The sequence below is a fragment of the Phyllobates terribilis genome, unplaced genomic scaffold (genome assembly GCF_046119375.1).
Source record: "Phyllobates terribilis strain yellow unplaced genomic scaffold, ASM4611937v1 Scaffold_25__1_contigs__length_18738178, whole genome shotgun sequence".
Lineage (NCBI taxonomy): Eukaryota > Metazoa > Chordata > Amphibia > Anura > Dendrobatidae > Phyllobates > Phyllobates terribilis.
This window is the reverse complement of record NW_027362785.1, coordinates 13,758,329-13,902,507: the sequence shown is the minus strand read 5'-3', so window position 1 is coordinate 13,902,507 and position 144,179 is coordinate 13,758,329. Positions and strand designations below refer to the sequence as shown.

General features: G+C 58.4%; 1 protein-coding gene across 1 annotated transcript; it reads right to left on the bottom strand.

Annotated features, from left to right (window-relative positions):
• Positions 1 to 30,925: 30,925 nt before the first annotated feature.
• Positions 30,926 to 120,488, bottom strand: RGS9 (regulator of G protein signaling 9). The gene is made up of 19 exons (XM_073660352.1): positions 120,330 to 120,488; positions 106,383 to 106,479; positions 106,114 to 106,164; positions 105,696 to 105,799; positions 94,929 to 94,980; positions 94,784 to 94,842; positions 92,946 to 93,022; positions 92,614 to 92,695; positions 75,540 to 75,602; positions 71,771 to 71,800; positions 68,864 to 68,925; positions 68,314 to 68,427; positions 60,821 to 60,936; positions 50,606 to 50,693; positions 49,932 to 50,070; positions 48,600 to 48,685; positions 46,753 to 46,867; positions 39,008 to 39,513; positions 30,926 to 31,817 (listed from the first exon to the last, which is right to left on the bottom strand). The coding sequence occupies exons 1-19, from the start codon at positions 120,390 to 120,392 to the stop codon at positions 31,664 to 31,666; spliced, it is 2,058 nt and encodes a 685-aa protein (XP_073516453.1). The 5' UTR covers positions 120,393 to 120,488; the 3' UTR covers positions 30,926 to 31,663.
• Positions 120,489 to 144,179: the final 23,691 nt, after the last annotated feature.

Genomic DNA, 144,179 nt, shown 5'->3' with positions numbered 1-144,179 from the left:
ATAGCTTCACATTACCCAGAATCCTGTGCTTACAGCAGCATAGCCTCACATTACCCAGAGTCCTGTGCTTACAGCAGCATAGCCTCACATTACCCAGAGTCCTGTGCTTACAGCAGCATAGCCTCACATTACCCAGAGTCCTGTGCTTACAGCAGCATAGCCTCACATTACCCAGACTAGTCCTGTGCTTACAGCAGCATAGCCTCACATTACCCAGAATCCTGTGCTTACAGCAGCATAGCCTCACATTACCCAGACTAGTCCTGTGCTTACAGCAGCATAGCTTCACATTACCCAGAATCCTGTGCTTACAGCAGCATAGCCTCACATTACCCAGAGTCCTGTGCTTACAGCAGCATAGCCTCACATTACCCAGAGTCCTGTGCTTACAGCAGCATTGCCTCACATTACCCAGAGTCCTGTGCTTACAGCAGCATAGCCTCACATTACCCAGAATCCTGTGCTTACAGCAGCATAGCCTCACATTACCCAGAGTCCTGTACTTACAGCAGCATAGCCTCACATTACCCAGAGTCCTGTGCTTACAGCAGCATAGCCTCACATTACCCAGAGTCCTGTGCTTACAGCAGCATTGCCTCACATTACCCAGAGTCCTGTGCTTACAGCAGCATAGCCTCACATTACCCAGACTAGTCCTGTGCTTACAGCAGTATAGCCTCACATTACCCAGAGTCCTGCGCTTACTGCAGCATAGCCTCACATTACCCAGAGTCCTGTGCTTACAGCAGCATAGCCTCACATTACCCAGAGTCCTGTGCTTACAGCAGCATTGCCTCACATTACCCAGAGTCCTGTGCTTACAGCAGCATAGCCGCACATTACCCAGAGTCCTGTGCTTACAGCAGCATAGCCTCACATTACCCAGACTAGTCCTGTGCTTACAGCAGTATAGCCTCACATTACCCAGAGTCCTGCGCTTACAGCAGCATAGCCTCACATTACCCAGAGTCCTGTGCTTACAGCAGCATAGCCTCACATTACCCAGAGTCCTGTGCTTACAGCAGCATAGCTTCACATTACCCAGAATCCTGTGCTTACAACAGCATAGCCTCACATTACCCAGAGTCCTGTACTTACAGCAGCATAGCCTCACATTACCCAGAGTCCTGTGCTTACAGCAGCATAGCCTCACATTACCCAGAGTCCTGTGCTTACAGCAGCATAGCCTCACATTACCCAGAGTCCTGTGCTTACAGCAGCATAGCCTCACATTACCCAGAGTCCTGTGCTTACAGCAGCATAGCCTCACATTACCCAGAATCCTGTGCTTACAGCAGCATAGCCTCACATTACCCAGAGTCCTGTACTTACAGCAGCATAGCCTCACATTACCAAGAGTCTGGTGCTTACAGCAGCATAGCCTCACATTACCCAGAATCCTGTGCTTACAGCAGCATAGCTTCACATTACCCAGAGTCCTGTGCTTACAGCAGCATAGCCTCACATTACCCAGAGTCCTGTGCTTACAGCAGCATAGCCTCACATTACCCAGAGTCCTGTGCTTACAGCAGCATTGCCTCACATTACCCAGAGTCCTGTGCTTACAGCAGCATAGCCTCACATTACCCAGAGTCCTGTGCTTACAGCAGCATAGCCTCACATTACCCAGACTAGTCCTGTGCTTACAGCAGTATAGCCTCACATTACCCAGAGTCCTGCGCTTACAGCAGCATAGCCTCACATTACCCAGAGTCCTGTGCTTACAGCAGCATAGCCTCACATTACCCAGAGTCCTGTGCTTACAGCAGCATAGCCTCACATTACCCAGAGTCCTGTGCTTACAGCAGCATAGCCTCACATTATCCAGAGTCCTGTGCTTACAGCAGCATAGCCTCACATTACCCAGAGTCCTGTACTTACAGCAGCATTGCCTCACATTACCCAGAGTCCTGTGCTTACAGCAGCATAGCCTCACATTACCCAGACTAGTCCTGTGCTTACAGCAGTATAGCCTCACATTACCCAGAGTCCTGTGCTTACAGCAGCATAGCCTCACATTACCCAGAGTCCTGTGCTTACAGCAGCATTGCCTCACATTACCCAGACTAGTCCTGTACTTACAGCAGCATAGCCTCACATTACCCAGAGTCCTGTGCTTACTGCAGCATAGCCTCACATTACCCAGAGTCCTGTGCTTACAGCAGCATAGCCTCACATTACCCAGAGTCCTGTGCTTACAGCAGCATTGCCTCACATTACCCAGAGTCCTGTGCTTACAGCAGCATAGCCTCACATTACCCAGAGTCCTGTGTTTACAGCAGCATAGCCTCACATTACCCAGACTAGTCCTGTGCTTACAGCACTATAGCCTCACATTACCCAGAGTCCTGCGCTTACAGCAGCATAGCCTCACATTACCCAGAGTCCTGTGCTTACAGCAGCATAGCCTCACATTACCCAGAGTCCTGTGCTTACAGCAGCATAGCTTCACATTACCCAGAATCCTGTGCTTACAACAGCATAGCCTCACATTACCCAGAGTCCTGTACTTACAGCAGCATAGCCTTACATTACCCAGAGTCCTGTGCTTACAGCAGCATAGCCTCACATTACCCAGAGTCCTGTGCTTACAGCAGCATAGCCTCACATTACCCAGAGTCCCGTGCTTACAGCAGCATAGCCTCACATTACCCAGAGTCCTGTGCTTACAGCAGCATAGCCTCACATTACCCAGAATCCTGTGCTTACAGCAGCATAGCCTCACATTACCCAGAGTCCTGTACTTACAGCAGCATAGCCTCACATTACCAAGAGTCTGGTGCTTACAGCAGCATAGCCTCACATTACCCAGAATCCTGTGCTTACAGCAGCATAGCTTCACATTACCCAGAGTCCTGTGCTTACAGCAGCATAGCCTCACATTATCCAGAGTCCTGTGCTTACAGCAGCATAGCCTCACATTACCCAGAGTCCTGTGCTTACAGCAGCATAGCTTCACATTACCCAGAGTCCTGCGCTTACAGCAGCATAGCTTCACATTACCCAGAGTCCTGTGCTTACAGCAGCATAGCCTCACATTACCAAGAGTCCGGTGCTTACAGCAGCATAGCTTCACATTACCCAGAATCCTGTGCTTACAGCAGCATAGCCTCACATTAACCAGAGTCCTGTACTTACAGCAGCATAGCCTCACATTACCCAGAGTCCTGTGCTTACAGCAGCATAGCCTCACATTACCCAGAGTCCTGTGCTTACAGCAGCATAGCCTCACATTACCCAGAGTCCTGTGCTTACAGCAGCATAGCCTCACATTACTCAGACTAGTCCTGTGCTTACAGCAGCATAGCCTCACATTACCCAGACTAGTCCTGTTCTTACAGCAGCATAGCTTCACATTACCCAGAATCCTGTGCTTACAGCAGCATAGCCTCACATTACCCAGAGTCCTGTGCTTACAGCAGCATAGCCTCACATTACCCAGAGTCCTGTGCTTACAGCAGCATAGCCTCACATTACCCAGAGTCCTGTGCTTACAGCAGCATAGCCTCACATTACCCAGAGTCCTGTGCTTACAGCAGCATAGCCTCACATTACCCAGAATCCTGTGCTTACAGCAGCATAGCCTCACATTACCCAGAGTCCTGTACTTACAGCAGCATAGCCTCACATTATCCAGAGTCCTGTGCTTACAGCAGCATAGCCTCACATTACCCAGAGTCCTGTGCTTACAGCAGCATAGCTTCACATTACCCAGAGTCCTGTGCTTACAGCAGCATAGCCTCACATTATCCAGAGTCCTGTGCTTACAGCAGCATAGCCTCACATTACCCAGAGTCCTGTGCCTACAGCAGCATAGCCTCACATTACCCAGAGTCCTGTGCTTACAGCAGCATAGCTTCACATTACCCAGAGTCCTGCGCTTACAGCAGCATAGCTTCACATTACCCAGAGTCCTGTGCTTACAGCAGCATAGCCTCACATTACCAAGAGTCCGGTGCTTACAGCAGCATAGCTTCACATTACCCAGAATCCTGTGCTTACAGCAGCATAGCCTCACATTACCCAGAGTCCTGTACTTACAGCAGCATAGCCTCACATTACCCAGAATCCTGTGCTTACAGCAGCATAGCCTCACATTACCCAGAGTCCTGTGCTTACAGCAGCATAGCCTCACATTACCCAGAGTCCTGTGCTTACAGCAGCATAGCCTCACATTACCCAGAGTCCTGTGCTTACAGCAGCATAGCCTCACATTACTCAGACTAGTCCTGTGCTTACAGCAGCATAGCCTCACATTACCCAGACTAGTCCTGTTCTTACAGCAGCATAGCTTCACATTACCCAGAATCCTGTGCTTACAGCAGCATAGCCTCACATTACCCAGAGTCCTGTGCTTACAGCAGCATAGCCTCACATTACCCAGAGTCCTGTGCTTACAGCAGCATAGCTTCACATTACCCAGAATCCTGTGCTTACAACAGCATAGCCTCACATTACCCAGAGTCCTGTACTTACAGCAGCATAGCCTCACATTACCCAGAGTCCTGTGCTTACAGCAGCATAGCCTCACATTACCCAGAGTCCTGTGCTTACAGCAGCATAGCCTCACATTACCCAGAGTCCTGTGCTTACAGCAGCATAGCCTCACATTACCCAGAGTCCTGTGCTTACAGCAGCATAGCCTCACATTACCCAGAATCCTGTGCTTACAGCAGCATAGCCTCACATTACCCAGAGTCCTGTACTTACAGCAGCATAGCCTCACATTACCAAGAGTCTGGTGCTTACAGCAGCATAGCCTCACATTACCCAGAATCCTGTGCTTACAGCAGCATAGCTTCACATTACCCAGAGTCCTGTGCTTACAGCAGCATAGCCTCACATTATCCAGAGTCCTGTGCTTACAGCAGCATAGCCTCACATTACCCAGAGTCCTGTGCTTACAGCAGCATAGCTTCACATTACCCAGAGTCCTGTGCTTACAGCAGCATAGCCTCACATTACCAAGAGTCCGGTGCTTACAGCAGCATAGCTTCACATTACCCAGAATCCTGTGCTTACAGCAGCATAGCCTCACATTACCCAGAGTCCTGTACTTACAGCAGCATAGCCTCACATTACCCAGAGTCCTGTGCTTACAGCAGCATAGCCTCACATTACCCAGAGTCCTGTGCTTACAGCAGCATAGCCTCACATTACCCAGAGTCCTGTGCTTACAGCAGCATAGCCTCACATTACTCAGACTAGTCCTGTGCTTACAGCAGCATAGCCTCACATTACCCAGACTAGTCCTGTTCTTACAGCAGCATAGCTTCACATTACCCAGAATCCTGTGCTTACAGCAGCATAGCCTCACATTACCCAGAGTCCTGTGCTTACAGCAGCATAGCCTCACATTACCCAGAGTCCTGTGCTTACAGCAGCATTGCCTCACATTACCCAGACTCCTGTGCTTACAGCAGCATAGCTTCATATTACCCAGAATCCTGTGCTTACAACAGCATAGCCTCACATTACCCAGAGTCCTGTACTTACAGCAGCATAGCCTCACATTACCCAGAGTCCTGTGCTTACAGCAGCATAGCCTCACATTACCCAGAGTCCTGTGCTTACAGCAGCATAGCCTCACATTACCCAGACTAGTCCTGTGCTTACAGCAGCATAGCCTCACATTACCCAGAGTCCTGTGCTTACAGCAGCATAGACTCACATTACCCAGAGTCCTGTACTTACAGCAGCATAGCCTCACATTACCCAGAATCCTGTGCTTACAGCAGCATAGCCTCACATTACCCAGAGTCCTGTGCTTACAGCAGCAAAGCCTCACATTACCCAGACTAGTCCTGTGCTTACAGCAGCATAGCCTCACATTACCCAGACTAGTCCTGTACTTACAGCAGCATAGCTTCACATTACCCAGAATCCTGTGCTTACAGCAGCATAGCCTCACATTACCCAGACTAGTCCTGTACTTACAGCAGCATAGCCTCACATTACCCAGAGTCCTGTACTTACAGCAGCATAGCTTCACATTACCCAGAGTCCTGTGCTTACAGCAGCATAGCCTCACATTACCCAGAGTCCTGTGCTTACAGCAGCATAGCCTCACATTACCCAGAGTCCTGTACTTACAGCAGCATAGCCTCACATTACCCAGAATCCTGTGCTTACAACAGCATAGCCTCACATTACCCAGAATCCTGTGCTTACAGCAGCATAGCCTCACATTACCCAGAGTCCTGTGCTTACAGCAGCATAGCCTCACATTACCCGGAGTCCTGTGCTTACAGCAGCATAGCCTCACATTACCCGGAGTCCTGTACTTACAGCAGCATAGCCTCACATTACCCAGAGTCCTGTGCTTACAGCAGCATAGCCTCACATTACCCAGAGTCCTGTGCTTACAGCAGCATAGCCTCACATTACCCAGAATCCTGTGCTTACAGCAGCATAGCCTCACATTACCCGGAGTCCTGTGCTTACAGCAGCATAGCCTCACATTACCCAGAGTCCTGTGCTTACAGCAGCATAGCTTCACATTACCCAGAATCCTGTGCTTACAACAGCATAGCCTCACATTACCCAGAGTCCTGTACTTACAGCAGCGTAGCCTCACATTATCCAGAGTCCTGTGCTTACAGCAGCATAGCCTCACATTACCCAGAGTCCTGTGCTTACAGCAGCATAGCCTCACATTACCCAGAGTCCTGTGCTTACAGCAGCATAGCCTCACATTACCCAGAGTCCTGTGCTTACAGCAGCATAGCCTCACATTACCCAGAGTCCTGTACTTACAGCAGCATAGCCTCACATTACCCAGAGTCCTGTGCTTACAGCAGCATAGCCTCACATTACCCAGAGTCCTGTGCTTACAGCAGCATAGCCTCACATTACCCAGAGTCCTGTGCTTACAGCAGCATAGCCTCACATTACCCAGAGTCCTGTGCTTACAGCAGCATAGCCTCACATTACCCAGAGTCCTGTGCTTACAGCAGCATAGCCTCACATTACCCAGAGTCCTGTACTTACAGCAGCATAGCCTCACATTACCCAGAGTCCTGTGCTTACAGCAGCATAGCCTCACATTACCCAGAGTCCTGTGCTTACAGCAGCATAGCCTCACATTATCCAGAGTCCTGTGCTTACAGCAGCATAGCCTCACATTACCCAGAGTCCTGTGCTTACAGCAGCATAGCTTCACATTACCCAGAGTCCTGTGCTCACAGCAGCATAGCCTCACATTACCCAGAGTCCTGTGCTTACAGCAGCATAGCCTCACATTACCCAGAGTCCTGTGCTTACAGCAGCATAGCTTCACATTACCCAGAGTCCTGTGCTTACAGCAGCATAGCCTCACATTACCCAGAGTCCTGTGCTTACAGCAGCATTGCCTCACATTACCCAGAGTCCTGTGCTTACAGCAGCATAGCCTCACATTACCCAGACTAGTCCTGTGCTTACAGCAGTATAGCCTCACATTACCCAGAGTCCTGCGCTTACTGCAGCATAGCCTCACATTACCCAGAGTCCTGTGCTTACAGCAGCATAGCCTCACATTACCCAGAGTCCTGTGCTTACAGCAGTATAGCCTCACATTACCCAGAGTCCTGCGCTTACAGCAGCATAGCCTCACATTACCCAGAGTCCTGTGCTTACAGCAGCATAGCTTCACATTACCCAGAGTCCTGTGCTTACAGCAGCATAGCCTCACATTACCCAGAGTCCTGTACTTACAGCAGCATAGCCTCACATTACCCAGAGTCCTGTGCTTACAGCAGCATAGCCTCACATTACCCAGAGTCCTGTGCTTACAGCAGCAAAGCCTCACATTACCCAGACTAGTCCTGTGCTTACAGCAGCATAGCCTCACATTACCCAGACTAGTCCTGTACTTACAGCAGCATAGCTTCACATTACCCAGAATCCTGTGCTTACAGCAGCATAGCCTCACATTACTCAGAGTCCTGTACTTACAGCAGCATAGCCTCACATTACCCAGAGTCCTGTGCTTACAGCAGCATAGCCTCACATTACCCGGAGTCCTGTACTTACAGCAGCATAGCCTCACATTACCCAGAGTCCTGTGCTTACAGCAGCATAGCCTCACATTACCCAGAGTCCTGTACTTACAGCAGCATAGCCTCACATTACCCAGAATCCTGTGCTTACAGCAGCATAGCCTCACATTACCCGGAGTCCTGTGCTTACAGCAGCATAGCCTCACATTACCCGGAGTCCTGTACTTACAGCAGCATAGCCTCACATTACCCAGAGTCCTGTGCTTACAGCAGCATAGCCTCACATTACCCAGAGTCCTGTGCTTACAGCAGCATAGCCTCACATTACCCAGAGTCCTGTGCTTACAGCAGCATAGCCTCACATTACCCAGAATCCTGTGCTTACAGCAGCATAGCCTCACATTACCCGGAGTCCTGTGCTTACAGCAGCATAGCCTCACATTACCCAGAGTCCTGTGCTTACAGCAGCATAGCTTCACATTACCCAGAATCCTGTGCTTACAACAGCATAGCCTCACATTACCCAGAGTCCTGTACTTACAGCAGCGTAGCCTCACATTATCCAGAGTCCTGTGCTTACAGCAGCATAGCCTCACATTACCCAGAGTCCTGTGCTTACAGTAGCATAGCCTCACATTACCCAGAGTCCTGTGCTTACAGCAGCATAGCCTCACATTACCCAGAGTCCTGCGCTTACAGCAGCATAGCCTCACATTACCCAGAGTCCTGTGCTTACAGCAGCATAGCCTCACATTACCCAGAGTCCTGTGCTTACAGCAGCATAGCCTCACATTACCCAGAGTCCTGTGCTTACAGCAGCATAGCTTCACATTACCCAGAATCCTGTGCTTACAGCAGCATAGCCTCACATTACCCAGAGTCCTGCGCTTACAGCAGCATAGCCTCACATTACCCAGAGTCCTGTGCTTACAGCAGCATAGCCTCACATTACCCAGACTAGTCCTGTACTTACAGCAGCATAGCCTCACATTACCCAGAGTCCTGTGCTTACAGCAGTATAGCCTCACATTACCCAGAGTCCTGTGCTTACAGCAGCATAGCCTCACATTACCCAGAGTCCTGTGCTTACAGCAGCATAGCCTCACATTACCCAGACTAGTCCTGTACTTACAGCAGCATAGCCTCACATTACCCAGAGTCCTGTGCTTACAGCAGTATAGCCTCACATTACCCAGAGTCCTGTGCTTACAGCAGCATAGCCTCACATTACCCAGAGTCCTGTGCTTACAGCAGTATAGCCTCACATTACCCAGAATCCTGTGCTTACAGCAGCATAGCTTCACATTACCCAGAATCCTGTGCTTACAACAGCATAGCCTCACATTACCCAGAGTCCTGTACTTACAGCAGCGTAGCCTCACATTATCCAGAGTCCTGTGCTTACAGCAGCATAGCCTCACATTACCCAGAGTCCTGTGCTTACAGCAGCATAGCCTCACATTACCCAGAGTCCTGTGCTTACAGCAGCATAGCCTCACATTACCCAGAGTCCTGCGCTTACAGCAGCATAGCCTCACATTACCCAGAGTCCTGTGCTTACAGCAGCATAGCCTCACATTACCCAGAGTCCTGTGCTTACAGCAGCATAGCCTCACATTACCCAGAGTCCTGTGCTTACAGCAGCATAGCTTCACATTACCCAGAATCCTGTGCTTACAGCAGCATAGCCTCACATTACCCAGAGTCCTGCGCTTACAGCAGCATAGCCTCACATTACCCAGAGTCCTGTGCTTACAGCAGCATAGCCTCACATTACCCAGACTAGTCCTGTACTTACAGCAGCATAGCCTCACATTACCCAGAGTCCTGTGCTTACAGCAGTATAGCCTCACATTACCCAGAGTCCTGTGCTTACAGCAGCATAGCCTCACATTACCCAGAGTCCTGTGCTTACAGCAGCATAGCCTCACATTACCCAGACTAGTCCTGTACTTACAGCAGCATAGCCTCACATTACCCAGAGTCCTGTGCTTACAGCAGTATAGCCTCACATTACCCAGAGTCCTGTGCTTACAGCAGCATAGCCTCACATTACCCAGAGTCCTGTGCTTACAGCAGTATAGCCTCACATTACCCAGAATCCTGTGCTTACAGCAGCATAGCTTCACATTACCCAGAATCCTGTGCTTACAACAGCATAGCCTCACATTACCCAGAGTCCTGTACTTACAGCAGCGTAGCCTCACATTATCCAGAGTCCTGTGCTTACAGCAGCATAGCCTCACATTACCCAGAGTCCTGTGCTTACAGCAGCATAGCCTCACATTACCCAGAGTCCTGTGCTTACAGCAGCATAGCCTCACATTACCCAGAGTCCTGCGCTTACAGCAGCATAGCCTCACATTACCCAGAGTCCTGTGCTTACAGCAGCATAGCCTCACATTACCCAGAGTCCTGTGCTTACAGCAGCATAGCCTCACATTACCCAGAGTCCTGTGCTTACAGCAGCATAGCCTCACATTACCCAGAATCCTGTGCTTACAGCAGCATAGCCTCACATTACCCAGAGTCCTGCGCTTACAGCAGCATAGCCTCACATTACCCAGAGTCCTGTGCTTACAGCAGCATAGCCTCACATTACCCAGAGTCCTGCGCTTACAGCAGCATAGCCTCACATTACCCAGAGTCCTGTACTTACAGCAGCATAGCCTCACATTACCCAGAGTCCTGTGCTTACAGCAGCATAGCCTCACATTACCCAGACTAGTCCTGTACTTACAGCAGCATAGCCTCACATTACCCAGAGTCCTGTGCTTACAGCAGTATAGCCTCACATTACCCAGAGTCCTGTGCTTACAGCAGCATAGCCTCACATTATCCAGAGTCCTGTGCTTACAGCAGCATAGCCTCACATTACCCAGACTAGTCCTGTACTTACAGCAGCATAGCCTCACATTACCCAGAGTCCTGTGCTTACAGCAGCATAGCCTCACATTACCCAGAGTCCTGTGCTTACAGCAGCATAGCCTCACATTACCCAGAGTCCTGTGCTTACAGCAGCATAGCTTCACATTACCCAGAATCCTGTGCTTACAGCAGCATAGCCTCACATTACCCAGAGTCCTGCGCTTACAGCAGCATAGCCTCACATTACCCAGAGTCCTGTGCTTACAGCAGCATAGCCTCACATTACCCAGACTAGTCCTGTACTTACAGCAGCATAGCCTCACATTACCCAGAGTCCTGTGCTTACAGCAGTATAGCCTCACATTACCCAGAGTCCTGTGCTTACAGCAGCATAGCCTCACATTACCCAGAGTCCTGTGCTTACAGCAGCATAGCCTCACATTACCCAGAGTCCTGTGCTTACAGCAGTATAGCCTCACATTACCCAGAATCCTGTGCTTACAGCAGCATAGCTTCACATTACCCAGAATCCTGTGCTTACAACAGCATAGCCTCACATTACCCAGAGTCCTGTACTTACAGCAGCGTAGCCTCACATTATCCAGAGTCCTGTGCTTACAGCAGCATAGCCTCACATTACCCAGAGTCCTGTGCTTACAGCAGCATAGCCTCACATTACCCAGAGTCCTGTGCTTACAGCAGCATAGCCTCACATTACCCAGAGTCCTGCGCTTACAGCAGCATAGCCTCACATTACCCAGAGTCCTGTGCTTACAGCAGCATAGCCTCACATTACCCAGAGTCCTGTGCTTACAGCAGCATAGCCTCACATTACCCAGAGTCCTGTGCTTACAGCAGCATAGCCTCACATTACCCAGAATCCTGTGCTTACAGCAGCATAGCCTCACATTACCCAGAGTCCTGCGCTTACAGCAGCATAGCCTCACATTACCCAGAGTCCTGTGCTTACAGCAGCATAGCCTCACATTACCCAGAGTCCTGTGCTTACAGCAGCATAGCCTCACATTACCCAGAATCCTGTGCTTACAGCAGCATAGCCTCACATTACCCAGAGTCCTGTGCTTACAGCAGCATAGCCTCACATTACCCAGAGTCCTGTGCTTACAGCAGCATAGCTTCACATTACCCAGAATCCTGTGCTTACAGCAGCATAGCCTCACATTACCCAGAGTCCTGCGCTTACAGCAGCATAGCCTCACATTACCCAGAGTCCTGTGCTTACAGCAGCATAGCCTCACATTACCCAGACTAGTCCTGTACTTACAGCAGCATAGCCTCACATTACCCAGAGTCCTGTGCTTACAGCAGTATAGCCTCACATTACCCAGAGTCCTGTGCTTACAGCAGCATAGCCTCACATTACCCAGAGTCCTGTGCTTACAGCAGCATAGCCTCACATTACCCAGACTAGTCCTGTACTTACAGCAGCATAGCCTCACATTACCCAGAGTCCTGTGCTTACAGCAGTATAGCCTCACATTACCCAGAGTCCTGTGCTTACAGCAGCATAGCCTCACATTACCCAGAGTCCTGTGCTTACAGCAGTATAGCCTCACATTACCCAGAATCCTGTGCTTACAGCAGCATAGCTTCACATTACCCAGAATCCTGTGCTTACAACAGCATAGCCTCACATTACCCAGAGTCCTGTACTTACAGCAGCGTAGCCTCACATTATCCAGAGTCCTGTGCTTACAGCAGCATAGCCTCACATTACCCAGAGTCCTGTGCTTACAGCAGCATAGCCTCACATTACCCAGAGTCCTGTGCTTACAGCAGCATAGCCTCACATTACCCAGAGTCCTGCGCTTACAGCAGCATAGCCTCACATTACCCAGAGTCCTGTGCTTACAGCAGCATAGCCTCACATTACCCAGAGTCCTGTGCTTACAGCAGCATAGCCTCACATTACCCAGAGTCCTGTGCTTACAGCAGCATAGCCTCACATTACCCAGAATCCTGTGCTTACAGCAGCATAGCCTCACATTACCCAGAGTCCTGCGCTTACAGCAGCATAGCCTCACATTACCCAGAGTCCTGTGCTTACAGCAGCATAGCCTCACATTACCCAGAGTCCTGCGCTTACAGCAGCATAGCCTCACATTACCCAGAGTCCTGTACTTACAGCAGCATAGCCTCACATTACCCAGAGTCCTGTGCTTACAGCAGCATAGCCTCACATTACCCAGACTAGTCCTGTACTTACAGCAGCATAGCCTCACATTACCCAGAGTCCTGTGCTTACAGCAGTATAGCCTCACATTACCCAGAGTCCTGTGCTTACAGCAGCATAGCCTCACATTATCCAGAGTCCTGTGCTTACAGCAGCATAGCCTCACATTACCCAGACTAGTCCTGTACTTACAGCAGCATAGCCTCACATTACCCAGAGTCCTGTGCTTACAGCAGCATAGCCTCACATTACCCAGAGTCCTGTGCTTACAGCAGCATAGCCTCACATTACCCAGAGTCCTGTGCTTACAGCAGCATAGCTTCACATTACCCAGAATCCTGTGCTTACAGCAGCATAGCCTCACATTACCCAGAGTCCTGCGCTTACAGCAGCATAGCCTCACATTACCCAGAGTCCTGTGCTTACAGCAGCATAGCCTCACATTACCCAGACTAGTCCTGTACTTACAGCAGCATAGCCTCACATTACCCAGAGTCCTGTGCTTACAGCAGCATAGCCTCACATTACCCAGACTAGTCCTGTACTTACAGCAGCATAGCCTCACATTACCCAGAGTCCTGTGCTTACAGCAGTATAGCCTCACATTACCCAGAGTCCTGTGCTTACAGCAGCATAGCCTCACATTACCCAGAGTCCTGTGCTTACAGCAGTATAGCCTCACATTACCCAGAATCCTGTGCTTACAGCAGCATAGCTTCACATTACCCAGAATCCTGTGCTTACAACAGCATAGCCTCACATTACCCAGAGTCCTGTACTTACAGCAGCGTAGCCTCACATTATCCAGAGTCCTGTGCTTACAGCAGCATAGCCTCACATTACCCAGAGTCCTGTGCTTACAGCAGCATAGCCTCACATTACCCAGAGTCCTGTGCTTACAGCAGCATAGCCTCACATTACCCAGAGTCCTGCGCTTACAGCAGCATAGCCTCACATTACCCAGAGTCCTGTGCTTACAGCAGCATAGCCTCACATTACCCAGAGTCCTGTGCTTACAGCAGCATAGCCTCACATTACCCAGAGTCCTGTGCTTACAGCAGCATAGCTTCACATTACCCAGAATCCTGTGCTTACAGCAGCATAGCCTCACATTACCCAGAGTCCTGCGCTTACAGCAGCATAGCCTCACATTACCCAGAGTCCTGTGCTTACAGCAGCATAGCCTCACATTACCCAGACTAGTCCTGTACTTACAGCAGCATAGCCTCACATTACCCAGAGTCCTGTGCTTACAGCAGTATAGCCTCACATTACCCAGAGTCCTGTGCTTACAGCAGCATAGCCTCACATTACCCAGAGTCCTGTGCTTACAGCAGCATAGCCTCACATTACCCAGACTAGTCCTGTACTTACAGCAGCATAGCCTCACATTACCCAGAGTCCTGTGCTTACAGCAGTATAGCCTCACATTACCCAGAGTCCTGTGCTTACAGCAGCATAGCCTCACATTACCCAGAGTCCTGTGCTTACAGCAGTATAGCCTCACATTACCCAGAATCCTGTGCTTACAGCAGCATAGCTTCACATTACCCAGAATCCTGTGCTTACAACAGCATAGCCTCACATTACCCAGAGTCCTGTACTTACAGCAGCGTAGCCTCACATTATCCAGAGTCCTGTGCTTACAGCAGCATAGCCTCACATTACCCAGAGTCCTGTGCTTACAGCAGCATAGCCTCACATTACCCAGAGTCCTGTGCTTACAGCAGCATAGCCTCACATTACCCAGAGTCCTGCGCTTACAGCAGCATAGCCTCACATTACCCAGAGTCCTGTGCTTACAGCAGCATAGCCTCACATTACCCAGAGTCCTGTGCTTACAGCAGCATAGCCTCACATTACCCAGAGTCCTGTGCTTACAGCAGCATAGCCTCACATTACCCAGAATCCTGTGCTTACAGCAGCATAGCCTCACATTACCCAGAGTCCTGCGCTTACAGCAGCATAGCCTCACATTACCCAGAGTCCTGTGCTTACAGCAGCATAGCCTCACATTACCCAGAGTCCTGCGCTTACAGCAGCATAGCCTCACATTACCCAGAGTCCTGTACTTACAGCAGCATAGCCTCACATTACCCAGAGTCCTGTGCTTACAGCAGCATAGCCTCACATTACCCAGACTAGTCCTGTACTTACAGCAGCATAGCCTCACATTACCCAGAGTCCTGTGCTTACAGCAGTATAGCCTCACATTACCCAGAGTCCTGTGCTTACAGCAGCATAGCCTCACATTATCCAGAGTCCTGTGCTTACAGCAGCATAGCCTCACATTACCCAGACTAGTCCTGTACTTACAGCAGCATAGCCTCACATTACCCAGAGTCCTGTGCTTACAGCAGCATAGCCTCACATTACCCAGAGTCCTGTGCTTACAGCAGCATAGCCTCACATTACCCAGAGTCCTGTGCTTACAGCAGCATAGCTTCACATTACCCAGAATCCTGTGCTTACAGCAGCATAGCCTCACATTACCCAGAGTCCTGCGCTTACAGCAGCATAGCCTCACATTACCCAGAGTCCTGTGCTTACAGCAGCATAGCCTCACATTACCCAGACTAGTCCTGTACTTACAGCAGCATAGCCTCACATTACCCAGAGTCCTGTGCTTACAGCAGTATAGCCTCACATTACCCAGAGTCCTGTGCTTACAGCAGCATAGCCTCACATTACCCAGAGTCCTGTGCTTACAGCAGCATAGCCTCACATTACCCAGAGTCCTGTGCTTACAGCAGTATAGCCTCACATTACCCAGAATCCTGTGCTTACAGCAGCATAGCTTCACATTACCCAGAATCCTGTGCTTACAACAGCATAGCCTCACATTACCCAGAGTCCTGTACTTACAGCAGCGTAGCCTCACATTATCCAGAGTCCTGTGCTTACAGCAGCATAGCCTCACATTACCCAGAGTCCTGTGCTTACAGCAGCATAGCCTCACATTACCCAGAGTCCTGTGCTTACAGCAGCATAGCCTCACATTACCCAGAGTCCTGCGCTTACAGCAGCATAGCCTCACATTACCCAGAGTCCTGTGCTTACAGCAGCATAGCCTCACATTACCCAGAGTCCTGTGCTTACAGCAGCATAGCCTCACATTACCCAGAGTCCTGTGCTTACAGCAGCATAGCCTCACATTACCCAGAATCCTGTGCTTACAGCAGCATAGCCTCACATTACCCAGAGTCCTGCGCTTACAGCAGCATAGCCTCACATTACCCAGAGTCCTGTGCTTACAGCAGCATAGCCTCACATTACCCAGAGTCCTGTGCTTACAGCAGCATAGCCTCACATTACCCAGAATCCTGTGCTTACAGCAGCATAGCCTCACATTACCCAGAGTCCTGTGCTTACAGCAGCATAGCCTCACATTACCCAGAGTCCTGTGCTTACAGCAGCATAGCTTCACATTACCCAGAATCCTGTGCTTACAGCAGCATAGCCTCACATTACCCAGAGTCCTGCGCTTACAGCAGCATAGCCTCACATTACCCAGAGTCCTGTGCTTACAGCAGCATAGCCTCACATTACCCAGACTAGTCCTGTACTTACAGCAGCATAGCCTCACATTACCCAGAGTCCTGTGCTTACAGCAGTATAGCCTCACATTACCCAGAGTCCTGTGCTTACAGCAGCATAGCCTCACATTACCCAGAGTCCTGTGCTTACAGCAGCATAGCCTCACATTACCCAGACTAGTCCTGTACTTACAGCAGCATAGCCTCACATTACCCAGAGTCCTGTGCTTACAGCAGTATAGCCTCACATTACCCAGAGTCCTGTGCTTACAGCAGCATAGCCTCACATTACCCAGAGTCCTGTGCTTACAGCAGTATAGCCTCACATTACCCAGAATCCTGTGCTTACAGCAGCATAGCTTCACATTACCCAGAATCCTGTGCTTACAACAGCATAGCCTCACATTACCCAGAGTCCTGTACTTACAGCAGCGTAGCCTCACATTATCCAGAGTCCTGTGCTTACAGCAGCATAGCCTCACATTACCCAGAGTCCTGTGCTTACAGCAGCATAGCCTCACATTACCCAGAGTCCTGTGCTTACAGCAGCATAGCCTCACATTACCCAGAGTCCTGCGCTTACAGCAGCATAGCCTCACATTACCCAGAGTCCTGTGCTTACAGCAGCATAGCCTCACATTACCCAGAGTCCTGTGCTTACAGCAGCATAGCCTCACATTACCCAGAGTCCTGTGCTTACAGCAGCATAGCCTCACATTACCCAGAATCCTGTGCTTACAGCAGCATAGCCTCACATTACCCAGAGTCCTGCGCTTACAGCAGCATAGCCTCACATTACCCAGAGTCCTGTGCTTACAGCAGCATAGCCTCACATTACCCAGAGTCCTGCGCTTACAGCAGCATAGCCTCACATTACCCAGAGTCCTGTACTTACAGCAGCATAGCCTCACATTACCCAGAGTCCTGTGCTTACAGCAGCATAGCCTCACATTACCCAGACTAGTCCTGTACTTACAGCAGCATAGCCTCACATTACCCAGAGTCCTGTGCTTACAGCAGTATAGCCTCACATTACCCAGAGTCCTGTGCTTACAGCAGCATAGCCTCACATTATCCAGAGTCCTGTGCTTACAGCAGCATAGCCTCACATTACCCAGACTAGTCCTGTACTTACAGCAGCATAGCCTCACATTACCCAGAGTCCTGTGCTTACAGCAGCATAGCCTCACATTACCCAGAGTCCTGTGCTTACAGCAGCATAGCCTCACATTACCCAGAGTCCTGTGCTTACAGCAGCATAGCTTCACATTACCCAGAATCCTGTGCTTACAGCAGCATAGCCTCACATTACCCAGAGTCCTGCGCTTACAGCAGCATAGCCTCACATTACCCAGAGTCCTGTGCTTACAGCAGCATAGCCTCACATTACCCAGACTAGTCCTGTACTTACAGCAGCATAGCCTCACATTACCCAGAGTCCTGTGCTTACAGCAGTATAGCCTCACATTACCCAGAGTCCTGTGCTTACAGCAGCATAGCCTCACATTACCCAGAGTCCTGTGCTTACAGCAGCATAGCCTCACATTACCCAGAGTCCTGTGCTTACAGCAGTATAGCCTCACATTACCCAGAATCCTGTGCTTACAGCAGCATAGCTTCACATTACCCAGAATCCTGTGCTTACAACAGCATAGCCTCACATTACCCAGAGTCCTGTACTTACAGCAGCGTAGCCTCACATTACCCAGAGTCCTGTGCTTACAGCAGCATAGCCTCACATTACCCAGAGTCCTGTGCTTACAGCAGCATAGCCTCACATTACCCAGAGTCCTGCGCTTACAGCAGCATAGCCTCACATTACCCAGAGTCCTGTGCTTACAGCAGCATAGCCTCACATTACCCAGAGTCCTGTGCTTACAGCAGCATAGCCTCACATTACCCAGAGTCCTGTGCTTACAGCAGCATAGCCTCACATTACCCAGAGTCCTGTGCTTACAGCAGCATAGCCTCACATTACCCAGAGTCCTGCGCTTACAGCAGCATAGCCTCACATTACCCAGAGTCCTGTGCTTACAGCAGCATAGCCTCACATTATCCAGAGTCCTGTGCTTACAGCAGCATAGCCTCACATTACCCAGAGTCCTGTGCTTACAGCAGCATAGCCTCACATTACCCAGAGTCCTGTGCTTACAGCAGCATAGCCTCACATTACCCAGAGTCCTGCGCTTACAGCAGCATAGCCTCACATTACCCAGAGTCCTGTGCTTACAGCAGCATAGCCTCACATTACCCAGAGTCCTGTGCTTACAGCAGCATAGCCTCACATTACCCAGAGTCCTGTGCTTACAGCAGCATAGCCTCACATTACCCAGAATCCTGTGCTTACAGCAGCATAGCCTCACATTACCCAGAGTCCTGCGCTTACAGCAGCATAGCCTCACATTACCCAGAGTCCTGTGCTTACAGCAGCATAGCCTCACATTACCCAGAGTCCTGTGCTTACAGCAGCATAGCCTCACATTACTCAGATGTCTTGATCTCTTCCTCTATCACAGCACCACTATTTATTGCTCGGTAAAATTTAGACAAAAAGAAGGAACAAGCGGCACAGACTCGGGGGGCAGATAAGCGGCACAGACTCGGGGGGCAGATAAGCGGCACAGACTCGGGGGGCAGATAAGCGGCACAGACTCGGGGGGCAGATAAGCGGCACAGACTCGGGGGGCAGATAAGCGGCACAGACTCGGGGGGCAGATAAGCGGCACAGACTCGGGGGGCTGATAAGCGGCACAGACTCGGGGGGCAGATAAGCGGCACAGACTCGGGGGGGCAAATAAGCGGCACAGACTCGGGGGGCTGATAAGCGGCACAGACTCGGGGGGCAGATAAGCGGCACAGACTCGGGGGGCAGATAAGCGGCACAGACGATGTGATGGTGCGGGAAGAGTCGGTGTTCTCTTAGTAGATAAAGGTCTCTTCCTTCAGTCGCCCGGCGCTCAAAGCCCGGTCCCGGAGCCCCGCGTGCCGGAGGGCAGAGGTCACGACTGCTCTTTTACACACGAGTCTTTGTTCCTCTTCCAAATCAGCGGGGAAGTTTTTCCTCCGGTTCCTTAAGCGCCCGGCAGGAGAGTTCACTTTCCCCATCGTTAACCTTCGCCGTCCCCCCGCATTGTGTGCCGGCGCGCTCCTCGTACAGGTGGATCCGGCGCAGCACGAGCGACTGAAGGCAGAAGCCGCCGCTGCCGCTTTCATCTGCTCTCCTGAATAGCGGAGATTATCAAATGTCAAGGCAGAGCGTGGTGCGAGCGGGAGGGATGTGTGCTCCCCGCCGCCACCACCGCCCAGGTGTGCGCTCCCCGCCGCCACCACCGCCCAGGTGTGCGATCCCCGCCGAGCCACCGCCCAGGTGTGCGATCCCCGCCGCCACCACCGCCCAGGTGTGCGATCCCCGCCGAGCCACCGCCCAGGTGTGCGATCCCCGCCGCCACCACCGCCCAGGTGTGCGATCCCCGCCGCCACCACCGCCCAGGTGTGCGATCCCCGCCGAGCCACCGCCCAGGTGTGCGATCCCCGCCGAGCCACCGCCCAGGTGTGCGATCCCCGCCGAGCCACCGCCCAGGTGGGCGCCGAGCCTTCATGTGCCGCAGGACGGAGCCGGGAAACAAACTAACAAATGCGCCCCATTGATCGCAGACAAAGAGGGATTGAAGACGGATCTGTCTGCCGCTCCCGGCTTTGTTCATTCGCCTTCAAAGAGACGCGCGCTGCGGGGTCCTGAGACACCGAGGGGCCGACAGGAGGGGGGCTCCAGAAAGTGAACAAATACCGAACCATTAACGCCGAGCACGGCTGCGACCATCTGCAGACAGGTAATCATCTGCAGCATCTACCACTATCAATTATATGCAAGGAGCGATGCTCTGCAGACAGGTAATCATCTGCAGCATGTACCACTATCAATTATATGTAAGGAGCGATGCTCTGCAGACAGGTAATAATCTGCAGCATGTACCACTATCAATTATATGTAAGGAGCGATGCTCTGCAGACAGGTAATAATCTGCAGCATGTACCACTATCAATGTGAGGAGGTGGAGGAGCGATGCTCTGCAGACAGGTAATAATCTGCAGCATGTACCACTATCAATTATATGTAAGGAGCGATGCTCTGCAGACAGGTAATAATCTGCAGCATGTACCACTATCAATGTGAGGAGGTGGAGGAGCGATGCTCTGCAGACAGGTAATAATCTGCAGCATGTACCACTATCAATTATATGTAAGGAGCGATGCTCTGCAGACAGGTAATAATCTGCAGCATCTACCACTATCAATGTGAGGAGGTGGAGGAGCGATGCTCTGCAGACAGGTAATAATCTGCAGCATCTACCACTATCAATTATATGCAAGGAGCGATGCTCTGCAGACAGGTAATCATCTGCAGCATCTACCACTATCAATTATATGTAAGGAGCGATGCTCTGCAGACAGGTAATAATCTGCAGCATGTACCACTATCAATTATATGTAAGGAGCGATGCTCTGCAGACAGGTAATAATCTGCAGCATGTACCACTATCAATGTGAGGAGGTGGAGGAGCGATGCTCTGCAGACAGGTAATAATCTGCAGCATGTACCACTATCAATTATATGTAAGGAGCGATGCTCTGCAGACAGGTAATAATCTGCAGCATGTACCACTATCAATGTGAGGTGGAGGAGCGATGCTCTGCAGACAGGTAATAATCTGCAGCATGTACCACTATCAATTATATGTAAGGAGCGATGCTCTGCAGACAGGTAATAATCTGCAGCATCTACCACTATCAATGTGAGGAGGTGGAGGAGCGATGCTCTGCAGACAGGTAATAATCTGCAGCATCTACCACTATCAATTATATGCAAGGAGCGATGCTCTGCAGACAGGTAATCATCTGCAGCATCTACCACTATCAATTATATGTAAGGAGCGATGCTCTGCAGACAGGTAATAATCTGCAGCATGTACCACTATCAATTATATGTAAGGAGCGATGCTCTGCAGACAGGTAATAATCTGCAGCATGTACCACTATCAATGTGAGGAGGTGGAGGAGCGATGCTCTGCAGACAGGTAATAATCTGCAGCATGTACCACTATCAATTATATGTAAGGAGCGATGCTCTGCAGACAGGTAATAATCTGCAGCATGTACCACTATCAATGTGAGGAGGTGGAGGAGCGATGCTCTGCAGACAGGTAATAATCTGCAGCATGTACCACTATCAATTATATGTAAGGAGCGATGCTCTGCAGACAGGTAATAATCTGCAGCATCTACCACTATCAATGTGAGGAGGTGGAGGAGCGATGCTCTGCAGACAGGTAATAATCTGCAGCATCTACCACTATCAATTATATGTAAGGAGCGATGCTCTGCAGACAGGTAATAATCTGCAGCATCTACCACTATCAATTATATGTAAGGAGCGATGCTCTGCAGACAGGTAATAATCTGCAGCATCTACCACTATCAATTATATGCAAGGAGCGATGCTCTGCAGACAGGTAATAATCTGCAGCATCTACCACTATCAATTATATGCAAGGAGCGATGCTCTGCAGACAGGTAATAATCTGCAGCATCTACCACTATCAATTATATGTAAGGAGCGATGCTCTGCAGAGAGGTAATAATCTGCAGGATATATCATTGCCAGGAGGTGGAGGAGAGATGCTCTGCAGAGAGGTAATAATCTGCAGGATATATCATTGTCAGGGGGTGGAGGAGCGATGCTCTGCAGAGAGGTAATAATCTGCATGATATATCATTGTCAGGAGGTGGAGGAGAGATGCTCTGCAGAGAGGTAATAATCTGCAGGATATATCATTGTCAGGGGGTGGAGGAGCGATGCTCTGCAGAGAGGTAATAATCTGCAGGATATATCATTGTCAGGAGGTGGAGGAGCGATGCTCTGCAGAGAGGTAATAATCTGCAGGATATATCATTGTCAGGGGGTGGAGGAGCGATGCTCTGCAGAGAGGTAATAATCTGCAGGATATATCATTGTCAGGAGGTGGAGGAGAGATGCTCTGCAGAGAGGTAATAATCTGCAGGATATATCATTGTCAGGAGGTGGAGGAGCGATGCTCTGCAGAGAGGTAATAATCTGCAGGATATATCATTGTCAGGAGGTGGAGGAGCAATGCTCTGCAGAGAGGTCAGAGGTGTAATAATCTGCAGGCTGTACCACTATGAACCCTTGTACAGACACATGATGACAGTAAATAACAGTAATCGTGCAGATAAATAACATTGGGGACTGAGGAAGCGCCGCGGCCGTCCCCCAGCGTCACGGCCGTCCCCACAGCGTCACGGTGACCCTATCCACGATGGTCCGGACTTGTTTTTTCGGTGTAGTTTCGTGGCCGCCCGTCCTGTGAGCTGGACATCATACAGCTCCCCATTGCTGGGAGTCCATGTTCGGCCCCCTCCTGCTCGGCCCTTATTCACATTGATGTCACTATGACGCAGCGTAAGGTTTTAATATTGGAGGTTAGGAGCATTGTGGTCACCTTGACGCAGGGGGACGGCTCTGCGCGGTGTGGAGGTTAGGAGCATTGTGGTCACCTTGACGCAGGGGGACGGCTCTGCGCAGTGTGGAGGTTAGGAGCATTGTGGTCACCTTGATGCGGGGGGGACAGCTGTGCGCGGTGTGGAGGTTAGGAGCATTGTGGTCACCTTGACGCAGGGGGACGGCTCTGCGCGGTGTGGAGGTTAGGAGCATTGTGGTCACCTTGACGCAGGGGGACGGCTCTGCGCAGTGTGGAGGTTAGGAGCATTGTGGTCACCTTGACGCAGGGGGACGGCTCTGCGCAGTGTGGAGGTTAGGAGCATTGTGGTCACCTTGACGCAGGGGGACGGCTCTGCGAAGTGTGGAGGTTAGGAGCATTGTGGTCACCTTGATGCGGGGGGGACAGCTGTGCGCGGTGTGGAGGTTAGGAGCATTGTGGTCACCTTGACGCAGGGGGACGGCTCTGCGCAGTGTGGAGGATAGGAGCATTGTGGTCACCTTGATGCGGGGGGGATGGCTCTGCGCGGTGTGGAGGTTAGGAGCATTGTGGTCACCTTGACGCGGGGGGACGGCTCTGCGCGGTGTGGAGGTTAGGAGCATTGTGGTCACCTTGACGCGGGGGGGACGGCTCTGCGCAGTGTGGAGGTTAGGAGCATTGTGGTCACCTTGATGCGGGGGGGACGGCTCTGCGCGGTGTGGAAGTTAGGAGCATTGTGGTCACCTTGACGCGGGTGGGACGGCTCTGCGCGGTGTGGTTAGGAGCATTGTGGTCACCTTGACGCGGGGGGGGGGGCGGCTCTGCGCGGTGTGGAGGTTAGGAGCATTGTGGTCACCTTGACGCGGGGGGACGGCTCTGCGCGGTGTGGAGGTTAGGAGCATTGTGGTCACCTTGACGCGGGTGGGACGGCTCTGCGCGGTGTGGTTAGGAGCATTGTGGTCACCTTGACGCGGGGGGGGCGGCTCTGCGCGGTGTGGAGGTTAGGAGCATTGTGGTCACCTTGACGCGGGGGGACGGCTCTGCGCGGTGTCGAGGTTAGGAGCATTGTGGTCACCTTGACGCGGGGGGGACGGCTCTGCACGGTGTGGAGGTTAGGAGCATTGTGGTCACCTTGACGCGGGGGGACGGCTCTGCGCGGTATTGATTGTAGAGCTTTATCGGCACTATGGCTGTTACTTACAGCCGGGGATTTGTGCATTATCTGGTATTGTCTGCTTGATGGCAGTGTGAACATGCTCCTATCTTGCCGCACGCCAACTTATACATACTGGTACATCCTAAACCCCAAAAAAATGAGCTGGAGTATAAGTAAGGAGGAGTGATCATCTGCAGAGTGTAATAATCTGCAAAATGTACCACTGTGCATCAGACAGGAGACGGAGGAGCGATGCTCTGCAGAGGTCAGCAGCGGAATAATCTGCAGGTTGTACCACTGTGTATCTGTCAGAAGGTGGATGAGCGAGCGATGCTCTGGAGAGCAGTGTATTGAGTAATAGTCTGCAGCATGCACACATTACTGACTGGCGTCCATCTTTATTGTAGACATATAACATAAGGCATCGGACAGGTGATTACAGGCGGACACTGGGCGGCCTTCACCCCGGGCGGCCCTCACCCCGGGCGGCCTCCACCCCGGGCGGCTGGCGGTCTGAGCTGCACCACTGAGGCCTCCGCTGGGATCAGTCCTGTACTGGGATTTGCTACGCAGAACACATCACCCACCGGGGGCAGAGAATGAGAGGAACGTCTGTGGCCGCGGGACCCTCAGATCCAACCGGAGGACCCTGCAGCACATCGCAGCAGATCCAACCGGAGGACCCTGCAGCACATCGCAGCAGATCCAACCGGAGGACCCTGCAGCACATCGCAGCAGATCCAACCGGAGGACCCTGCAGCACATCGCAGCAGATCCAACCGTAGGACCCTGCAGCACCTTGCAGCAGATCCAACCGGAGGACCCTGCAGCACATCGCAGCAGATCCAACCGGAGGACCCTGCAGCACATTGCAGCAGATCCAACCGGAGGACCCTGCAGCACATTGCAGCAGATCCAACCGGAGGACCCTGCAGCACATTGCAGCAGATCCAACCGGAGGACCCTGCAGCACATTGCAGCAGATCCAACCGGAGGACCCTGCAGCACATTACAGCAGATCCCCCCCCCCTCCCTTCACTGCAGCTCAGTACACAGTGATAAGATCCCGAACCTGCAGCAGAAAACAGAACCACAACCATGGAACCCCTACTGCACCCGTGTATCCCCCCGTACTGTACCTTACCTGGACTCTATAGTCCAGGGGGGTACAGAATACTGCATACCGTACTGCACAGTCTATACTGCACCCATATACTGCGCCTCTATGCTGTACCCCGCCTCTATACTGTCCCCCACCTGTACTGCGCCTCTATACTGTCCCCCACCTGTACTGCGCCTCTATACTGTCCCCCGCCTGTACTGTGCCTCTATACTGTCCCCCGCCTGTACTGCGCCTCTATACTGTCCCCCGCCTGTACTGCGCCTCTATACTGTCCCCCGCCAGTACTGCGCCTCTATACTGTCCCCCACCTGTACTGCGCCTCTATACTGTCCCCCACCTGTACTGCGCCTCTATACTGTCCCCCGCCTGTACTGCACCTCTATACTGTCCCCCGCCTGTACTGTACCTCTATACTGTCCCCCGCCTGTACTGCGCCTCTATACTGTCCCCCGCCTGTACTGCGCCTCTATACTGTCCCCCACCTTTACGGCGCCTCTATACTGTCCCCCACCTGTACTGCGCCTCTATACTGTCCCCCACCTCTATACTGTCCCCCACCTGTACTGCGCCTCTATACTGTCCCCCACCTGTACTGTACCTCTATACTGTCCCCTGCCTGTACTGCGCCTCTATACTGTCCCCCACCTGTACTGCGCCTCTATACTGTCCCCCACCTTTACGGCGCCTCTATACTGTCCCCCACCTTTACGGCGCCTCTATACTGTCCCCCACCTGTACTGCGCCTCTATACTGTACCGCACCTCTATACTGTCCCCCACCTGTACTGCGCCTCTATACTGTCCCCCACCTGTACTGCGCCTCTATACTGTCCCCCACCTGTACTGCGCCTCTATACTGTCCCCCACCTGTACTGTGCCTCTATACTGTACCCCACCTGTACTGCGCCTCTATACTGTCCCCCACCTTTACTGTGCCTCTATACTGTACCCCACCTGTACTGTGCCTCTATACTGTCCCCCACCTCTATACTGTCCCCCGCCTGTACTGCGCCTCTATACTGTCCCCCAACTGTACTGTGCCTCTATACTGTACCCCACCTGTACTGCGCCTCTATACTGTCCCCCACCTGTACTGCGCCTCTATACTGTCCCCCACCTTTACGGCGCCTCTATACTGTCCCCCACCTTTACGGCGCCTCTATACTGTCCCCCACCTCTATACTGTCCCCCACCTGTACTGCGCCTCTATACTGTCCCCCAACTGTACTGTGCCTCTATACTGTACCCCACCTGTACTGCGCCTCTATACTGTCCCCCACCTTTACTGCGCCTCTATACTGTCCCCCACCTGTACTGCACCTCTATACTGTCCCCCACCTTTACTGCGCCTCTATACTGTCCCCCACCTGTACTGCGCCTCTATACTGTCCCCCACCTGTACTGCGCCTCTATACTGTCCCCCACCTTTACGGCGCCTCTATACTGTCCCCCACCTTTACGGCGCCTCTATACTGTCCCCCACCTCTATACTGTCCCCCACCTGTACTGCGCCTCTATACTGTCCCCCAACTGTACTGTGCCTCTATACTGTACCCCACCTGTACTGCGCCTCTATACTGTCCCCCACCTTTACTGCGCCTCTATACTGTCCCCCACCTGTACTGCACCTCTATACTGTCCCCCACCTTTACTGCGCCTCTATACTGTCCCCCACCTGTACTGCGCCTCTATACTGTACCCCACCTGTATTGCGCCTCTATACTGTCCCCCACTTTTACTGCGCCTCTATACTGTCCCCCACCTGTACTGCGCCTCTATACTGTCCCCCACCTGTACTGCGCCTCTATACTGTCCCCCACCTGTACTGCGCCTCTATACTGTCCCCCGCCTGTACTGCACCTCTATACTGTCCCCCACCTTTACTGCACCTCTATACTGTCCCCCACCTCTATACTGTCACCCGCCTGTACTGCGCCTCTATACTGTCCCCCACCTGTACTGCGCCTCTATACTGTCCCCCACCTCTATACTGTCCCCCGCCTGTACTGCGCCTCTATACTGTCCCCCACCTCTATACTGTCCCCCACCTTTACTGCGCCTCTATACTGTCCCCCACCTGTACTGTGCCTCTATACTGTCCCCCACCTGTACTGCGCCTCTATACTGTCCCCCACCTTTACTGCGCCTCTATACTGTCCCCCACCTGTACTGCGCCTCTATACTGTCCCCCACCTCTATACTGTCCCACGCCTCTATACTGTCCCCCACCTGTCCCACGCCTCTATACTGTCCCCCACCTGTACTGCGCCTCTATACTGTCCCCCACCTGTACTGCGCCTCTATACTGTCCCCCACCTGTACTGCGCCTCTATACTGTCCCCCACCTGTACTGTGCCTCTATACTGTACCCCACCTGTACTGCGCCTCTATACTGTCCCCCACCTTTACTGTGCCTCTATACTGTACCCCACCTGTACTGTGCCTCTATACTGTCCCCCACCTCTATACTGTCCCCCACCTGTACTGCGCCTCTATACTGTCCCCCAACTGTACTGTGCCTCTATACTGTACCCCACCTGTACTGCGCCTCTATACTGTCCCCCACCTGTACTGCGCCTCTATACTGTCCCCCACCTGTACTGCGCCTCTATACTGTCCCCCACCTTTACTGCGCCTCTATACTGTCCCCCACCTGTACTGCGCCTCTATACTGTCCCCCACCTTTACTGCGCCTCTATACTGTCCCCCACCTGTACTGCGCCTCTATACTGTCCCCCACCTCTATACTGTCCCACGCCTCTATACTGTCCCCCACCTCTATACTGTCCCCCACCTGTACTGCGCCTCTATACTGTCCCCCACCTGTACTGCGCCTCTATACTGTCCCCCACCTGTACTGCGCCTCTATACTGTCCCCCACCTGTACTGCGCCTCTATACTGTCCCCCACCTGTACTGTGCCTCTATACTGTACCCCACCTGTACTGCGCCTCTATACTGTCCCCCACCTTTACTGTGCCTCTATACTGTACCCCACCTGTACTGTGCCTCTATACTGTCCCCCACCTCTATACTGTCCCCCACCTGTACTGCGCCTCTATACTGTCCCCCAACTGTACTGTGCCTCTATACTGTACCCCACCTGTACTGCGCCTCTATACTGTCCCCCACCTTTACTGCGCCTCTATACTGTCCCCCACCTGTACTGCACCTCTATACTGTCCCCCACCTTTACTGCGCCTCTATACTGTCCCCCACCTGTACTGCGCCTCTATACTGTACCCCACCTCTATACTGTCCCCCGCCTGTACTGCGCCTCTATACTGTCCCCCACCTGTATTGCGCCTCTATACTGTCCCCCACTTTTACTGCGCCTCTATACTGTCCCCCACCTGTACTGCGCCTCTATACTGTCCCCCACCTGTACTGCGCCTCTATACTGTCCCCCACCTGTACTGCGCCTCTATACTGTCCCCCACCTGTACTGCACCTCTATACTGTCCCCCACCTTTACTGCACCTCTATACTGTCCCCCACCTCTATACTGTCCCCCGCCTGTACTGCGCCTCTATACTGTCCCCCACCTCTATACTGTCCCCCACCTTTACTGCGCCTCTATACTGTCCCCCACCTGTACTGCGCCTCTATACTGTCCCCCACCTGTACTGCGCCTCTATACTGTCCCCCACCTTTACTGCGCCTCTATACTGTCCCCCACCTGTACTGCGCCTCTATACTGTCCCCCACCTCTATACTGTCCCACGCCTCTATACTGTCCCCCGCCTCTATACTGTCCCCCGCCTCTATACTGTCCCCCACCTCTATACCTACCCTGGAACTTTGTTTACAAATAGAAACTTTTTCTTGGAGAAATCCGTAATTTTGCAACTTCATAAAAAACCTTCATCTGTCGTATAGAATCCAGCTCAGACTGCACCAACGGGAACCGGCCTCATATCACCCTGATCCTGAGCCACCCCATAACACCCAGAACAGTGAGCGCAGCTCTGGAGGTGACTGGAGGATAAGACACGATGTAACAGCAGAATAGTGACTGCAGCTCTGGAGGTGACTGGAGGATAAGACACGATGTAACAGCAGAATAGTGAGTGCAGCTCTGGAGGTGGCTGGAGGATAAGACACGATGTAACAGCAGAATAGTGACTGCAGCTCTGGAGGTGACTGGAGGATAAGACACAATGTAACAGCAGAATAGTGACTGCAGCTCTGGAGGTGACTGGAGGATAAGACACGATGTAACAGCAGAATAGTGACTGCAGCTCTGGAGGTGACTGGAGGATAAGACACGATCTAACAGCAGAATAGTGAGTGCAGCTCTGGAGGTGGCTGGAGGATAAGACACGATGTAACAGCAGAATAGTGACTGCAGCTCTGGAGGTGACTGGAGGATAAGACACAATGTAACAGCAGAATAGTGACTGCAGCTCTGGAGGTGACTGGAGGATAAGACATGATGTAACAGCAGAATAGTGACTGCAGCTCTGGAGGTGACTGGAGGATAAGACATGATGTAACAGCAGAATAGTGACTGCAGCTCTGGAGGTGACTGGAGAATAAGACACGATGTAACAGCAGAATAGTGAGTTCAGCTCTGGAGGTGACTGGAGGATAAGACACAATGTAACAGCAGAATAGTGAGTGCAGCTCTGGAGGTGACTGGAGGATAAGACACGATGTAACAGCCAAATAGTGAGTGCAGCTCTGGAGGTGACTGGAGGATAAGACACGATGTAACAGCAGAATAGTGAGTGCAGCTCTGGAGGTGACTGGAGGATAAGACAGGATGTAACAGCAGAATAGTGACTGCAGCTCTGGAGGTGGCTGGAGGATAAGACACGATGTAACAGCAGAATAGTGACTGCAGCTCTGGAGGTGACTGGAGGATAAGACACGATGTAACAGCCGAATAGTGAGTGCAGCTCTGGAGGTGACTGGAGGATAAGACACGATGTAACAGCAGAATAGTGACTGCAGCTCTGGAGGTGACTGGAGGATAAGACACGATGTAACAGCCGAATAGTGAGTGCAGCTCTGGAGGTGACTGGAGGATATGACACGGTGTCACAGCAGACTAGTGACTGCAGCTCTGGAGGTGACTGGAGGATAAGACACAATGTAACAGCAGAATAGAGACTGCAGCTCTGGAGGTGACTGAAGGATAAGACACGATGTAACAGCAGGATAGTGAGTGCAGCTCTGGAGGTGACTGGAGGATAAGACACGATGTAACAGCAGAATAGTGAGTGCAGCTCTGGAGGTGACTGGAGGATAAGACACGATGTAACAGCAGAATAGTGACTGCAGCTCTGGAGGTGACTGGAGGATAAGACACGATGTAACAGCAGAATAGTGAGTGCAGCTCTGGAGGTGACTGGAGGATAAGACATGATGTAACAGCAGAATAGTCACTGCAGCTCTGGAGAGGACTGGAGGATATGACACGATGTCACAGCAGAATAGTGGCTGCAGCTCTGGAGGTGACTGGAGGATAAGACACAATGTAACAGCAGAATAGTGACTGCAGCTCTGGAGGTGACTGGAGGATAAGACACGATGTAACAGCAGGATAGTGAGTGCAGCTCTGGAGGTGACTGGAGGATAAGACACGATGTAACAGCAGAATAGTGACTGCAGCTCTGGAGGTGACTGGAGGATAAGACATGATGTAACAGCAGGATAGTGAGTGCAGCTCTGGAGGTGACTGGAGGATAAGACGATGTAACAGCAGAATAGTGACTGCAGCTCTGGAGGTGACTGGAGGATAAGACATGATGTAACAGCAGGATAGTGAGTGCAGCTCTGGAGGTGACTGGAGGATAAGACACGATGTAACAGCAGAATAGTGACTGCAGCTCTGGAGGTGACTAGAGGATAAGACACGATGTAACAGCAGAATAGTGAGTGCAGCTCTGGAGGTGACTGGGGTATAGGACTTGGTGCTACTCAGGACCAGGGTGGGGTAGAGCTGCATTGTGGGTACATTGCCCCCCGGCTATACTCACGTCGGGGGTCCCGGGCTACCATACAGGAGGTAGATGATGAGGGGTGACCTGTAATTACTGGGGGGTCTTGATGTCTCTGCCCCCGGTGTTGTCCGGACAGTGACGGAGTGTACAGGTAGTATTGCCAGACTCCAGTCACCACCAGAGCAGCAGCCGCGCTCTGTGTCGGGTGTAAGGTGGGGGTTTTTGGCTAGTACTGCTGTGCTTGTGTGATCGGGGAGCCGTCCGCCCCGGCTGGCAGTGAGCTGGTCAATGGTGAAGGCGATCGGTGGATTGGTTGCGGATCCTAATGCACTTTATAGTCCGGGGGCTGCAGCGGCAGCGGCGCCGCTTATCCCGCCTTCCCCTCTTCTATGATGTTCTCCCAGGGGCAGATCACCTCCTGGATGGAGTCCTTACACGCCAGCTGGCCGTCCTCCTCCTCCTCCGAGTCCACGGGGCAGATCCGGCTCTCCGCGGGGATGTCCACCTTAATCTGGAAGAAGCTGCAACCGGGGACAGAGGAGAAATCAGTGCCGGCCTGCTGTATGGCTGACTGCGGGGGCTACACTGGGGGGCCCACCGTGGTATACGGCTGCCTGCGAGGGGCTGCACTGCGGGGCACACCTGGGTGTACGGTAGACTGCAGGGGCTACACTGGGGGGGCCTACCATGTTATACGTCTGTACTGTGGGGCCCACCCTGGTATACGGCTGCCTGCAAGGGGCTGCACTGTGGGGGGCTACACTGCAGGAGACGTCTTGGTGTACAGCTGCGGGGCCCATCCTGGTGTACGGCTGCCTGAAGGTGTTGCACTGTGGGGCCGACCCTGTTGTATGACTGCACTGCGGGGCCCACCCTGGTGTATGGCTGCTAGCGGGGGGGCTGCACTGCAGGGCCAATCCTGAGAAGCTATGAGAACTTTTGGAGCCAGTGCTGAATATTAGGGTTTGAACTCACTTCACCGCAAAGCTGGCCTTACACCTCCAACTTAATAACACTCCAATGGATTATGCTATCCATGCCATGTTTCATCTCTATAAACAGATAAAATCATGGTAAGAAACATGACAATATCTACCGCCTGGGACCTCCAAGGGCGAAAATATCCTGAAGTTGAGGATGTCATAAACTTCTGAAGGGCTGAGCACATCCCACAACCAGTCCCTATATGAGCTCATCAAGGGGATGTATGTGGGCGTAACCTTGAGCTAATAATAAGCAGAGTTTTGGTGTCTGTCATTCTTCATTCTGGAAGACATAGTTCGCTGTGAGAGTGTCCATTTTCCAAATCACAGCGCTCCCCTCCATAAAGATAAGAGCCATTCCTGCAACATCAGGTTTAGTACTTTTCTTTTATTATCCTTTAACCGGCTTGGTAATGGAAGCAGCCGCGGCCTCGTCCATCACTCGTCAGTCAATTGCGTAATTGTCCTGACGATTGGAGGCAGCGGTGGGATCTGCATGATCTTCCGATGTAATCATTGACAAACTGGTGGCAGCGGTGGGATCAGCAGGCCCAGGCCAAGCGAGAAGCTGCAGCACAAGAGCAGCAGGCCCAGGCCAAGCGAGAAGCTGCAGCACGAGAGCAGCAGGCCCAGGCCAAGCGAGAAGCTGCAGCATGAGAGCAGCAGGCCCAGGCCAAGCGAGAAGCTGCAGCACGAGAGCGACAGGCCCAGGCCAAGCGAGAAGCTGCAGCAGGCCCAGGCCAAGCGAGAAGCTGCAGCACGAGAGCAGCAGGTCCAGGCCAAGCGAGAAGCTGCAGCATGAGAGCAGCAGGCCCAGGCCAAGCGAGAAGCTGCAGCATGAGAGCAGCAGGCCCAGACCAAGCGAGAAGCTGCAGCACGAGAGCAGCAGGCCCAGGCCAAGCGAGAAGCTGCAGCACGAGAGCAGCAGGCCCAGGCCAAGCGAGAGGCTGCTGATCAGCAGGCCCACAACAAGCGAGAAACCGCAGCACGTGAGTGGCAGGCTGAGTGAGATGCTGCGAGCAACAGGCCCAGGCCAAGCGAGAAGCTGCAGCACGAGAGCAGCAGGCCCAGGCCATGCAAGAAGCTGCAGCATGAGAGCAGCAGGCCCAGGCCAAGCGAGAAGCTGCAGCACGAGAGCAGCAGGCCCAGGCCAAGCGAGAAGCTGCAGCACGAGAGCAGCAAGCCCAGGCCAAGCGAGAAGCTGCAGCACGAGAGCGACAGGCTGAGTGAGAGGCTGCTGAGCAACAGGCCCAGGCCAAGCGAGAGGCTGCCAAGCGAGAAGCTGCAGCACGAAAGCGACAGGCCCAGGCCAAGCGAGAAGCTGCAGCATGAGAGCGACAGGCCCAGGCCAAGCGAGAAGCTGCAGCATGAGAGCGACAGGCCCAGGCCAAGCGAGAAGCTGCAGCACGAGAGCGACAGGCCCAGGCTAAGCGAGAAGCTGCAGTACGAGAGCAGCAGGCCCAGGGCCAAGCGAGAAGCTGCAGCACGAGAGCGACAGGCAGAGTGAGAGGCTGCAGAGCAACAGGCCCAGGCCAAGCGAGAGGCGGCCAAGCGAGAAGCTGCAGCATGAGCGCGACAGACTGAGTGACAGGCTGCCGAGAGACAGGCCCAGGCCAAGCGAGAAGCTGCAGCACGAGAGCAGCAGGCCCCGGCCAAGTGAGATGCTGCAGCACGAGAGCGACAGGCCCAGGCCAAGTGAGAAGCTGCAGCACGAGAGCAGCAGGCCCAGGCCAAGCAAGAAGCTGCAGCACGAGATCGACAGGCCCAGGCCAAGCGAGAAGCTGCAGCACGAGAGCAGCAGGCCCAGGCCAAGCGAGAAGCTGCAGCACGAGAGCAGCAGGCCCAGGCCAAGCGAGAAGCTGCAGCACGAGAGCAGCAGGCCCAGGCCAAGCGAGAAGCTGCAGCACGAGAGCAGCAGGCCCAGGCCAAGCGAGAAGCAGCAGCACGAGAGCAGCAGGCCCAGGCCAAGAAAGAAGCTGCAGCACGAGAGCAGCAGGCCCAGGCCAAGCGAGAAGCTGCAGCACGAGAGCAGCAGGCCCAGGCCAAGCGAGAAGCTGCAGCACGAGAGCAGCAGGCCCAGGCCAAGAGAGATGCTGCAGCACGAGAGCAACAGACTGAGTGAGAGGCTGCAGAGCAACAGGCCCAGGCCAAGTGAGAGGCTGCCAAGCAGCAGACCCAGGCCAAGAGAGAAGCTGCAGCACGAGAGCGACAGGCCCAGGCCAAGCGAGAAGCTGCAGCACGAAAGCAGCAGGCCCAGGCCAAGCGAGATGCTGCAGCACGAGAGCAGCAGGCCCAGGCCAAGCGAGAAGCTGCAGCACGAGAGCAGCAGGACCAGGCCAAGCGAGAAGCTGCAGCACGAGAGCAGCAGGCCCAGGCCAAGCGAGAAGCTGTAGCACGAGAGCGACAGGCAGAGTGAGAGGCTGCAGAGCAACAGGCCCAGGCCAAGCGAGAGGCTGCCGAACAACAAGCCCAGGCCAAGCGAGAGGCTGCCAAGCAACAGGCCCAGGCCAAGCGAGAGGCTGCCGAACAACAGGCCCAGGCCAAGTGAGAAGCTGCAGCATGAGAGCGACAGGCTGAGTGAGAGGCTGCCGAGCAACAGGCCCAGGCCAAATGAGAAGCTGCAGCACGAGAGCAACAGGCCCAGGCCAAGCGAGAAGCTGCAGCACGAGAGCAACAGGCCCAGGCCAAGCGAGAAGCTACAGCACGAGAGCAGCAGGCCCAGGCCAAGCGAGAAGCTGCAGCACGAGAGCACCAGGCCCACAACAAGCAAGAAGCTGCAGCACGAGAGCGACAGGCCCAGGGCCAAGCGAGAAGCTGCAGCACGAGAGCAGCAGGCCCAGGGCCAAGCGAGAAGCTGCAGCAGGAGAGCAGCAGGCCCAGGCCAAGCGAGATGCTGCAGCACGAGAGCAGCAGGCCCAGGCCAAGCGAGAAGCTGCAGCACGAGAGCAGCAGGCCCAGGCCAAGCGAGAAGCTGCAGCACGAGAGCAGCAGGCCCAGGCCAAGCGAGAAGCTGCAGCACGAGAGCGACAGGCCCAGGCCAAGCGAGAAGCTGCAGCACGAGAGCGACAGGCCCAGGCCAAGCGAGAAGCTGCAGCACGAGAGCGACAGGCCCAGGCCAAGCGAGAAGCTGCAGCACGAGAGAGACGGGCCCAGGCCAAGCGAGAAGCTGCAGCACGAGAGAGACAGGCCCAGGCCAAGCGAGAAGCTGCAGCACGAGAGCGACAGGCCCAGGCCAAGCGAGAAGCTGCAGCACGAGAGCGACAGGCCCAGGCCAAGCGAGAGTACCAGCTTGCGTTAGCCCAACTCCAGCAGGAGACATCCACCCCACTGAGTCCAGTAAAGTCTCCACCTTTACACCCCGTCCTGAGCATTTTTCTGTCGTGGATGGGGACTTGGACATATTTCTGCGGGGTTTTGAAAAGGCCTGCAGACAGTACCAGATGCCTGAGGACCAGGGGGCCGGATATTTAACCCCAGGGCTTCGAGGCAAAGCTGTGGAGGTGTTTGCCTCTCTACCCGGAGATCAGGATGGAAACTATGAGGCCATCAAGTAGGCCCTGATAAAGAAGTACCAGCTGACTCCGGAGGTGTTCTGGAAAGAGTTCCTGGCCCTCCGAAGAGGACCTCATGACAGCTAAAGTGATGTGGGGGATACCACCTTCAAGGAACCTTATGGTGAAGGACCTTTTTCTTCATCTTTGCCCTGTGGAGGTGCGACAGTTCATGATGGACCGGGAGCCGAAGGAGGCCGCCAAGATTGCCAATACCTATGAGGCCAAACACACATCGGAGGTGCGTAAGTCAGCATAGCTGCAGTCAGAGTGCTCAGAACGCAGGTAACGCACTTCCTTCTGGACCCTCATCATCCAGCAGGATAACAGGACCAGTTACTGACCCAGAGAAGGTCCCTGAGGGGTCCTGTGAGGTTGGTACCTTTAAAGTCTTCTCTAGAGAGAGGGAACAGATAAAATAATTATAACTGGGAAAGTGAGAAAGAACACTTCGACCTCCATTGAAGTAACGGCCTCCTGCAGTTGCCAGGTAATTACCCTAAAGCTCTATTCTGGCAAAAAGACAATGAGACAGATTCATTTATGCTGAGGTGGGGAAAGGCATACGCTGCCTCTGATCAAAGCACAGCTCTGAGACCTTTTGGAGAGAGTGGTCAGTGATCAATATTGATGTATGGGAGATATATCTTGAGGTCGTAGGGAAGGGACAAACATGACGCGTTCAGTCTTCTCACCATAAGGCCATTCTAACCCCTCTCAACTTAATATCTATCCAATGGATGATGCTATCCATGCCATGTTTCATCTCTATAGGCAGATAAAATCTTGATAAGAAACATGAAGACAATATCTATCGCATAGGACCTTCAGAGGCGAAGATGTCCTGAAAGTTGGGGGATCTCATAAAGTTCTAACAGATCTAGCACATCCCACAACCAGCCCCCACATGAGCTCATCAAGGGGAGGTGTGTGGGCGTAACCTTCATCTAAGAAAAATCTGGAGTTTTGGTTTCTGTCATTGTTCACTAACCTAATATTTAGTTGCTACTCACAGTTTTTTAGAGCTGCGTCACATCTATGTTGCATAGAGTCAACCAACTTCTGGTCCCTGTTATTCCAGCCCAGGATGCTTTCACTACATCCCACAGTTTTTTGGCATTTGTTGGCTTTGCCTCAGAAACGGCATTTTTGATGTCACCCCACAAGTGATCTATCCGATTAAGGTCCGGGGATTGGGCTGGCCACTCCATAACCTTAATTTTGTTGGACTAGAACCAAGATTTTGCTCATTTACTGGCTTTACTGGTGTGTTTAGGGCTGTTGTCTTGGTGAAACACCCATTTCCAGGGCACATCCTCTTCAAGTACTTTAATATATCCAAACTGGTCCATGATCCCTGGTATGCGGTAAATAAGTCCGGCACCATAGTTAGAGAAACAAGCCTATATCATGATGCTTCCACCATGCTTCACTGTCTGCAGGGTGTACTGTGGCTTGAATGCAGAGTTTGGGGGTCGTCTGATTAACTGTCTGCGGCCTTTGGACCCAAAAAGAACAATTTTACTTTGAGAGTTTCCATTGTCCTAATCGAAGCGTTCCCCTCCACTAAGCTCTGAGCCATTTCTGTGTCTTCAGGTTTAGTACTTCTCTTTCGTTATTCCTGTTAATTCTATGTAATTGTATATATCAAATTGTTTTGCTTCCTTCGAGGGGGCTACATTGTACGGTATGCGTCCTGGTGTATGGCTGCACTGCGAGGCCCACCCTGGTGTATGGCTGCCTGTGGGGTCTGCACATGTCTGATGTGGGACACCAGCCCCCCACCAGTGGTGTCTATAAGGGAGGAGACGGACTTATCACCCCCTATGCTTTACCCTTCCACACTGCTTCCTCACCTTTCTGACACTGATTCTACATCCTCTCCTCAGGGGGATGCGGGGGCTGCACTGGGGGGGTCCCGCACTTCTCCGCTCACCCTCCTACGATGGATTCATGCAGCGCGATGGTTAATGTGCAGGAGGTGGATGTGGCCGCCATGATCATGCTTCATGCAGAACGTGGGTGAGTGGCCAATGGGCACAGGCAGTAAAGATGGCCGCTGATGGAGCGAAACAAACAGAAGAGTGACGTCATGCAGAGAGCAGCAGGCGTGCCAGTCCCTGCACCAACCATTCAGGAGGTGCCGCTAAGACCACCAGGGGAAGCAGCTTTGACCACCAAGGGGAGACGCTCCGACCGCCAGGGGGGGAGGGGGAAGCAGCTTCAACCACTGGGGGGAGGGGGGAAAGGAAGCATCTTCGACCGCCAGGGAGGGGGGGGGGGTTTGGAAGCAGCTTTGACCGCCGGGGGAGGGGGGAAGGGAAGCAGCTTTGACCGCCGGGGGAGGGGAAGCATCTTCGACCATTCAGGAGGTGCCGCTAAGATCATTCAGGGGAAGCAGCTTCGACCACTAGGGGGGCAGAGCAGCTTCGACCATTCAGGGGGGGAGCAGCTTCGACCACCAGGAGGTGGGGGGGGGAGCAGCTTCGACCACCAGGAGGTGGGGGGGGAGCAGCTTCGACCACCAGGAGGTGGGGAGGGGGGGAAAGCAGCTTCGACCATTTAGGAGGTGCCGCTAAGATCATTCAGGGGAAGCAGCTTCGACCACCAGGAGAGGGGGGGGGGAGCAGCTTCGACCGCCGGGTGGGGAGGGGGAAGCAGCTTCAACCACCGGGGGAAGGGGGGGGGGAGCAGCTTCGACCACCGGGGGGGGGGGGTGGGAGCAGCTTCGACCGCCGGGGGGGGGGGGGGGGGGAGCAGCTTCGACCATTCAGGAGGTGCCGCTAAGATCATTCAGGGGAAGCAGCTTCGACCACCAGGGGAGGGGGGAAGGGAAGCAGCTTTGACCGCCGAGGGAGGGGAAGCATCTTCGACCATTCAAGAGGTGCCGCTAAGACCATTCAGGGGAAGCAGCTTCGACCACCAGGGGAGGAGGGGGGGCAGTTTCGACCGCCGGGTGGGGGGGGGGCAGCTTTGACCATTCAGGAGGTGCCGCTAAGATCATTCAGGGGAAGCAGGATGCCGCCATCACGTGACCACAGAGCAGATGAAAGCTGCAGGACATGCGCCATGATGGATGCAGGAAGAACAACAATCACCATGTGCCGGCGCTGTACATGTGGGAGGAGCTGAGGGCAGTGATGCACTAATCCGGGGCCCCGCCCACATGTCACTTACTTGGTCACCCTCCGGGACGTGTGAAGCTGCTGCTCCAGCTCGTTCAGGGGCTGCACTTTGCCGTGATTCACCGCCGGGCACTTCGGGGAGAGCGTGGCAAAGACGGGCGAGCTGGAGCACCCGCGCTTCAGGAGCTTGCTGAAGGACAAGGCCACCTTGGATTTCGGAGCCGCCATCTTGATCTCCGCCGGGACGGACAGGTGGTTCCCGCTGGACTCCGATCCAAAGGACACCTCGCTGTTGTCGGTGGGGGAGGCAAAGTGGCTGCTGTCAGACTCGCAGACCCCCGCGGTCTCCCACCTCCTCTCCACGCCAGGCGTGCTGTCTATCGCTACGCTGATAGGAGACGGGCAGGCGGTGCAGTGTGGCAATGCGATGTGTCCGGGGGACGGGGTGGAGACCCCGAGTCTAGGCTGGCAGGACAGGAACGGGCTGGTGGGGGAGGAGGGGACACAGGTACCGCTGTAGACAGTCAGGTGTGGAATCGGGGCGGTGTAATGGCACAGCTGTGGGAGAGATCAGAGGGAAGTTACCAGAAGGACTACGACATGGTATGTGTGAGCGACATGGAGACATGGTCTGGGGGAGGACTGGCCTCCGAGAACCAGAACGCCAGGAAAACCATGCGTATGGCCCTTTAACTACACTGTGTGCAGTGCTCACTGACGGCCTGCAGGTGGCAGATACTTCCTCCATACACGGTACTACACCACCACCCAGTGGCCGCGAGCTGGTACTGCGACCATAGTGAGCAGCAAAAAGGAGGCAACATCTAACCTACGGGAATGCTGGGAATAGTAGTGTCCCTACAGCGGAAGAGCCAAAGCTACTGCCAAAGGCAATCACCAAGATTTCTCCTGGAGCCCGGGGAGGAGACGAAGAAGATGAAGATGGATGAAGATGGAGACGAAGAAGATGAAGATGGAGACGAAGAAGATGAAGATGGAGACGAAGAAGAGGAAATGGAACATTTATTAAGACGACAGAAAGTGACAGAGAAAAAGTGAAAAGAGCTGAGGATCAGTCACCGGGGTCCTCCTCCTCCCATCACGAGACCATCTATAACCTCCTCCTCCTCCCATCACTCCTCACCATCCCAGGAGGAGACGATCTATAACCTCCTCCTCCCATCACTCCTCACCATCCCCAGGAGGTGACTATCTATAACCTCCTCCTCCCATCACTCCTCACCATCCCCAGGAGGTGACTATCTATAACCTCCTCCTCCTCCTCCCATCACTCCTCACCATCCCCAGGAGGTGACGATCTATAACCTCCTCCTCCTCCCATCACTCCTCACCATCCCCAGGAGGAGACTATCTATCTATAACCTCCTTCTCCTCCCATCACTCCTCACCATACCCAGGAGGTGACGATCTATAACCTCCTCCTCCTCCCATCACTCCTCACCATCCCAGGAGACGATCTATAACCTCCTCCTCCTCCCATCACTCCTCACCATCCCCAGGAGGAGACGATCTATAACCTCCTCCTCCTCCCATAACTCCTCACCATCCCAGGAGGAGACGATCTATAACCTCCTCCTCCTCCCATCACTCCTCACCATCCCCAGGAGGAGATGATCTATAACCTCCTCCTCCTCCCATCACTCCTCACCATCCCAGGAGGAGATGATCTATAACCTCCTCCTCCTCTCATCACTCCTCACCATCCCCAGGAGGTGACTATCTATAACCTCATCCTCCTCCCATCACTCCTCACCATCCCAGGAGGAGATGATCTATAACCTCCTCCTCCTCCCATCACTCCTCACCATCCCAGGAGGAGACGATCTATAACCTCCTCCTCATCCCATCACTCCTCACCATCCCAGGAGGAGACGATCTATAACTTCCTCCTCCTCCCATCACTCCTCACCATCCCCAGGAGGAGATGATCTATAACCTCCTCCTCCTCCCATCACTCCTCACCATCCCAGGAGGAGATGATCTATAACCTCCTCCTCCTCTCATCACTCCTCACCATCCCCAGGAGGTGACTATCTATAACCTCATCCTCCTCCCATCACTCCTCACCATCCCAGGAGGAGATGATCTATAACCTCCTCCTCCTCCCATCACTCCTCACCATCCCAGGAGGAGACGATCTATAACCTCCTCCTCCTCCCATCACTCCTCACCATCCCAGGAGGAGACGATCTATAACTTCCTCCTCCTCCCATCACTCCTCACCATCCCCAGGAGGAGATGATCTATAACCTCCTCCTCCTCCCATCACTCCTCACCATCCCAGGAGGAGACGATCTATAACCTCCTCCTCCTCCCATCACTCCTCACCATCCCCAGGAGGTGACTATCTATAACCTCCTCCTCCTCCCATCACTCCTCACCATCCCCAGGAGGAGATGATCTATAACCTCCTCTTCCTCCCATCACTCCTCACCATCCCAGGAGGCGACGATCTATAACCTCCTCCTCCTCCCATCACTCCTCACCATCCCCAGGAGGAGACGATCTATAACCTCCTCCTCCTCCCATCACTCCTCACCATCCCCAGGAGGTGACGATCTATAACCTCCTCCTCCTCCCATCACTCCTCACCATCCCCAGGAGGTGACTATCTATAACCTCCTCCTCCCATCACTCCTCACCATCCCCAGGAGGAGACGATCTATAACCTCCTCCTCCTCCCATCACTCCTCACCATCCCCAGGAGGTGACGATCTATAACCTCCTCCTCCTCTCATCACTCCTCACCATCCCCAGGAGGTGACTATCTATAACCTCCTCCTCCTCCCATCACTCCTCACCATCCTAGGAGGAGATGATCTATAACCTCCTCCTCCTCCCATCACTCCTCACCATCCCAGGAGGAGACGATCTATAACTTCCTCCTCCTCCCATCACTCCTCACCATCCCCAGGAGGAGATGATCTATAACCTCCTCCTCCTCCCATCACTCCTCACCATCCCAGGAGGAGACGATCTATAACCTCCTCCTCCTCCCATCACTCCTCACCATCCCCAGGAGGTGACTATCTATAACCTCCTCCTCCTCCCATCACTCCTCACCATCCCCAGGAGGTGACTATCTATAACCTCCTCCTCCCATCACTCCTCACCATCCCAGGAGGCGACGATCTATAACCTCCTCCTCCCATCACTCCTCACCATCCCCAGGAGGAGACGATCTATAACCTCCTCCTCCTCCCATCACTCCTCACCATCCCCAGGAGGTGACGATCTATAACCTCCTCCTCCTCTCATCACTCCTCACCATCCCCAGGAGGTGACGATCTATAACCTCCTCCTCCTCCCATCACTCCTCACCATCCCCAGGAGGAGACGATCTATAACCTTCTCCTCCTCCCATCACTCCTCACCATCCCAGGAGGTGACGATCTATAACCTCCTCCTCCTCTCATCACTCCTCACCATCCCCAGGAGGTGACGATCTATAACCTCCTCCTCCTCCCTTCACTCCTCACCATCCCAGGAGGAGACGATCTATAACCTCCTCCTCCTCCCATCACTCCTCACCATCCCCAGGAGGAGACGATCTATAACCTCCTCCTCCTCTCATCACTCCTCACCATCCCCAGGAGGAGACGATCTATAACTTCCTCCTCCCATCACTCCTCACCATCCCCAGGAGGTGACGATCTATAACCCCCTCCTCCTCCCATCACTCCTCACCATCCCCAGGAGGTGACTATCTATAACCTCCTCCTCCCATCACTCCTCACCATCCCCAGGAGGTGACTATCTATAACCTCCTCCTCCTCCCATCACTCCTCACCATCCCAGGAGGAGACTTTCTATAACCTCCTCCTCCCATCACTCCTCACCATCCCCAGGAGGAAACGATCTATAACCTCCTCCTCCCATCACTCCTCACCATCCCCAGGAGGTGACGATCTATAACCTCCTCCTCCTCTCATCAGTCCTCACCATCCCAGGAGGTGACGATCTATAACCTCCTCCTCCTCCCATCACTCCTCACCATCCCAGGAGGAGACTTTCTATAACCTCCTCCTCCCATCACTCCTCACCATCCCCAGGAGGAAACGATCTATAACCTCCTCCTCCCATCACTCCTCACCATCCCCAGGAGGTGACGATCTATAACCTCCTCCTCCTCTCATCAGTCCTCACCATCCCCAGGAGGTGACGATCTATAACCTCCTCCTCCTCTCATCACTCCTCACCATCCCCAGGAGGTGACGATCTATAACCTCCTCCTCCTCCCATCACTCCTCACCATCCCAGGAGGTGACGATCTATAACCTCCTCCTCCTTCCATCACTCCTCACCATCCCCAGGAGGAGATGATCTATAACCTCCTCCTCCTCCCATCACTCCTCACCATCCCCAGGAGGTGACTATCTATAACCTCCTCCTCCTCCCATCACTCCTCACCATCCCCAGGAGGTGACTATCTATAACCTCCTCCTCCTCCCATCACTCCTCACCATCCCAGGAGGTGACGATCTATAACCTCCTCCTCCTCCCATCACTCCTCACCATCCCAGGAGGAGATGATCTATAACCTCCTCCTCCTCCCATCACTCCTCACCATCCCCAGGAGGTGACTATCTATAACCTCCTCCTCCTCCCATCACTCCTCACCATCCCCAGGAGGTGACTATCTATAACCTCCTCCTCCTCTCATCACTCCTCACCATCCCCAGGAGGAGACGATCTATAACCTCCTCCTCCTCTCATCACTCCTCACCATCCCCAGGAGGTGACTATCTATAACCTCCTCCTCCCATCACTCCTCACCATCCCCAGGAGGTGACGATCTATAACCTCCTCCTCCTCCCATCACTCCTCACCATCCCAGGAGGAGACGATCTATAACCTCCTCCTCCTCCCATCACTTCTCACCAAACCCAGGAGGTGACTATCTATAACCTCCTCCTCCTCCCATCACTCCTCACCATCCCAGGAGGAGACGATCTATAACCTCCTCCTCCTCCCATCACTTCTCACCATCCCCAGGAGGTGACTATCTATAACCTCCTCCTCCTCCCATCACTCCTCACCATCCCCAGGAGGTGACTATCTATAACCTCCTCCTCCTCTCATCACTCCTCACCATCCCCAGGAGGTGACGATCTATAACCTCCTCCTCCTCTCATCACTCCTCACCCTCCCCAGGAGGTGACGATCTATAACCTCCTCCTCCTCCCATCACTCCTCACCATCCCCAGGAGGAGACGATCTATAACCTCCTCCTCCTCTCATCAGTCCTCACCATCCCCAGGAGGTGACGATCTATAACCTCCTCCTCACCATCCCCAGGAGGAGATGATCTATAACCTCCTCCTCCTCCCATCACTCCTCACCATCCCCAGGAGGTGACGATCTATAACCTCCTCCTCCTCTCATCACTCCTCACCATCCCCAGGAGGAGACGATCTATAACTTCCTCCTCCCATCACTCCTCACCATCCCCAGGAGGTGACGATCTATAACCCCCTCCTCCTCCCATCACTCCTCACCATCCCCAGGAGGTGACTATCTATAACCTCCTCCTCCCATCACTCCTCACCATCCCCAGGAGGTGACTATCTATAACCTCCTCCTCCTCCCATCACTCCTCACCATCCCAGGAGGAGACTTTCTATAACCTCCTCCTCCCATCACTCCTCACCATCCCCAGGAGGAAACGATCTATAACCTCCTCCTCCCATCACTCCTCACCATCCCCAGGAGGTGACGATCTATAACCTCCTCCTCCTCTCATCAGTCCTCACCATCCCAGGAGGTGACGATCTATAACCTCCTCCTCCTCCCATCACTCCTCACCATCCCAGGAGGAGACTTTCTATAACCTCCTCCTCCCATCACTCCTCACCATCCCCAGGAGGAGACGATCTATAACCTCCTCCTCCTCTCATCACTCCTCACCATCCCCAGGAGGTGACGATCTATAACCTCCTCCTCCTCTCATCACTCCTCACCCTCCCCAGGAGGTGACTATCTATAACCTCCTCCTCCTCCCATCACTCCTCACCATCCCCAGGAGGAGACGATCTATAACCTCCTCCTCCTCTCATCACTCCTCACCATCCCCAGGAGGTGACGATCTATAACCTCCTCCTCCTCTCATCACTCCTCACCCTCCCCAGGAGGTGACTATCTATAACCTCCTCCTCCTCCCATCACTCCTCACCATCCCCAGGAGGAGACGATCTATAACCTCCTCCTCCTCTCATCACTCCTCACCCTCCCCAGGAGGTGACGATCTATAACCTCCTCCTCCTCTCATCACTCCTCACCATCCCCAGGAGGTGACGATCTATAACCTCCTCCTCCTATCACTCCTCACCATCCCCAGGAGGTGACGATCTATAACCTCCTCCTCCTCCCATCACTCCTCACCATCCCCAGGAGGAGACGATCTATAACCTCCTCCTCCTCTCATCACTCCTCACCATCCCCAGGAGGTGACGATCTATAACCTCCTCCTCCTCTCATCACTCCTCACCCTCCCCAGGAGGTGACTATCTATAACCTCCTCCTCCTATCACTCCTCACCATCCCCAGGAGGTGACGATCTATAACCTCCTCCTCCTCCCATCACTCCTCACCATCCCCAGGAGGAGACGATCTATAACCTCCTCCTCCTCTCATCACTCCTCACCATCCCCAGGAGGTGACGATCTATAACCTCCTCCTCCTCTCATCACTCCTCACCCTCCCCAGGAGGTGACTATCTATAACCTCCTCCTCCTCCCATCACTCCTCACCATCCCCAGGAGGAGACGATCTATAACCTCCTCCTCCTCTCATCACTCCTCACCATCCCCAGGAGGTGACGATCTATAACCTCCTCCTCCTCTCATCACTCCTCACCCTCCCCAGGAGGTGACTATCTATAACCTCCTCCTCCTCCCATCACTCCTCACCATCCCCAGGAGGAGACGATCTATAACCTCCTCCTCCTCTCATCACTCCTCACCCTCCCCAGGAGGTGACGATCTATAACCTCCTCCTCCTCTCATCACTCCTCACCATCCCCAGGAGGTGACGATCTATAACCTCCTCCTCCTCCCATCACGAGACGATCAATAACCTCCTCCTCCCATCACTCCTCACCATCACAGGAGGAGATGATCTATAACCTCCTCCTCCTCCCATCACGAGACGATCAATAACCTCCTCCTCCCATCACTCCTCACCATCACAGGAGGAGATGATCTATAACCTCCTCCTCCTCCCATCACTCCTCACCATCCCAGGAGGTGACGATCTATAACCTCCTCCTCCTCCCATCACTCCTCACCATCCCCAGGAGGAGACGATCTATAACCTCCTCCTCCTCTCATCACTCCTCACCATCCCCAGGAGGTGACTATCTATAACCTCCTCCTCCTCCTTGCTATCAGATCTCTGCCTGTCAGTGAATGCTAATTGCTGTACTGACACACTGTAACACACTGGCAGCTGTGAGAAGTATGATGTGTATACACCCCCGTGCTGCCATTCACTGACATGAGGCGGAGGTGCTGCGGATACAGATCGTGCAGTCGCTGCTAAGTTGGACTAGGAAGCTGCGGCCCCGTGACTATCCGCAGCCCCGTAATCACTACCATCACCGCACTACAGAACGGGGGGGGACATCTAGTGGCTGAGGAGGGAGCTGCCGCTAGGACTATGGCCTGCAGGCCCCGGAGCAGTTGGGGGCCCGGAGCAGTCGGGGCCCGGCTAGGTTGGCTTGGCAGGTGGCGGCGGCGGTTGCTGGGGCTGGTTGCGGCGGTCCAGCTTGCTCATGACCTGGGTGATGTCCACGGTGTTGGCCGCCTCCTTAGCCTTCGCCTCCTCCTCCAGCTGCCGCAGGATCACCGGGCTGGGACTGGACCTGCGATGGCGTCTCATCAACGGGAAGTTACTGCGGAGAAGAGACAGCGGTGACGGCACTGGTTATAGGGGAGATACCGTGGGGAAAATAAGTATTGGACACGCGGCTGATTTTTTAAGTTTTCCCACCTACACCGAATGGAGAGGGGTGTAATATTTATCTGAGGACCCTTCACCTAAAGATAAAATCCAGAGAAGACCAGAGCGGGACCACCGACATCACCACTGCGTCCTGTCTCATCCTCCAGTCACCTCCAGAGCTGCGGACACACTGTGTAGTGTCCCACTATCAGACTCCTGCATCAGGCTCACAAGTAATAGATGGAGACAGAGCTGCGGCTGGCAGGGCATGCTGGGAGTTGTAGTCTTGCAACAGGTGGGGAAGCACAGGTTGGGGTTTGCTGAGCCAGGGAATGGCTTGTACTACACAATTATCACCACGGGGGGGCAGTATTGTCCAGCACATCTATAGCTGCGTCCACATCCAGTATCTTCTGTCCAGTGGATCCTCAATAGGGAGCGCAGAGCCGAGGACCCCCCAGAGCGCAGGACCCCCCCAGAGCCGAGGACCCCCCAGAGCGCAGGATCCCCCAGAGAGCAGAGCGCAGGACTCCCCCCAGAGAGCAAAGCCCCCCCCCCCAAGAGCGCAGAGCCAAGGACCCCCCCCAGAGCAGAGGACCCCAACAGAGCGCAGGACCCCCACAGAGGCTGAGGACCCCACCAAGAGCGCAGAGCCAAGGACCACCCCAGAGTGCAGAGCGCAGGACTCCTCCCAGAGTGCAAAGCCCCCCCCCAAGAGCGCAGAGCCAAGGACCCCCCCAGAGAAGAGGACCCCCCCGTCATCTGCACACAGTTATCCGCTGCTCCTTGTCATCCGCACCCAGTTATCTGCTGCTCCTTGTCATCCGCACCCAGTTATCTGCTGCCCCCCGTCATCCGCACCCAGTTATCCGCTGCCCCTTGTCATCCGCACCCAGTTATCCGCTGCCCCTTGTCATCCGCACCCAGTTATCCGCTGCCCCCCGTCATCCGCACCCAGTTATCCGCTGCCCCCCGTCATCCGCACCCAGTTATCCGCTGCCCCTTGTCATCCGCACCCAGTTATCCGCTGCCCCTTGTCATCCGCACCCAGTTATCCGCTGCCCCTTGTCATCCGCACCCAGTTATCCGCTGCCCCTTGTCATCCGCACCCAGTTATCCGCTGCCCCTTGTCATCCGCACCCAGTTATCCGCTGCCCCTTGTCATCCGCACCCAGTTATCCGCCGCCCCTTGTCATCCGCACCCAGTTATCCGCCGCCCCTTGTCATCCGCACCCAGTTATCCGCCGCCCCTTGTCATCCGCACCCAGTTATCCGCCGCCCCTTGTCATCCGCACCCAGTTATCCGCCACCCCTTGTCATCCGCACCCAGTTATCCGCCGCCCCTTGTCATCCGCACCCAGTTATCCGCCGCCCCTTGTCATCCGCACCCAGTTATCCGCTGCCCCTTGTCATCCGCTGCCCCTTGTCATCCGCACCCAGTTATCCGCTGCCCCTTGTCATCCGCACCCAGTTATCCGCTGCTCCTTGTCATCCGCACCCAGTTATCCGCCGCCCCTTGTCATCCGCACCCAGTTATCCGCCGCCCCTTGTCATCCGCACCCAGTTATCCGCTGCCCCTTGTCATCCGCACCCAGTTATCCGCTGCCCCTTGTCATCCGCATCCAGTTATCTGCTGCCCCCCGACAACTGCCCCCTGTTATCCGGTGGCCCCCTGCACTTGCCTCTTCTTGGTGGTCTCCTGCGGTTCCACAGCTTTGCTCAGGATCTCCTTGTAGATGGGCGACTTCAGGTAGCGGGCGTATGAGTCCTACTGAGAGGAAGGAGACATGGCAGCGGCAGAGCAGAGCAGGGGGTGGAGGGGAGCAGCGCGTCGCGGGGACAGTGGATGGGGGGGTGGAGCAGCGAGGAGGCGGAGCAGAGCAGGAGGCGGAGCGGACAGTGGATGAGGGGGCGGAGCAGCGTGGGGGTGGAGGGGAGCAGCGCGTCACAGGGACAGTGGATGGGGGTTGGAGCAGCGAGAAGGCGGAGCAGAGCAGGGGGCGGAGCGGACAGTGGATGGGGGGGTGGAGCAGCGTGGGGGTGGAGGGGAGCAGCGCGTCACAGGGACAGTGGATGAGGGGGTGAAGCGGACAGTGGATGAGGGGGCGGAGCAGCGTGGGGGTGGAGGGGAACAGCGAGTCACGGACAGTGGATGGGGGGGTGGAGCAGCGAGGAGGCGGAGCAGAGCAGGGGCGGAGCGGACAGTGGATGAGGGGGCGGAGCAGCGTGGGGGTGGAGGGGAGCAGCGCGTCACAGGGACAGTGGATGGGGGGTGGAGCGGACAGTGGATGAGGGGGCGGAGCAGCGTGGGGGTGGAGGGGAGCAGCGAGTCATAGGGACAGTGGATGGGGGGGTGGAGCAGCGAGGAGGCGGAGCAGAGCAGGGGGCGGAGCAGCGTGGGGGTGGAGGGGAGCAGCGCGTCACAGGGACAGTGGATGGGGGGGTGGAGCGGACAGTGGATGAGGGGGCGGAGCAGCGTGGGGGTGGAGGGGAGCAGCGAGTCATAGGGACAGTGGATGGGGGGGTGGAGCAGCAAGGAGGCGGAGCAGAGCAGGAGGCGGAGCGGACGGAGCAGCGTGGGGGTGGAGGGGAGCAGCGCGTCACAGGGACAATGGATGGGGGGGTGGAGCAGCGAGGAGGCGGAGCAGAGCAGGGGGCAGAGCGGACAGTGGATGAGGGGGCGGAGCAGCGTGGGGGTGGAGGGGAGCAGCGTGTCACAGGGACAGTGGATGGGGGGTGGAGCGGACAGTGGATGAGGGGGCGGAGCAGCGTGGGGGTGGAGGGGAGCAGCGAGTCATAGGGACAGTGGATGGGGGGTGGAGCAGCGAGGAGGCGGAGCAGAGCAGGGGGCGGAGCGGACAGTGGATGAGGGGGCGGAGCAGAGCAGGGGGCGGAGCGGACAGTGGATGAGGGGGCGGAGCGGACAGTGGATGAGGGGGCGGAGCAGAGCAGGGGCGGAGCGGACAGTGGATGAGGGGGCGGAGCAGCGTGGGGGTGGAGCAGCCTCCGCAGACCTTTTTCATCAGCATGTAGATGTGCGTCTGAGCGGCGTCCAGCACGTAGCGGTGCGGGTGCTTCAGTCCCTTCACGGTGATGTCCATCGTCTTCCCATCAATATTAATCCAGCGTCTGGCACCGGGGGCGAGGAATAACCTGCAGAGGGCGAGAGGGGAGGAATAACCTGCAGAGGGCGAGAGGTGAGGCCGGTGGGAGGAATAACCTGCAGAGGGCGAGAGGTGAGGCCGGGGGGGGGGGGGATAACCTGCAGAGGGCGAGAGGGGAGGCCGGGGGGAGGAATAACCGGCAGAGGGCGAGAGGGGAGGCCGGGGGGAGGAATAACCGGCAGAGGGCGAGTGGGGAGGCCGGGGGGAGGAATAACCGGCAGAGGGCGAGAGGGGAGGCCGGGGGGAGGAATAACCTGCAGAGACCTCCATTGTTGCTCTTCCTCCATTGTAAGATCTCCGCTTGCTGACAGTAAATGTGAGGATTTGTGCTCCAGACCCAGTAGCTGCTGACAGCTGAGGGTTTGTTACACTGTATCAGTGTTTCTCCATTGAGGTCTCTCACTTGATACACTGTGACAGCTGGTCCAGGAGCCTCCTGTTAGGAGTGCTGGACCTCAGTCATGCCTTGTGCGCTCCTCATACCTGACACACGGGGATGGACCCTCTGCGCTGACATCACTCACTTGTAGATCTCCTCCGCTTTCTCCTTCACCTTGGACTGGTCTCCATATTTCAGGTCCTCACAGGCCTCCCAGAAGCCCATGTTCTCCCCTGACCGAGAGGAGACAAGAGAGGAGACAAGAGCTTACCATCACCAGCGCACGTGGACTGGACATGGGACGGAGGAGGAGGGGGACGGAGGAGGAGGACGGAGGTGAGACGGAGGAGGAAGAGGGACGGAGGAAGAGGGACGGAGGAAGAGGGACGGAGGAAGAGGGACGGAGGAAGAGGGACGGAGGAAGAGGGACGGAGGAAGAGGGGCCCGGAGGGACGGAGGAGGAGGGGCCCGGAGGGACGGAGGAGGAGGGGCCCGGAGGGACGGAGAGACGGAGGAGGAGGAGGGGCCCGGAGGGACAGAGGAGGAGGAGAGGCCCGGAGGGACAGAGGAGGAGGGACGGAGGAGGAGGGGCCCGGAGGGACGGAGGAGGGACGGAGGAGGAGGGGACCGGAGGGACGGAGAGACCGAGGAGGAGGAGGGGCCCGGAGGGACGGAGGAGGAGGGGCCCGGAGGGACGGAAGAGGGACGGAGGAGGAGGGGCCCGGAGGGACGGAAGAGGGACGGAGGAGGAGGGGCCTGGAGGGACGGAGGAGGAGGGGACGGAGGACGGACGGAGGAGGAGGGGCCCGGAGGGACGGAGGAGGAGGGGCCCGGAGGGACGGAGGAGGGACGGAGGAGGAGGGGCCCGGAGGGACGGAGGAGGGACGGAGGAGGAGGGGCCCGGAGGGACGGAGAGACGGAGGAGGAGGGGCCCGGAGGGACGGAAGAGGGACGGAGGAGGAGGGGCCCGGAGGGACGGAAGAGGGACGGAGGAGGAGGGGCCCGGAGGGACGGAAGAGGGACGGAGGAGGAGGGGCCCGGAGGGACGGAAGAGGGACGGAGGAGGAGGGGCCCGGAGGGACGGAGGAGGGACGGAGGAGGAGGGGCCCGGAGGGACGGAGGAGGGACGGAGGAGGAGGGGCCCGGAGGGACGGAGAGACGGAGGAGGAGGGGCCCGGAGGGACGGAAGAGGGACGGAGGAGGAGGGGCCCGGAGGGACGGAAGAGGGACGGAGGAGGAGGGGCCCGGAGGGACGGAAGAGGGACGGAGGAGGAGGGGCCCGGAGGGACGGAAGAGGGACGGAGGAGGAGGGGCCCGGAGGGTCGGAAGAGGGACGGAGGAGGAGGGGCCCGGAGGGTCGGAAGAGGGACGGAGGAGGAGGGGCCCGGAGGGACGGAAGAGGGACGGAGGAGGAGGGGCCCGGAGGGACGGAAGAGGGACGGAAGAGGAGGGGCCCGGAGGGACGGAAGAGGGACGGAGGAGGAGGGGACGGAGGACGGACGGAGGAGGAGGGGCCCGGAGGGACGGAGGAGGAGGGGCCCGGAGGGACGGAGGACGGACGGAGGAGGAGGGGACCGGAGGGACGGAGAGACCGAGGAGGAGGAGGGGCCCGGAGGGTCGGAAGAGGGACGGAGGAGGAGGGGCCCGGAGGGACGGAAGAGGGACGGAGGAGGAGGGGCCCGGAGGGACGGAAGAGGGACGGAGGAGGAGGGGCCCGGAGGGACGGAGGAGGAGGGGCCCGGAGGGACGGAGGAGGAGGGGCCCGGAGGGACGGAAGAGGGACGGAGGAGGAGGGGCCCGGAGGGACGGAAGAGGGACTGAGGAGGAGGGGCCCGGAGGGACGGAAGAGGGACGGAGGAGGAGGGGCCCGGAGGGACGGAAGAGGGACGGAGGAGGAGGGGACGGAGGACGGACGGAGGAGGAGGGGCCCGGAGGGACGGAGGACGGACGGAGGAGGAGGGGCCCGGAGGGACGGAGGAGGAGGGGCCCGGAGGGACGGAAGAGGGACGGAGGAGGAGGGGCCCGGAGGGACGGAGAAGGAGGGGCCCGGAGGGACGGAGGAGGAGGGGCCCGGAGGGACAGAGAGACGGAGGAGGAGGGGCCCGGAGGGACGGAAGAGGGACGGAGGAGGAAGGGCCCGGAGGGACGGAAGAGGGACGGAGGAGGAGGGGCCCGGAGGGACGGAAGAGGGACGGAGGAGGAGGGGCCCGGAGGGACGGAAGAGGGACGGAGGAGGAGGGGCCCGGAGGGACGGAAGAGGGACGGAGGAGGAGGGGCCCGGAGGGACGGAGGAGGAGGGGCCCGGAGGGACGGAGGAGGAGGGGCCCGGAGGGACGGAGGAGGAGGGGCCCGGAGGGACGGAGAGACGGAGGAGGAGGGGCCCAGAGGGACGGAGAGACGGAGGAGGAGGGGCCCGGAGAGACGGAGGAGGAGGGGCCCGGAGGGACGGAGGAGGAGGGGCCCGGAGGGACGGAGGAGGAGGGGCCCGGAGGGACGGAGGAGGAGGGGCCCGGAGGGACGGAGGAGGAGGGACGGAAGAGGGACGGAAGAGGGACGGAGGAGGAGGGGCCCGGAGGGACGGAAGAGGGACGGAGGAGGAGGGGCCCGGAGGGTCGGAAGAGGGACGGAGGAGGAGGGGCCCGGAGGGTCGGAAGAGGGACGGAGGAGGAGGGGCCCGGAGGGACGGAAGAGGGACGGAGGAGGAGGGGCCCGGAGGGACGGAAGAGGGACGGAGGAGGAGGGGCCCGGAGGGACGGAGGACGGACGGAGGAGGAGGGGCCCGGAGGGACGGAGGACGGACGGAGGAGGAGGGGCCCGGAGGGACGGAGGACGGACGGAGGAGGAGGGGCCCGGAGGGACGGAGGACGGACGGAGGAGGAGGGGCCCGGAGGGACGGAGGACGGACGGAGGAGGAGGGGCCCGGAGGGACGGAGGACGGACGGAGGAGGAGGGGCCCGGAGGGACGGAGGACGGACGGAGGAGGAGGGGCCCGGAGGGACAGAGGACGGACGGAGGAGGAGGGGCCCGGAGGGACGGAAGAGGGACGGAGGAGGAAGGGCCCGGAGGGACAGAGGAGGAGGGGCCCGGAAGGGACAGAGAGACGGAGGAGGAGGGGCCCGGAGGGACGGAAGAGGGACGGAGGAGGAAGGGCCCGGAGGGACGGAAGAGGGACGGAGGAGGAAGGGCCCGGAGGGACGGAAGAGGGACGGAGGAGGAAGGGCCCGGAGGGACGGAGGACGGACGGAGGAGGAGGGGCCCGGAGGGACGGAGGAGGAGGGGCCCGGAGGGACGGAGGAGGAGAGGCCCGGAGGGACGGAGAGACGGAGGAGGAGGGGCCCAGAGGGACGGAGAGACGGAGGAGGAGGGGCCCGGAGGGACGGAGGAGGAGGGGCCCGGAGGGACCCGGAGGGACGGAGGAGGGGCCCGGGAGGGACGGAGGAGGGACGGAGGAGGGGCCCGGAGGGACGGAGGAGGAGGGGCCCGGAGGAGGAGGGGCCCGGAGGAGGAGGGGCCCGGAGGAGGAGGGGCCCGGAGGGACGGAGGAGGGACGGAGGAGGAGGGGCCCGGAGGGACGGAGGAGGAGGGGACCGGAGGGACGGAGAGACCGAGGAGGAGGAGGGGCCCGGAGGGACGGAGGAGGAGGGGCCCGGAGGGACGGAAGAGGGACGGAGGAGGAGGGGCCCGGAGGGACGGAAGAGGGACGGAGGAGGAGGGGCCTGGAGGGACGGAAGAGGGACGGAGGAGGAGGGGACGGAGGACGGACGGAGGAGGAGGGGCCCGGAGGGACGGAGGACGGACGGAGGAGGAGGGGCCCGGAGGGACGGAGGACGGACGGAGGAGGAGGGGCCCGGAGGGACGGAGGAGGGACGGAGGAGGAGGGGCCCGGAGGGACGGAGAGACGGAGGAGGAGGGGCCCGGAGGGACGGAAGAGGGACGGAGGAGGAGGGGCCCGGAGGGACGGAAGAGGGACGGAGGAGGAGGGGCCCGGAGGGACGGAAGAGGGACGGAGGAGGAGGGGCCCGGAGGGACGGAGGAGGAGGGGCCCGGAGGGACGGAGGAGGAGGGGCCCGGAGGGACGGAAGAGGGACGGAGGAGGAGGGGCCCGGAGGGTCGGAAGAGGGACGGAGGAGGAGGGGCCCGGAGGGACGGAAGAGGGACGGAGGAGGAGGGGCCCGGAGGGACGGAAGAGGGACGGAGGAGGAGGGGCCCGGAGGGACGGAAGAGGGACGGAGGAGGAGGGGCCCGGAGGGACGGAAGAGGGACGGAGGAGGAGGGGCCCGGAGGGACGGAGGAGGAGGGGCCCGGAGGGACGGAAGAGGGACGGAGGAGGAGGGGCCCGGAGGGACGGAGGAGGAGGGGCCCGGAGGGACGGAAGAGGGACGGAGGAGGAGGGGACGGAGGACGGACGGAGGAGGAGGGGCCCGGAGGGACGGAGGACGGACGGAGGAGGAGGGGCCCAGAGGGACGGAGGACGGACGGAGGAGGAGGGGCCCGGAGGGACGGAAGAGGGACGGAGGAGGAGGGGCCCGGAGGGACGGAGAAGGAGGGGCCCGGAGGGACGGAGGAGGAGGGGCCCGGAGGGACGGAGGAGGAGGGGCCCGGAGGGACGGAGGAGGAGGGGCCCGGAGGGACAGAGAGACGGAGGAGGAGGGGCCCGGAGGGACGGAAGAGGGACGGAGGAGGAAGGGCCCGGAGGGACGGAAGAGGGACGGAGGAGGAGGGGCCCGGAGGGACGGAAGAGGGACGGAGGAGGAGGGGCCCGGAGGGACGGAAGAGGGACGGAGGAGGAGGGGCCCGGAGGGACGGAAGAGGGACGGAGGAGGAGCCCGGAGGGACGGAAGAGGGACGGAGGAGGAGGGGCCCGGAGGGACGGAGAAGGAGGGGCCCGGAGGGACGGAGGAGGAGGGGCCCGGAGGGACGGAGAGACGGAGGAGGAGGGGCCCAGAGGGACGGAGAGACGGAGGAGGAGGGGCCCGGAGGGACGGAGGAGGAGGGGCCCGGAGGGACGGAGGAGGAGGGGCCCGGAGGGACGGAGAGACGGAGGAGGAGGGGCCCGGAGGGACGGAAGAGGGACGGAGGAGGAGGGGCCCGGAGGGACGGAGGAGGAGGGGCCCGGAGGGACGGAGGAGGAGGGGCCCGGAGGGACGGAAGAGGGACGGAGGAGGAGGGGCCCGGAGGGTCGGAAGAGGGACGGAGGAGGAGGGGCCCGGAGGGTCGGAAGAGGGACGGAGGAGGAGGGGCCCGGAGGGTCGGAAGAGGGACGGAGGAGGAGGGGCCCGGAGGGACGGAAGAGGGACGGAGGAGGAGGGGCCCGGAGGGACGGAAGAGGGACGGAGGAGGAGGGGCCCGGAGGGACGGAGGACGGACGGAGGAGGAGGGGCCCGGAGGGACGGAGGACGGACGGAGGAGGAGGGGCCCGGAGGGACGGAGGACGGATGGAGGAGGAGGGGCCCGGAGGGACGGAGGACGGACGGAGGAGGAGGGGCCCGGAGGGACGGAGGACGGACGGAGGAGGAGGGGCCCGGAGGGACGGAGGACGGACGGAGGAGGAGGGGCCCGGAGGGACGGAGGACGGACGGAGGAGGAGGGGCCCGGAGGGACGGAAGAGGGACGGAGGAGGAAGGGCCCGGAGGGACAGAGGAGGAGGGGCCCGGAAGGGACAGAGAGACGGAGGAGGAGGGGCCCGGAGGGACGGAAGAGGGACGGAGGAGGAAGGGCCCGGAGGGACGGAAGAGGGACGGAGGAGGAAGGGCCCGGAGGGACGGAAGAGGGACGGAGGAGGAGGGGCCCGGAGGGACGGAAGAGGGACGGAGGAGGAGGGGCCCGGAGGGACGGAGGACGGACGGAGGAGGAGGGGCCCGGAGGGACGGAGGAGGAGGGGCCCGGAGGGACGGAGGAGGAGGGGCCCGGAGGGACGGAGAGACGGAGGAGGAGGGGCCCAGAGGGACGGAGAGACGGAGGAGGAGGGGCCCAGAGGGACGGAGAGACGGAGAGACGGAGGAGGAGGGGCCCGGAGGGACGGAGGAGGAGGGGCCCGGAGGGACGGAGGAGGGACGGAGGAGGAGGGGCCCGGAGGGACGGAAGAGGGACGGAGGAGGAGGGGCCCGGAGGGACGGAGGACGGACGGAGGAGGAGGGGCCCGGAGGGACGGAGGAGGAGGGGCCCGGAGGGACGGAGAGACGGAGGAGGAGGGGCCCAGAGAGACGGAGAGACGGAGGAGGAGGGGCCCGGAGGGACGGAGGAGGAGGGGCCCGGAGGGACGGAGGAGGGACGGAGGAGGAGGGGCCCGGAGGGACGGAGGAGGGGCCCGGGAGGGACGGAGGAGGGACGGAGGAGGGGCCCGGAGGGACGGAGGAGGAGGGGCCCGGAGGGACGGAGGAGGAGGGGCCCGGAGGAGGAGGGGCCCGGAGGAGGAGGGGCCCGGAGGGACGGAGGAGGGACGGAGGAGGAGGGGCCCGGAGGGACGGAGGAGGAGGGGCCCGGAGGAGGAGGGGCCCGGAGGGACGGAGGAGGGACGGAGGAGGAGGGGCCCGGAGGGACGGAGGAGGAGGGGCCCGGAGGGACGGAGAGACGGAGGAGGAGGGGCCCAGAGGGACGGAGAGACGGAGAGACGGAGGAGGAGGGGCCCGGAGGGACGGAGGAGGAGGGGCCCGGAGGGACGGAGGAGGGACGGAGGAGGAGGGGCCCGGAGGGACGGAGGAGGGGCCCGGGAGGGACGGAGGAGGGGCCCGGAGGGACGGAGGAGGAGGGGCCCGGAGGAGGAGGGGCCCGGAGGGGCGGAGGAGGGACGGAGGAGGAAGGGCCCGGAGGGACGGAGGAGGAGGGGCCCGGAGGGACGGAGGAGGAGGGGCCCGGAGGGACGGAGAGACGGAGGAGGAGGGGCCGGAGAGACGGAGGAGGAGGGGCCCGGAGAGACGGAGGAGGAGGGGCCCGGAGGGACGGAGAGACGGAGGAGGAGGGGCCCGGAGGGACGGAGAGACGGAGGAGGAGGGGCCCGGAGGGACGGAGGAGGAGGGGCCCGGAGGGACGGAGGAGGGAGGGACGGAGGAGGAGGGGCCCGGAGGGACGGAGGAGGGAGGGACGGAGGAGGAGGGGCCCGGAGGGACGGAGGAGGGAGGGACGGAGGAGGAGGGGCCCGGAGGGACGGAGGAGGGAGGGACGGAGGAGGAGGGGCCCGGAGGGACGGAGAGACGGAGGAGGAGGGGCCCGGAGGGACGGAGGAGGGAGGGACGGAGGAGGAGGGGCCCGGAGGGACAGAGGAGGAGGGGCCCGGAGGGACGGAGGAGGAGGGGCCCGGAGAGACGGAGGAGGAGGGGCCCGGAGGGACGGAGGAGGGACGGAGGAGGAGGGGCCCGGAGGGACGGAGAGACGGAGGAGGAGGGGCCCGGAGGGACGGAGAGACGGAGGAGGAGGGGCCCGGAGGGACGGAGAGACGGAGGAGGAGGGGCCCGGAGGGACGGAGAGACGGAGGAGGAGGGGCCCGGAGGGACGGAGGAGGAGGGGCCCGGAGGGACGGAGGAGGGAGGGACGGAGGAGGAGGAGGGGCCCGGAGGGACGGAGGGAGGGACGGAGGAGGAGGGGCCCGGAGGGACGGAGAGACGGAGGAGGAGGGGCCCGGAGGGACGGAGGAGGGAGGGACGGAGGAGGAGGGGCCCGGAGGGACGGAGGAGGGAGGGACGGAGGAGGAGGGGCCCGGAGGGACGGAGGAGGAGGGGCCCGGAGGGACGGAGAGACGGAGGAGGAGGGGCCCGGAGGGACGGAGGAGGAGGGGCCCGGAGGGACGGAGGAGGAGGGGCCCGGAGGGACGGAGGAGGAGGGGCCCGGAGGGACGGAGAGACGGAGGAGGAGGGGCCCGGAGGGACGGAGGAGGGACGGAGGAGGAGGGGCCCGGAGGGACGGAGAGACGGAGGAGGAGGGGCCCGGAGGGACGGAGAGACGGAGGAGGAGGGGCCCGGAGGGACGGAGAGACGGAGGAGGAGGGGCCCGGAGGGACGGAGAGACGGAGGAGGAGGGGCCCGGAGGGACGGAGAGACGGAGGAGGAGGGGCCCGGAGGGACGGAGAGACGGAGGAGGAGGGGCCCGGAGGGACGGAGAGACGGAGGAGGAGGGGCCCGGAGGGACGGAGAGACGGAGGAGGAGGGGCCCGGAGGGACGGAGAGACGGAGGAGGAGGAGGAGGAGGGGCCTGGAGGGACGGAGGAGGAGGGGCCTGGAGGGACGGAGGAGGAGGGGCCTGGAGGGACAGAGGAGGAGGGGCCTGGAGGGACAGAGGAGGAGGGGCCTGGAGGGACAGAGGAGGAGGGGCCTGGAGGGACAGAGGAGGAGGGACGGAGGAGGAGGGGCCTGGAGGGACAGAGGAGGAGGGACGGAGGAGGAGGGGCCTGGAGGGACAGAGGAGGAGGGACGGAGGAGGAGGGGCCTGGAGGGACAGAGGAGGAGGGACGGAGGAGGAGGGACGGAGGAGGAGGGGCGGAGGAGGAGGGGCGGAGGAGGAGGGGCCTGGAGGGACAGAGGAGGAGGGGCCTGGAGGGACGGAGGAGGAGGGGCCTGGAGGGACGGAGGAGGAGGGGCCTGGAGGGACGGAGGAGGAGGGGCCTGGAGGGATGGAGGAGGAGGGGCCTGGAGGGACAGAGGAGGAGGGACGGAGGAGGAGGGGCCTGGAGGGACAGAGGAGGAGGGACAGAGGAGGAGGGGCCTGGAGGGACAGAGGAGGAGGGGCCTGGAGGGACAGAGGAGGAGGGGCCTGGAGGGACAGAGGAGGAGGGGCCTGGAGGGACAGAGGAGGAGGGGCCTGGAGGGACAGAGGAGGAGGGACGGAGGAGGAGGGGCCTGGAGGGACAGAGGAGGAGGGACGGAGGAGGAGGGGCCTGGAGGGACAGAGGAGGAGGGACGGAGGAGGAGGGGCCTGGAGGGACAGAGGAGGAGGGACGGAGGAGGAGGGACGGAGGAGGAGGGGCGGAGGAGGAGGGGCGGAGGAGGAGGGGCCTGGAGGGACAGAGGAGGAGGGGCCTGGAGGGACAGAGGAGGAGGGGCCTGGAGGGACGGAGGAGGAGGGGCCTGGAGGGACGGAGGAGGAGGGGCCTGGAGGGACGGAGGAGGAGGGGCCTGGAGGGGACGGAGGAGGAGGGGCCTGGAGGGATGGAGGAGGAGGGGCCTGGAGGGACAGAGGAGGAGGGACAGAGGAGGAGGGGCCTGGAGGGACAGAGGAGGAGGGACAGAGAGGAGGGGCCTGGAGGGACAGAGGAGGAGGGACGGAGGAGGAGGGGCCTAGAGGGACAGAGGAGGAGGGACGGAGGAGGAGGGACGGAGGAGGAGGGACAGAGGAGGAGGGACAGAGGATGAGGGGCCTGGAGGAGGAGGGGCGGAGGGGCCTGGAGGGACAGAGGAGGAGGGGCCTGGAGGGACAGAGGAGGAGGGGCCTGGAGGGACAGAGGAGGAGGGCCTGGAGGGACAGAGGAGGAGGGGCCTGGAGGGACAGAGGAGGAGGGGCCTGGAGGGACAGAGGAGGAGGGGCCTGGAGGGACAGAGGAGGAGGGGCCTGGAGGGACAGAGGAGGAGGGGCCTGGAGGGACAGAGGAGGAGGGACGGAGGAGGAGGGACGGAGGAGGAGGGACGGAGGAGGAGGGACGGAGGAGGAGGGACGGAGGAGGAGGGACGGAGGAGGAGGGACGGAGGAGAGGGACGGAGGAGGAGGGACGGAGGAGGAGGGACGGAGGAGGAGGGACGGAGGAGGAGGTGCCTGGAGGGACAGAGGAGGGACGGAGGAGGAGGGGCCTGGAGGGACAGAGGAGGAGGGGCCTGGAGGGACAGAGGAGGAGGGGCCTGGAGGGACAGAGGAGGAGGGGCCTGGAGGGACAGAGGAGGAGGGGCCTGGAGGGACAGAGGAGGAGGGGCCTGGAGGGACAGAGGAGGAGGGGCCTGGAGGGACAGAGGAGGAGGGGCCTGGAGGGACAGAGGAGGAGGGGCCTGGAGGACAGAGGAGGAGGGGCCTGGAGGGACAGAGGAGGAGGGGCCTGGAGGGACAGAGGAGGAGGGGCCTGGAGGGACAGAGCCGGACGAGTTTTGAGGGAGGAGGACGGAGGAGGAGGAGGACGGAGAAGGAGGAGGGGGACGGAGAAGGAGGAGGGGGACGGAGAAGGAGGAGGGGGACGGAGAAGGAGGAGGGGGACGGAGAAGGAGGAGGGGGACGGAGAAGGAGGAGGGGGACGGAGAAGGAGGAGGGGGACGGAGAAGGAGGAGGGGGACGGAGAAGGAGGAGGGGGACGGAGAAGGAGGAGGGGGACTGAGAAGGAGGAGGGGGACTGAGAAGAGTCTGGAGGGAGGAGGAGTCTGGAGGGAGGAGGAGGAGCAGTCCACGTTACCGCTGAACTCTTTCTTCAGGAATAGCTGGAAGCTTTGCCTTCCTTTTGGATCCCGGATCAGCTCGCTGAAGTTGAACGTCCAGCGCTCGACTCGCAGCTTCGTAGGAATCTCAACTCTGGAACAAGAGGAAAACGACTAATTAAAGGGCCGGTGTCGGGTCTTCACTGCATACTGAGACGCTCTGCAGACATGCGGAGTCACAAGCCCCGTGCGTGTAACCCTTAGTGGATGTGGGGAGAGCGGCGGGGCGGGTTTAGTTGGGCATGAGACGGATAGCACCTTCTACACGCAGAAAGAGCCGGCAGAGACGGCGGCGACCCTGCACATGCTGCGGCGACCCTGCACAGACGGCGACCCTGCACATGCTGCAGACGCGTCTTCTCCAGCGGAGCTCCAGGTGCCGAGTGTCAGAGAACAAAACCACTTTCAGCAGAAGACTTCATCCACTACAAGTCCCTGCTCAAAACTTATAACTTCGCTCTCCATCCGGCCAAAGAAACGACTTCACCGCCCTCCTCAGATCACTAGCCGACAATCCAAAACCACTCTGCGAAACCTTCCACTCCCTCCTGAGCCCTAAAGTACCGGCCCCGGTCACCAACCTCAGCGCTGACGATCGGCCACTTATTTCCTAGACAACATCAAGCACATCCGTCAGGACATTTCTGCACAAACCCCTCAGAGCCGGGATCCCCGTCCCTCCCGCACCTCTCACAGAAGAAGGGACCACACTCCTCGCTGCTTCTCGCCCTACAACCTGCACCCGTGACCCTATTCCTTCACGTCTCCCTCTCTCCGGCTGTCACCACTTAGCTACAATATCTAACCTCGCTCTCTTCCGGTATCTTTCCCTCCTTATCATCATAACCCCTTTACTAAAAATCCACCCCTCGCCCAGAACTGCGCTGCTGACTACAGACCGGTCTCTAATCTTACCGTCATCTCTAAACTCCTGGAACGCTCGGTCCACTCTCATCTAATCCGCCATCTCTCAGATAACCCTCTTCTCGACCCTTTACAATCTACAGAGACTGCCCTCACTAAAGTCTCTAACGATCTACTAACAGCTAAATCTAATGGTCCCTGCTGATCTCCTGGATCTCTCTGCAGACACTGTGGATCACCAGCTCCTCCTCACTATGCTCCGCTCTATCGGCCTCAAGGACACCGTTCTCTCCTGGTTCTCCTCCTACCTCTCTGACTGATCCTTCACTGTAACTGCTGGCTCCTCTTCCTCTCCTCTTACTGTTGTGGTTCCTCAGGGTTCAGTCCTAGGTCCCCTCCTCATACTGTCGTGGTTCCTCAGTGCTCAGTCCTAGGTCCCCTCCTCATACTGTCGGGATTCCTCAGGGTTCAGTCCTAGTTCCCCTCCTCATACTGTCGGGGTTCCTCAGGGTTCAGTCCTAGTTCCCCTCCTCTTACTGTCAGGGTTCCTCAGGGCTCAGTCCTAGGTCCTCTCCTCTTACTGTCGGGGTTCCTCAGGGTTCAGTCCTAGTTCCTCTCCTCTTACTGTCAGGGTTCCTCAGGGCTCAGTCCTAGGTCCTCTCCTCTTACTGTTGTGGTTCCTCAGGGCTCAGTCCTAGGTCCCCTCCTCTTACTGTCGGGATTCCTCAGGGTTCAGTCCTAGTTCCCCTCCTCATACTGTCGGGATTCCTCAGGGTTCAGTCCTAGGTCCTCTCCTCATACTGTCGGGTTCCTTAGCGCTCAGTCCTAGGTCCCCTCCTCATACTGTCGGGGTTCCTCAGGGCTCAGTCCTAGGTCCCCTCCTCATACTGTCGGGGTTCCTCAGGGTTCAGTCCTAGGTCCTCTCCTCTTACTGTTGTGGTTCCTCAGGGCTCAGTCCTAGGTCCCCTCCTCTTACTGTCGGGATTCCTCAGAGTTCAGTCCTAGTTCCCCTCCTCATACTGTCGGGGTTCCTCAGGGTTCAGTCCTAGTTCCCCTCCTCATACTGTCATGGTTCCTCAGGGCTCAGTCCTAGGTCCCCCCTCCCCTTACTGTATGGGTTCCTCAGGGCTCAGTCCTAGGTCCCCTCCTCTTACTGTCGTGGCTCCTCAGCGCTCAGTCCTAGGTCCCCTTCTCATACTGTCGTGGTTCCTCAGGGCTCAGTCCTAGGTCCCCTCCTCATACTGTCGTGGTTCCTCAGGGCTCAGTCCTAGGTCCTCTCCTCTTACTATCGGGGTTCCTCAGGGCTCAGTCCTAGGTCCCCTCCTCTTACTGTCGCGGTTCCTCAGGGCTCAGTCCTAGTTCCCCTCCTCTTACTGTCGGGGTTCCTCAGGGCTCAGTCCTAGGTCCTCTCCTCTTACTGTCGCGGTTCCTCAGCGCTCAGTCCTAGGTCCCTTCCTCATATTGTCGTGGTTCCTCAGGGCTCAGTCCTAGGTCCCCTCCTCATACTGTCGGGGTTCCTTAGCGCTCAGTCCTAGGTCCCCTCCTCATACTGTCGGGGTTCCTCAGGGCTCAGTCCTAGGTCCCCTCCTCATACTGTCGGGGTTCCTCAGGGCTCAGTCCTAGGTCCTCTCCTCTTACTGTCGTGGTTCCTCAGGGCTCAGTCCTAGTTCCCCTGCTCTTACTGTCGGGGCTCCTCAGCGCTCAGTCCTAGGTCCTCTCCTCATACTGTCGGGGTTCCTCAGGGCTCAGTGCTAGGTCCCCTCCTCTTACTGTCGGGATTCCTCAGCGCTCAGTCCTAGGTCCCCTCCTCATACTGTCGGGGTTCCTCAGGGCTCAGTCCTAGGTCCTCTCCTCATACTGTCGGGATTCCTCAGGGTTCAGTCCTAGGTCCTCTCCTCATACTGTCGGGTTCCTTAGCGCTCAGTCCTAGGTCCCCTCCTCATACTGTCGGGGTTCCTCAGGGCTCAGTCCTAGGTCCCCTCCTCATACTGTCGGGGTTCCTCAGGGTTCAGTCCTAGGTCCTCTCCTCTTACTGTTGTGGTTCCTCAGGGCTCAGTCCTAGGTCCCCTCCTCTTACTGTCGGGATTCCTCAGGGTTCAGTCCTAGTTCCCCTCCTCATACTGTCGGGGTTCCTCAGGGTTCAGTCCTAGTTCCCCTCCTCATACTGTCATGGTTCCTCAGGGCTCAGTCCTAGGTCCCCTCCCCTTACTGTATGGGTTCCTCAGGGCTCAGTCCTAGGTCCCCTCCTCTTACTGTCGTGGCTCCTCAGCGCTCAGTCCTAGGTCCCCTTCTCATACTGTCGTGGTTCCTCAGGGCTCAGTCCTAGGTCCCCTCCTCATACTGTCGTGGTTCCTCAGGGCTCAGTCCTAGGTCCTCTCCTCTTACTATCGGGGTTCCTCAGGGCTCAGTCCTAGGTCCTCTCCTCTTACTGTCGCGGTTCCTCAGGGCTCAGTCCTAGTTCCCCTCCTCTTACTGTCGGGGTTCCTCAGGGCTCAGTCCTAGGTCCTCTCCTCTTACTGTCGCGGTTCCTCAGCGCTCAGTCCTAGGTCCCTTCCTCATATTGTCGTGGTTCCTCAGGGCTCAGTCCTAGGTCCCCTCCTCATACTGTCGGGGTTCCTTAGCGCTCAGTCCTAGGTCCCCTCCTCATACTGTCGGGGTTCCTCAGGGCTCAGTCCTAGGTCCCCTCCTCATACTGTCGGGGTTCCTCAGGGCTCAGTCCTAGGTCCTCTCCTCTTACTGTCGTGGTTCCTCAGGGCTCAGTCCTAGTTCCCCTGCTCTTACTGTCGGGGCTCCTCAGCGCTCAGTCCTAGGTCCTCTCCTCATACTGTCGGGGTTCCTCAGGGCTCAGTGCTAGGTCCCCTCCTCTTACTGTCGGGATTCCTCAGCGCTCAGTCCTAGGTCCCCTCCTCATACTGTCGGGGTTCCTCGGGGCTCAGTCCTAGGTCCTCTCCTCATACTGTCGGGGTTCCTCAGGGCTCAGTCCTAGGTCCCCTCCTCATACTGTCGGGGTTCCTCAGGGCTCAGTCCTAGGTCCCCTCCTCATACTCTCGGGGTTCCTCAGGGCTCAGTCCTAGGTCCCCTCCTCATACTGTCATGGTTCCTCAGCGCTCAGTCCTAGGTCCCCTCCTCATACTGTCGTGGTTCCTCAGGGCTCAGTCCTAGGTCCCCTCCTCATACTGTCGGGGTTCCTCAGCGCTCAGTCCTAGGTCCCCTCCTCATACTGTCGGGGTTCCTCAGGCCTCAGTCCTAGGTCCCCTCCTCATACTGTCGCGGTTCCTCAGCGCTCAGTCCTAGGTCCCCTCCTCTTACTGTCGGGGCTCCTCAGCGCTCAGTCCTAGGTCCTCTCCTCATACTGTCTGGGTTCCTCAGGGCTCAGTCCTAGGTCCCCTCCTCTTACTGTCGTGGTTCCTCAGGGCTCAGTCCTAGGTCCCCTCCTCATACTGTCGCGGTTCCTCAGCGCTCAGTCCTAGGTCCCCTCCTCATACTGTCGGGGCTCCTCAGCGCTCAGTCCTAGGTCCTCTCCTCATACTGTCTGGGTTCCTCAGGGCTCAGTGCTAGGTCCCCTCCTCTTACTGTCGGGATTCCTCAGCGCTCAGTCCTAGGTCCCCTCCTCTTACTGTCGGGGTTCCTCAGCGCTCAGTCCTAGGTCCTCTCCTCATACTGTCGGGGTTCCTCAGGGCTCAGTCCTAGGTCCCCTCCTCATACTGTCGGGGTTCCTCAGGGCTCAGTCCTAGGTCCCCTCCTCATACTGTCAGGGCTCAGTCCTAGTTCCCCTCCTCATACTGTCGGGGTTCCTCAGCGCTCAGTCCTAGGTCCCCTCCTCTTACTGTCGGGGTTCCTCAGCGCTCAGTCCTAGGTCCTTTCCTCATACTGTCAGGGCTCAGTCCTAGTTCCCCTCCTCATACTGTCGGGGTTCCTCAGCGCTCAGTCCTAGGTCCCCTCCTCTTACTGTCGGGGTTCCTCAGCGCTCAGTCCTAGGTCCCCTCCTCTTACTGTCGGGGTTCCTCAGGGCTCAGTCCTAGGTCCTCTCCTCATACTGTCAGGGCTCAGTCCTAGTTCCCCTCCTCATACTGTCGGGGTTCCTCAGGGCTCAGTCCTAGGTTCTCTCCTCTTACTGTCGGGGTTCCTCAGCGCTCAGTCCTAGGTCCCCTCCTCTTACTGTCGGGGTTCCTCAGGGCTCAGTCCTAGGTCCTCTCCTCTTACTGTCGGGGCTCCTCAGGGCTCAGTCCTAGGTCCCCTCCTCTTACTGTCATGGTTCCTCAGGGCTCAGTCCTAGGTCCACTCCTCTTACTGTCGGGGTTCCTCAGGGCTCAGTCCTAGTTCCCCTCATCTTACTATCGGGGTTCCTCAGGGCTCAGTCCTAGGTCCTCTCCTCTTACTGTCGGGGTTCCTCAGCGCTCAGTCCTAGGTCCCCTCCTCTTACTGTGGGGGTTCCTCAGCGCTCAGTCCTAGGTCCCCTCCTCATACTGTCGGGGCTCAGTCCTAGGTCCCCTCCTCTTACTATCGGGGTTCCTCAGGGCTCAGTCCTAGGTCCTCTCCTCTTACTGTCGGGGTTCCTCAGGGCTCAGTCCTAGGTCCCCTCCTCATACTATCGGGGTTCCTCAGGGCTCAGTCCTAGGTCGCCTCCTCATACTGTCAGGGCTCAGTCCTAGTTCCCCTCCTCTTACTGTCGGGGTTCCTCAGCGCTCAGTCCTAGGTCCCCTCCTCATACTGTCGGGGTTCCTCAGGGCTCAGTCCTAGGTCCCCTCCTCATACTGTCATGGTTCCTCAGCGCTCAGTCCTAGGTCCCCTCCTCATACTGTCGGGGTTCCTCAGGGCTCAGTCCTAGGTCCCCTCCTCATACTATCGGGGTTCCTCAGCGCTCAGTCCTAGGTCCTCTCCTCTTACTGTCGTGGTTCCTCAGGGCTCAGTCCTAGGTCCTCTCCTCATACTGTCAGGGCTCAGTCCTAGTTCCCCTCCTCATACTGTCGGGGTTCCTCAGGGCTCAGTCCTAGGTCCTCTCCTCATACTGTCAGGGCTCAGTCCTAGTTCCCCTCCTCATACTGTCGGGGTTCCTCAGGGCTCAGTCCTAGGTTCTCTCCTCTTACTGTCGGGGTTCCTCAGCGCTCAGTCCTAGGTCCCCTCCTCTTACTGTCGGGGTTCCTCAGGGCTCAGTCCTAGGTCCTCTCCTCTTACTGTCGGGGCTCCTCAGGGCTCAGTCCTAGGTCCTCTCCTCTTACTGTCGGGGCTCCTCAGGGCTCAGTCCTAGGTCCTCTCCTCTTACTGTCGGGGCTCCTCAGGGCTCAGTCCTAGGTCCTCTCCTCTTACTGTCATGGTTCCTCAGGGCTCAGTCCTAGGTCCCCTCCTCTTACTGTCGGGGTTCCTCAGGGCTCAGTCCTAGTTCCCCTCCTCTTACTATCGGGGTTCCTCAGGGCTCAGTCCTAGGTCCCCTCCTCTTACTGTCGTGGTTCCTCAGGGCTCAGTCCTAGGTCCCCTCCTCATACTGTCGGGGTTCCTCAGCGCTCAGTCCTAGGTCCCCTCCTCATACTGTCGGGCTTCCTCAGGGCTCAGTCCTAGGTCCCCTCCTCAAACTGTCGGGCTTCCTCAGGGCTCAGTCCTAGGTCCCCTCCTAATACTGTCGGGCTTCCTCAGGGCTCAGTCCTAGGTCCCCTCCTCATACTGTCAGCGCTCAGTCCTAGGTCCCCTCCTCATACTGCCGTGGTTCCTCAGGGCTCAGTCCTAGGTCCCCTCATCTTACTATCGGGGTTCCTCAGGGCTCAGTCCTAGGTCCCCTCCTCTTACTATCGGGGTTCCTCAGGGCTCAGTCCTAGGTCCCCTCCTTACTGTCGTGGTTCCTCAGGGCTCAGTCCTAGGTCCCCTCCTCATACTGTCGGGGTTCCTCAGCGCTCAGTCCTAGGTCCCCTCCTCATACTGTCGGGCTTCCTCAGGGCTCAGTCCTAGGTCCCCTCCTCAAACTGTCGGGCTTCCTCAGGGCTCAGTCCTAGGTCCCCTCCTCAAACTGTCGGGCTTCCTCAGGGCTCAGTCCTAGGTCCCCTCCTAATACTGTCGGGCTTCCTCAGGGCTCAGTCCTAGGTCCCCTCCTCATACTGTCAGCGCTCAGTCCTAGGTCCCCTCCTCATACTGCCGTGGTTCCTCAGGGCTCAGTCCTAGGTCCCCTCTGACACTGAATCTCTCCAAAACTGAACTTCTTGTGCTCCCCCTCTACTAACCTACCTATTGCCTTGGGTGGTTCAAGCTCGCTGTCTTGGGGTTATATGGGACTCAGAACTTTCCTTTACTCCCTATATCCGATCCCTCACTCGCTCTTGTCACCTGCATCTTAAAGACATCTCCAGAATCCGACCTTTTCTCATTTTTGAAACTGCTAAAACTCTTACTGTCGCCCTTATTCGCTCTCGTCTGGACTACTGCAACTCTCTTCTGATCGGTCTCCCTCTAAACAGATTTTCCCCTCTCCAATCCGTCATGAATGCGGCAGCCAGGGTCGCGTTTCTGTCCAGCCGCTTCACCGGCGCCTGCACCCTGTGCCAGTCATTACACTGGTTACCCATCCAGTACAGAATACAATACAAACTCATCTCTCACCCAAAAAGCGTTCCACACTTACAATTTGGCATTCAGGTCCCAGAACATGGTGTCATCTGTGATCCAGGGGTTACTGGGGAGGCAGCCGGTCATGATGGGGTCGTGAGAGTTAAACTGCTCGCAGTACTTCAGTATCCTGCAAAAGGAGGAAGCGGGACCCCCCCCGAGTGTAATCCATAAGATTGTCTGTAAATCCTACATAGAGGGAAGTATCAGGGGCCGCTCATCAAAGGAAACAACCACGAGACCCTGTAATGTTACAGAGCGGGGGCGCCAAGGGTATCAAAGTCACCACCGCTCTGCTGACCCCATCTGGTATCAGCACAAACACTGCGCCCCCGCCAGGAACTTCATGGCCGAGCAGCTGCATGCAGCCATACATCACCAAGCACAATGCCAAGCGTCGGATGGAGTGGTGTAAAGCTGATGGATGTGGGGGCACATACTTTTTTCCATATAGTGCATGTACACACTCACGCAGGTCTAATATATACATACATCACACGTCATTTACTATGACTACACTTTGGGGGTCCATCATTTTCAGGGTACATGATGAGGAGGTCACTTACCCCGCTATGGACACTGAGGACTTGACAGTGGATCTCATCAGCGACTGCTGATAGTACATGATCTGTAATATAGAAGTAGAGACCTGAGGACCTGCTGCTACGGTGCTCTGACTGTGTCCACCATCCCGTGCCCTATCTCAGATTCTGCACCCCCGATGCTTTGCCCCGTGCTCCCATCGTTTGCCTCATGCTCCTGTCGTTTGCCACAGGCTCCCCACCCCCTAGTATTACACAATCTGCACTCTTCGGTCACACATTAATCGTAGACAGATTCACGATCAACCCCCCAAAAAATTGTAATTTCAATCTCCAGATTCAGGGGACGCCATGGAGAGTACATACAGCGGGGGGCGCGGGGGACACGGGGGTGACCGGACCCCCTGACCATTGTATTCTGGCTCAGAGCAGTTATACAGAGCAGCTGCATTCTCCCCTCTGGGCACCGTGTCTTGTCCTCTGGATTATCAGATTACTATACGCCAAGAATAAGTAAGTGAACCCATAGGAATTTCCAGGATTTCAGTGCTGACCACAGCAAGGAGAGAAAAATTAAGTGAACCCTTGATTTAAGGTCCTGTAGCTCTGCTCCACCTGGACCTGCGATGAGGAGTGTCAGGTCATGGATATTCCTGGGAGCCTCAGGGGGCACGGCTCGGTCACAGCGTCTCGAGGGGGGGGGGGTCAGGACTCGGCCACCATCAATCTTCACATGACTTCTCGTGTCACTGCCTTGTATCACCGGACGGCCATGGAAGCCGCTTGTAGACCCTCCTGAGTGAGGAGTCATGCACTGCTATCAATTATCACAGATGGCCAGCAAATCAGAGCAGGACACCCCCACCTCCATGACGCCCCCCTCACCATGACCTTCCCCACCTCCATGACGCCCCCCTCACCACGACCTTCCCTCCTCCATGACGCCCCCTCCACCATGACCTTCCCTCCTCCATGACGCCCCCCTCACCATGACCTTCCCTCCTCCATGACCCCCCCTCACCATGACCTTCCCTCCTCCATGACCCCCCCTCACCATGACCTTCCCTCCTCCATGACGCCCCCCTCACCATGACCTTCCCTCCTCCATGACGCCCCCCTCACCATGACCTTCCCTCCTCCATGACGCCCCCCTCACCACGATCTTCCCTCCTCCAGGACGCCCCCTCCACCAGGACCTTCCCTCCTCCATGACCCCCCCTCACCATGACCTTCCCTCCTCCATGACGCCCCCCTCACCATGACCTTCCCTCCTCCATGACGCCCCCCTCACCACGATCTTCCCTCCTCCAGGACGCCCCTCCACCAGGACCTTCCCTCCTCCATGACCCCCCCTCACCATGACCTTCCCTCCTCCATGACGCCCCCCTCACCATGACCTTCCCTCCTCCATGACGCCCCCCTCACCACGATCTTCCCTCCTCCAGGACGCCCCTCCACCAGGACCTTCCCTCCTCCATGACGCCCCCCTCATCATGACGCCCCCCTCACCATGACCTTCCCTCCTCCATGACGCCCCCCTCACCATGACCTTCCCTCCTCCATGACGCCCCCCTCACCATGACCTTCCCTCCTCCATGACGCCCCCCTCACCATGACCTTCCCTCCTCCATGACGCCCCCCTCACCATGACGCCCCCCTCACCATGACCTTCCCTCCTCCATGACGCCCCCCTCACCATGACCTTCCCTCCTCCATGACGCCCCCCTCACCATGACCTTCCCTCCTCCATGACGCCCCCCTCACCATGACGCCCTCCTCACCATGACCTTCCCTCCTCCATGACGCCCCCCTCACCATGACCTTCCCTCCTCCAGGTTAGAATCATCTGCCCATAGCACATTTTCAGGAAGGTGTTGTGGAGCCTCCAGGTGATCTGGGGCCGCAGCGTCTTCCCATTGTGGTTCCTTCAGAACACAGAGCGCAGTCTCCAGTCTTGGAGTGAGAGCGCCCCTCACTGGCTCCTTGGGAGTTGCATCAGTGCTGAATATTGATGTTCACCCTGGTCTGCGGCTTCTGGAGCCTTTCCCATCCCCATGCACTGTCCGAGGTTTATGGGCTGTTCTGGGCATTGCTCCAACTAACCAGGCCTCCGACCCGGAAACCAGGCCACCGCCCCGGAAACCAGGCCACCGCCCCGGAAACCAGGCCACCGCCCCGGAAACCAGGCCACCGCCCCGGAAACCAAGCCTCGCGTTCCTGACATGTGACGCACTGGTGCATCCTATGTCGGGTCCACAGAGATTGGAGCAGGCTCAGGCGCCGTGCCCGCACCATATACAGCCGGCATCTGCACTCATTTCTGCAGTTTAACCATTTAATGCCCCGTCAGTCCCCACAATCAGCATTTACCATACACGATAGTCTGGGTTTGTGTGCCGTCTCCGATCATCCGCTCGGATCACGGCGATTAAAAAATAATGTGGAAAAAAAAAAGGTTCAAAAACCATGAAAAAATATAAAACAAAAAACATAAAAATCTGCATCAACCCCTCTAAAAAGAAATGACAAAAAGGCCCATGTGGTGTCTGAAAACCTCCCGATGCTTCTGGGGTTAACGGAACCAGCGGCAATTAATTTCGTCGCCAGTATTTTTCCCAATCGGAAGTTGGAGATGAACTTCACACCGGGGTTCACTTACTTTTCTCCCTGGACTGTGGAAGTTAATAAAAGACATGAACACAGATTCCGGAGCGCAGATTATTCCTGGGGGTTCACTTATTTGTCTTATATGTTGTGCGCTGGATTAGTGGGATTTATCGGACGCCGGATTATCGGTCCTGGACTGGGAATGGCGATTAACGAGGCGTATAAGACCCCCACCCCCGCGCTATGACCGGTAATACACATGTAAGCAGTGCTGAACGCGTCCCCCCCGCAGCGAGGAGCACTCACATTCAGTGAGCGACTCACCTCTCTCCGGTAGAACTCCACCGTCGTCTTCTGCAGGAAGGAAGAACAGGAAGACATTACAGAGGAAGACCCGCGACCGCGCAGACGCCCACACCGCGACCACCCAGCACACGCGCACCCTCCCGACCGCGCAGACGCCCACACCGCGACCACCCAGCACATGCACACGCCGCGACCACGCAGACGCCCACGCCGCGACCACCCAGCACACGCGCACCCTCCCGACCGCGCAGACGCCCACGCCGCGACCACCCAGCACACGCGCACGCCGCGACGAAGCCCACGCCGCGACCACCCAGCACACGCGCACCCTCTCGACCGCGCAGACGCCCACGCTGCGACCACCCAGCACACGCGCAGCACCATAATGGCACGATTTCCTGGTTACTTCCCGTCAGACGTCGTTCACACGCTCATTATATAACGAGGACATTGGAGCAGATGAGCCAGAGATCCCGATGGGAGCAGGAATTCAGCGACCCCAAAGAGTCAGAGCGGTGACCATGAGAACAAGAGGACGAGGCGCCTAAAAGAGAGGAGGAGGGGCGGCGGGAAAGGGCGGAAAGAGAAGATGAGGAGGGGCGGGAGAGGGCAGAAAGAGGAGAACGAGGAGGGGCGGGAGAGGGCGGAAAGAGGAGAAGAAGAGGAGGGGCGGGAGAGGGCGGAAAGAGAACAAGAAGAGGAGGGGCGGGAGAGGGCGGAAAGAGGAGAACAAGAGGAGGGGCGGGAGAGGGCGGAAAGAGGAGAACAAGAGGAGGGGCGGGAGAGGGCGGAAAGAGGAGAAGAAGAGGAGGGGCGGGAGAGGGCGGAAAGAGGAGAAGAAGAGGAGGGGCGGGAGAGGGCAGAAAGAGGAGAACAAGAGGAGGGGCGGGAGAGGGCAGAAAGAGGAGAAGAAGAGGAGGGGCGGGAGAGGGCGGAAAGAGGAGAAGAAGAGGAGGGGCGGGAGAGGGCGGAAAGAGGAGAAGAAGAGGAGGGGCGGGAGAGGGCAGAAAGAGGAGAACAAGAGGAGGGGCGGGAGAGGGCGGAAAGAGAAGAAGAGGAGGGGCGGCGGGAAAGGGCGGAAAGAGAAGAAGAGGAGAGGGCGGAAAGAGGAGAAGAAGAGGAGGGGCGGGAGAGGGCGGAAAGAGGAGAAGAAGAGGAGGAGCGGGAGAGGGCGGAAAGAGGAGAAGAAGAGGAGGGGCGGGAGAGGGCGGAAAGAGGAGAAGAGGAGGGGCGGGAGAGGGCAGAAAGAGGAGAACAAGAGGAGGGGCGGGAGAGGGCGGAAAGAGAAGAAGAGGAGGGGCGGTGGGAAAGGGCGGAAAGAGAAGAAGAGGAGGAGCAGCGGGAAAGGGCGGAAAGAGAAAAAGAGGAGAGGGCAGAAAGAGGAGAAGAAGAGGAGGGGCGGGAGAGGGCGGAAAGAGGAGAAGAAGAGGAGGGGCAGGAGAGGGCGGAAAGAGGAGAACAAGAGGAGGGGCGGGAGAGGGCGGAAAGAGGAGGAGAATAAGAGGAGGGGCGGGAGAGGGCGGAAAGAGGAGGAGAACAAGAGGAGGGGCGGGAGAGGGCGGAAAGAGGAGGAGAACAAGAGGAGGGGCGGGAGAGGGCGGAAAGAGGAGGAGAACAAGAGGAGGGGCGGGAGAGGGCGGAAAGAGAAGGAGAACAAGAGGAGGGGCGGGAGAGGGCGGAAAGAGGAGGAGGAGAACAAGAGGAGGGGCGGGAGAGGGCGGAAAGAGGAGGAGAACAAGAGGAGGGGCGGGAGAGGGCGGAAAGAGGAGGAGAACAAGAGGAGGGGCGGGAGAGGGTGGAAAGACGAGGAGAACAAGAGGAGGGGCGGAAGAGGGCGGAAAGAGGAGAACAAGAGGAGGGGCGGGAGAGGGCGGAAAGACGAGGAGAACAAGAGGAGGGGAGGGAGAGGGCGGAAAGACGAGGAGAACAAGAGGAGGGGCGGGAGAGGGCGGAAAGAGGAGAACAAGAGGAGGGGCGGGAGAGGGCGGAAAGACGAGGAGAACAAGAGGAGGGGAGGGAGAGGGCGGAAAGACGAGGAGAACAAGAGGAGGGGCGGGAGAGGGCGGAAAGAGGAGAACAAGAGGAGGGGCGGGAGAGGGCGGAAAGAGGAGAACAAGAGGAGGGGCGGGAGAGGGCGGAAAGAGGAGAACAAGAGGAGGGGCGGGAGAGGGCGGAAAGAGGAGAACAAGAGGAGGGGCGGGAGAGGGCGGAAAGAGGAGAACAAGAAGAGGAGGGGCGGGAGAGGGCGGAAAGAGGAGAACAAGAAGAGGAGGGGCGGGAGAGGGCGGAAAGAGAACAAAAATAGGAGGGGCGGGAGAGGGCGGAAAGAGAACAAGAAGAGGAGGGGCGGGAGAGGGCGGAAAGAGAACAAGAAGAGGAGGGGCGGGAGAGGGCGGAAAGAGAACAAGAAGAGGAGGCGCGGGAGAGGGCGCAAAGAGAACAAGAAGAGGAGGCGCGGGAGAGGGCACAAAGAGAACAAGAAGAGGAGGCGCGGGAGAGGGCGCAAAGAGAACAAGAAGAGGAGGCGCGGGAGAGGAGGAGAGGGCGGAAAGAGAGGAGGAGGGGCGGGAGAGGGCGGAAAGAGAGGAAGAGAAGGAGTCACAGAAAAAAGAAGAGAAGGAGTCACAGGAAAGAGGCTCCCGGCTTCCTTACAGGCACGCCATTATACACATGTCGTTCCTCAGGAGCTGCACTCCCAGCCTCCTTACAGGCACGCCATTACACACACACCATTTCTCAGGAGCTGCGCTCCTGGCCTTCTTATAGGCAAGTGGTTATACACGTGTCGTTCTTCAGGAGCTGGGCTCCCGTATTCCTTACAGGCAAGCGGTTATACATACATGTCGTTACTCAGGAGCTGCGCTCCCGGCCTCCTTACAGGCACGCGGTTATATACACGCCGTTCCTCAAGAGCTGTGCTCCCGGCTTCCTTACAGGCACGCGGTTATACAAACGCCGTTCCTTAGGAGCTGCGCTCCCGGCCTCCATACAGGCCCATGGTTATACACACGCTCGCTATGTTGTGGGCAGTGAGAGGGGTTAGCGGTATTTATAGCGATGGCGCCAGTGGCAGCTTTTATCGTGTGACCGGCAGCGTCCGACCGTCACCAGAGACGCAGAGTCTGTAAGAGAAGAGACAAGAGGAGGAGAGTCAGTGGTGGAACTACAAGTCACAGCATGCAGATAGTCAGTGTATAGCTGGGCGGGATGAGAGCGAATGAGGCATCAGCAGCCTCCACCCTCCGCTGTGCACAGACCCCACACGGAAGGACCGGAGGCCGGACTGACCGCAGCCTCCACCCAGGACTGACTGCTGGGGGCTGTGGGAGCAGAGACTCTTATGGGGGGTGACGGAGGGACGCGGCCTCCCCCATTACTGAATGGATTTTCCCGGCAATTGTGCACACCGCTCCGCCAACCTGCTTGTTACCATGGTAACCAATCCCAGGAGACCCCAGTAATCTCTGATCCCGCCGATGGGAATGGCGCAGCCAACGCTGCAATGTTTATTACTGGACACAACGTCCATGAAGGTTCTGTGACCCCCATAATCAGTGATGACCCCCACTATAATCAGTGATGACCCCCACCATAATCAGTGATGACCCCCCACCATAATCAGTGATGACCCCCACCATAATCAGTGATGACCCCCCACCATAATCAGTGATGACCCCCCACCATAATCAGTGATGACCCCCCACCATAATCAGTGATGACCCCCTTACAGGGTGGTGGACACTAGACACCCTGATCCGCAGTACAGCGCCCATCCTCACCTGGTTACCTTGACGACATTGGGGTCACTCGCCCTGTCTATCCCGTAGTCCAGAACGTCCAGCATCCCCGGCTGTAAGAGAAGGGAGGCGAGTCAGAACATCGACACAGCGCACCTACACCGCGCCAGACACAGCGCACCTACACCGCGCCAGACACAGCGCACCTACACCGCGCATCAGACCGGCAGACACAGCGCGCCTACACCGCTCATCAGACCGGCAGACACAGAACACCTACACCGCGCCAGACACAGCGCACCTACACCGCGCCAGACACAGCGCACCTACACCGCGCCAGACACAGCGCACCTACACCGCGCATCAGACCGGCAGACACAGCGCGCCTACACCGCTCATCAGACCGGCAGACACAGAACACCTACACCGCGCCAGACCGGCAGACGCAGCGCACCGACACCGCACGTCAGAACTGAGGAAAGAGCGCGCCAGACCCCCCCCACACACACACAGAGAGCGCGCCAGACCCCCCACACACACCGCGCGCCAGACCCCCCCCACACACACAGAGAGCGCGCCAAACCCCCCCCACACACACAGAGAGCGCGCGAGACCCCACCACACACACACAGAGAGCGCGCGAGACCCCCACACACACACACAGAGAGCGCGCCAGACCCCCCCACACACACCGCGCACCAGACCCCCCCACACACAGAGAGCGCACCAGACCCCCCACACATACCGCGCGCCAAACCCCCCCACACACACACAGAGAGCGCGCCAGACCCCCCCCCCACACACACAGAGAGCGCGCCAGACCCCCCCCACACACAGAGAGCGCGCCAGACCCCCCACACACACACACAGAGAGCGCGTCAGACCCCCCCCACACACAGAGCGCGCCAGAACCCCCCACACACACAGAGAGCACGCCAGACCCCCCCACACACACAGAGAGCGCGCCAGAACCCCCCACACACACAGAGCGCGCCAGACCCCCCACACACACAGAGAGTGCGCCAGACCCCCACACACACAGAGAGCACGCCAGACCCCCCCACACACACAGAGAGCGCGCCAGACCCCCCCCCACACACAGAGAGCGTGCCAGACCCCCCCCACACACCGCGCGCCAGACCCCCCCACACACACACACACAGAGCGCACCAGACCCCCCCCACACACAGAGAGCGCGCCAGACCTCCCCCACACACACAGAGCGCGCCAGACCCCCCCCACACAGAGAGCGCGCCAGACCCCCCACACACACACACAGCGCGCACCAGACCCCCCCACACACACAGCGCGCCAGACCTCGTCCCCCACACAGACACAGAGAGCGCACCAGACCCCCCCACACACACACACAGAGAGCGCGCCAGACCCCCCCACACACACACAGAGAGCGCGCCAGACCCCCCCCACACTCACAGAGAGCGCGCCAGACCCTCCCCCCACACACAGAGAGCGCACCAGACCCCCCCCACACACACACAGAGAGCGCGCCAGACCCCCCCCACACACACAGAGCGCGCCAGAACCCCCCACACACACACACACAGAGCGCGCCAGACCCCCCCCCACACACACACAGAGAGCGCGCCAGACCCCCACACACTCACACACAGAGCGCGCCAGACCCCCCACACACACACAGAGAGCGCGCCAGACCCCCCCACACACACAAAGAGAGCGCGCCAGACCTCCCCCACACACACAGAGCGCGCCAGACCCCCCCCACACAAAGAGAGCGCGCCAGACCCCCCCACACACACACAGAGAGCGCGCCAGACCCCCCCACACACACACAGCGCGCCAGACCCCCCCCCCACACACAGAGAGCATGCCAGACCCCCCACACACACACAGCGCGCCAGACCCCACACACACACAGCGCGCCAGACCCCCCCACACACACACAGAGAGCGCGCCAGACCCCCCCACACACACACAGCGCGCCAGACCCCCCCACACACACACAGAGAGCGCGCCAGACCCCCCACACACACACAGAGAGCATGCCAGACCCCCCACACACACACAGCGCGCCAGACCCCCCCCACACACACACAGCGCGCCAGACCCCCCCCACACACACAGAGAGCGCGCCAGACCCCCCCCCCCACACACAAAGTGCGCCAGACCCCCCCCCCACACAGAGAGCGCGCCAGACCCCCCACACACACACAGCGCGCCAGACCCCCCACACACACACAGCGCGCCAGACCCCCCCCCCACACACACAGAGAGCGCGCCAGACCCCCCCACACACACAGAGAGCATGCCAGACCCTCCCCCCACACACACACAGCGCGCCAGACCCCCCCCCACACACACAGAGAGCGCGCCAGACCCCCCACACACACACAGAGAGCATGCCAGACCCCCCACACACACACAGCGCGCCAGACCCCCCCACACACACACAGAGAGCGCGCCAGACCCCCCCCACACACACAGAGAGCATGCCAGACCCCCCACACACACACACAGCGCGCCAGACCCCCCCCACACACACAGAGAGCGCGCCAGACCCCCCCCCACACACAGCGCGCCAGACCCCCCCCCACACACACAGAGAGCGCGCCAGACCCCCCACACACACACAGCGCGCCAGACCCCCCACACACACAGCGCGCCAGACCCCCCCCACACACACAGAGAGCGCGCCAGACCCCCCCACACACACAGAGAGCATGCCAGACCCCCCCACACACACAGAGAGCATGCCAGACCCCCCCCACACACACACAGAGAGCATGCCAGACCCCCCCACACACACACAGAGAGCATGCCAGACCCCCCCCACACACACACAGCGCGCCAGACCCCCCCACACACACACAGCGCGCCAGACCCCCCACACACACACACACAGAGCGCGCCAGAACCCCCACACACACACAGAGAGCGCGCCAGACCCCCCCACACACACAGAGAGCGCGCCAGACCCCCCACACACACACAGAGCGCGCCAGACCCCCCACACACACAGAGAGCGCGCCAGACCCCTCCACCACACACAGAGAGCGCGCCAGACCTCCCCCACACACAGAGCGCGCCAGACCTCCCCCACACACACAGCGTGCACCAGACCCCCACACACACAGCGTGCCAGACCCCCCCACACACACACAGAGCGCGCCAGACCCCCACACACACACACAGAGCGCGCCAGACCCCCACACACACACAGCGCGCACCAGACCCCCCCCCACACACAGAGCGCGCACCAGACCCCCCCACACAGAGCGCGCACCAGACCCCCCCACACACACACAGAGCGTGCCAGACCCCCCCACACAGAGAGCGCGCCAAAACCCCACACACACACACAGAGCGTGCCAGACCCCTCCCACACACAGAAAGCGCGCCAGACCCCCCCCACACACACACACCGCGCGCCAGACCCCCCCCACACAGAGTGAACAAGAACTCCTCCCCACACACACAGAGAGCGCGCCAGACCCCCCCACACACAGAGAGCGCGCCAGACCCCCCACACACACACAGAGAGCGCACCAGACCCCCCACACACACACAGAGAGCGCGCCAGACCCTCCCCCCACACACACAGAGAGCGCGCCAGACCCTCCCCCCACACACACAGAGAGCGCCAGACCCCCCCCCCACACACAGAGAGCGCGCCAGACCCCCCACACACACACAGAGAGCATGCCAGACCCCCCACACACACACCGCGCGCCAGACCCCCCCCACACAGAGTGAACAAGAACTCCTCCCCACACACAGAGAGCGCGCCAGACCCCCCCCACACACACAGAGAGCACACCAGACCCCCCACACACACACAGAGAGCGCGCCAGACCCCCCCCCACACACACAGAGCGCGCCAGACCCCCCCCCACACACACACAGAGAGCGCGCCAGACCCCCACACACTCACACACACAGAGCGCGCCAGACCCCCACACACACACAGAGAGCGCCAGACCCCCCCACACACACACACAGAGAGCGCGCCAGACCCCCACACACTCACACACACACAGAGAGCGCGCCAGACCCCCCCACACACACACAGAGAGCGTGCCAGACCCCCCACACACACCGCGCGCCAGACCCCCCCCACACACACAGAGAGCGCGCCAGACCCCCCCACACACACACAGAGAGCGCACCAGACCCCCCCCCCACACACAGAGAGCGCGCCAGACCCCCCCACACACAGAGAGCGCGCCAGACCCCCCCCACACACACAGAGAGCGCGCCAGACCCCCCCCCACACACAGAGAGCGCGCCAGACCCCCCACACACACACACAGAGAGCGCGTCAGACCCCCCCCACACACAGAGCGCGCCAGAACCCCCCACACACACAGAGCGCGCCAGACCCCCCACACACACAGAGAGCGCGCCAGACCCCCACACACACACACAGAGAGCGCGCCAGACCCCCCCACACACACAGAGAGCGTGCCAGACCCCCCACACACACCGCGCGCCAGACCCCCCCACACACACACAGAGAGCGCGCCAGACCTCCCCCACACACACAGAGCGCGCCAGACCCCCCCCACACACACAGAGCGCGCCAGACCCCCCCCACACAGAGAGCACGCCAGACCCTCCCCCCACACACAGAGAGCGCAACAGACCCCCCACACACACACAGAGCGCGCCAGAACCCCCCCCACACACACACAGAGCGCGCCAGACCCCCCCCCACACACACAGAGCGCGCCAGACCCCCACACACTCACACACACAGAGCGCGCCAGACCCCCCCCACACACACAGAGAGCGCGCCAGACCCCCCCACACACACAGAGAGCGTGCCAGACCCCCCACACACACAGAGAGCGTGCCAGACCCCCCCCACACACACAGAGAGCGCACCAGACCCCCCCCACACACAAAGAGAGCGCGCCAGACCCCCACACACTCACACACACAGAGCGCGCCAGACCCCCCCACACACACACAGAGAGCGCCAGACCCCCCCACACTCACACACACACAGAGAGCGCGCCAGACCCCCCCACACACACACAGAGAGCGTGCCAGACCCCCCACACACACCGCGCGCCAGACCCCCCCCACACACACAGAGAGCGCGCCAGACCCCCCCACACACACACAGAGAGCGCACCAGACCCCCCCCCACACACAGAGCGCGCCAGACCTCCCCCACACACACAGAGCGCGCCAGACCCCCCCCACACACAGAGAGCGCGCCAGAACCCCCACACACACACAGAGAGCGCGCCAGACCCCCCCCACACACACAGAGAGCGCGCCAGACCCCCCCCCACACACAGAGAGCGCGCCAGACCCCCCACACACACAGAGAGCGCGTCAGACCCCCCCCACACAAAGAGCGCGCCAGAACCCCCCACACACACAGAGCGCGCCAGACCCCCCACACACACAGAGAGCGCGCCAGACCCCCCACACACACACAGAGAGCGCGCCAGACCCCCCCACACACACAGAGAGCGTGCCAGACCCCCCACACACACCGCGCGCCAGACCCCCCCCCACACACACACAGAGCGCACCAGACCCCCCCCACACACAGAGAGCGCGCCAGACCTCCCCCACACACAGAGAGCGCGCCAGACCCCCCCCACACAGAGAGCACGCCAGACCCTCCCCCCACACACAGAGAGCGCAACAGACCCCCCACACACACACACAGAGAGCGCGCCAGACCCCCCCCACACACACAGAGCGCGCCAGAACCCCCCCCACACACACACACAGAGCGCGCCAGACCCCCCCCCACACACACACAGAGAGCGCGCCAGACCCCCACACACTCACACACACAGAGCGCGCCAGACCCCCCCCACACACACAGAGAGCGCGCCAGACCCCCCCACACACACAGAGAGCGTGCCAGACCCCCCCCACACACACAGAGAGCGCGCCAGACCTCCCCCACACACACAGAGCGCGCCAGACCCCCCCCCACACAGAGAGCGCGCCAGACCCCCCCACACACAGCGCGCACCAGACCCCCCCACACACACAGCGCACCAGACCCCCCCCACACACACAGAGAGCGCACCAGACCCCCCACACACACAGAGAGCGCACCAGACCCCCCACACACACAGAGAGCGCGCCAGACCCTCCCCCCACACACAGAGAGCGCACCAGACCCCCACACAGAGAGCGCACCAGACCCCCACACACACAGAGAGCGCGCCAGACCCCCCCCCACACACACAGAGCGCGCCAGACCCTCCCCCCACACACACACAGAGAGCGCGCCAGACCCCCCCACACACACACAGCGCGCCAGACCCCCCCCCACACACACAGAGAGCGCGCCAGACCCCCCACACACACACAGAGAGCATGCCAGACCCCCCACACACACACAGCGCGCCAGACCCCCCCCCCACACACACACACACAGCGCGCCAGACCCCCCCACACACACACAGAGAGCGCGCCAGACCCCCCCTCACACACACAGCGCGCCAGACCCCCCCACACACAGAGAGCGCGCCAGACTCCCCACACACACACAGAGAGCATGCCAGACCCCCCACACACACACAGCGCGCCAGACCCCCCACACACACACACAGCGCGCCAGACCCCCCCCCACACAGAGAGCGCGCCAGACGCCCCCCCACACACACAGCGCGCCAGACCCCCCCCACACACACAGAGAGCGCGCCAGACCCCCCACACACACACAGCGCGCCAGACCCCCCACACACACAGCGCGCCAGACCCCCCACACACACACAGAGAGCGCGCCAGACCCCCCCACACACACAGAGAGCATGCCAGACCCCCCCACACACACACAGAGAGCATGCCAGACCCCCACACACACACAGAGAGCATGCCAGACCCCCCCCACACACACACAGAGAGCATGCCAGACCCCCCACACACACACACAGAGAGCATGCCAGACCCCCCCACACACAGCGCGCCAGACCCCCCCCACACACACAGCGCGCCAGACCCCCCCCCCCACACACACAGAGCGCGCCAGACCCCCCCCACACACACACAGAGAGCGCGCCAGACCCCCACACACTCACACACACAGAGCGCGCCAGACCCCCCCACACACACACAGAGAGCGCCAGACCCCCCCACACACACAGAGAGCGCGCCAGACCCCCACACACTCACACACACACACAGAGAGCGCGCCAGACCCCCCCACACACACACAGCGCGCCAGACCCCCCCCCACACACACAGAGAGCATGCCAGACCCCCCACACACACACAGCGCGCCAGACCCCCCACACACACACAGCGCGCCAGACCCCCCCACACACACACAGAGAGCGCACCAGACCCCCCCACACACACACAGCGCGCCAGACCCCCCCACACACACACAGAGAGCGCGCCAGACCCCCCACACACACACAGCGCGCCAGACCCCCCCCCCACACACAGAGCGCGCCAGACCCCCCCCCCACACACACAGAGAGCGCGCCAGACCCCCACACACTCACACAGCGCGCCAGACCCCCCACACACACACAGAGAGCGCCAGACCCCCCACACACACACAGAGAGCGCGCCAGACCCCCACACACACACAGAGAGCGCGCCAGACCCCCCACACACACAGAGAGCATGCCAGACCCCCCACACACACACAGCGCGCCAGACCCCCCACACACACACAGCGCGCCAGACCCCCCACACACACACAGAGAGCGCACCAGACCCCCCCACACACACACAGCGCGCCAGACCCCCCCACACACACACAGAGAGCGCGCCAGACCCCCCACACACACACAGAGAGCATGCCAGACCCCCCACACACACACAGCGCGCCAGACCCCCCACACACACACACACAGCGCGCCAGACCCCCCCACACACACAGAGAGCGCGCCAGACCCCCCCACACACACACAGAGAGCGCGCCAGACCCCCCCCACACACACAGAGAGCGCACCAGACCCCCCCCACACACACAGAGAGCACGCCAGACCTCCCCCACACACAGAGCGCGCCAGACCTCCCCCACACACACAGCGTGCACCAGACCCCCACACACACAGCGTGCCAGACCCCCCCACACACACACATAGCGCGCCAGAACCCCACACAGAGCGCGCCAGACCCCCACACACACACAGCGCGCACCAGACCCCCCCCCACACACACAGAGCGCGCACCAGACCCCCCCACACAGAGCGCGCACCAGACCCCCCCACACACACACAGAGCGTGCCAGACCCCCCCACACAGAGAGTGCGCCAGAACCCCACACACACACACACAGAGCGTGCCAGACCCCTCCCACACACAGAAAGCGCGCCAGACCCCCCCCACACACACACACCGCGCACCAGACCCCCCCCACACAGAGAGCGCGCCAGACCCCCCACACACACACAGAGAGCGCGCCAGACCCCGCACACACACACAGAGAGCGCGCCAGACCCCCCCACACACACACACAGAGCGCGCCAGACCCCCCCCCACACACACACAGAGAGCGCGCCAGACCCCCACACACTCACACACACAGAGCGCGCCAGACCCCCCCACACACACACAGAGAGCGCCAGACCCCCCCCACACACACACACACAGAGAGCGCGCCAGACCCCCACACACTCACACACAGAGAGCGTGCCAGACCCCCCACACACACCGCGCGCCAGACCCCCCCCACACACAGAGAGCGCGCCAGACCCCCCCACACACACAGAGAGCGCACCAGACCCCCCCCCACACACAGAGCACGCCAGACCTCCCCCACACACACAGAGCGCGCCAGACCCCCCCCACACACAGAGAGCGCGCCAGACCCCCCCACACACACACAGAGAGCGCGCCAGACCCCCCCCACACACACAGAGAGCGCGCCAGACCCCCCCCACACACAGAGCGTGCACCAGACCCCCACACACACAGCGTGCCAGACCCCCCCACACACACACATAGCGCGCCAGACCCCCACACACACAGAGCGCGCCAGACCCCCACACACACACAGCGCGCACCAGACCCCCCCCCACACACACAGAGCGCGCACCAGACCCCCCCACACAGAGCGCGCACCAGACCCCCCCACACACACACAGAGCGTGCCAGACCCCCCCACACAGAGAGTGCGCCAGAACCCCACACACACACACAGAGCGTGCCAGACCCCTCCCACACACAGAAAGCGCGCCAGACCCCCCCCACACACACACACCGCGCACCAGACCCCCCCCACACAGAGAGCGCGCCAGACCCCCCACACACACACAGAGAGCGCGCCAGACCCCGCACACACACACAGAGAGCGCGCCAGACCCCCCCCACACACACACACAGAGCGCGCCAGACCCCCCCCCACACACACACAGAGAGCGCGCCAGACCCCCACACACACACACACAGAGCGCGCCAGACCCCCCCACACACACACACAGAGAGCGCCAGACCCCCCCACACACACACACACAGAGAGCGCGCCAGACCCCCACACACTCACACACAGAGAGCGTGCCAGACCCCCCACACACACCGCGCGCCAGACCCCCCCCACACACAGAGAGCGCGCCAGACCCCCCCACACACACACAGAGAGCGCACCAGACCCCCCCCCACACACAGAGCACGCCAGACCTCCCCCACACACACAGAGCGCGCCAGACCCCCCCCACACACAGAGAGCGCGCCAGACCCCCCCACACACACACAGAGAGCGCGCCAGACCCCCCCCACACACACAGAGAGCGCGCCAGACCCCCCCCCACACACAGAGAGCGCGCCAGACCCCCCACACACACAGAGAGCGCGTCAGACCCCCCACACACACAGAGCGCGCCAGAACCCCCCACACACACACAGAGCGCGCCAGACCCCCCACACACACAGAGAGCGCGCCAGACCCCCCCACACACACAGAGAGCGTGCCAGACCCCCCCACACACACAGAGCACGCCAGACCCCCCCACACACACAGAGAGCGCGCCAGACCCCCCCACACACACAGAGAGCGTGCCAGACCCCCCAACACACACACAGAGCGCACCAGACCCCCCCCCACACACAGAGAGCGCGCCAGACCTCCCCCACACACACAGAGCGCGCCAGACCCCCCCCACACAGAGAGCACGCCAGAACCTCCCCCCACACACAGAGAGCGCGCCAGACCTCCCCCACACACACAGAGCGCGCCAGACCCCCCCCACACAGAGAGCACGCCAGAACCTCCCCCCACACACAGAGAGCGCACCAGACCCCCCCCACACACAGAGAGCGCGCCAGACCCCCCCCACACACACAGAGCGCGCCAGAACCCCCCCACACACACACAGAGAGCGCGCCAGACCCCCACACACTCACACACACAGAGCGCGCCAGACCCCCCCCCACACACACAGAGAGCGCGCCAGACCCCCCCACACACACAGAGAGCGTGCCAGACCCCCCACACACACACAGAGAGCGTGCCAGACCCCCCCACACACACAGAGCGCGACAGACCCCCCCCACACACAAAGAGAGCGCGCCAGACCTCCCCCACACACACAGAGCGCGCCAGACCCCCCCCACACAGAGAGCGCGCCAGACCCCCCCACACACAGCGCGCACCAGACCCCCCCACACACACAGAGAGCGCACCAGACCCCCCCCACACACACAGAGAGCGCACCAGACCCCCCCCACACACACAGAGAGCGCACCAGACCCCCCCCACACACAGAGAGCGCGCCAGACCCTCCCCCCACACACAGAGAGCGCACCAGACCCCCCCCCACACACACAGAGAGCGCGCCAGACCCTCCCCCCACACACACACAGAGAGCGCGCCAGACCCCCCCACACACACACAGAGAGCGCGCCAGACCCCCCACACACACACAGAGAGCATGCCAGACCCCCCACACACACACAGCGCGCCAGACCCCCCACACACACACACACACACACACACACACACACACACAGCGCGCCAGACCCCCCCACACACACACAGAGAGCGCGCCAGACCCCCCACACACACACAGCGCGACAGACCCCCCACACACACACAGCGCGCCAGACCCCCCCCACACACAGAGAGCGCGCCAGACCCCCCCACACACACAGAGAGCATGCCAGACCCCCCCCACACACACACAGAGAGCATGCCAGACCCCCACACACACACAGAGAGCATGCCAGACCCCCCCCACACACACACAGAGAGCATGCCAGACCCCCCCCACACACACACAGAGAGCATGCCAGACCCCCCCACACACACACAGAGAGCATGCCAGACCCCCCCACACACAGCGCGCCAGACCCCCCCCACACACACACAGCGCGCCAGACCCCCCACACACACACAGAGAGCGCGCCAGACCCCCACACACTCACACAGAGCGCGCCAGACCCCCCCACACACACACAGAGAGCGCCAGACCCCCCCACACACACACAGAGAGCGCGCCAGACCCCCCACACACACACAGAGAGCATGCCAGACCCCCCACACACACACAGCGCGCCAGACCCCCCACACACACACACACACACACACACACACACAGCGCGCCAGACCCCCCCACACACACACAGAGAGCGCGCCAGACCCCCCACACACACACAGCGCGCCAGACCCCCCACACACACACAGCGCGCCAGACCCCCCCCACACACAGAGAGCGCGCCAGACCCCCCCACACACACAGAGAGCATGCCAGACCCCCCCCACACACACACAGAGAGCATGCCAGACCCCCACACACACACAGAGAGCATGCCAGACCCCCCCACACACACACAGAGAGCATGCCAGACCCCCCCCACACACACACAGAGAGCATGCCAGACCCCCCCACACACACACAGAGAGCATGCCAGACCCCCCCACACACAGCGCGCCAGACCCCCCCCACACACACACAGCGCGCCAGACCCCCCACACACAGAGAGCGCGCCAGACCCCCACACACTCACACAGAGCGCGCCAGACCCCCCCACACACACACAGAGAGCGCCAGACCCCCCCACACACACAGAGAGCGTGCCAGACCCCCCACACACACCGCGCGCCAGACCCCCCACACACACACAGAGCGCGCCAGACCTCCCCCACACACACACAGAGAGCGCGCCAGACCCCCCCCCACACACACAGCGCGCCAGACCCCCCCCCACACACACAGAGAGCGCGCCAGACCCCCCCACACACACACAGAGAGCGCACCAGACCCCCCCACACACACAGAGCGCGCCAGACCCCCCCCCCACACACAGAGCGCGCCAGACCCCCCACACACACACAGAGAGCGCGCCAGACCCCCACACACTCACACAGAGCGCGCCAGACCCCCCCACACACACACAGAGAGCGCCAGACCCCCCCACACACACAGAGAGCGTGCCAGACCCCCCACACACACCGCGCGCCAGACCCCCCACACACACACAGAGCGCGCCAGACCTCCCCCACACACACACAGAGAGCGCGCCAGACCCCCCCCCCACACACACAGCGCGCCAGACCCCCCCCCACACACACAGAGAGCGCGCCAGACCCCCCCACACACACACAGAGAGCGCACCAGACCCCCCCACACACACAGAGCGCGCCAGACCCCCCCCCCACACACAGAGCGCGCCAGACCCCCCCACACACACACAGAGAGCGCGCCAGACCCCCCCCACACACACACAGAGAGCGCGCCAGACCCCCCCCCACACACAGAGAGCGCGCCAGACCCCCCACACACACACACAGAGAGCGCGTCAGACCCCCCACACACACAGAGCGCGCCAGAACCCCCCACACACACAGAGAGCGCCAGACCCCCCACACAGAGAGCGCGCCAGACCCCCACACACACAGAGAGCACGCCAGACCCCCCCACACACACAGAGAGCGCGCCAGACCCCCCCACACACACCGAGAGCGTGCCAGACCCCCCACACACACCGCGCGCCAGACCCCCCCACACACACACACAGAGCGCACCAGACCCCCCCCCCACACACAGAGAGCGCGCCAGACCTCCCCCACACACACAGAGCGCGCCAGACCCCCCCCACACAGAGAGCGCACCAGACCCCCCCCACACACACAGAGAGCGCGCCAGACCCCCCCCACACACACAGAGCGCGCCAGAACCCCCCACACACACAGAGCGCGCCAGACCCCCCCCCACACACAGAGAGCGCGCCAGACCCCCACACACTCACACACACAGAGCGCGCCAGACCCCCCACACACACACAGAGAGCGCGCCAGACCCTCCCCCCACACACAGAGAGCGCACCAGACCCCCCCCCACACACACACAGAGAGCGCGCCAGACCCCCCCCACACACACAGAGCGCGCCAGAACCCCCCACACACACAGAGCGCGCCAGACCCCCCCCACACACACACAGAGAGCGCACCAGACCCCCCCACACACACAGAGCGCGCCAGACCCCCCCCCACACACAGAGAGCACGCCAGACCCCCCCCACACACACACAGAGCGCGCCAGAACCCCCCCACACACACAGAGAGCGCGCCAGACCCCCACACACTCACACACACAGAGCGCGCCAGACCCCCCCCCACACACACACACACACACAGAGAGCGCGCCAGACCCCCACACACTCACACACAGAGAGCGTGCCAGACCCCCCCCACACACCGCGCGCCAGACCCCCCACACACACACACACAGAGCGCACCAGACCCCCCACACACACAAAGAGAGCGCGCCAGACCTCCCCCACACACACAGAGCGCGCCAGACCCCCCCACACACACACAGCGCGCCAGACCTCGTCCCCCCACACACACACACAGAGAGCGCACCAGACCCCCCCCACACACACAGAGAGCGCACCAGACCCCCCACACACACAGAGAGCGCGCCAGACCCCCCCACACACACACACAGAGCGCGCCAGACCCCCCCCCACACACAGAGAGCGAGCCAGACCCCCCACACACACACAGAGCGCGCGCCAGACCCCCCCCCCACACACACACAGAGAGCGCCAGACCCCCCCCCCACACACACACACAGAGCGCGCCAGACCCCCCCCCACACACAGAGAGCGAGTCAGACCCCCCCCCCACACACAGAGAGCGAGCCAGACCCCCCCCACACACACACAGAGCGCGCCAGACCCCCCCCCACACACACACACAGAGCGCGCCAGACCCCCCCCACACACACACAGCGCGCCAGACCCCCCCCACACAGAGTGCGCCAGACCCCCCACACACACACACACAGAGCGCGCCAGACCCCCCACACACACAGAGAGCGCGCCAGACCCCCCCACACACACACAGAGAGCGCGCCAGACCCCCCCCACACACACAGTGCGCGCCAGACCCCCCCCCACACACACACACAGAGAGCGCGCCAGACCCCCACACACACAGAGCGCGCCAGACCCCCCCCCACACACACACACAGAGCGCGCCAGACCCCCCCCACACACACAGAGCGCGCCAGACCCCCCCCACACACACAGAGCGCGCCAGACCCCCCCACACACACAGAGCGCGCCAGACCCCCCCCCCACACACAGAGCGCGCCAGACCCCCCCCCACACACAGAGAGCGCGCCAGACCCCCCCCCACACACAGAGAGCGAGCCAGACCCCCCCCCACACACAGAGAGCGAGCCAGACCCCCCACACACAGAGAGCGAGCCAGACCCCCCCCACACACACACAGAGCGCGCCAGACCCCCCACACACACACACACAGAGCGCGCCAGACCCCCCCACACACACACACAGAGCGCGCCAGACCCCCCCCCACACACACACAGAGCGCGCCAGACCCCCCCACACACACACAGCGCGCCAGACCCCCCACACACACACAGAGAGCGCGCCAGACCCCCCCCACACACACAGCGCACCAGATCCCCCACACACACAGAGAGCGCCAGACCCCCCCCACACAGAGAGCGCACCAGACCCCCCCACACACACAGCGCGCCAGACCCCCCACACACACACAGAGCGCGCCAGACCCCCCCACACACACACAGAGAGCGCGCCAGACCCCCCCACACACACACAGAGAGCGCGCCAGACCCCCCCACACACACACAGAGAGCGCGCCAGACCCCCCCACACACAGAGCGCGCCAGACCCCCCCACACACACACACAGAGAGCGCGCCAGACCCCCCCACACATAGAGAGCGCGCCAGACCCCCCCACACACACACAGAGAGCGCGCCAGACCCCCCCACACACAGAGCGCGCCAGACCCCCCCACACACAGAGCGCGCCAGACCCCCCCACACACACACACAGAGAGCGCGCCAGACCCCCCCACACACACACAGAGAGCGCGCCAGACCCCCCCACACACAGAGCGCGCCAGACCCCCCCACACACACACACACAGAGAGCGCGCCAGACCCCCCCCACACACAGAGCGCGCCAGACCCCCCCCCACACACACACACAGAGAGCGCGCCAGACCCCCCCCACACACAGAGAGCGCGCCAGACCCCCCCACACACACACACAGAGCGCGCCAGACCCCCCCCACACAGAGTGCGCCAGACCCCCCCCACACACACACAGAGCGCGCCAGACCCCCCACACACACACAGAGCGCGCGCCAGACCCCCCACACACACACACAGAGCGCGCGCCAGACCCCCCCCCACACACACAGAGAGCGCGCCAGACCCCCCCACACACACAGAGAGCGCGCCAGACCCCCCCACACACACACAGTGCGCGCCAGACCCCCCACACACACACAGAGCGCGCCAGACCCCCCCCCACACACACACAGAGCGCGCCAGACCCCCCCACACACACACAGAGCGCGCCAGACCCCCCCCCACACACACAGAGCGAGCCAGACCCCCCCCACACACACACACAGAGCGCGCCAGACCCCCCCACACACACACAGAGCGCGCCAGACCCCCCCCCACACACAGAGAGCGCGCCAGACCCCCCCCCACACACAGAGAGCGAGCCAGACCCCCCACACACACACACACAGAGCGCGCCAGACCCCCCCACACACACACACACACAGAGCGCGCCAGACCCCCCACACACACACAGAGCGCGCCAGACCCCCCCACACACACTCACACAGAGAGCGCGCCAGACCCCCCCCACACAGAGAGCGCGCCAGACCCCCCCCACACACACAGAGAGCGAGCCAGACCCCCCCCACACACACACAGAGCGCGCCAGACCCCCCCCCCACACACACACACAGAGCGCGCCAGACCCCCCCACACACACAGAGCGCGCCAGACCCCCCCCCACACACACACAGAGCGCGCCAGACCCCCCAACACACACACAGAGCTCGCCAGACCCCCCCCACACACTCACAGAGAGCGCGCCAGACCCCCCCCCCCACACACAGAGAGCGCGCCAGACCCCCCCCCACATACACACACAGAGAGCGCGCCAGACCCCCCCCCCACACACACACAGAGCGCGCCAGACCCCCCCACACAGAGTGCGCCAGACCCCCCCACACACACAGAGCGCGCCAGACCCCCCCACACACACACACAGTGCGCGCCAGACCCCCCCACACACACACAGCGCGCCAGACCCCCCCACACACACAGAGCGCGCCAGACCCCCCCACACACACACACAGTGCGCGCCAGACCCCCCCACACACACACAGCGCGCCAGACCCCACACACACACACACAGCGCGCCAGACCCCCCCACACACAGAGCGCGCCAGACCCCCCCCCCACACAGAGAGAGCGCCAGACCCCCCCACACACACACAGAGAGCGCGCCAGACCCCCCCACACACAGAGAGCGAGCCAGACCCCCCCCCCACACACACAGAGCGAGCCAGACCCCCCCCCCCACACACAGAGAGCGAGCCAGACCCCCCCACACACACACAGAGCGCGCCAGACCCCCCCCCCACACACACACACACACAGAGCGCGCCAGACCCCCCCACACACACAGAGAGCGCCAGACCCCCCACACACACAGAGAGCGCCAGACCCCCCCCACACACACACAGAGCGCGCCAGACCCCCCCCCCCACACACACACAGAGCGCGCCAGACCCCCCCACACACACACAGCGCGCCAGACCCGCACATACAGGGAGCCGACACCACAGAACAGCATTGTCCAGACCATGTAGGATACAATACACTGAGGACCCAATTACGATGAGACTCACCGGGGGGCGATGCACCAGCCAATACGCCTTCTCCTGACAATCCAGGACCACACGATCTGACTTCTTCCGCTCCTTTCCTGCCCTAAGATAACAAGCAAGAAAGTGTAGACATGAAGCAGGCGGCTCAGGATGAGCAGAGGGTGTGAGGTCTGTGGATTGGCGGTGGAGGGGGATCAATGGCAAAGGGGGTAATGATCGGCGGGGGGTGGTAATGATCGGCGGGGGGTGGTAATGATCGGCGGGGGTGGGGGTATATTAATGATCGGCGGGGGTGGGGGAATAGTAATGATCGGCGGGGGTGGGGGAATAGTAATGATCGGCGGGGCACTCACTTGTACTGCTCCTTCGCCTGCATGATGATAAAGTCCCACTTGTGGTTGATCTTCTTGTTCAGCGCGCTGTAATTCTCCTGGGACCGAAAAAAATACTATCAGCAGCTAGTAATGACGAGAGCGCGGGGTATCCACAGGGGGGCCGGGTGTGGCGGCGGGGTATCCACAGGGGGTCCGGGTGTGGCGGCAGGGTATCCACAGGGGGTCCGGGTGTGGCGGCGGGTCACGTGCAGACATGGCGGCGGGGTATCCACAAGGTGTCCGGAGGAGGTGGCAGGGTACTATCCACAGGGGGTCCGGATGTGGCAGCGGGTCACGTGCAGACATGGCGGCGGGGTATCCACAGGGGATCTGGATGTGGCGGTGGGTTGCGTGCAGACATGGCGGCGGGGTATCCACAGGGGATCTGGATGTGGCGGTGGGTTGAATGCAGACATGGCGGCGGGGTATCCACAGGGGATCTGGATGTGGCGGTGGGTTGCGTGCAGACATGGCGGTGGGGTATCCACAGGGGATCTGGATGTGGCGGTGGGTTGCGTGCAGACATGGCGGCGGGGTATCCACAGGGGATCTGGATGTGGCGGTGGGTTGCGTGCAGACATGGCGGCAGAGTATCCACAGGGGATCTGGATGTGGCGGCGGGTCACGTGCAGACATGGCGGCGGGGTATCCACCGGTGGCCCAGATGTGGCGGTGGGTTGCGTGCAGACATGGCGGCGGGGTATCCACAGGGGGTCCAGATGTGGCGGGTCACGTGCAGACATGGCGGCGGGGTATCTACAGGGGGCCCAGATGTGGCGACGGGTCATGTGCAGACATGGCGGCAGGGTATCCACCGGGGGCCCAGATGTGGCGGCGGGTCACGTGCAGACATGGCGGCGGGGTATCCACAGGGGGTCCGGGTGTGGCAGCAGGGTATCCACAGGGGGCCCAGATGTGGCGGTGGGTCATATGCAGACATGGTAGTGGGGTATCTACAGGGGGTCCGGATGTGGCGGCGGGGTATCCACAGGGGGTCTGGATGTGGCAGGTCGCGTGCAGACATGGCGGTGGGGTATCCACAGGGGGTCCGGGTGTGGCGGCAGGGTACTATCCACAGGGGGTCCGGGTGGCGTGGTAGGGTACTATCCACAGGGGGTCCGGGTGGGGCGGCAGGGTACTATCCACAGGGGGTCCGGGTGGGGCGGCAGGGTACTATCCACAGGGGGTCCGGATGTGGCAGGTCGCGTGCAGACATGGCGGTGGGGTATCCACAGGGGGTCCAGGTGTGGCGGCAGGGTACTATCCACAGGGGGTCCGGGTGGGGCGGCAGGGTACTATCCACAGGGGGTCCGGATGTGGCAGGTCGCGAGCAGACATGGCGGTGGGGTATCCACAGGGGATCCGGGTGTGGCGGCAGGGTATCCACAGAGGGTCCGGATGTGGCAGGTCACGTGCAGACATGGTGGCGGGGTATCCACAAGGGGTACGGGTGTGGCGGCGGGGTATCCACAGGGGGTCCGGATGTGGCAGGTCGCGTGCAGACATGGCGGTGGGGTATCCACAGGGGGTCCGGATGTGGCAGGTCACGTGAAGACATGGCGGTGGGGTATCCACAGGGGGTCCGGATGTGGCAGGTCACGTGCAGACATGGCGGTGGGTTATCCACAGGGGGTCCGGATGTGGCAGGTCACGTGCAGACATGGTGGCGGGGTATCCACAGGGGGTCCGGGTGTGGCGACAGGGTACTATCTACAGGGGGTCCGGGTGTGGCGGCAGGGTACTATCCACAGGGGGTCCGGGTGGGCCGGCAGGGTACTATCCACAGGGGGTCCGGGTGGGCCGGTGCTGGCGCTCACCTTCTCATACTCCTCCAGGATTCCCTTCTTCCGGATATTTTTCTTCGCCAGATAAATGGCTAAAAACCGATAAATACATTATTATTAATATTCGGCGCGGTATCTGACTCCTCCCCATCATTTACATAACGCCGGACATACGCACCATAGTCGGTGTCCTCCGCCGGCCACTGCTGCGTCGGCCAAAAATACGGAGTCTGAGGAGAGAACAGGAAAAGGTGACGTCTGAACCCCGAGAACCGTACAGGGGCCCTCACCACCCCCCCAACCACAGGGCAGCCCCCGAGAACCGTACCGGGGCCCTCACCACCCCCCAACCACAGGGCAGCCCCCGAGAATCGTACAGGGGCCCTCACCACCCCCCCAACCACAGGGCAGCCCCCGAGAACCGTACAGAGGCCCTCACCACCCCCCCAACCACAGGGCAGCCCCCCGAGAACCGTACAGGGGCCCTCACCACCCCCCCCAACCACAGGGCTGCCCCCGAGAACCGTACAGGGGCCCTCACCACCCCCCCCCCCCCCCCCCATCTACAGGGCAGCCCCCGAGAACCGTACAGAGGCCCTAACCACCCCCCCAACCACAGGGCAGCCCCCCCGAGAACCGTACAGGGGCCCTCACCACCCCCCCCATCTACAGGGCAGCCCCCGAGAACCGTACAGAGGCCCTCACCACCCCCCCAACCACAGGGCAGCCCCCCCGCCCCCCCCCGAGAACCGTACAGGGGCCCTCACCACCCCCCCATCTACAGGGCAGGCCCCGAGAACCGTACAGGGGCCCTCACCCCCCCCATCTACAGGGCAGCCCCCGAGAACCGTACAGGGGCCCTCACCCCCCCCCTCCCCATCTACAGGGCAGCCCCCCGAGAACCGTACAGAGGCCCTCACCACCCCCCATCTACAGGGCAGCCCCTCGAGAACCGTACAGGGGCCCTCACCACCCCCCCTCCCCCCATCTACAGGGCGGCCCCCCCGAGAACCGTACAGGGGCCCTCACCCCCCCCCCCCCCCCATCTACAGGGCAGCCCCCCCGAGAACCGTACAGGGGCCCTCACCACCCCCCCATCTACAGGGCAGCCCCCCCGAGAACCATACAGGGGCCCTCACCACCCCCCCCATCTACAGGGCAGCCCCCCCGAGAACCGTACAGGGGCCCTCACCACCCCCCCCCATCTACAGGGCAGCCCCCCGAGAACCGTACAGGGGCCCTCACCACCCCATCTACAGGGCAGCCCCCCCGAGAACCGTACAGGGGCCCTCACCCCCCCCCCCCATCTACAGGGCAGCCCCCCGAGAACCGTACAGGGGCCCTCACCACCCCATCTACAGGGCAGCCCCCGAGAACCGTACAGGGGCCCTCACCACCCCCCCCCCCCCCCCCATCTACAGGGCAGCCCCCGAGAACCGTACAGAGGCCCTAACCACCCCCCCAACCACAGGGCAGCCCCCCCGAGAACCGTACAGGGGCCCTCACCACCCCCCCCCCCATCTACAGGGCAGCCCCCGAGAACCGTACAGAGGCCCTCACCACCCCCCCAACCACAGGGCAGCCCCCCCCCCCCCCGAGAACCGTACAGGGGCCCTCACCACCCCCCCATCTACAGGGCAGCCCCCGAGAACCGTACAGGGGCCCTCACCCCCCCCATCTACAGGGCAGCCCCCGAGAACCGTACAGGGGCCCTCACCCCCCCCCTCCCCATCTACAGGGCAGCCCCCCGAGAACCGTACAGAGGCCCTCACCACCCCCCATCTACAGGGCAGCCCCTCGAGAACCGTACAGGGGCCCTCACCACCCCCCCTCCCCCCATCTACAGGGCGGCCCCCCCGAGAACCGTACAGGGGCCCTCACCCCCCCCCCCCCCATCTACAGGGCAGCCCCCCCGAGAACCGTACAGGGGCCCTCACCACCCCCCCATCTACAGGGCAGCCCCCCCGAGAACCATACAGGGGCCCTCACCACCCCCCCCATCTACAGGGCAGCCCCCCCGAGAACCGTACAGGGGCCCTCACCACCCCCCCCCCATCTACAGGGCAGCCCCCCGAGAACCGTACAGGGGCCCTCACCACCCCATCTACAGGGCAGCCCCCCCGAGAACCGTACAGGGGTCCTCACCACCCCCCCATCTACAGGGCAGCCCCCCCCCCCCCCGAGAACCGTACAGGGGCCCTCACCACCCCCCCATCTACAGGGCAGCCCCCGAGAACCGTACAGGGGCCCTCACCCCCCCCATCTACAGGGCAGCCCCCGAGAACCGTACAGGGGCCCTCACCCCCCCCCTCCCCATCTACAGGGCAGCCCCCCGAGAACCGTACAGAGGCCCTCACCACCCCCCATCTACAGGGCAGCCCCCCGAGAACCGTACAGGGGCCCTCACCACCCCCCCCCTCCCCCCATCTACAGGGCGGCCCCCCCGAGAACCGTACAGGGGCCCTCACCCCCTCCCCCCATCTACAGGGCAGCCCCCCCGAGAACCGTACAGGGGCCCTCACCACCCCCCCATCTACAGGGCAGCCCCCCCGAGAACCGTACAGGGGCCCTCACCACCCCCCCCATCTACAGGGCAGCCCCCCCGAGAACCGTACAGGGGCCCTCACCACCCCCCCATCTACAGGGCAGCCCCCCGAGAACCGTACAGGGGCCCTCACCACCCCATCTACAGGGCAGCCCCCCGAGAACCGTACAGGGGCCCTCACCCCCACCCCCCCCCCCATCTACAGGGCAGCCCCCCCCGAGAACCGTACAGGGGTCCTCACCACCCCCCCATCTACAGGGCAGCCCCCCCGAGAACCATACAGGGGTCCTCACCACCCCCCCCATCTACAGGGCAGCCCCCGAGAACCGTACAGGGGCCCTCACCACCCCCCCCATCTACAGGGCAGCCCCCGGGAACCGTACAGGGGCCCTCACCCCCCCACCACCTACAGGGCAGCCCCACCCCCGCCGAGAACCGTACAGGGGCCCTCACCACCCCCACATCTACAGGGCAGCCCCCGAGAACCGTACAGGGGTCCTCACCACCCCCCCATCTACAGGGCAGCCCCCCCGAGAATCGTACAGGGGCCCTCACCACCCCCACCACCTACAGGGCAGCCCCACCCCCGCCGAGAACCGTACAGGGGCCCTCACCACCCCCACATCTACAGGGCAGCCCCCGAGAACCGTACAGGGGCCCTCACCCCCTCCCCCCATCTACAGGGCAGCCCCCGAGAACCGTACAGGGGCCCTCACCCCCCCCCCCCCCCCCCCATCTACAGGGCAGCCCCCCGAGAACCGTACAGAGGCCCTCACCACCCCCCCATCTACAGGGCAGCCCCCCGAGTACCGTACAGGGGCCCTCACCACCCCCCCTCCCCCCATCTACAGGGTGGCCCCCCCGAGAACCGTACAGGGGCCCTCACCCCCCCCCCACCCATCTACAGGGCAGCCCCCCCGAGAACCGTACAGGGGCCCTCACCACCCCCCCCCCCATCTACAGGGCAGCCCCCCCGAGAACCGTACAGGGGCCCTCACCACCCCCCCCCCATCTACAGGGCAGCCCCCCCGAGAACCGTACAGGGGCCCTCACCACCCCCCCCATCTACAGGGCAGCCCCCCCGAGAACCGTACAGGGGCCCTCACCACCCCCCCCATCTACAGGGCAGCCCCCCCGAGAACCGTACAGGGGCCCTCACCACCCCCCCCATCTACAGGGCAGCCCCCCGAGAACCGTACAGGGGCCCTCACCCCCACCCCCCCCCCCCCGAGAACCGTACAGGGGCCCTCACCACCCCCCCATCTACAGGGCAGCCCCCCCGAGAACCGTACAGGGGCCCTCACCACCCCCCCATCTACAGGGCAGCCCCCGGGAACCGTACAGGGGCCCTCACCACCCCCCCCATCTACAGGGCAGCCCCCGAGCACCGTACAGGGGCCCTCACCACCCCCCCCCCCCCATCTACAGGGCAGCCCCCCCCCCGAGAACCGTACAGGGGCCCTCACCACCCCCCCCCACCTACAGGGCAGCCCCCCCGAGAACCGTACAGGGGCCCTCACCCCCCCCCCCCATCTACAGGGCAGCCCCCCCCCCCCCCGAGAACCGTACAGGGGCCCTCACCACCCCCCCATCTACAGGGCAGCCCCCGAAAACCGTACAGGGGCCCTCACCACCCCCCCCATCTACAGGGCAGCCCCCGAAAACCGTACAGGGGCCCTCACCACCCCCCCATCTACAGGGCAGCCCCCGAGAACCGTACAGGGGCCCTCACCACCCCCCCATCTACAGGGGCCCTCACCCCCCCCACCCCCCATCTACAGGGCAGCCCCCCCGAGAACCGTACAGGGGCCCTCACCCCTCCCCGATCACTGTACAGGGGCCCTCACCCCCCCCCCGATCACTGTACAGGGGCCCTCACCCCCCTCCCCCGATCACTGTACAGGGGCCCTCACCCCCCTCCCCCGATCACTGTACAGGGGCCCTCACCCCCCTCCCCCGATCACTGTACAGGGGCCCTCACCCCCCTCCCCCGATCACTGTACAGGGGCCCTCACCCCCCTCCCCCGATCACTGTACAGGGGCCCTCACCCCCCTCCCCCGATCACTGTACAGGGGCCCTCACCCCCCTCCCCCGATCACTGTACAGGGGCCCTCACCCCCCTCCCCCGATCACTGTACAGGGGCCCTCACCCCCCTCCCCCGATCACTGTACAGGGGCCCTCACCCCTCCCCGATCACTGTACAGGGGCCCTCACCCCCCTCCCCCGATCACTGTACAGGGGCCCTCACCCCCCTCCCCGATCACTGTACAGGGACCCTCACCCCCACCCCCCGATCACTGTACAGGGGCCCTCACCCCCCTCCCCCGATCACTGTACAGGGGCCCTCACCCCCCTCCCCCGATCACTGTACAGGGGCCCTCACCCCCCCCGATCACTGTACAGGGGCCCTCACCCCCCCCCCCCCCGAGAACCGTACAGGGGCCCTCACCACCCCCCCATCTACAGGGCAGCCCCCCCGAGAACCGTACAGGGGCCCTCACCACCCCCCCATCTACAGGGCAGCCCCCGGGAACCGTACAGGGGCCCTCACCACCCCCCCCATCTACAGGGCAGCCCCCGAGCACCGTACAGGGGCCCTCACCACCCCCCCCCCCCCCCATCTACAGGGCAGCCCCCCCCCCCGAGAACCGTACAGGGGCCCTCACCACCCCCCCCCACCTACAGGGCAGCCCCCCGAGAACCGTACAGGGGCCCTCACCCCCCCCCCCCATCTACAGGGCAGCCCCCCCCCCCCCCGAGAACCGTACAGGGGCCCTCACCACCCCCCCATCTACAGGGCAGCCCCCGAAAACCGTACAGGGGCCCTCACCACCCCCCCCATCTACAGGGCAGCCCCCGAAAACCGTACAGGGGCCCTCACCACCCCCCCATCTACAGGGCAGCCCCCGAGAACCGTACAGGGGCCCTCACCACCCCCCCATCTACAGGGGCCCTCACCCCCCCCACCCCCCATCTACAGGGCAGCCCCCCCGAGAACCGTACAGGGGCCCTCACCCTCCCCGATCACTGTACAGGGGCCCTCACCCCCCCCCCCGATCACTGTACAGGGGCCCTCACCCCCCTCCCCCGATCACTGTACAGGGGCCCTCACCCCCCTCCCCCGATCACTGTACAGGGGCCCTCACCCCCCTCCCCCGATCACTGTACAGGGGCCTCACCCCCCTCCCCCGATCACTGTACAGGGGCCCTCACCCCCCTCCCCCGATCACTGTACAGGGGCCCTCACCCCCCTCCCCCGATCACTGTACAGGGGCCCTCACCCCCCTCCCCCGATCACTGTACAGGGGCCCTCACCCCCCTCCCCCGATCACTGTACAGGGGCCCTCACCCCTCCCCGATCACTGTACAGGGGCCCTCACCCCCCTCCCCCGATCACTGTACAGGGGCCCTCACCCCCCTCCCCGATCACTGTACAGGGACCCTCACCCCCACCCCCTGATCACTGTACAGGGGCCCTCACCCCCCTCCCCCGATCACTGTACAGGGGCCCTCACCCACCCTCCCCCGATCACTGTACAGGGGCCCTCACCCCCCCGATCACTGTACAGGGCCCTCACCCCCCCCCCCCCGATCACTGTACAGGGGCCCTCACCCCCCCCCCCCGATCACTGTACAGGGGCCCTCACCCCCCCCCGATCACTGTACAGGGGCCCTCACCCCCCCCCCCCCCCGATCACTGTACAGAGGCCCTCACCCCCCCCCCCGATCACTGTACAGGAGCCCTCACCCCCCCCCCCGATCACTGTACAGGGGCCTCACCCCTCCCCGATCACTGTACAGGGGCCCTCACCCCTCCCCGATCACTGTACAGGGGCCCTCACCCCTCCCCGATCACTGTACAGGGGCCCTCACCCCCCCCCGATCACTGTACAGGGGCCCTCACCCCCCCCCCCGATCACTGTACAGGGGCCCTCACCCCTCCCCCGATCACTGTACAGGGGCCCTCACCCCCCCCCCCCCCCCGATCACTGTACAGGGGCCCTCACCCCCCCCCCCGATCACTGTACAGGGGCCTCACCCCCCCCCCCCCGATCACTGTACAGGGGCCCTCACCCCCCCTCCCCGATCACTGAACAGGCGCCCCCCCCCCCCGATCACTGTACAGGGGCCCTCACCCCTCCCCGATCACTGAACAGGCGCCCCCCCCCCGATCACTGTACAGGGGCCCTCACCCCCCCCCCCGATCACTGTACAGGGGCCCTCACCCCCCCCCTCGATCACTGTACAGGGGCCCTCACCCCCCCCGCGATCACTGTACAGGGGCCCTCACCCCCCCCCCCCCCCCGATCACTGTACAGGGGCCCTCACCCCTCCCCGATCACTGTACAGGGCCCTCACCCCTCCCCGATCACTGTACAGGGGCCCTCACCCCCCCCGATCACTGTACAGGGGCCCTACCCCCCCCGATCACTGTACAGGGGCCCTCACCCCCCCCCCCCCGATCACTGTACAGGGGCCTCACCCCTCCCTCACCCCTCCCCCGATCACTGTACAGGGGCCCTCACCCCCCCCCCCGATCACTGTACAGGGGCCCTCACCCCCCCCCCCGATCACTGTACAGGGCCCTCACCCCCCCCCCCCGATCACTGTACAGGGGCCCTCACCCCGATCACTGTACAGGGGCCCTCACCCCTCCCCGATCACTGTACAGGGGCCCTCGTGCACAGAAAGTCTGACAGGAAATCTCCTTTGTTGCTCAGCTCTTATGTAACCAGAGAGCAGCTTTCATTTTACCTCAGCCTGGAGCGGCCGACATGGAGGATTCAGAAGGTCAGCGGCCGTCGTACGCCCCGCCCGAGGGGCCACTATGCGAGGGGGGCCGTCGTACGCCCCGCCCAAGGGGCCACTATGCGAGGGGGGTCGTCGTACGCCCCGCCCGAGGGGCCACTATGCGAGGGGGGGCCGTCGTACGCCCCGCCCGAGGGGGCGTCGTACGCCCCGCCCGAGGGGCCACTATGCGAGGGGGGCCGTCGTACGCCCCGCCCGAGGGGCCACTATGCGAGGGGGGCCGTCGTACGCCCCGCCCGAGGGGCCACTATGCGAGGGGGGCCGTCGTACGCCCCGCCCAAGGGGCCACTATGCGAGGGGGGTCGTCGTACGCCCCGCCCGAGGGGCCACTATGCGAGGGGGCCGTCGTACGCCCCGCCCGAGGGGCCACTATGCGAGGGGGGCCGTCGTACGCCCCGCCCGAGGGGCCACTATGCGAGGGGGGCCGTCGTACGCCCCGCCCGAGGGGGGCGTCGTACGCCCCGCCCGAGGGGCCACTATGCGAGGGGGGCCGTCGTACGCCCCGCCCGAGGGGCCACTATGCGAGGGGGGTCGTCGTACGCCCCACCCGAGGGGCCACTATGCGAGGGGGGCCGTCGTACGCCCCGCCCGAGGGGCCACTATGCGAGGGGGGTCGTCGTACGCCCCGCCCGAGGGGCCACTATGCGAGGGGGGCCGTCGTACGCCCCGCCCGAGGGGCCACTATGCGAGGGGGGCCGTCGTACGCCCCGCCCGAGGCGCCACTATGCGAGGGGGGCCGTCGTACGCCCCGCCCGTGGGGCCACTATGCGAGGGGGGCCGTCGGACGCCCCGCCCGAGGGGCCACTATGCGAGGGGGGCCGTCGTACGCCCCGCCCGAGGGGCCACTATGCGAGGGGGGCGTCGTACGCCCCGCCCGAGGGAACCGCCCCCTCGTTCTACACACAGCGAGATGGGGGCGAGAAGACCCGGCCTCTGCTGCCCCCATATTACTACAACATCCTCAAAACTATCAATAGAGATCAATCAGAATACACCAAGAATACTGCACCAGCACAGCACCCTCCCGTATCCTGCACCCCTCCAGCATCCTCCCCCCATATCACACCCCTACCGTATCCTGCACCCTTCCGTATCCTCCCCACCATATCACACCCCTCCCGTATTCCCGTATCCTCCCCCGATATCCTCCCCCCCATATCACACCCTCCCGTATCCTGCACCCCTCCGTATCCTCCCCCCATATCACACCCCTCCCGTATCCCCCCCCCCATATCACACCCCGCGCGAAGGAACCGCCCCCTCGTTCTACACACAGCGAGATGGGGACGAGAAGACCCGGCCTCTGCTGCCCCATATTACTACCAACATCCTCAAAACTATCAATAGAGATCAACTAGAATACTGCACCAGCACAGCAACCCTCCCGTATCCCCCTCCCCCATATCACACACCTCCCGTATCCTCCCCCCCCATATCACACACCTCCATATCCCCCCCCATATCACACACCTCCCGTATCCTCCCCCCCCATATCACACACCTCCCGTATCCTCCCCCCACCATATCACACACCTCTCGTATCCCCCCCCATATCACACACCTCCCGTATCCTCCCCCCCCATATCACACACCTCCCGTATCCTCCCCCCATATCACACACCTCCCGTATCCTCCCCCCCATATCACACACCTCCCGTATCCTCCCCCCATATCACACACCTCCCGTATCCTCCCCCCCATATCACACACCTCCCGTATCCTCCCCCCCATATCACACACCTCCCGTATCCCCCCATATCACACACCTCCCGTATCCTCCCCCCATATCACACACTCCCGTATCCTCCCCCCCCATATCACACACCTCCCATATCCTCCCCCCCATATCACACATCTCCCGTATCCACCCCCCCATATCACACTCCTCCCGTATCCTCCCCCCCCATATCACACACCTCCCGTATCCCCCCCCCATATCACACACCTCCCGTATCCCCCCCCCATATCACACACCTCCCGTATCCCCCCCATATCACACACCTCCCGTATCCCCCCCCATATCACACACCTCCCGTATCCTCCCCCCATATCAGACACCTCCCGTATCCCCCCCCCCATATCACACACCTCCAGTATCCTCCCCCCCCCATATCACACACCTCCATATCCTCCTTCCCCCCCGTATCCTGCACCAGGTCGTGCTGATATCCGGCTCCCCCGCACCTGGAACCTGTACAGGCTGCTGTCTGGCCGCAGGATGAGGTTGCTGGGCTCCTGCTCCCGTATCCTCCCCTCCCGTATCCTCCTTCCCCTCCCGTATCCTGCACCAGGTTGTGCTGATATCCGGCTCCTCCGCACCTGGAACCTGTACAGGCTGCTGTCCGGCCGCAGGATGAGGTTGCTGGGCTCCTGCTCCCGTATCCTCCCCTCCCGTATCCTCCTTCCCTCCTGTATCCTCCCCTCCCGTATCCTGCACCAGGTCGTGCTGATATCCGGCTCCCCCGCACCTGGAACCTGTACAGGCTGCTGTCCGGCCGCAGGATGAGGTTGCTGGGCTCCTGCTCCCGTATCCTCCTCTCCCGTATCCTCCTTCCCTCCTGTATCCTCCCCTCCCGTATCCTGCACCAGGTCGTGCTGATATCCGGCTCCCCCGCACCTGGAAACTGTACAGGCTGCTGTCCGGGCCGCAGGATGAGGTTGCTGGGCTCCTGCTCCCGGTATCCTCCCCTCCCATATCCTGCACCACCCATATCACACCCCTCCCCTCCCGTATCCTCCCCTCCCGTATCCTCCTTCCCCTCCCGTATCCTGCACCAGGTTGTGCTGATATCCGGCTCCTCCGCACCTGGAACCTGTACAGGCTGCTGTCCGGCCGCAGGATGAGGTTGCTGGGCTCCTGCTCCCGTATCCTCCTCTCCCGTATCCTCCTTCCCTCCTGTATCCTCCCCTCCCGTATCCTGCACCAGGTCGTGCTGATATCCGGCTCCCCCGCACCTGGAACCTGTACAGGCTGCTGTCCGGCCGCAGGATGAGGTTGCTGGGCTCCTGCTCCCGTATCCTCCCCTCCCGTATCTTCCTTCCCCCCCGTATCCTGCACCCCGTTGTGCTGATAGCCGGCTCCCCCGCACCTGGAACCTGTACAGGCTGCTGTCCGGCCGCAGGATGAGGTTGCTGGCTCCTGCTCCCGTATCCTCCCCTCCCGTATCCTCCTTCCCCTCCCGTATCCTGCACCAGGTCGTGCTGATATCCGGCTCCCCCGCACCTGGAACCTGTACAGGGTGCTGTCCGGCTGCAGGATGAGGTTGCTGGGCTCCTGCTCCCGTATCCTCCCCTCCCGTATCCTGCACCCCCCATATCACACCCCTCCAGTATCCTCCCCTCCTGTATCCTCCTCCCCCCCCCCGTATCCTGCACCCCGTTGTGCTGATATCCGGCTCCCCCGCACCTGGAACCTGTACAGGGTGCTGTCCGGCTGCAGGATGAGGTTGCTGGGCTCCTGCTCCCGTATCCTCCCCTCCCGTATCTGCACCCCCCATATCACACCCCTCCAGTATCCTCCCCTCCTGTATCCTCCTCCCCCCCCCCCGTATCCTGCACCCCGTTGTGCTGATATCCGGCTCCCCCGCACCTGGAACCTGTACAGGCTGCTGTCCGGCCGCAGGATGAGGTTGCTGGGCTCCTGCAGGGGGTAGACGTGTCCGCACTTCACCATCAGGTTCCCGAGGTGCTGCCCTCTGTGGAGAAGACGTGCAGAGGTTAGAGGCGCCGGACCCCACAATGAGGAGCCTCAGTAGCAGGACGTCCTCCCTGCTGCAATACTGTCTCCTACTGCTTGTGTCACTATGGACTGCGCTGCTGGCATTCTATTCTTGCACCAGGAGGCTCAGGATGAGCTGAGATCAGTATATTTGCACGTGTTTCCATATTGGCCATGTTTCCTTTAGGTGTAGTGCAGTGTTGGATCCTGTGGTGGGCGCTGCGTCTCCTGATATGGGGGCTGCAGAGTGCTGGGGACAAGACCCCCACCTCTCCTCCGTGACACCCACCTTCATCCGTGATCTGCAGCCGCTGGATGATCCACTCCAGGATGTCGTGTCCTGCAGACAAACACAACAAGGTCACCTGCGGCAGCCAATGACACACTGTGACGAAGACACGCTGCGAGGCAGCACCGCACAGGTCCGGGGGGCACAGCCGCCACCGCGTCATTAACCCATTACAGAGCTGGCATCTCATTCTCCAATATTACCGATACATATGCTTCCATGCTGGGAGTTGTAGTCCAGCAGCGGTCAGGACAGATGATGGGTGGTACCTGTGACGGCGTGCGGGATGGTGGTGATCATCAGCCGCTGCGTGTGCATCTTAATGCCGCTCTCCACATCCTGCATCTCCAGGAGCAGCGCCTCCACCTGCAGCACAGAGGACAGAAGGGTTACCGCCAGACAGTGCACACCAAGGGGCGGGGCTGACACAGGTATACCGCCAGACAGCGCACACCAAGGGGCCGACAACCGCCACAGGTATACCGCCAGACAGTGCACACCAAGGGGCGGGGCTGACACAGGTATACCGCCAGACAGCGCACACCAAGGGGCCGACAACCGCCACAGGTATACCGCCAGACAGTGCACACCAAGGGGCGGGGCTGACACAGGTATACCGCCAGACAGCGCACACCAAGGGGCCGACAACCGCCACAGGTATACCGCCAGACAGTGCACACCAAGGGGCGGGCTGCCACAGGTATACCGCCAGACAGTGCACACCAAGGGGCGGGGCTGACACAGGTATACCGCCAGACAGTGCACACCAAGGGGCGGGGCTGCCACAGGTATACCGCCAGACAGTGCACACCAAGGGGCGGGGCTGCCACAGGTATACCGCCAGACAGCGCACACCAAGGGGCGGAGCTGACAGCAGCCACAGGTATACCGCCAGACAGCGCACACCAAGGGGCCGACAACCGCCACAGGTATACCGCCAGACAGTGCACACCAAGGGGCGGGGCTGCCACAGGTATACCGCCAGACAGCGCACACCAAGGGGCCGACAACCGCCACAGGTATACCGCCAGACAGCGCATACCAAGAGGCTGACAACCGCCACAGGTATACCGCCAGACAGCGCATACCAAGAGGCTGACAACCGCCACAGGTATACCGCCAGACAGCGCACACCAAGGGGCCGACAACCGCCACAGGTATACCGCCAGACAGCGCACACCAAGGGGCCGACAACCGCCACAGGTATACCGCCAGACAGTGCACACCAAGGGGCGGGAATGCCACAGGTATACCGCCAGACAGCGCACACCAAGGGGCCGACAACCGCCACAGGTATACCGCCAGACAGTGCACACCAAGGGGCGGGGCTGACACCGGTATACCGCCAGACAGCGCACACCAAGGGGCCGACAGCCGCCACAGGTATACCGCCAGACAGCGCACACCAAGGGGCCGACAACCGCCACAGGTATACCGCCAGACAGTGCACACCAAGGGGCCGACAACCGCCACAGGTATACCGCCAGACAGCGCACACCAAGGGGCCGACAACCGCCACAGGTATACCGCCAGACAGTGCACACCAAGGGGCCGACAATCGCCACAGGTATACCGCCAGACAGCACACACCAAGGGGCGGAGCTGACAGCCGCCACAGGTATACCGCCAGACAGTGCACACCAAGGGGCCGACAACCGCCACAGGTATACCGCCAGACAGTGCACACCAAGGGGCCGACAACCGCCACAGGTATACCGCCAGACAGCGCACACCAAGGGGCCGACAACCGCCACAGGTATACCGCCAGACAGTGCACACCAAGGGGCCGACAATCGCCACAGGTATACCGCCAGACAGCACACACCAAGGGGCGGAGCTGACAGCTGCCACAGGTATACCGCCAGACAGTGCACACCAAGGGGCGGGGCTGACAGGTATACCGCCAGTCAGCGCACACCAAGGGGCGGAGCTGACAGCTGCCACAGGTATACCGCCAGACAGCGCACACCAAGGGGCGGGGCTGACACAGGTATACCGCCAGACAGCGCACACCAAGGGGCGGAGCTGACAGCTGCCACAGGTATACCGCCAGACAGTGCACACCAAGGGGCGGGGCTGACACAGGTATACCGCCAGACAGCGCACACCAAGGGGCGGAGCTGACAGCTGCCACAGGTATACCGCCAGACAGCGCACACCAAGGGGCCGACAACCGCCACAGGTATACCGCCAGACAGTGCACACCAAGGGGCGGGGCTGACACAGGTATACCGCCAGACAGCGCACACCAAGGGGCGGAGCTGACAGCTGCCACATGTATACCGCCAGACAGCGCACACCAAGGGGCCGACAACCGCCACAGGTATACCGCCAGACAGCGCACACCAAGGGGCCGACAACCGCCACAGGTATACCGCCAGACAGTGCACACCAAGGGGCGGGGCTGACACAGGTATACCGCCAGACAGTGCACACCAAGGGGCCGACAGCCGCCACAGGTATACCGCCAGACAGCGCACACCAAGGGGCGGAGCTGACAGCTGCCACAGGTATACCGCCAGACAGTGCACACCAAGGGGCCGACAACCACCACAGGTATACCGCCAGACAGTGCACACCAAGGGGCGGAGCTGACAGCTGCCACAGGTATACCGCCAGACAGTGCACACCAAGGGGCCGACAGCCACCACAGGTATACCGCCAGACAGTGCACACCAAGGGGCGGGGCTGACACAGGTATACCGCCAGACAGCGCACACCAAGGGGCGGAGCTGACAGCTGCCACAGGTATACCGCCAGACAGCGCACACCAAGGGGCCGACAACCGCCACAGGTATACCGCCAGACAGTGCACACCAAGGGGCGGGGCTGACACAGGTATACCGCCAGACAGTGCACACCAAGGGGCCGACAGCCGCCACAGGTATACCGCCAGATAGCGCACACCAAGGGGCGGAGCTGACAGCTGCCACAGGTATACCGCCAGACAGTGCACACCAAGGGGCCGACAACCGCCACAGGTATACCGCCAGACAGCACACACCAAGGGGCGGAGCTGACAGCCGCCACAGGTATACCGCCAGACAGTGCACACCAAGGGGCCGACAACCGCCACAGGTATACCGCCAGACAGTGCACACCAAGGGGCCGACAACCGCCACAGGTATACCGCCAGACAGCGCACACCAAGGGGCCGACAACCGCCACAGGTATACCGCCAGACAGTGCACACCAAGGGGCCGACAATCGCCACAGGTATACCGCCAGACAGCACACACCAAGGGGCGGAGCTGACAGCTGCCACAGGTATACCGCCAGACAGTGCACACCAAGGGGCCGACAACCGCCACAGGTATACCGCCAGACAGTGCACACCAAGGGGCGGGGCTGACACAGGTATACCGCCAGACAGCGCACACCAAGGGGCCGACAACCGCCACAGGTATACCGCCAGACAGCGCACACCAAGGGGCCGACAACCGCCACAGGTATACCGCCAGACAGCGCTCACCAAGGGGCCGACAACCGCCACAGGTATACCGCCAGACAGCGCTCACCAAGGGGCCGACAACCGCCACAGGTATACCGCCAGACAGTGCACACCAAGGGGCGGGGCTGACAGGTATACCGCCAGTCAGCGCACACCAAGGGGCGGAGCTGACAGCTGCCACAGGTATACCGCCAGACAGCGCACACCAAGGGGCGGGGCTGACACAGGTATACCGCCAGACAGCGCACACCAAGGGGCGGAGCTGACAGCTGCCACAGGTATACCGCCAGACAGTGCACACCAAGGGGCCGACAGCCGCCACAGGTATACCGCCAGACAGCGCACACCAAGGGGCGGAGCTGACACAGGTATACCGCCAGACAGCGCACACCAAGGGGCGGAGCTGACAGCCGCCACAGGTATACCGCCAGACAGCGCACACCAAGGGGCGGAGCTGACAGCTGCCACAGGTATACCGCCAGACAGTGCACACCAAGGGGCCGACAGCCGCCACAGGTATACCGCCAGACAGTGCACACCAAGGGGCGGAGCTGACAGCTGCCACAGGTATACCGCCAGACAGTGCACACCAAGGGGCCGACAATCGCCACAGGTATACCGACAACCCGCCTGTATCAGGGAGCGGGGCTGACAACCTCTCAGCATCCTATCCATCACCAGAGATCAGCGGTGACATCACTGAGAATGCCTCCTATCCATCACTAGAGATCAGCAGTGACATCACTGAGAATGCCGCCTATCCATCACCAGAGATCAGCGGTGACATCACTGAGAATGCCTCCTATCCATCACCAGAGATCAGCGGTGACATCACTGAGAATGCCGCCTATCCATCACCAGAGATCAGCGGTGACATCACTGAGAATGCCTCCTATCCATCACCAGAGATCAGCGGTGACATCACTGAGAATGCCGCCTATCCATCACCAGAGACCAGAGGTGACATCACTGAGAATGCCTCCTATCCATCACCAGAGATCAGCGGTGACATCACTGAGAATGCCGCCTATCCATCACCAGAGATCAGCGGTGACATCACTGAGAATGCCTCCTATCCATCACTAGAGATCAGCGGTGACATCACTGAGAATGCCGCCTATCCATCACCAGAGATCAGCGGTGACATCACTGAGAATGCCGCCTATCCATCACCAGAGATCAGCGGTGACATCACTGAGAATGCCTCCTATCCATCACCAGAGACCAGAGGTGACATCATTGAGAATGCCTCCTATCCATCACCAGAGACCAGAGGTGACATCACTGAGAATGCCTCCTATCCATCACCAGAGATCAGAGGTGACATCACTGAGAATGCCTCCTATCCATCACCAGAGATCAGCGGTGACATCACTGAGAATGCCGCCTATCCATCACTAGAGATCAGCGGTGACATCACTGAGAATGCCGCCTATCCATCACCAGAGATCAGTGGTGACATCACTGAGAATGCCTCCTATCCATCACCAGAGATCAGCGGTGACATCACTGAGAATGCCGCCTATCCATCACCAGAGATCAGAGGTGACATCACTGAGAATGCCTCCTATCCATCACCAGAGATCAGCGGTGACATCACTGAGAATGCCTCCTATCCATCACCAGAGATCAGCGGTGACATCACTGAGAATGCCGCCTATCCATCACCAGAGATCAGAGGTGACATCACTGAGAATGCCGCCTATCCATCACCAGAGATCAGCGGTGACATCACTGAGAATGCCGCCTATCCATCACCAGAGATCAGAGGTGACATCACTGAGAATGCCTCCTATCCATCACCAGAGATCAGCGGTGACATCACTGAGAATGCCTCCTATCCATCACCAGAGACCAGAGGTGACATCATTGAGAATGCCTCCTATCCATCACCAGAGATCAGAGGTGACATCACTGAGAATGCCTCCTATCCATCACTAGAGATCAGCAGTGACATCACTGAGAATGCCTCCTATCCATCACCAGAGATCAGCGGTGACATCACTGAGAATGCCGCCTATCCATCACTAGAGATCAGCGGTGACATCACTGAGAATGCCTCCTATCCATCACCAGAGATCAGAGGTGACATCACTGAGAATGCCTCCTATCCATCACCAGAGATCAGCGGTGACATCACTGAGAATGCCGCCTATCCATCACCAGAGATCAGAGGTGACATCACTGAGAATGCCTCCTATCCATCACCAGAGATCAGCGGTGACATCACTGAGAATGCCTCCTATCCATCACCAGAGATCAGCGGTGACATCACTGAGAATGCCGCCTATCCATCACCAGAGATCAGAGGTGACATCACTGAGAATGCCGCCTATCCATCACCAGAGATCAGCGGTGACATCACTGAGAATGCCGCCTATCCATCACCAGAGATCAGAGGTGACATCACTGAGAATGCCTCCTATCCATCACCAGAGATCAGCGGTGACATCACTGAGAATGCCGCCTATCCATCACTAGAGATCAGCGGTGACATCACTGAGAATGCCTCCTATCCATCACCAGAGATCAGCGGTGACATCACTGAGAATGCCTCCTATCCATCACTAGAGATCAGCAGTGACATCACTGAGAATGCCACCTATCCATCACTAGAGATCAGCGGTGACATCACTGAGAATGCCGCCTATCCGTCACCAGAGATCAGCGGTGACATCACTGAGAATGCCGCCTATCCATCACTAGAGATCAGCGGTGACATCACTGAGAATGCCGCCTATCCATCACCAGAGATCAGCGGTGACATCACTGAGAATGCCGCCTATCCATCACCAGAGATCAGAGGTGACATCACTGAGAATGCCACCTATCCATCACTAGAGATCAGAGGTGACATCACTGAGAATGCCTCCTATCCATCACTAGAGATCAGAGGTGACATCACTGAGAATGCCACCTATCCATCACTAGAGATCAGCGGTGACATCACTGAGAATGCCTCCTATCCATCACCAGAGATCAGCAGTGACATCACTGAGAATGCCGCCTATCCATCACCAGAGATCAGCGGTGACATCACTGAGAATGCCGCCTATCCATCACCAGAGATCAGCGGTGACATCACTGAGAATGCCACCTATCCATCACTAGAGATCAGCGGTGACATCACTGAGAATGCCGCCTATCCATCACTAGAGATCAGCGGTGACATCACTGAGAATGCCTCCTATCCATCACCAGAGATCAGCGGTGACATCACTGAGAATGCCTCCTATCCATCACCAGAGATCAGCGGTGACATCACTGAGAATGCCGCCTATCCATCACTAGAGATCAGCGGTGACATCACTGAGAATGCCACCTATCCATCACCAGAGATCAGAGGTGACATCACTGAGAATGCCGCCTATCCATCACTAGAGATCAGTGGTGACATCACTGAGAATGCCTCCTATCCATCACCAGAGATCAGCGGTGACATCACTGAGAATGCCTCCTATCCATCACCAGAGATCAGTGGTGACATCACTGAGAATGCCTCCTATCCATCACCAGAGATCAGCGGTGACATCACTGAGAATGCCGCCTATCCATCACCAGAGATCAGCGGTGACATCACTGAGAATGCCTCCTATCCATCACCAGAGATCAGCGGTGACATCACTGAGAATGCCGCCTATCCATCACTAGAGATCAGCGGTGACATCACTGAGAATGCCTCCTATCCATCACCAGAGATCAGCGGTGACATCACTGAGAATGCCGCCTATCCATCACTAGAGATCAGTGGTGACATCACTGAGAATGCCTCCTATCCATCACCAGAGATCAGCGGTGACATCACTGAGAATGCCTCCTATCCATCACTAGAGATCAGCGGTGACATCACTGAGAATGCCTCCTATCCATCACCAGAGATCAGCGGTGACATCACTGAGAATGCCGCCTATCCATCACCAGAGATCAGCGGTGACATCACTGAGAATGCCACCTATCCATCACTAGAGATCAGCGGTGACATCACTGAGAATGCCGCCTATCCATCACTAGAGATCAGCGGTGACATCACTGAGAATGCCTCCTATCCATCACCAGAGATCAGCGGTGACATCACTGAGAATGCCTCCTATCCATCACTAGAGATCAGTGGTGACATCACTGAGAATGCCTCCTATCCATCACTAGAGATCAGAGGTGACATCACTGAGAATGCCGCCTATCCATCACCAGAGATCAGCGGTGACATCACTGAGAATGCCTCCTATCCATCACCAGAGATCAGCAGTGACATCACTGAGAATGCCGCCTATCCATCACCAGAGATCAGAGGTGACATCACTGAGAATGCCTCCTATCCATCACTAGAGATCAGCGGTGACATCACTGAGAATGCCGCCTATCCATCACCAGAGATCAGCGGTGACATCACTGAGAATGCCTCCTATCCATCACCAGAGATCAGCAGTGACATCACTGAGAATGCCGCCTATCCATCACCAGAGATCAGAGGTGACATCACTGAGAATGCCTCCTATCCATCACCAGAGATCAGCGGTGACATCACTGAGAATGCCGCCTAGGCTCGGGGTCGCCGCTCCTCACGTTCTCTGCAGGTAAAACAATCTCTGGGTTTGAGGCGACAGCAGAGCGCGGAAAGGAAGGGGCCGCTAATGTACACCGGCCACCAACTGCAGCGTTCTAGGAGGCTGCCATCAGTCACATGATGATGGGGGGGGTAACATTGCACTGATACTGGGGTCCCGGTCCACTGTCATCCCTTATTAGGGGCGGCCACGGTCTCTGCTCAGTGTCTGCAGTCGGTGTCGTGCAGGAATCCGGCTCCGCACAATGTCAGACGTCAGCTCTATATACACTGGAGACTGTTATGTTCTGCAACCTAGGACTAAGGAACAGGAGGGAAAAGCTGTCCCTGCACTGAGACTCAGCTTTACCCTACGCTGGGGCGAGTGCCCTATTCCTTATGAATAGCCCCACCGACACTCCTGCACTGAACTCAAACGAAGACCTGTAGGAAAGGGAAAGGGGTCCCTAAAAGATCTAAGGACTGGGAGCAAAAGCAGGAGACCTCCTAACAGAAACAAAAATAAAAAGGAAACAAAACTGGTGGAACAAGAAGTCCCAGGATAACAATAGTCCAAAACAAGAAAGAACTAAACAAGGCTACTTAGCCAGAGCACAAGCGTTACAACACTGATGTTCAACAAGGAATGGGAGACAGGTGCTGAGTAATAAAGAGTGCAGAGATCACGTGACCAAGACACCCAGCACCAGAGGAAAAGACTAGAAGCCAGCAAACCACAACAAGATGGCCGATAGCAAAACAACAGATTCTAACAGACAACACGCAGAACATTCCTGCAGAGCGGCTACAGCTTACTTGTATTCTGAGAGGCTAGAGATGAGCCTTACACAGTGGCGCCCCCTGCGTGTATACTGCACGCTCCGGACTAGCAGTGGGGCAAGCTGACTTGTTGCTTTGCAGTTAGCTCTCAGGCTCTCATACGTCCCTGCTGACAGTCTGAACAGCAGCGCTGCGCACACTCCTCGCTGTATTAAGAGGAGACATTTCCCACAATGCAGTCACTGCTGACAAATCTAGGTCACAACAGGTCGAATGTGAACGCAGCCTTAGATGTGACTGCTGGATATTGCAGAATTGTGATCGCAGCTCTGGGGAATAAGACAGTCTACCAGTTCCTCAGTGTCAGCAGGGCGCTGTTGGAGCGGCACTTTGTGATGTTAGCGGAGCGCTCCAATTGGAAAATGGTGCAGTCCTTACAGTATTTCTCAGATAACAGTCACTCCCACATACCTGCCATGGTGACCTCAGATTGGAGCTGGTCAAATCGGATGTGGCTAGGTCCCCCAAAAAAATGATGATATCTCCAACCTTTGAATATCTGCCCCGCTGGAGGTCCCAGGCAGGAGATACTAATGCCATATTTTGGACACATGGCATATATAAATCCATCGGGTCAATATTAATTTGGGGCTGAAGCGCAGACCGCATGGCGATGCAAGTAAACGTGTTACGTTCGCCACGTCGTCGAAAATATATGTCTCCTATAACAGAGGCCAAGCCACTCACAAAAAAAAAATCCAATATTCATAACGGGAAGCCGGTGCCAGAGCATCTGCCATTTTTGGCTATTTGTGACTTTGAACAGAGGAAACTTATTTCCACAGGTGAAGAAAGTCTCACCCCCCAGCCTGTTGTACAGACGTTGTAAGAACTTCCTGTCTGCTCTCCATCAGACAACCGTCACGGGTGTGTCAGACAGTCGCCCTACAGTTGGTTGCAGAAGATCTCTTCGTTTGGCATTACCGACACCTTTTTAGATCTGTATCACTCTAGAACCCAGCGGCTACCTCCCTCCTGCTAATTGACACCCAGGCCTGGCTGTTTAAATACTTTCTGTTTGCTACAGGGAGGTGCCGGTGATATTCACATGTACCCTGGTGAAGGCTTGGAGCTATTGCAGTCTGCTTACATCCTCTCTGGTGTTAGGAGGACGTGTGGTGTAATCTCTCTGAAGTCGGCGTAAGCCAAGTTACTTTCCCCCGTGTTTGTCTCCCTTGTTGTGTATAGTTGTTAGTGGGGACTGACCAGTTCTCATCCCCTCCTTCCCTACCCAGGGCCAAGCTCTAGGGAAATACAGGGTTTAGGTTCCTGTGCGGCGATTGGTGAGGAACCAATATAGGGACGGTAGGGGAGACAGGGTGATATCAGATCAGCCTAGGAGGTCTCCACTCCCCTTTCCCTAGTGTCTCGGCTCCCTTCCCCTAAGTCTTTCCTACAGCTTGTGTGAAAAAAAAAAAAAAAAAAGACTTGGGTTTGTCTGTTTTGTTTTTTTTCGGGCGTGTTTTTCTTTCCCCCTTTCTCCCTTGGTATGGGTCCAGTTGCAGAGCGACTGCGCAGGCTGTCTCTGGAGGTGTCTGGCCTCCGCTGTGAGGTTCAGCAGCAGCAGCGGTTACAGGTCACCAATGTGGGGGTCTCTGCAGGAAGGCCTGTCCAGCCTGAACCCAAGGTCGCCCTCCCGGACAGGTTTTCAGGAGGTAGGGACAAGTTTTTTGTGTTCAAGGAGGCCTGCGAACTCTACTTTAAACTTCATCCTTACTCCTCCGGTAATGAGGAGCTACGGGTTGGTATTGTGATCTCTCTACTGCAGGGAGATCCTCAGTCCTGGGCGTCTTCCTTACCGCAGGACTCGGTTTGTCCTGATAGCAGAGGTGGTGCTAGAGAGCAAAACCAAGAAAATTTCTGTGTTTGTAGACAGTGTAGCCGGAGTGAGGATGGTCGATGGTGAGTTTGTGAGAATTCATGATCTTGCTTGCTGTGCTTTAGCTGAACCTATTTCCATCGACTCGGCGCCACTTGCATAGAAAGCATTTACTCAGACGGTACATAATGTAAAACTGAGGGTGGTGTTAGTTCATTGTGAGATAATCCCTTGCTATGTCCTGGACAATCTTCCCACACCGATTGTTTTGGGTCTACCCTGGTTGGTGAAACATAATCCATTGGTGGATTGGCAAACCGGGGAGATTATTGCCATGAGAACTGTTTAGATATCTCCCTTGCCACTGTCTCTACGGAAATATTACCTGCTTTTCTGTCTGGTTTTGAGGACGCTTTTTCTGAGAGGGGGTGTCAGGATTTGCCTCCTCATCGTGCATATGACTGTCCTATTAACCTGACCCCCGAAGCTAAACTACCGAAGTCCAGATTGTATAATCTCTCTGTCCCTCAGAGACAAGCCATGAAGGATTTCATTTCGGAGAGTCTGGAGAAGGGACACATCAGACCCTCATCTTCGCCCGTGGCGGCAGGGTTCTTCTTTGTGAAGAAAAAAAGATGGCGGTCTACGTCCCTGATTAGATTTCCGGGAATTAAATCAAATTACCCTCCGTGATCCATACCCTCTTCCTCTGATTCCAGATTTGTTCAGCCAGGTTGTGGGAGCTAAGGTGGTCTCCAAGATGGATTTAAGGGGAGCCGACAACCTGGGTAGAATCCCAGCCCTTTATTGTGGAGGTCGATGCTTCGGATGTCGGGGTTGGGGCTGTGTTCTCTCAGGGTCCGGCCCCTGGTAAATGGCGTCCATGCGCTTTCTTTTCTAAAAAATTATCTTCGGCTGAGAGGAATTATGACGTTGGGTAATAGGGAACTTTTGGCGATCAAATTGGCGTTGGAGGAATGGTGACATTGGTTGGAGGGGGACGTGCCGAGCGTGCGTCGGGGGGACGTGCCGAGCGTGCGTCGGGGGGACGTGCCGAGCGTGCGTCAGGGGGGGACGTGCCGAGCGTGCGTCAGGGGGGGACGTGCCGAGCGTGCGTCAGGGGGGGACGTGCCGAGCGTGCGTCAGGGGGGGACGTGCCGAGCGTGCGTCAGGGGGGGACGTGCCGAGCGTGCGTCAGGGGGGGACGTGCCGAGCGTGCGTCGGGGGGGGACGTGCCGAGCGTGCGTCGGGGGGGGACGTGCCGAGCGTGCGTCGGGGGGGGACGGGACACGCTGAGCGTATGGGGAGTACGGTGGAGACAATACTTATATAACGGTCAGCAGGCTGTGCAGGAGCAGCAGGATGTAGTGCTGCACACTTTTTGGGGCTGATTCCGCACAGAACTTCGAGTTACATCTTGGTTTTCCAGAGTCACGTACAATCCATAGGTCTGGATTAACTCTTCGCAGTCACGTGACCTTTGACCTTCTGCGCCATAGTGAGCAGCTGGACATGTCACTCACAATAACTATAAGCCTCATCAGCCGGATAATCTGAGGACGCGAGAAGCAGGGATAACACAGATTATCGCCCCGTAATCAGTGGCAGGCAGTGACATCATCAGCTCAGCGATGACATCACACAAGACCCAGTGAGGGGCGGGTTATCCTGGCAGATAATACAGGTGCAGCGATGACATCACAGCCGGACATTAGATGAGGAGCCGCCTCCAGCAGGTGGAGAGCACAGGACGCTGACTGCTCACCACTGAAAACACTACAACTCCCAGAACGCCACAGCCCGGCGACACGGCCGAGCCCACTGTGCTCTAGGCAATGCTGTGTGACACTACTACACCCAGCAGAGATCACAAGAGGTGACAGCTGAAGAGCAGATGCAGCAGCATTCAGTGATACATGGCTGGGTACACACAGCACTATGGCACCTGCAGCGACCAGAACCCCAGGCTCCGCACACACACTGCTCTGCACATACACTGCTCTGCTCTGCACACACACTGCTCTGCTCTGCTCTGCACACTGCTCTGCTCTGCACTGCACACACACTTCTCTGCACACACACTGCTCTGCTCTGCACACACACTGCTCTGCACACACACTGCTCTGCACACACACTGCTCTGCTCTGCACACTGCTCTGCTCTGCTCTGCACACACACTGCTCTGCTCTGCACACACACTGCTCTGCTCTGCTCTGCACACTGCTCTGCTCTGCACTGCACACACACTTCTCTGCACATACACTGCTCTGCTCTGCACACACACTGCTCTGCTCTGCACACACACTGCTCTGCACTGCACACACACTGCTCTGCACATACACTGCTCTGCTCTGCACACACACTGCTCTGCTCTGCACACACACTGCTCTGCACATACACTGCTCTGCTCTGCACACACACTGCTCTGCACTGCACACACACTGCTCTGCACATACACTGCTCTGCTCTGCACACACACTGCTCTGCTCTGCACACACACTGCTCTGCTCTGCACACTGCTCTGCTCTGCACACACACTGCTCTGCTCTGCACACACACTGCTCTGCTCTGCACACACACTGCTCTGCACACACATTGCTCTGCTCTGCACACACACTGCTCTGCTCTGCACACACACTGCTCTGCACACACACTGCTCTGCTCTGCACACACACTGCTCTGCACACACATTGCTCTGCTCTGCACACACTCTGCTCTGCTCTGCACACACATTGCTCTGCTCTGCACACACATTGCTCTGCTCTGCACACACTCTGCTCTGCTCTGCACACACATTGCTCTGCTCTGCACACACTCTGCTCTGCTCTGCTCTGCACACACACACTGCTCTGCTCTGCACACACACTGCTCTGCTCTGCACACACTCTGCTCTGCTCTGCACACACTCTGCTCTGCTCTGCTCTGCACACACACACTGCTCTGCTCTGCACACACACTGCTCTGCTCTGCACACACTCTGCTCTGCTCTGCACACACACTGCTCTGCTCTGCACACACACTGCTCTGCTCTGCTCTGCACACTGCTCTGCTCTGCTCTGCTCTGCACACACACACTGCTCTGCTCTGCACACACACTGCTCTGCTCTGCACACACTCTGCTCTGCTCTGCACACACTCTGCTCTGCTCTGCTCTGCACACACACACTGCTCTGCTCTGCACACACACTGCTCTGCTCTGCACACACTCTGCTCTGCTCTGCTCTGCACACACACACTGCTCTGCTCTGCACACACACTGCTCTGCTCTGCACACACACTGCTCTGCTCTGCTCTGCACACACACTGCTCTGCTCTGCACACACACTGCTCTGCTCTGCACACACACTGCTCTGCTCTGCACTGCACACACACTGCTCTGCACACACACTGCTCTGCTCTGCACACACACTGCTCTGCTCTGCACACACACTGCTCTGCTCTGCACACACACTGCTCTGCACACACACTGCTCTCCTCTGCACACACTCTGCTCTGCTCTGCTCTGCACACACACACTGCTCTGCTCTGCTCTGCTGTGCTGTGCTGTGCTGTGCAGCGCTTACCCTCTTGAGGAACGCCATCCTGGGCCGGTAGTGCTGGCCTTGGTCCAGGTGCTTCACCGTCATGTTTGCGGCTGAACAGACAGATCCACAGACAGCAGCAGCCGCAGACACAGGTTGTATAGCCTCCGCGGGCTCCTCCCCTCACACCTGTCACTCACACGCTACAGCCAATCAGCACCCGCCTGAGAATAAAAACATTCAGGAGCAGCACTACCGCTAACAGCCACAAGAGGGAGCGCGTGCTGCACAGGAATCACTGACATGATGATAACCAGAGACTGAAAATATTATTATTATTATTATTATTTATTATTATAGCGCCATTTATTCCATGGCGCTTTACATGTGATAGGGATATACATAACAAAAGCATTTACATAATCTTAACAAAACGAGTCAGCGACTGGTACAGGAGGAGCGAGGACCCTGCCCGCGAGGGCTCACAGTCTACAAGGGATGGGTGAGGATACAGTAGGTGAGGGTAGAGCTGGTCGTGGAGCGGTATGGTGGAGCGAGGACCCTGCCCCCGAGGGCTCACAGTCTACAAGGGATGGGTGAGTATACAGTAGGTGAGGGTAGAGCTGGTCGTGCAGCGGTATGGTGGAGCGAGGACCCTGCCCGCGAGGGCTCACAATCTACAGGGGATGGGTGAGAATACAGTAGGTGAGGGTAGAGCTGGTCGTACAGCGGTATGGTGGAGCGAGGACCCTGCCCCCGAGTGCTCACAATCTACAAGGGATGGGTGAGGATACAGTAGGTGAGGGTAGAGCTGGTCGTACAGTGGTATGGTGGGGCGAGGACCCTGCCCGCGAGGGCTCACAGTCTACAAGGGATGGGTGAGGATACAGTAGGTGAGGGTAGAGCTGGTCGTACAGCGGTATGGTGGAGCGAGGACCCTGCCCGCGAGGGCTCACAGTCTACAAGGGATGGGTGAGGATTCAGGAGGTGGGGGTAGAGCTGGTCGTGCAGCGGTATGGTGGAGCGAGGACCCTGCCCGCGAGGGCTCACAGTCTACAAGGGATGGGTGAGGATACAGTAGGTGAGGGTAGAGCTGGTCGTGGAGCGGTATGGTGGAGCGAGGACCCTGCCTGCGAGGACTCACAGTCTACAAGGGATGGGTGAGGATACAGTAGGTGAGGGTAGAGCTGGTCGTGCAGCGGTATGGTGGAGCGAGGACCCTGCCCGCGAGGGCTGACAGTCTACAAGGGATGGGTGAGGATACAGTAGGTGAGGGTAGAGCTGGTCGTGCAGCGGTATGGTGGAGCGAGGACCCTGCCCACGAGGGCTCACAGTCTACAAGGGATGGGTGAGGATACAGTAGGTGAGGGTAGAGCTGGTCGTGCAGCGGTATGGTGGAGCGAGGACCCTGCCCACGAGGGCTCACAGTCTACAAGGGATGGGTGAGGATACAGTAGGTGAGGGTAGAGCTGGTCGTGCAGCGGTATGGTGGAGCGAGGACCCTGCCCACGAGGGCTCACAGTCTACAAGGGATGGGTGAGGATACAGTAGGTGAGGGTAGAGCTGGTCGTGGAGCGGTATGGTGGAGCGAGGACCCTGCCTGCGAGGACTCACAGTCTACAAGGGATGGGTGAGAATACAGTAGGTGAGGGTAGAGCTGGTCGTGGAGCGGTATGGTGGAGCGAGGACCCTGCCCGCGAGGGCTCACAGTCTACAAGGGATGGGTGAGGATACAGTAGGTGAGGGTATAGCTGGTCGTGCAGCGGTATGGTGGAGCGAGGACCCTGCCTGCGAGGACTCACAGTCTACAAGGGATGGGTGAGGATACAGTAGGTGAGGGTAGAGCTGGTCGTACAGCGGTATGGTGGAGCGAGGACCCTGCCCGCGAGGGCTCACAGTCTACAAGGGATGGGTGAGGATACAGTAGGTGAGGGTACAGCTGGTCGTGCAGCGGTATGGTGGAGCGAGGACCCTGCCCGCGAGGGCTCACAGTCTACAAGGGATGGGTGAGGATACAGTAGGTGAGGGTAGAGCTGGTCGTGCAGTGGTATGGTGGAGAGAGGACCCTGCCCGCGAGGGCTCACAGTCTACAAGGGATGGGTGAGGATACAGTAGGTGAGGGTAGAGCTGGTCGTACAGTGGTATGGTGGGGCGAGGACCCTGCCCGCGAGGGCTCACAGTCTACAAGGGATGGGTGAGGATACAGTAGGTGAGGGTAGAGCTGGTCGTGCAGTGGTATGGTGGAGAGAGGATCCTGCCCCCGAGGGCTCACAGTCTACAAGGGATGGGTGAGGATACAGTAGGTGAGGGTAGAGCTGGTCATGCGGCGGTGGTTACTGCAGGATGTAGGCTTGTCGGAAGAGGTGGGTCTTCAGGTTCCTTTTGAAGGTTTCCACGGTCGGCGAGAGTCTGATATGTTGGGGTAGAGAGTTCCATAGTAGGGGGAAGCACGGGAGAAATGTTGTATACGGTTGTGGGAGGAGGAGATAAGAGGGGAGTAGAGAAGGAGATCTTGTGAGGATCGGAGGTTGCGTGCAGGTAAGTACCGGGAGACTAGGTCACAGATGTATGGAGGAGACAGGTTGTGGATGGCTTTGTATGTCATGGTTAGAGTTTTGAACTGAATTCTCTGGGCAATGGGGAGTCAGTGAAGGGACTGACAGAGAGGAGAGGCCGGGGAATAGCGGGGGGACAGGTGGATTAGTCGAGCAGCAGAGTTTAGGATAGATTGGAGGGGTGCAAGAGTGTTGGAAGGGAGGCTACAGAGCAGGAGGTTGCAGTAGTCGAGGTGGGAGATGATGAGGGCGTGCACTAGTGTTTTTGCAGATTCATGGTTGAGGAATGTGCGGATCCGGGAGATGTTTTTGAGTTGGAGTCGGCAGGAGGTGGAAAGGGCTTGGATATGTGGCTTGAAGGAGAGATCAGAGTCCAGGGTTACCCCAAGGCAGCGAGCTTGAGGGACTGGGGAGCGTGAAGAGCCATTGACGTTGATAGATAGGTCAGATGGGGGGGTTGAATGAGAGGGTGGAAAGATGATGAACTCTGTTTTATCCATGTTGAGTTTTAGAAACCTGTCGGAGAAGAAGTATGAGATGGCGGACAGACATTGTGGGATTCTGGTTAGTAGGGAGGAGATATCAGGTCCAGAGAGGTGGATCTGTGTGTCATCAGCATAGAGGTGATAATGAAAGCTATAGGACTCTATGAGCTGTCCCAGGCCGAAGGTGTAGATGGAGAAGAGCAGAGGTCCTAGAAGTGAACCTTGGGGGACACCGACAGATAGGGGGCGAGATGAGGAGGTGGTGTGTGAGTGGAAGACACTGAATGTCCTGTCTGTTAAGTATGAGGAGATCCAAGATAGAGCCAAGTCTGTGATGCCAAGAGATGAGAGAATCTGGAGTAAGAGGGAATGGTCCACTGTGTCAAAGGCAGATGACAGGTCCAGAAGGAGGAGGATGGAGTAGTGTTGCTTGGATTTGGCGGTTAGTAGGTCGTTGGTGACTTTGGTCAGGGCAGTTTCAGTGGAGTGATGCGGTCGGAAGCCAGATTGTAGACGGTCGAAGAGGGAGCAGGAGGAGAGGTGGGAGGACAGTTCAAGGTGGACATGTTGTTCTAGAAGTTTTGAGGCAAAGGGGAGAAGTGATATGGGGCGGTAGCTGGTCAGAGAGGAAGGGTCAAGGGAGGGCTTTTTGAGGATGGGTGTGATCGAGGCATGTTTGAAACATGAGGGGAAGACTCCGGTTGTTAGTGATAGATTGAAGAGGTGGGTTAGGGTTGGGATGAAGACTGTGGTAAGGTTAGTGATGAGGTGGGATGGGATTGGGTCAAGTTCGCAGGTGGTGAGGTGTGATTTGGAGAGTAAAGAGGAGACTTGACCTTCTGTAATGGTGGAGAAGTGGGGTTTGGAGGAGGATGGTTGAGTAGATATGAGGAGGGGTTGTGTGGACTTTAGGCCAAGGTTTTGTCTGATGGTGTCAATCTTCTGTTTGAAGAATGAGGCAAAGTCGTCGGCTGAGATGAGAGAAGAGGGAGGAGGTGCTGGGGGATGAAGGAGAGAGTTGAAAGTGTTAAATAGCTGTTTAGGGTTGTGAGATAGGGAGGATATGAGAGATGAGAAGTAGGTTTGTTTTGCTGTAGTGAGTGCGGACTTGAAATTAGTGAGGGATTGCTTGAATGCGATGAAGTGCTGGATGGAGTGAGACCTTTTCCATCTCCGCTCTGCAACCCTGGAGGCCCGGCGCAGTTCTTTGGTAAGTTTAGTGTGCCAGGGTTGCCTGTTGATTGTGCGAGCTTTGGTGTGTGTGAGAGGGGCGATCGAGTCTAGAGCTGCAGCTATTGTGGTGTTATATGAAGCAGCAGCAACGTCTGCATCGTGCAAGGAATTTATGTCTGTGAGAGGAAGGAGGGATTCAGAGAGAGAGTGTAGGTCAAGGTGTTTGAGATTTCTGCGAGGGTGTGTGAGTTTGTGGAGTGGGGATTGTGCACCCGGAGAGGAGAGGGTAGAGAATGTGAGTAGGTTGTGGTCAGACAGAGGGAGAGGAGAGTTAGAGAGGTTAGATAGGGAACAGAGGCGGGTGAAGATGAGGTCCAGAGTGTGGCCATCTTTGTGGGTGGGTGTGGAAGACCATTGAGTGAGTCCAAAGGAGGAGGTGAGGGATAGGAGCTTAGAGACAGACGAGTGGGGAGTGTCAATGGGGATGTTGAAGTCACCCATTGTGATAGTGGGGATGTGAGTGGAAAGGAAGTGAAGCAGGCAGGTGGTGAAATGGTCTAAGAAGGTGGTGGCTTGCCCTGGGGGTCGGTAAACGAGGGCCAGTTGGAGGTTGGAGGGGTAATAGATGCGCACACAGTGCACCTCAAAAGAGGGGAGTGTAACGGAGGGTGGCAGTGGGGTTTGGGTGAAAGCGCAGAGTTGTGATAGGAGGAAACCTCCGCCTCCGCCATGTTTGCCATTGGGGCAGGGGGTGTGGGAAAGGTGGAATCCGCCATCTGAAAGGGCAGCTGGGGAGGCTGTGTCAGAGGGGATGAGGCATGTTTCAGTGATGGCGAGGAAGGAGAGTTTGTTTGTAATGAAAAGATATGTATCTAATCCTCTCCTGTGTGATACTGTCTGCTGAGCTGTGTATCTAATCCTCTCCTGTGTGATACTGTCTGCTGAGCCGTGTATCTAATCCTCTCCTGTGTGATACTGACTGCTGAGCTGTGTATCTAATCCTATCCTGTGTGATACTGTCTGCTGAGCCGTGTATCTAATCCTCTCCTGTGTGATACTGACTGCTGAGCTGTGTATCTAATCCTCTCCTGTGTGATACTGTCTGCTGAGCCGTGTATCTAATCCTATCCTGTGTGATACTGTCTGTTGAGCTGTGTATCTAATCCTCTCCTGTGTGATACTGTCTGCTGAGCCGTGTATCTAATCCTATCCTGTGTGATACTGTCTGCTGAGCTGTGTATCTAATCCTCTCCTGTGTGATACTGTCTGCTGAGCTGTGTATCTAATCCTCTCCTGTGTGATACTGTCTGCTGAGCTGTGTATCTAATCCTATCCTGTGTGATACTGTCTGCTGAGCCGTGTATCTAATCCTATCCTGTGTGATACTGTCTGCTGAGCTGTGTATCTAATCCTCTCCTGTGTGATACTGTCTGCTGAGCTGTGTATCTAATCCTATCCTGTGTGATACTCTCTGCTGAGCCGTGTATCTAATCCTCTCCTGTGTGATACTGTCTGCTGAGCCGTGTATCTAATCCTCTCCTGTGTGATACTGTCTGCTGAGCCGTGTATCTAATCCTCTCCTGTGTGATACTGTCTGCTGAGCCGTGTATCTAATCCTCTCCTGTGTGATACTGTCTGCTGAGCCGTGTATCTAATCCTCTCCTGTGTGATACTGACTGCTGAGCCGTGTATCTAATCCTATCCTGTGTGATACTGTCTGCTGAGCTGTGTATCTAATCCTCTCCTGTGTGATACTGTCTGCTGAGCCGTGTATCTAATCCCATCCTGTGTGATACTGACTGCTGAGCCGTGTATCTAATCCTATCCTGTGTGATACTCTCTGCTGAGCCGTGTATCTAATCCTCTCCTGTGTGATACTCTCTGCTGAGCTGTGTATCTAATCCTATCCTGTGTGATACTGTCTGCTGAGCCGTGTATCTAATCCTCTCCTGTGTGATACTCTCTGCTGAGCCGTGTATCTAATCCTCTCCTGTGTGATACTGACTGCTGAGCCGTGTATCTAATCCCATCCTGTGTGATACTGACTGCTGAGCCGTGTATCTAATCCTATCCTGTGTGATACTCTCTGCTGAGCTGTGTATCTAATCCTATCCTGTGTGATACTGTCTGCTGAGCCGTGTATCTAATCCTCTCCTGTGTGATACTCTCTGCTGAGCCGTGTATCTAATCCTCTCCTGTGTGATACTGTCTGCTGAGCCGTGTATCTAATCCTCTCCTGTGTGATACTCTCTGCTGAGCCGTGTATCTAATCCTCTCCTGTGTGATACTGACTGCTGAGCCATGTATCTAATCCTATCCTGTGTGATACTGTCTGCTGAGCCGTGTATCTAATCCTCTCCTGTGTGATACTGTCTGCTGAGCCGTGTATCTAATCCTCTCCTGTGTGATACTGTCTGCTGAGCCGTGTATCTAATCCTCTCCTGTGTGATACTGTCTGCTGAGCCGTGTATCTAATCCTCTCCTGTGTGATACTGTCTGCTGAGCCGTGTATCTAATCCTCTCCTGTGTGATACTGTCTGCTGAGCCGTGTATCTAATCCTCTCCTGTGTGATACTGTCTGCTGAGCCGTGTATCTAATCCTCTCCTGTGTGATACTGTCTGCTGAGCCGTGTATCTAATCCTATCCTGTGTGATACTGACTGCTGAGCCGTGTATCTAATCCTATCCTGTGTGATACTGTCTGCTGAGCCGTGTATCTAATCCTCTCCTGTGTGATACTGACTGCTGAGCCGTGTATCTAATCCTCTCCTGTGTGATACTGACTGCTGAGCCGTGTATCTAATCCTATCCTGTGTGATACTGTCTGCTGAGCCGTGTATCTAATCCTCTCCTGTGTGATACTGTCTGCTGAGCCGTGTATCTAATCCTATCCTGTGTGATACTGTCTGCTGAGCTGTGTATCTAATCCTATCCTGTGTGATACTGTCTGCTGAGCCGTGTATCTAATACTGTGTGAGTACTGCCCATGGTGTCTGGATTCTGGGTGGTAGTTGGTGGTACGGCGCCCCCTGGTGCTCTTTTCTCAGTCCTGCTGGCAGGATGTAGGTGACAAATGCATCATCTGCTGCGTGCAGCCGGCACCAGACCTCTGCGTTACCATCCACTGTGGCCTCTCACCCCCCACAGTCCCCAGAAACCCCGCAGCACTCCTCTGTCCTGTGCACAGTCCCGGGGGTCCCAGACCCCTCTGTCCTCATACATCCTCCTCAGGAGTCTTCCAGACCTCTCTGTCTTTTCTAGACTACTCTGTCCTTATCCAGACTCCGCTGTCCTCCTCCAGACTTCTCTATTCTTTATAGATCCCTCTGTTCCTTTTAGTCTCCTCTGTCCTTTCCGAGACTCTTCTGTCCTTTTCAGACTCCTGTGCACTTATCCATACTCCTCTATCTCCTTCCCAAGACTCATTCAGACCCCTCTGTCCTGTTCCAGACTCCTCTGTCCTCATCCAGACTCCCCTGTCCTTCTCCAGAATCCTCTGTGCTTTCTAGACTTCTCTGTCCTCCTTCTCCAGACTGCTGTCCTCCTTCTCCAGACTCCATTGTCCCCCTCCAGACTCTTCTGTCGTCCTCCTCCTCCAAATCTCTCTGTCGTTCTTATCTGTCCTCCTCATAGAATCATAGAATGGTAGAGTTGGAAGGGACCTCCTGGGTCATCTGGTCCAACCCCCTGCTCAAAGCAGGATTCACTAGATCATCTCAGACAGATGTCTGTCCAGCCTCTGTGTGAAGACGTCCATTGAAGGGGAACTCACCACCTCTCGTGGCAGCCTGTTCCACTCATTAATCACCCTAACTGTCAAAAAGTTTTTTCTAATATCTAATCTGTGTCTCCTCCCATTTAGTTTCATCCCATTGCTTCTAGTCTTTCCTTGTGCAAATGAGAATAAAGATGATCCTTCTACAATGTGACAGCCCTTGACATATTTGTAGACAGCTATTAAGTCTCCTCTCAGTCTTCTTTTTTGCAAGCTAAACATTCCCAAATCCTGCAACCGTTCCTCATAGGACATGGTTTGCAGACCAGTCACCATTCTGGTCGCTCTTCTCTGAACTTGCTCCAGTTTGTCTATGTCTTTTTTAAAATGTGGTGCCCAAAACTGTACACAGTATCCAGATGAGGTCTGACCAAAGAGGAGTAAAGACCGATAATGACTTCACGTGATCTAGACTGTATGCTTCTGTTAATACATCCCAGAATTGTATTTGCCTTTTTTGCTGCTGCATCACACTGTTGACTCATGTTCAGTCTATGATCTATTAGTATACCTAAGTCTTTTTCACATGTACTGTTGCTTAGCTCTATTCCTCCCATTCTGTATATGCTTTTTTCATTTTTATTGCCCAGATGTAGTACTTTGCATTTTTCCCTGTTAAAAACCATTCTGTTGGTTGCTGCCCACTGCTCCAGTTTATTTAGGTCTTTTTGAATCCTCTCTCTCTCTTCTCTAGTATTAGCTATCCCTCCTAGCTTTGTGTCATCAGCAAATTTAATCAGTTTACCCTCAATTCCTTCATCTAAATCATTGATAAAGATGTGGAACAATACAGGTCCCAGGACGGAGCCCTGTGGTACCCCACTTGAGACATTCATCCAGCTGGATGTGAAGCCATTTACAACCACCCTTTGAGTCCGATCACTAAGCCAGTTATGAATCCACCTAACAGTTGCCTGGTCCATTGCATACTTGGTCATTTTTTCAATAAGGATGGTGTGAGATACTTTGTCAAATGCTTTGCTGAAGTCAAGATATACTATATCTACAGCATTTCCCTGATCCACCCAGTCAGTGATTCTGTCATAGAAGGAAATTAAGTTAGTCTGACATGACTTGTTAGTTACAAACCCATGCTGACTCTGGTTAATCACTTCATTCTTATCCATGTACTTGCATACATGTTGTTTAATAATTTGTTCAAAGATCTTTCCTGGTATAGAAGTCAGACTCACCGGCCTATAGTTCCCTGGGTCCACCTTCTTCCCCTTTTTGAAGATAGGAACAACATTTGCTCTTCTCCAGTCTTCTGGGACTTCTCCTGTTCTCCAAGAATTTTCAAAGATTATGGAGAGTGGTTCTAAAATTTCTTCTACGATCTCCTTCAGTACTCTGGGGTGTAATTCATCTGGACCTGGAGACTTGAACTCATTTATGTTAGCTAAATATTCCCTCACAATCTTTCTGTTTACTGATAACTTGGATTCCTCTATTCCTATAAAAGGACAGTGAAGATCAGTTGATGTTACATTTTGTTTCTGAGAGAAAACAGATGCAAAATAGGAATTAAAAAGTTCGGCCTTCTCAACATCCTCTCTTACCATTTCTCCATTTTCATCCTGTAAAAATCCTATAGCATCTTTGACTTTTCTTTTACTTTTGACATACCCCCAAAATCCTTTTTTATTGCTTTTGACATCTCTTGCAAGCCTTAATTCATTGTCAGCTTTAGCTAACCTGATACGTGCCCTACAGGATCTGCAGACTGCATTATAATCTTCTTTAGATATGCCTCCCTCTTTCCATTTAATAAACATTTCTTTCTTTCTTTTTAGCATGTGTTTAAGTTCTGTGTTCATCCATCCTGGTTTCCTTAAATGCTTCCCATTCTTCCTACTTTTCGGGATTGTTAACGATTGTGCTTTGAGAATCTCATTTTTAAAAATTTCCCATCCTTCCTGCACATTTTTGTCCTTAAGGACATCCAGCCATTGGATCCCTCCTATTCTCTTTCTGAGTCTCTTAAAATCTGCCTTTCTAAAATCTAACCTTGAAGTTTGAGTCTTCACATGTCTTCCTCCTCTAGTTATCCAAAATTCTATAATAGCATGATCGCTGCCTCCTAGGGTCCCAGCCACCTTTACCTCCTCAACCATTTCCTCCCTGTTTATAAGGATTAGATCCAAAGTAGCAGATCCCCTTGTTTTCTCCCCTACCGTTTGGAAGATAAAGTTGTCAGCAAGAGAGGATAAGAATTTGCTTGACCTGTTAGTTTTACTTGAGAGAGATTCCCAACAAATGTCTGGATAGTTGAAATCTCCCATGACCACTACGTCATATTTTTTGGAGAACTTGGTCATTTGATACATAAAGAGTTCATCCATATCTTCAGCTTGCCCAGGTGGCCTGTAGTAAATGCCTACAATGGTGTCCTTTCCGTTGTTCTCTCCTTGTATTCTTACCCAAACAGTTTCCACAGAACTCCCAGTCTCTGAAGCTTCAATCTCTGTGCAGATATACGCTTTTCTAACATACAATGCGACACCTCCTCCTCGTTTATCAAGTCTGTTTCTTGCAAATAAGTTGTATCCTTTTAGCCTTTTATTCCAATCATGTGTATCGTCCCACCAAGTTTCAGTGATTCCAATGACATCATATTCCTTTTCCTGCATTAGTAGTTCCAATTCTCCTTGTTTGTTGCCCATGCTTTGTGCATTTGTATAAAAACATTTTAGTTTGTGATTGGTTTCTCTTCCTCCCATATTTTTATTATTTAAATTGTTTTGTCTTTGTTCTTCCTTTCCACTTCCAGTAGCAGAGATCTCAATAGTATTTGTCAGCTGTATGGCTTTTTCTGGCCTTTTGCTTCCCTTCCCACATTGTTCTAGTATAAAGCTCTCCTGATGAGTGTAGCAAGGCGACTTCCAAATACATGTTTTCCAGTCTTCGTAAGGTGCACCCCATCTCTAGCAAGTAGTCCATCGTATAGGTAATTCATTCCGTGATCCAGAAATCCAAATCCTTGTTGACGGCACCATCGACGTAGCCAGTTGTTCACCTGTAGAATCTTATTCCACCTCATTGTTCCATGGCCATCCACTGGGAGGATGGATGAGAAGACCACCTGCGCTCCCAATTCATAAGGGGTGCATTTGTGTCACCCTACCTGGATGCCACAAGTGTAATAAAGCTGTGTCTGAGAGCAAGGGGGAGTTTCTCTAGTCAGGGGAACATTAGCATGCAATGCCTCCTGTCTCAGGCCAGTAGGGGGAGCTGGCTGCCCCTATAAAAGCTGGTACTGGGGACAGGGTTAGAGAGAACTGGATTGCCTGTCTCAGGACTGAGAGGTGTCCCGGAGCAGAGCAGGGACAGAAAGTTGTGTTGCACCTAAGAGGAAGTGTGGCAGGAGGAGAGCCACAAGCCAGAGACAAGAGGCGAAGAGAGCCTGTCTTGGCAGATAAAAGACTTACTTTACCAGACTTTGGTGTCTGAGGCTGGAAGGATTCCACATCCCCCAGCAGAGAACCAGTCCGCAAGGGACTGTATGTCCTTGGCCTAAGAAGCCTGGAGGCCCTGCCACAACCGAAGGGACCAGTAAAGCCGTACAAGGCTGGGAGCAGAAAGGGACCCACGTCGCAGGCCATACAGGCGAGAATACACGGAAAGCTCGGAAACGTGGGCTGTTACCTTATAAAGAGGAGATAGCCAGAAGGAGCGCAGAAAGCACGGTAGGCCTACACCCTCACCCTGACCAGGGCCAATTTCCCCGTTGCTCTCAGACATCCAGGTCCCCTCCTAGCCGGGACTGTTTGTTGGTCAATTTACCTGTTTTAGTAAAGACCCCTGGACTGCAACCTGTTGTCTGTGTGCTCCTTGCTCCTCCAGCACTATCAGCACTGGGACTCTCACTACCATCACTCCCACCATCCACTATACTGCCCTGGGGCCGCACTCTTCCCGTGGGGAGTCACACTACCATAGCTGCACACCTCATCAGCCCCAGCGGTCTGCATGCAGCGGCGGTTCCTAATGACCGCAAATCCACGGGTGGCGTAGTCGGACATAATCAATAACACATAACGGACTACCACTGGCCTGACCACCCTGAGCCACGGAACCGGGTTGCCACCACTACTCCCATCGTTCTCCTTATTGCCCGGATCCGAGTGCCCCACGGCCCAGGGGGCGAGTCAGCTTTGGCGTAGTCGGCAGGATTTCGTGCCCACAACCACCGGGTACTGCGTGCCTGAAAAAGACTTTTGTAACTTACCTGTGGCAAAGTTTCCCGCCATCCGGAGTCGTTTCCCGCCATCCGGAGCCGATTCCCGCCATCAGATGCCATCTCGGACCGTTTCCCGCCGTCCGGAGTCGTTTCCCGCCATCGGACGCCATCTTCAGGACGCCGCGCGGGAAGATCCGAAGCTCCGCCCCACGCACCGACGCTGCGCAAGGTCCTGGAAGGGAGAGAGAGCGACGCTGACGTCATCGGAGTGCGACGCCAGGTCCTCGTCCAGAGCAGCAGCGGAGCCGCGGCCTACAGAAGAGGATCGTCAGAAGGTAGGCCACGCTTGACTAAGGGGGAAGGAAGATGTCGGACACAGAGGCGCCCACTACTACCAACGCAGCTGCAGCAGCGGTGATGCCCTTTTCCCTGCCCTACATCCCTGGAGCGGCCTGGCTGCCCAAATACTCAGGGGAGCCCCATGCCCTAACTGACTTCAAGGAAAGGCTGTACAGTTTGTTCCAGGTTTACCCCCTGACAGAGGAACAGAAGGTCAGCATATTGACAGGGCAGTTAACTGGCGCAGCCCAGCGGGAGGTAAAATCATGGCCCACTGAGGAGAAAAGGACCGTGAAGGGTATTCTGGCCCGGCTGCGGGGTACCTTTGACACACGTACCTCCGCTGAGATTAAAATGAGGTTCTATGGATGTAAGCAGCGGGCACAGGACAGCATCAGAGACTATGCCCTAAATCTGCAGGAAGCCTTGAGGGCCATCCAACAAACTGACCCTGGCAGCGTGCAGGAAACGGACAAACTGCTAACAGAACAATTCATAGAAGGTCTGCTGTCTAGCGCCCACAGGGCCCAACTGCGCCTCATGTTCTTTCAGAACCCCGACCTGACCTTTGCCCAATTTAAGGACAGGGCCATAAGGGTGCTCCGTGAATCTGCAACCAGTGGCGCTATAAACCCCCGGCGCCCTGCTCTCACCTACCACCAGGAGGCGGCGCCCTCCTCTATGGACTCCGTGGAGGCTGATGCACAGGCCCTGAACCAAGCCCCGTCGAAAGGCCTGCACCACCAAGTCCAGGAGCTGACCAGGAGCGTCGCGGCGTTGACCAGGACCGTCCAGGCGTTGCAAGTGGACCCGTCAAGACCCATCGAGCTGGCTTCAAGTCCGGAGGATGTCCCGTGGCGTCGACAGAGGAGGATCCCGTCGTTCCGAGGGAGGCCCACAGACCGCTCCGCAGAGGATGGACAGCCCATTTGCCGTCGATGCAACCAGCCCGGACACATTTCCAGGTACTGTAATTTAAACGGGTCCAACCTGGGGCAGAGGGCCGACCCCCAGGCATAAGATCACCAGGCCCTTACAATTGGCGTAATAAGTACGTTGGGGGGCGCCCGGTTTTACCCGTGGTGCTGGACGGTATCCCCATGAGCGCCTTGCTGGATACTGGGTCGCAAGTAACCACAATCCCTTATGTACTTTTTAAGCAGTATTGGACTGATGCTGATATCACACGGTATCCAGACAGTAAGTTGAGCATCATCGCCAGTAATGGCTTACCCGTGCCGCAGATGGGGTTCAAGGAGATGACCATTAAGATTGGTAAAGTTGAACTGCCGGCACATGGAGTGATTATTGTGGACATTGACCGTCATGAAAGTCATCCTAAAATAACTGTGGGTACTAACATCATTGAAAATTGTCTTTCAGAAGTAATTGTAATTCTACAACAGGTGGCGGTGAATGCTAGTTCCAGCCAAAAGAGAGTCCTCAACAAGGAGATAAAAGCCCTGATGAGACGGCAGCAGGTAGAACTGTCTGGTGGTGAGATCGGTAGCGTAAGACTCAGTGATCCATTCCCCATTTCCATGCTTCCCAAAAGTGAAATGATGATCTGGTGTCGGACTGCAATCGGGTTGAGAGGTAGAGACTACCAAGCCATGGTAGAACCCGTGTACTCAGACAGCAGGCCCACCATTTTGACAGCCCGGGGGGTGGTTGATGTCCGTCATGGGAGGGTGCCCGTCCGCATCCTCAACATTGGGGAGAGGGAAGTACACTTACCCAGGTACGCTACACTCGCCAAACTGTTTGTCGTCGGACACCAAGCTATCAGGGCCGTGGAACCCTTGCCTCCATCTCCACAGGCGGAGGGTAATGGCTCCCAGAAACAAAAGGAGGACTGGTGCCAGAAACTCCACGTGGGTGCTGACTCCACTCCCCTGCACCAAAAACAAGGAGTCTACCGGGTGGTACGGGAGTACGAGAGAGTCTTTAGTAAGCACCCGCTAGACTTCGGCAGAGTAAAAGGGATAGAACACCACATCCCCACAGGGAGCCACCCACCGATAAAAGAGAGGCACAGACCTGTACCCCCAGCACATTATCAGAACGCAAAGGGCATGCTAAGAGAGATGAAAGAAGCTGGGGTCACTAGAGACAGCTGTAGCCCCTGGGCAGCCCCCTTGGTTCTGGTGAAAAAGAAAGACGGCACCATGAGAATGTGCGTGGACTATAGACAAATCAACCGTATCACTCACAAAGACGCATATCCGCTGCCTAGAATAGAGGAGTCTTTAGCCGCACTAAAATCTGCTTACTTCTTTTCTACTTTGGACCTTACTAGCGGGTACTGGCAGGTTCCTGTGGCAGAGGCTGACAAGGAGAAGACCGCCTTCACCACCCCGATGGGACTGAGCGAATTCAACTGTATGCCTTTCGGGCTCTGCAACGCACCAGGGACCTTCCAGCGGCTGATGGAATGCTGTCTAGGGCACCGAAACTTCGAGACGGTCCTCCTTTACCTGGACGACGTGATCGTCTATTCGAAGACCTACGAGGACCACCTAAAGCACCTGGCCGAGGTGTTCGAAGCCCTGGCAGGCTATGGCCTGAAGGTGAAACTATCGAAGTGCCACCTGCTGAAACCAAAGGTCCAGTACCTAGGGCACGTGGTAAGCGCGGAAGGAGTGGCCCCCGACCCTGACAAGGTCACGGCAATCAAGAGCTGGCCAAGCCCCTCGAACATCAAAGAGGTGAGACAGTTTCTCGGGTTGGTAGGCTACTACCGAAGGTTCATCCCCGGGTTCACCAAGATGGCAGCTCCTATGCAGGACCTCCTGATCGGACAGTCTAAGTCCAGGAGTCAAAAGCCACCCTTCAAGTGGGATAAACCGGAAGAGGAGTCCTTCCGCCAGCTAAAGTTGGCCCTCACTGGGGATGAGATCCTGGCCTACCCTGATTATGGCCAGCCTTTTATTCTCCACACGGACGCCAGTAATGTGGGACTGGGAGCCGTACTGTCCCAAAACCAACAGGGCAGAAAACGGGTGATCGCATACGCCAGCCGGAAGCTGAGGCCCACCGAAAGGAACCCGGAGAATTACAGCTCCTTCAAGCTAGAATTCTTGGCGGTGGTGTGGGCCGTGACGGAACGCTTCAAGCATTACCTGGCCTCCGCAAAGTTCACCGTGTACACGGACAACAACCCGTTGACACACCTGGACAATGCAAGACTTGGTGCCCTGGAACAGCGGTGGATGGCCCGTCTCTCCAACTATGACTTCGTGATCAAGTACCGGGCAGGCAAAACCAACGCCAACGCGGACGCCCTATCAAGAATGCCTCACTTACCTGAAGGTGACGAAGACCCAGAAGAGCTGGAGGAGGTAGAACTCCCTGCGTTTCACCGGTATGGAGCCGCTCAACACTCTCACCGCGTGAAGGAGGAGGATCTAACAACTGTGATGATGAATCCCCTACCTCACCACAGCTGGGCCGAAACCCAAGATAGTGACCCTGCAGTCCGCCTGGTGAAAGATCTGCTGACCCGGGAAGACGCCCGCCTAGATCCAGATGCCCCAGAGGAAGCCAAGCAGCTATGGAAGGAGAAGAGCAAGCTGTTCCTCTACGAAGGCAAGTTGTGCAGAAGGATTGTCAACCACCGGACGCACGAGCTGACCTGGCAAGTCGTGGTCCCAAGGCGAGATGCAGCTATGGTCCTGGGAGCTTACCATGACAGAGCGGGACACTTCGGTTGGAAGAAACTGGAGTTCCTACTAAGAGGAAGGTTCTTTTGGGTCGGCATGAGAGGAGCAGTAGAAAAGTGGTGCAGAGACTGTGGCCCTTGTCACCTAAGGAGGAAGGACCGCACCAGCCAGAAGACACCCTTGAGGCCCATCGTCACCACGCAGCCTCTTGAGCTGGTAGCTCTGGACCACATCAAATTGGCTCCAAGCCGGTCTGGATACATCTATGCCCTGACAATCGTGGACCACTATTCCCGTTTTCTAGTGGTGGTCCCGGTAAAGGACTTGACAGCCCAAACAGCGGCCAGAGCCTTCCAGCAATACTTCTGCCGTCCACACGGGTATCCGGAACAGGTCCTGACAGACCAGGGTCCAGTGTTCGAGGCTGAAATCTTCCAGGAGTTCTGCAACCTCTATGGCTGTAAGAAGATTCGGACAACGCCTTACCACCCCCAAACCAACGGGATGTGTGAGAAGATGAACAATATAGTCATTGATCTCCTGAAGACGTTGCCCCTGGAGGAACGCAGCCTGTGGCCAGAAAAACTGCCGGACCTGGTAGACATGTACAACAATATCCCGGTGAACGCTACAAACTGCACCCCGGCTTACCTGATGCGAGCCAGACCGGGTAAGCTGCCCGTAGACCTGGAGATGGGAGTCCTAATACCTGAGGACACCTCCCCGGATGCAGACTGGGATACGGAAAGGCAACTGCAGTACAAGAAGGTACAGGAGAGTGTGGAGAAGAGCCTGGCCCAGGTGAGAGAGAAGCAAGAAAGACTCTTCAATCAACACGCCCCTGCTGGTCCCCTAGAACCTGGTGAGCAAGTCCTAAAGCGAAAAAGAAGGCTACATAAGTTGGACGACCAGTGGGAAAGGGAACCCTACACCGTACTGCAGTCTGACCACGATAACCCAAAGGTGTGCGTAATCACCAAGGACGGAGGAGAAACCACTAGTGTCGTCTCCAGAGACCACCTCAAAAGGTGCCCCGAGCAACTCCGTAGTGCAGAAGAGGATCAGAGTGACCTTGAACCCGCAGAGGACAAGGAAGAAATGATCAGCACCGTTCTCGGAGAGTTCCCTCAGTCCTGGACTCGCATAAATGATGCCATAGTGGTACCCGTCCTGCATTTCCTGCAACCGGCCCAGCAACAACCAACACCAGAGCCGGAAGGTGAAGAGGAGCAAGCGGTTCCAGAGGCAGAAGAGCCTGTTCCAGCAGCCCAGGAGAGTCAACCCTCTGCTGACAGTGAGCCTGCCATGCCTGCGGTAAGCCAAAGAACCCGCAGACAGCTGCCTGCCCTACCTGTACACCCAGCTGGTAGCTGTACCCCTAACGCTAGTGGGGAAAGCCAGGTTGGTCCACCACCAGACAGTGGGTTAAGGAGGTCAACCAGGAGCACAAAGGGGCAGATACCCGCTCGCTGGAGAATATAGAGCGCACTAAGATTGTAAATAACCCTGTTGCCAAATGTTGAATTGTTTGCCAAGTTACCTGCATGTTTGGTAATTCTGTGTTTCAGTCTCTTGCAGCAACCGTAAGGACTCACAGGTTATGGACTTTTTATAACCGGGACCTTGTATGGACTGCATTCTGAGCCTAACCCAGGAATGAACTAAGACTGTGAAGGACTTGGGGTAGGACAGACCCCCACCTGGTTAAGGCTCCCCGTTGTTTTGGTGATATGGACACCCGGTCACAGACCACACTGTGACCTAAAGAACTCAATTTGTGCGTCGTCTGTCTATTAATGTTTTATTGTTGTGCATATTGTCTTTGTTTATTGTTTAGTCCCGGAGTACTAAATTTCACTAGGGGGGAATGTGGCACCCTGGCCTGGATGCCACAAGTGTAATAAAGCTGTGTCTGAGAGCAAGGGGGAGGTTCTCTGGTCAGGGGAACATTAGCATGCAATGCCTCCTGTCTCAGGCCAGTAGGGGGAGCTGGCTGCCCCTATAAAAGCTGGTACTGGGGGCAGGGTTAGAGAGAACTGGATTGCCTGTCTCAGCACTGAGACGTGTCCCAGAGTGGAGCAGGGACAGAAAGTTGATTGCACCTAAGAGGAAGTGTGGCAGGAGGAGAGCCACAAGCCAGAGACAAGAGGCGAAGAGAGCCTGTCTTGGCAGAGAAAAGACTTAATTTCACCAGACTTTGGTGTCTGAGGCTGGAAGGATTCCACATCCCCCAGCAGAGAACCAGTCCGCAAGGGACTGTACATTCCTTGGCCTAAGAAGCCTGGAGGCCCTGCCACAACCGAAGGGACCAGTAAAGCCGTACAAGGCTCAGAGCAGAAAGGAACCCACGTCGCAGGCCATACAGGCGAGAATACACGGAAAGCTCGGAAACGTGGGCTGTTACCCTATAACGAGGAGATAGCCAGAAGGAGCGCAGAAAGCACGGTAGGCCTACACCCTCACCCTGACCAGGGCCAATTTCCCCGTTGCTCTCAGACATCCAGGTCCCCTCCTAGCCGGGACTGTTTGTGGATCAATTTACCTGTTTTAGTAAAGACCCCTGGACTGCAACCTGTTGTCTGTGTGCTCCTTGCTCCTCCAGCACTATCAGCACTGGGACTCTCACTACCATCACTCCCACCATCCACTATACTGCCCTGGGGCCGCACTCTTCCCGTGGGGAGTCACACTACCATAGTTGCACACCTCATCAGCCCCAGCGGTCTGCATGCAGCGGCGGTTCCTAATGACCGCAAATCCACGGGTGGCGTAGTCGAACATAATCAGCACATAACAGACTACCACTGGCCTGACCACCCTGAGCCACAGAACCGGGTTGCCACTACTACTCCCATCGTTCCCCTTATTGCCCGGATCCGAGTGCCCCACGGCCCAGGGGGCGAGTCACATTTATCACCAACCTGCAGTTCCCGCTTTGTCCTGACAGCAGAGGTGGTGCTAGACAGTAAAACCGAGAAAATGTCTGTGTTTGTTGTGGAGTCAGTATGGTTGATGCTGAGTTTGAGAGAGTCTTGCTTGCTAAGCCTATTCCAATCTTCGCCATCGACTCGGCGACACTTGCACAGAAAGCATTTACTCAGATTGTACATAATATAAGACTGAGGATGGGGTCGGTTCATTGTGAGATAATCCCTTGCTATGTCCTGGACAATCTTCCCACACCAATTGTTTTGGGTCTACCCTGGTTGGTGAAACATAATCCGTTGGTGGATTGGTAAACAGGGGAGATTATTGAATGGGGAGATTACTGCCATGAGAACTGTTTAGATATTTCCCTTGCCCCGATATTACAGAAGGGGGTAGTCATTTCGGCACTGTACCCTGAATGGGAGGGTGAGGTGTTGAGGGCTCAGGGGGAAGGTTATTTGTACTGTCAGAAAAATATTAAGAAAATATTAACAATTTCTCCCAATCCCTTCTTCCCTCCTCCCCTATGCGATTTGTCAAAAGAGAAGAGCTGACATTTTGGCCAGTGGCATCTATGCAAAATAACACACATAGCAGAAGTAGCTGTAGACAAATGCTAGCACAGAGGGTGCTACCAAACCCAATTAACACAGGCTTGTGATAAATTTACATCTAGCTGAGAAGGTCATATTCTCAGAGCTTCAAAAGGAATTCAACAGAAATCTTTAGCTGGGCCAGCACCGGCGCAAAATAAGAAATATCTGAAGTTTCATACGTCCAATTGGACCCATATTTTTAGTGGCAGGGTCAGCTAAGGAACAATATGCTTATTTTTCCATAGCTGTGAGACCCTCCGGGGAGCTGTGGCGCACAAGTACCAAAATAACGGACCGCAGATACGCTATGTGTAGTCTCTGCGGAAAGGTAAATTCATAATAATAAATATGGTATCACTTTCAGACTTCTGCGATCATCCAACGATAAGTTGATAAGTTATCCCAGAAGTTAGAGATTCTAATAAAAATATGAAGGCTGGAGACCAGCCCACATGATGTCAGCACAAGGGGCGTGTGGGCCGGTCTCCCCCCTTCGGCATAAAAGACCCAGCCAAAGGTGGATCAGTACTCATGTTGGAAGTACATATTGATGTGTAACACGGGTCATGTTCCCTGAACGGTCCAATAGGAGTGCTTCCCTCCAACTATCCTCAGTCGTCTCTGCGTACTTTATAGTAAGTTTCTTCTTTAATCTTGTTTATTTTATGTAACTGCCTATGTATTTTAATGTCCCCTTTGTAACATCCTTGTATATATTTTTCCTAAACACTGCCTCCCTTTTGGATTAAATATAAAACGTAATAGTCCTGTTTCTTTTGTTCTGTAATCGTTCACTCCCCCGAAGCCATATACGCTACCAAAACGCAGGCGTCCACCCAGGCCTGTATTAAATTCCAAACTCGGTCGGTGGTGGCAGCGAATAATAATGATTGGGCTATCGTGAAGCTGACAGTGACCGTACGGAGGGCGTAAACATATATTCCATAATTGAGTAATTTGAGGATCATGGGAGACAGGTATAAACGTATGGCTGACAGGAGACGCTCGCCAGGACCTGAATGTGAATGACTTTGTGTGGTTGTCTACCAGGAATATAACATTGAAAGTCCCTTATTGGAAGCTGGGACCTAGGTTTATTGGTCCCTATAAAATAACCGCCGTCAATAACCCAGCAGCGTTTCGTCTTGAGCTTCCTCAGGCCTTTAAGGTCCACAACATGTTCCACAGGTCCTTACTCAAGAAGTATGTGGAACCTCCTGAGCCCTCGCCTCTACCACCGCCCCCAGTAATGGTTGATGGTAATCTGGAGGTCCAGATTTCGAGGATTGTAGATTCTCGTCTCCAACGTCGTTCCCTACAATACTTGGTGCACTGGAAGGGTTATGGTCCGGAGGAGAGGATGTGGGTTTCAGCGTCAGAGGTGAACGCTCCCAGACTGGTTCATTCATTCCACACATCTTATCCTGAGAAACCCGGTCCTGAGTGTCCGGAGGTCACTCGTAGAGGGGGGTGTACTGTCACAGGTGTGTCAGATGTAACAGACGCCCTGCAGATGGTTGCAGAAGATCTCTTCATTTAGCATTATAGACACCTTCTTAGATCTGTCTCACTCTAGGACCCAGTGGCTACCTCCCTCCTGCTAATTGACACCCAGGCCTGGGTGTATAAAAACTTTCTGTTTGCTAAAGGGAAGCACCAGTGATATTCACATGTATCTTGGTAAAGGCTTGGAGCTATTGCAGTCTCCTTACTTCCTCTCTGGTGGTAGGAGGATGTTTGGTGTTATCTCTCTAAAGTCGGCTCAAGCTAAGTAACTTTCCCCTTGTTTATCTCCCTTGTTCTCTTTGGGGACTAACTAGCGCTCATCTCCCCCCTTCCCTATCCAGATCCAAGCTCTAGGGAAATACAGGGTTTAGGTTCCTGTGTGGCGATTGGTGAGGAACCAATATAGGGACGATAGGGGAGACAGGGTGGTATCAGATCAGCCTAGGAGGTCTCCACTCCCCCTTTCCCTAGTGTCTGGGCTCCCTTCCCCTCTTTCCTTCATGTTGCACTTAGACTTTCCCATAGCTCCTCTGTCGTCCTTCTCTGGGCTTTCCTGCTATTTCATCGTGTCTTATACTCCAGACATCTCCAGAACAGCAGAATGGTGACTGCAGCTCTGGAAGTGACTGGAGGATAAGACATGATGTAACAGCAAAATAGTGACTGCAGCTCTGGAAGTGACTGGAGGATAAGACATGATGTAACAGCAAAATAGTGACTGCAGCTCTGGAGGTGACTGGAGGATAAGACACGATGTGACTGCAGCTCTGGAGGTGACTGGAGAATAAGACGTGATGTAACAGCATAATAGAGAGTGCAGCTCTGGAGGTGACTGGAGGATAAGACGTGATGTAACAGCAGAATAGTGACTGCAGCTCTGGAGGAGACTAGAGGATAAGACATGATGTAACAGCAGAATAGTGACTGCAGCTCTGGAGGTGACTGGAGAAAAAGATACGATGTAACAGTAAAATAGTGACTGCAGCTCTGGAGGTGACTGGAGGATAACACATGATGTAACAGCAGAATAGTGACTGCAGATCTGGAGGTGACTGGAGGATAAGAAATGATGTAACAGCAGAATAGTGTTTGCAGCTCTGGAGGTGACTGGAGGATAAGACATGATGTAACAGCAGAATAGTGTCTGCAGCTCTGGAGGTGACTGGAGGATAAGACATGATGTAACAGTAGAATAGTGACTGCAGCTCTGGAGGTGACTGGAGGATAAGACATGATGTAACAGTAGAATAGTGACAGCAGCTCTGGAGGTGACTGGAGGATAAGACATGATATAACTGCAGAATAGTGTCTGCAGCTCTGGAGGTGACTGGAGGATAAGACATGATGTAACAGTAGAATAGTGACTGCAGCTCTGGAGGTGACTGGAGGATAAGACATGTTGTAACAGTAGAATAGTGACTGCAGCTCTGGAGGTGACTGGAGGATAAGACACGATGTAACAGCAGAATAGTGTCTGCAGCTCTGGAGGTGACTGGAGGATAAGACACGATGTAACAGTAGAATAGTGACTGCAGCTCTGGAGGTGACTGGAGGATAAGACATGATGTAACAGCAGAATAGTGTCTGCAGCTCTGGAGGTGACTGGAGGATAAGACATGATGTAACAGTAGAATAGTGACTGCAGCTCTGGAGGTGACTGGAGGATAAGACATGATGTAACAGTAGAATAATGACAGCAGCTCTGGAGGTGACTGGAGGATAAGACATGATTTAACAGCAGAATAGTGTCTGCAGCTCTGGAGGTGACTGGAGGATAAGACATGATGTAACAGTAGAATAGTGACTGCAGCTCTGGAGGTGACTGGAGGATAAGACATGACGTAACAGCAGAATAGTGACTGCAGCTCCGGAGGTGACTGGAGAATAAGAGATAATGTAACAGCAGAATAGTGACTGCAGCTCTGGAGGTGACTGGAGGATAAGACATGATGTAACAGCAGAATAGTGACTGCAGCTCTGGAGGTGACTGGAGGATAAGACATGATGTAACAGCAGAATAGTGTCTGCAGCTCTGGAGGTGACTGGAGGATAAGACATGATGTAACAGTAGAATAGTGACTGCAGCTCTGGAGGTGACTGGAGGATAAGACATGTTGTAACAGTAGAATAGTGACTGCAGCTCTGGAGGTGACTGGAGGATAAGACACGATGTAACAGCAGAATAGTGTCTGCAGCTCTGGAGGTGACTGGAGGATAAGACACGATGTAACAGTAGAATAGTGACTGCAGCTCTGGAGGTGACTGGAGGATAAGACATGATGTAACAGCAGAATAGTGACTGCAGCTCTGGAGGTGACTGGAGGATAAGACATGATGTAACAGCAGAATAGTGTCTGCAGCTCTGGAGGTGACTGGAGGATAAGACATGATGTAACAGTAGAATAGTGACTGCAGCTCTGGAGGTGACTGGAGGATAAGACATGATGTAACAGTAGAATAATGACAGCAGCTCTGGAGGTGACTGGAGGATAAGACATGATTTAACAGCAGAATAGTGTCTGCAGCTCTGGAGGTGACTGGAGGATAAGACATGATGTAACAGTAGAATAGTGACTGCAGCTCTGGAGGTGACTGGAGGATAAGACATGACGTAACAGCAGAATAGTGACTGCAGCTCCGGAGGTGACTGGAGAATAAGAGATAATGTAACAGCAGAATAGTGACTGCAGCTC

What these genes read in the sequence shown, in the direction of transcription:
- RGS9 (XM_073660352.1), bottom strand. Translation starts at nt 120,392, where the DNA reads ATGACGGTGAAGCACCTGGACCAAGGCCAGCACTACCGGCCCAGGATG. An exon ending in TCCTGGAGGAGTATGAGAAG is followed by an intron (nt 93,023 to 94,783) that starts GTGAGCGCCAGC and finishes TTTCGGTCCCAG; the next exon opens with GAGAATTACAGCGCGCTGAA. An exon ending in AAAGCGGAGGAGATCTACAA is followed by an intron (nt 50,071 to 50,605) that starts GTGAGTGATGTC and finishes CGCCCTCTGCAG; the next exon opens with GTTATTCCTCGCCCCCGGTG.